This window comes from Mytilus trossulus, chromosome 4 (assembly GCF_036588685.1).
Source record: "Mytilus trossulus isolate FHL-02 chromosome 4, PNRI_Mtr1.1.1.hap1, whole genome shotgun sequence".
Taxonomy (NCBI): domain Eukaryota; kingdom Metazoa; phylum Mollusca; class Bivalvia; order Mytilida; family Mytilidae; genus Mytilus; species Mytilus trossulus.
In genome coordinates, this window is record NC_086376.1 from 2,309,760 (window position 1) to 2,410,902 (window position 101,143).

General features: G+C 31.7%; 1 protein-coding gene across 1 annotated transcript; it reads left to right on the top strand.

Moving 5' to 3' along the window:
- The first annotated feature begins 39,098 nt into the window (after positions 1-39,098).
- LOC134714377 (BDNF/NT-3 growth factors receptor-like) lies at positions 39,099-99,788 on the top strand. Its single transcript, XM_063575619.1, has 13 exons — positions 39,099-39,628; positions 59,178-59,252; positions 62,611-62,682; positions 79,927-79,995; positions 82,790-82,956; positions 84,489-84,767; positions 85,600-85,896; positions 86,573-86,685; positions 89,952-90,222; positions 90,536-90,842; positions 93,668-93,905; positions 94,416-94,574; positions 99,410-99,788. The coding sequence occupies exons 1-13, from the start codon at positions 39,408-39,410 to the stop codon at positions 99,593-99,595; spliced, it is 2,454 nt and encodes an 817-aa protein (XP_063431689.1). The 5' UTR covers positions 39,099-39,407; the 3' UTR covers positions 99,596-99,788.
- Positions 99,789-101,143: the final 1,355 nt, after the last annotated feature.

Consider the following 101,143-nt stretch of genomic DNA (forward strand, 5'->3'; position numbering starts at 1 on the left):
CCACTTCATTTGAGTTATGAGTGAAATTACCTTAACTGAGTCTTTTTTATTGTGTTACAAATCCATCTTGCACTGGTATAAAAGAGGGACCAAAGATACAAAAGGGAAAGTCAAACTCGTAAATCTATAACAAACTGACAAAACCATGGCTAAAAATAAAAAAGACCAACAGAAAAACAATAGTACACATGACACAACATAGAAAACTAAAGAATAAACAACACAAATCCCACCAAAAACTAGGGGTGATCTCAGGTGCTCCGGAAGGGTAAGCAGATCCTGCTCCACATGCGGCACCCGTCGTGTTGCTTATGTGATTACAAATCCGGTAAAAAGTCTAATTCGGTAGGTCAAATTCATGAAAGGGAAGGGGATTGTAGTTACGACGTAAGGAACATATCCGATATCATTTGTGAAACGGTTATTCCATAACGGTCAACCAACTCGTGATGGCGTCAGTAAAATTTACGAAGGAATTATTTCAACTTCACCATTTGGAACTCTTGGTTTAATAGCTTCCTTGTGAGCAGTAACCCTCTATCAAGAAAATCATGATAGTAAATGCAAGCACGGGAATATCGTATCAATTGGGAGATATATACCCCGTATGCAAGTGCTGCTGGAATGTTGCTTAGAAATGGGAAGTTCACAATTGGAAAGCTGAAATCATCTCTTTTGTCGTAAAGTTTTGTCTTCATCCGACCCTCATTGTCAATTTCTAGATGTAAGTCAAGATATGAAGCCGAGATATAAGAGATCTTTCCATGACAAATGTTGCAACATTTTCTAAAGATGAATGATACCAAACGGTTAACTTATATGATGCAAAGCTTAAAATAAATTATATAAAACAAATGGATAATTCCAATGTGTGTCACTTCTAATAAATAAAAACCAAACAAACCCATTCTTAACTCTTACAAAATAATCATTGAATGATTGTTCCCAGTTTGCGATTAAATTTGTACTCAAGATGTGATATCCTAAGATTCAAACAAAGACCTCTGGTTAATTGAAATAACAATTTACGTACATATCAATCTGAAAAAGTTTCATTTATAAAGACAATACATGTAAGTTGATCTTCTGTCAGTTTTTAATACTTCCTTGATTCGTTTTGTTTTGTCTGATGATAAACACCTTCCAAAATGTTATAAATAAGTTTTAAATTTCGTATGGTGTCATTAAATAATTACAAGAATAGAGCATACAAAGGTGTGTTTTAATGTCCATGAAAACGAAAAGTAAAATCACAAAAATACTTAACTCCGAGGAAAATTCAAAACGGTAAATACCTAATCAAAGCGAAGCGTCCACGCTGGATATGTTTTATTCTAATTGCTTCCATATAAGAATAAACAACTATCCTGATGTTCTGTAGAGCTATTATGATTAATTGATATCACAGTCTCTGATTGCATTTATAAAAGATACATTGAAATATCATTGTTTAATCAGTTGAAGGCAATGCCCAATAAAATTGAAGGGTCCTCCTCCTAGTAACATATATATTAATTGCAAAGTTTATTTCCCCTGAATTGGAACAATGACCAATTGATAACGATTGACCTTCAAATGATGTGAAGTCTTTTCCTTGTCAATACCAACATATGCAAAGAATGTGTATGTATTAGTATCAATTGAAAAGTAGTTATCAGTACAGCTATTGGCGCCAAAAAGCATCGCCAAGACGCATTCGAAAATATCTGTTAATACATTGATTCATTGTTGAATATTGCCTATCCATATAATTGTCCTATCAGTAATAAGTGTCCCTACATAGGAAAAAGGAGGCCTTTTGAAGCCAGTTATGTAACATTTCTTAATTTTTACACAATACTTTATCGACTACATTTACAAATAAGACATATGTAAAATGTACCTAACAGTAGTTGTTCGCTTCAAACCTAGCAGACCTCATTTGTACTAGTTCTAATTGATTCATGCTTTCAGTGATATGAGGGTCCCATGTCGCACTTGCATTGTAAAGAGTTTACAGAGAGATAAAGGATGCATTTCTTACTTTCTTACTGAACTATCTTAGGTTATGTCTAAGAAATCCGATTGATTTAGATGCTTTTTAACAGTGACCTTAAATAACTAGTAAATGTTATAGTAATATGTTATTTGTCTTTGTATATTTTAAGCCTTGACTGATTAGTCCATTGGTAATAAACTTGGTGTGGGTCGGTATTTATACATATCGCTATAGTGTAAGTATTGTGTGTACTATTGTCTTTCATTTAGCTTATTTACAATATCTATAGAGTGTCAATATGCCTTTTTAAATTTTTTGTCTTTGTTGAAATTTGTTTTTCAAGTCAATGAATGTGAAAATATCTCAAAAACTTCAAATGTTTTTTTTTTTTTTTATAAAGTAACTAGAATTTTTCACCTGGATTCGTGTTCGATATCTTTTACGTAATAATGCCCCCACAGTGATTCATTGATATTTTAATACCTTAACCACATGTTAAGTAATGTTGAAACACGTAAGGAATTTCTGTGTTTGTGATTCAAAACCTTGTGTAGGTCGAAACAAGTTAATGGAATAAAAAACGTTTACATTAACAGATTGTTTAGTCGAAGTAACATAATCGTTTGAAGTAAATAGGGTCGATATTTGAAAACAAAAATCTTCAACAAAATAGCAAAGAAATAAACAGTCATTACCAATTGAAGCAGAAACATAATCAAGGTATTGATTAATTGATATTTCGGTCACTTTCAGCACCACTGTCTATTTCGTGCCGGTCAATTTTTATAGGAAGATAAGACTGATTGCCCGGAGAGCAAATTTGTCACATACTAACTGAAGCACAATGACAATCCTTGCTAATAACGTTTACAATTAAACGCACACCATGTGTAGAAAACTAATGGTACAGAAGTGTCTATGTAAAATGGTAGAAAAAGCTAATGTCATTCTCAAATCAAAGTATTCAAATACATGGCAGCATATTCATAGAAAAAAACCGCCACATTATTTATGTATGTGCCTGTCCCAAGTCCGGAGCCTATAAATCAGTGGTTGTCGTTTGTTAATGTGTTACCTATTTGTTTTTCGTTCCATTTTTTTTTTATATAAATAAGGATGTCAGTTTTCTCGTTTAAATTGTTTTACATTGTCTTTTCGAGGCTTTTTATAGCTGAATTTGCGGTATGGCTTTGCTCATTGTTGAAGGCCGTACGGTGACCTATAGTTGTTCATGTTTATTTTGGTCTCTTGTGGACAGTTGTCTCATTGGCAATCATACCACATCTTCTTTTTTATATATTGCAAGTCATCTAAATAAGGTTTACATTTGAACAGTTTATGCGTTTAATGCAATTAAAAAGGTTCCAATATTTATAAATTATCACCGGAAATTACCAAACATTTACATCCCTTAATCCGATTGCCTCCAGTGAGTCGATTAGAACATGTTGTCATCGTAGAAAGCACATAAAAGACTTAAACCTATGTCTTACATGCTGTTTCTGAAAACATTAACTCTTATTTCGAGTGCTTAACCTAAATGATAATAACGATTTGGAAACTTTTCATTTTCTACTTCTTACTAATGACATAAAGACACATTAAGTTGTCTTCGGAATGTAATGTTTATGTTGTCAGTAATTGTCTGTAGTCTAACTGCATGTAAATCATTCCGCGTGAGACAGACAATTTAAAGCATTGAAAGAGATATCGTACATGTACATGTATAACAGAAATGCACGTAAAAGGTAATTTACAAAAAACGATCTCCAGTAAAATATCAAAACGGAAAATCTTTAGTTTTTCGAAAAATTTTAAGTTTTGTAAACAGATAATTTATAAAAGTCACAGATAAAGCTATTCTAGTGTATACATTCTGATAAAAGTTGTGACTTTGAATTGTAGGTCGGTCAATTGAAAGTTCGTTCCAACGGAATTTGTAAAGCATATACCAATCCTGTTATTTTTTATCAGTGTTATATCCGTCGCTCTCATTAATGTATGGATTTCTTATTCTATATTTTTTCATTTTTTCTTCGTTTTTTAAATATACTCGGTGTCGATAACATTGGTCAAACCTTTTGAAAATATAAAAAAAACGGTGGGTCAAGGGCTGGCCTATCTGGAAATCGTATTGGATGTGGTGAAATCTAAAACAACAGGTCCGAGTACACAGTTTTTTCGTTGTCCACGAATATAGTCCCTAGTGTGGACAGTGTGTTACTTGTCAATTTTTTGTATACCCCTTCTAAATTTATTTCTTTATGTTTTATGCCTCAAATAGCAAGCAGGGGGATAAAATTACACTGTAACAAAATTTGATTTATGAATTGTAATGTAAAGTAGTGATTTGGTCTCGTTGAAAAAGGTCAAAAATAAGCAATTCGGAAGCTGGCAAAATATTTCAAGACCCCCTTACATAAAATTGTCCATATTTTGAGTTAGAGCTGATGAAGTTTTCTATAATTTTGATATAACACACTGTAAAAATATAATGGAAAAGTGCAGGTGGGATTTTTTTTATTTCATTTATTGTCTAAGAGAAAGGCACAACGAAATAACTGTGTACTCGGACCAACATCAAATGAACCAAAATCCCTTTTACTGGAATAACTAGTTATCAAAGGTACCAGGTTTATGATTTAATGCACCAGACGCGCGTTTCGTCTACATAAGATTAATCAGTGACGCGCAGATCTAAATAGTTATAAAGCCAAACAAGTACAAAGTTGAAATAACATATACCACTGTAATTACATGTATGTCGTTTGCCTTCAGTTGCAATTGGATAAGATTTCTACATTTATATATTTGGTAAGAAAGGAAGATCGATTACGGGGATTTAGTGAGTAATTCGGGTTAAGAGATTCCATATTAAGTCACATTCCAAATCATACTTGATTATGGCCTCGGGTATAGCACAAACATATCATGTATTGTAAATTGAACCTTAACGAATGCAAAACTTGTATACATAAATGTCAAATGTGCCATGTTTGATAGAAAGTAAGTTAATTGTTACTGCTAAGAAAATAATCAGGACTGGTGTCAAATTGCTGATATGGTGAAATAATATTGTCTATATTATATAGATGTTACTAATAGGAGTATTGCTATCCATTACAACACATAAACCGTTTATACAATGAGATCACCGATTTTGTTTTATTGGTAATTGTTAACTATTGACATCATTTTAAAGTATATATGTCGTAAGAACAATGAACAAATCAATAAAATAAAATGCTAACATTACAAGTTTGGAATCATGACATTAATGTATTACAATATAGCGTGTTTAAATAGTAAAAATTCATATATGACCATAACAAAGGTCATGTAAGCAGGAATACTTTCTCAAAATCAAACATGATGAATTTCATTTTTCCAAAAGAACTTCGAATTACCAGACGACATTACAATACAATAACAGTCGTTAGGGAATAGCCTTTTGATTTTGTTGTGATTGAAGAAATTAAAATTGATACTATTAGCTGGTAGAGCATCAATTAAGGATAAAGATAAGCTAAACATATTGATAGTTCATGCAAATCCTTTTCGAGATATTTGAGATTTAATATGGCGTTAAACATTTTAAAAGAATTATACAACATTGCAAAAAGTATTCCAACTTAGGAATGTTTTTAAATCTTACAACTTATTTAGTTCACTTAGAAACAATTGTTTGTCGATGGTATGCTGAATATGGAATACTTACCTGCCATCAACACTACTGCCTCTTTCGATTCAAATTAATGTTATGGGTAGACTTTTTAAACCTTGTTGTCATGGTCTTGTGTCGGATGGTTTAGTTTGTCTTTTAAATAAATTTTAGCTAGAACGATTGCAGCTGTAAGCTGGTGTTACAACAATACTAATCTAATTGCTAATATCAATGAAATTATATACAAATTGGCCGGGAACTTTTAATGAGGTGAAAGTTAAAGATTGTATATGTAAATATTTATCATCAAAGGTACCAGGATTATAAATATTATAAATACAGTGTATTTGCATGTTAAAAGAAAATATGTAATATCATGTATATTTGGTAGTTCGTTCTATATTGTTAGATTGATTAATTTGTTGGTTGTTTTTTTTTTATCTTTTTTCAAAAGATAACTTTATTCTAATCAAATGGTTTTGATAAATACGGCTCGATCAACGGAATTGAATGATGCAGATATGATTCAGATATCAGAGTAAATGGAATACGACGATTGGCTAAATTTGAAATGGTTATCATATAATCATTTTGCCTCGAGAGAGAGAAAAACAATTTACAATAAGTATCCACATAAAGGCAACAGTAGTACACCGCTGTTTCAAAATTCAATACGCCAAAACTGCGCCTCGTCCACACAAGACTCTCCAGTGACACCCAGATATAAAAGGTCGAAAGTGAAAAAAAGTACAAAATTGTACAGCACTAAAGATCAAAAGTTGAAAAAGGTAGTGTCAAATACGGCTATGTTTTTATTCTTTGGATAAGAACATCCTTATTTTTAGATCAATTTATGCTATTGCAAACAGTAAATTTTATCAAATGAGTATAAAATAGTTATCAAAAGTACCAGGATTATAATTTTATACGCCAGACGCGCGTTTCGTCTACATAAAGACTCATCAGTGACGCTCAGATCTAAATAGTTAAAAAGCCGAATAAATACAAAGTTGAAGAGCATTGAGGATCCAAAATTCCAAAAAGTTGTGCAAAATACGGCTAAGGTTATCTACTCCTGGGGTAAGAAAATCCTTAGTTTTTCGAAAAATTCAAAGTTTTGTAAACAGAAAATTTATAAAAAGATATACATAATGAAACTGAAGTATTAACTAATTACAGAAAAAAATTCCGAATACATAATGCAAAGACCAACACAGAAAAATAGACACATCCGACTTAGTCCAGGCCTCAACATCAGTCGCTGATGCAAACAATATATTTTGCGCTGAATGTCGTGTTTTAAACTTATAACAAAGTAAACGTACTGTATATATCAACCTCAGTCGGAATAATAGAAGAATTTGTTGTTGTTTTTTGGCATATTGGCATTTAGGTGAAATAATATCTGAATTTAATTACATGAGACGCTAGTTTCAAATGTCAGAAAAAGATTACTAAACATATACCGATATTTAAGACGGATGATTGTGACGGGGATCATGTAAAACAATCCAATATGCATAATTTTCTTTGTTACATAGTGTGTCAGAGACCTTATACGATACATAAGGCGTCAATTCCATATCAGATGAGAGCGATGATCGAACACAATGTTGAATTTAGTTACCCCATATCTATTGTATTAGTTCTCTAGCACAATATGAAACAAATTTATCTTACCGACTATCTTATGGTATTACGACTAGAAGTCTATCAAAGGCAGCAGGTCTTAGATACCATTAGTATAAAGAATCAACTTTCGTTTGTCTGTTCAAAAACAAATGCTAACAATTGATAGTTGTCTAATTCGCAATCATACCACATCGGTTTTTTTTTAATTACAATCGTTCATCATCAGTGTCCTCGTTTGTTGAAATCTTTGATATTTATCCTCAACACCGTGTTGTTATTTAAAAACGGACGTTACACCACTTCATGTTCTAATCGTGTATTGAAATAAGCCCATCGTTCTAACCCAATAAGAAATATACACGGTCTTACGCGGTAGCATTTAACCGATTATATTCCTCGAAATCTATAGGAGCTAAAACAAACAATATGTGCATTGTAATATTTGGTTTTCTGTTCAGTATAAGATTATCAGCAATTATAAAATAATTATAACACATCAAATTAAGAATTTATCAATGAGAATTTTCAGCTATCACATAACTTTTCGTCCGTTTTCTTGATAATTGAAGGTCAGAATAAGAAATATCAACTATGCCTCTTAACTGAACGTCCAGGCGTTTGCTACAAAGTATGGACATATGAACAAAGGAACAATGATGGTGAGTGGATCACAGTTAGGAGGAAGCATAATGCAGTTGTATATTGCATTTATGTTAAAGTTTCAGTTATTTTTTTCTCCATTTAATTTGTTTGACAACTCGCCCCTTCAAATTTACTGCATTCTGGGTGAATATTTTTACAAAGAGTACACCAAAACGTTCAAATGAATATCCAACTTAAGATTAAATGAACTATACAACTGCATCATTATTCCTCCTTTTTATGATCAGCTTACCATCGTCGTAACGTCTTTTTTAATTCTGGTGTAAAACCAATAAGATAACACATAGTCGTCTACGTTATCAAGGGAAAAGAGGGACGAAAGACACCAAAGGGACAGTCAAACTCGTAAATCTAAAACAAACTGACAACGCCATGGCTAAAAATGAAAAAGACAAACAGAAAAACAATAGTACACATGACACAACATAGAAAACTAAAGAGTAAACAACACGAACCCCACCAAAAACTAGGGGTGATCTCAGGTGCTCCGGAAGGGTAAGCAGATCCTGCTCCACATGCGGCACCCGTCGTGTTGCTTATGTGATTACAAATCCGGTAAATAGTCTAATTCGGTAGGTCAAATTCATGAAAGGGAAGGGGATTGTAGTTACGACGTAAAGAACATATCCGATATCATTTGTGAAACGGTTATTCCATAACGGTCAACCAATAGTCGAATTGTTGTGTAAACCAAATTGAACGTCAAGTGATTTGTAAATAACGAGGAATACGTGGAATCAGCTTCTGTCTTACTAATGTAAATAATTATATTTTCCCTTCTATGGGTTGTCTCGGAATCTTCACCTCTGATTTTACCAGATCAATATATAGTTTGATAAACATCGCCATATTACAAAAAAATATGTAAATGTAGTTGTGCAGCATTGAGAAACTCAACAGATTGAATCACCCAATATAAAAGTTAAGGATAACTTTATTTGAGACTATAACATACCTGCAAGACACATGAGAAGCTACAAAAATGCAAAAAAACAGCAACATTGAAATGAACAAAAACCTTACTTCCATCGATAAATAAGGGCAAAAGTAGTAAACAGCTTTTTCATAGTCATGAATCTATATGATTGAAAACAAATCCGGGTCACAAACCAAACATTATGTAATGTTCAACATCAACTATACAAGGGGAAAACTAATAGAAACACTGAACTGCTACAAAAACAATGACAGCATACAACGAAACGGACTATGTGATAACAGCTAATATATTCATTGCTTGGTTTATGACATTTTTAGAGAAACAAATTGTGGGCTAAACCGGGTTTGATGGCTAGTCAAACCAACCGTTTATATAAATCAATATTAACAATTCCGCTAAAATAACAACATTACCTGACAGGAATTCAATCAAACATTTGCAAGAACACTAAGGACAGCAAAATACATAAATAAATAATATAATAGTACAATAGTACAATTCAACATGTAAACAGAATAAGAAAGAACATCTGAAATTAATTTAAGACAGGACACAAATACAGCACATTATAAATATGAACTGTGCGTCACATAAATATGAATAAAAGGTTTCACAAACACAAAAACAAATGAAAAGAAAGTTATTCAGTATCAAATATTACTCGGAACATGCTTAAAGTACGTAACATGCTGATATGCAATCATTCCATCTGTACTCTGAAATCGGTGACTCGATTAAAAGGTTTATCACACATTCACGTCATTAATAGTGCCCAAATGTGGTATGAGTTTAAATGCGACATATAATGCCTTGAAATAAATTCGTCAAAGAAGGAAACATAAAAAAATAAACCCAAACTATAGGGGTGAATTTGAGTGATCTTCTATTGGCTTCTGAGTTATACAAATGGAGATATTTTTTTTTATTGTGTATGGTTTTTTTAATTATTCATTATACTACATATCTATACATACTATACAATCGTTATACACATCATAATTTCAATGTAATGAAGATATTCCATACAACACTACACACATGCATACTCTCACACATAACATCTTTATCATTAAGATTTTCTTTTTTTTCTTCTAGTCTTAAAATTTAAAAGAAAATTTAATAAAACTATCTAAAAACAACAACAATCAATCGTATTTATATTTCACAAAATTGCTCTCAGTCACAATGGTTATTATAGCATGAAAACAAATATTGAATATATGCAGTTAGTTTTCCAATTCGGTAACATTTCAATTTCATTTTGACATTGCAAGCTGTTTCCTTAAAAACTTGTTAGTTGAAAAATGTCGGAAAGGAAAGTTATTCGAAATCATGGAAATAAATGTTCAAAATTTAAAATTAATCTAATGTAAACATCAATCATTTCATACAAACGAACATTTTTTTTTTTATCAAAATCAAATTTTGCCATCAACAAAAGTTTATCGTTAGTATCAACCGGACGAAATCCATAAGTTCTCAAGTCCATAAAGTCATGTTCTTCATTTTTCTTATATATTTGATAATCAATATCATTTGGATTCACTTGTTCTACTCATTACATCCACGTTAATATTTTATAATGTTCCCGGTTCCTTTCAGTTTCGCGATGAATTTGTCAGAGAACAGTCTACTATTCTTTATCACTGCTTTTGAAATGATATAGTCGATTTCAACTGCAACTATATCATCATTATCACCATCGTCGTTGTCATCATCATCATCGTCGTCTTCATCGTCGTCGTCATCATCATCATCATCATCATCATCATGCAGAATATTTAACATATGCATGATAAGTATTGAAGCGATTATGTTGTTACTAGGAAAATCGTAACTATAATAGATAGAAACCGTAACATTCCAAACACGACGAAAGGGTTGCTTTCAATAGAGGTTTCTCAACATCTTACAAACGAACGAAAATCGCCCTAACTTGACGTAACTTGCCGTAACGAGAAAAAAAGGAGCAGTAATTAATCTTATAATATTGGATTATCGGCTGTGCTAGCTCTTCTTCCCTTTGGAATGTCTTTTATATGTAAAATATGCATGTTTCATTTTTTAAAAAGATTTTGAATAAAATACATATTATATTTATTTGATATTATATAATATATAATATACAATTTACTGTTCAATCAACACAGTTGAAAGTCTTACTGATCTATAAATTTAAGCGAAGAATATATTATATTTAATCAAAGGACAGTAATCGTATAAGAAATGTTAATAAACATGATGACAACATCACTATTTAGTATATGTAAAAAAGGTAAATATAGATATATGGATGGAAAGGGATAGGAATCTTCTTGAATCTTAGCTAGAAGTTGATTAACGATAAAAATTCGTTCGTGGACATGAGGTAAAATAAATCTAGGAGTGAACACCTTTCGATTTTAATTTGAAAAGAAAACATCCCAATAAGTTCCGGAAACCTTCTTTGCCCTAACCACTAAAATCCAAAGGATCTCTTCTTATTGATATATTTGTATAAATTGGTAGACTTAACAAGAAAAATAAAGGAAAATATTGGAATACATATTTAAACTTATATATCGTGGATTTCTATTTTGTTGTTATCATGGCCTTTCTTATCATATGTGTGTATGTTTCCTTTAGAGTATAATTATAAGTACATAATTTTTTTTCTTGTTTATTGTTTCCGTTAAGCTGCTATGGCATACTGTGCATATTTCTTCTGTTTTTCATATTTCTCATTTTTCTTTTTAGTTAGGGATGTAATATATGAAAATATATATTTTGATAACTATGTGACTACCAGTTTTGTTAGGGCTGTAGCACTCATACTTTCAACAAAAACACAAAAAAATATATTTCTAACGATAGATAGAGTGCACCTTTAAATTCTTAAACTGATTCCCAATAAATATTAGAAATAAAAAAGCTATGTTACGACGTATCTATCAAAGATTAACTCCTACACGAAAAAATGACACTTATAGTAACTCATACCAATTTGACCCATACAAGGGACGTGATGATATATGACATATATTAAAGATGTGTTATCTCAATCACTTACCAATCCTTTTAACCAAACGCTAATTTCTCAATGAAATGAATGGAATATTTGCCACTGATTAACGTTAAACTCCAAACAAACAATCAACCAATTCCAAACTAGATGTGTTGATTTTTTTAATCAAGGACATTATAAAAAAAACTGTTCTTTTTGAATAGATAAGGGAGATAAATCGAACGCATATATACGACATGTCAACAAACGGAACTCAACGTAAGAAAACGAAATAGTCAACAACAGAAAATAAATTGGAATACGGATGTTTAATGACAACAATAAAATGAAGGGTTGCAAAAAAAGGATATTAAGGTGGTATGGGTGTCTTTCGCCATCTTGGATTGTAAAAAACAGAGAATCTAGGGTCCATATTTTCTATCAAATTAGCAAAATTTGATGCAAGTATGCAGATTTTTCATGTGTTTTTACATTTAAAAGATCCAATTTATAAGAATATAACTTATAAATATAAATAAATGTACAAGTGTAGATTATTTTTGGTTGTTTTTAAATATTTTGAAATTGTCATTTTAAGGGGAGGTAACTCTAAAATAGTGCATTTTCTGTTGGATTGTTCATGGAATTTTCCTACTTTGTATTTTAGCCGGAAAAAACACACGGTGACCCTATCTTTTCTTTTGATATTATCAAAGCATTGTTTGAAAGCTATATTTTCCTAATTTATTTTACAATTCTATCATTTCGTTTAGTTTCTATTCACAAAATGGTGTTTTTTCCTGTATAATCCATACAAAATGTGTCATTTTGTCACGACCCGTAGCTTGAAAAAATGCACGGTGACCTATCATTTTTATAATATTTTTCAACATGTATCAATAGATACTACATGTTGGCAAAGTATGAACAAATTCTATCATTTTTATTTTAGACTCCCATACCACCTTAAGTTGATTACTGTTGTCTTTTAAACACACTGCAGTATCGGATGACATTTATTCTGGATTTTATTATAACAACATTACTGCTCCATAACGATACGTTCGTAGAGTTTCGTCCGTTCGTAAGATGTTGAGAAACCTCTAATATGCAGATTCAAATATGTGTTCGTGTTGGACATCTGTTAACGATACCCAATTAACTAATTCATGAGTTGCAATAAGTATCGTACCAATTGAAGCGGTTCGTAATGGATACTGATCACCTGTATTTTCTGTTTAATTGAGGTAGCATGCGTAACCATGTGAAAATTTGTGGCACGTCTTCATTATATATGTTTATAATTGTTTGTTTCCACTGTTAGATTCTATTTTAATTGTAATGTTACTTATACAGGTAGCATGTCAGAATGGTTCATTATAGGATTGTCTTGTAGACGATTTATAGGACTTCACCAGGATGCAACAATATAATTATGACAATACGACGGGGTTAAAAGGAAACAAAACACCTTAAAAATTAATGCTGATACATGTCTGCTATATGACAATGTATATTTGCTCTTCACAGACCACTAAATTGCGTTTTAAATGTGTATTTGCAATTGATTTCGCAGTGTTGTTTGTCGATTAAAAAGTTTTAGAAGACATGAAGACTTGCTTATACTAATAGCTGTTTGTTTTTTCTTTAATGCAGACTTGTAGTGTGGTGCACTCATCAAGCTAAAAAGAAGATGCGTTTGGTTCTGAAATGCAACTAATCTATACGAATAAAATATAAATGTGAAATAAAACTCTGTTTTCCCGTCAGCTGTTTAAGATTGTTGTTCCCATTTTATTTAGACTGCAGAAATAATGTATAGATTGTTTTAGACCGCATTTTTAGAGTGTTGGGGTTTGTGGTGTGTTATCTCATACCTGTATACTACTTTTGCAGTTTTACAGCAGGCTACTGTTAGGTTTGACCGATGGACATAACAAATGATTGATATGAACCACAAGTATCAAATTTTGAATCAAAAGATAACAATCACGACAATAAAATAAATTATATATCTGTTAGGGTTTGTAAACAATGGCATGTCACGCGTCCATGGTACAATGTGTAGTCGACGTCGTATCAAATACATTCAACAAGATCTGATGATTGGGTTAGGATTCTGTATGTATGTGGATGTCCCAAGTCAGAAGCCTGTTACTAAGTTTTACTAAGGTTGTTTTTTTTGGTAAACAGTAAAACGAACTTAACTGTATTTTTAAAAACTAAATTCTAATGCCTTTTTGATAATATTATATCGCCATTCAATTTAATTCAACTTTTTATTTGTTATGTCAATGAATTAAATTCAACAAACGGATGATTAAATGAACTCAAAATAGAGCATGTCCAATACACTTTGTATCGAAAAGTAAAAATGAAACTGCTCAAACGACATATGTTCGATTTCGTAAAAATATAGTGATTGGAGAGACATATAAATATTTTTGTGAGATTTGATACAGCATCCTTACATTGGATAGTACTGTACATTAAATGGCATATAAAAAAAATGTAATAAAAACTATTGAAACAGCCTCGACTCATCAGATCAGCACTTAGCACACATACTAAAAACTCACAATAAGAAAGACCGAAAAACACAATATATCAACTTAGCAGTTACTGTTAGCTATATAATAGTCAATCAAAAAAAAAGTTAAAGAAATGTTTGCATTGTGCTCTGATGAGTAAAAGTGGCATTCTTTGTACAATCCCTCAGACGTTCTGTCGTGTAGTAATAGACATATTCGGGTAATTATATTTGAATTCTTTTGCTTTTTTATAAGTTTGAGCGTTCTTGATTAGGGTATGTCTAGAAAAGTGCTAAAACGTACCAAATCAATCATTTTATACCGATTTTAAATACATATTAACTCCAGATGGAATTTTAAATCATTCATGAAAGGAAAATTGTATATATATTGCCTCGTTGGAGTCTTTCCTAAATATATATTATTTTCAGTGTTCAGTAATGAAAGATCGTGAATTAATAGATGCTATATATACCTAAAATATAAAATGTTGATCTTTGGTGCAGCCATCAACTTACTCGATTTTTTAACAGTCACGGAGAGAAAAGTGTTCTCGATCCTGTTACCAAGTTTTTGTATCTTTTAACAAGAACTACAAATATCAGATTCTGTATTTCTCAAGCTTTAATTACACAAATTTAAAGTACATTTAACTAGATGCAACTTTAGACATTTTCGCGCGGTTTTACTTTCACTTGCACGCCACATGGGTTAATATCGCATTAATTTCATCTCTTTTAATTAAGATGCTTATCAAGAATCGCAGAAATAATGTTCGCCTTACATGTAGTTTTTAAATCTGCATAACTTAATTATACTAGATTATGGAGTGTGTGTCCGAGCGAGAACTGCTCTAGTTCATTACTTTAGGAATATTTATCAAAAAGTAGTATTTCAATATTCAGCCCCATTCTACTATTTAGTCAGCCATCAGTCCTACCCTTATATACACTATCTTTTTCGGGTAATTTATACTGATAGCGTATGACATTTTCAGCCGAACAAATTTATCAATTTAACATAACTTAAATTATTGTCTGCTGGTTCATATTCTGGACGCCAATCTTTGCTCCTTTATTATGTAATTCACTAACAAAACAATTATGAAGCTTACAAATGGAAAAATACTAAATACTAAACTTGTTCAAAGGGTATCTACACGTCTCAATCTTCAAAATCGGTTATCTAAAAATACTACCATCGCTAACATTTTTAACAATAAAAATCGTGGTTACCCTTCTATCGATAAGTGTCATGCCAAAACATGACTTACATGTCCCCGTCTTTCCACCAACAATACGGTAAGGTCCACGTTTAATGGTCGCACATTTTCTTTAAATCTTGAAACTGATATAACTTGAAAAACAAACAGTATTATTTATTTACTCACATGAAACAAACCGGGGTGTGGTATTCAGTAAGTAGGAGAAACTGGACGATATTTATCTAAACGCACTCAAGAACATCTGTATCGTTTTAAAAGACCAAATAAATTCAAAAGTATCAGTTACCAACACCTTAAGAAGCACAACCATCCTTTTTTAAATATTCAGCCGTTCAACCTTTAGAAGTAGTAAATAAGCAGCCTGGTGAATCGCATTCAAAGTTTGTACGATCACGGAAAATAATTGAATTAAATTGGATTAAAAAATTACAGACAGTTTACCCTCTAAGTCTAAATGATAATATCATGGGAATTGGTAATATATCTAGAACCAATTCCGTTAACATTTTGGATATAGGTTCTAAAACTTTTCGTAAAAACCGTTCTCACGGTCGTAGAACAAATCGCAATCAAAGAAAATTTCGGGCCAATCATACCAATATTTCGGACCTAATTTCTATTTCAAAAAACAACGGCAGACATTATCTGTTAACAAAACTCTGTTCGTTACCGGTTAATAAGTTAAATAAAATTTTGGAGGATTGCAACACAATTTCATATAGCAGTCCTAAGTATGAAATTGTTCAAATTATTATGGCATATTGTTATTCTAAATTATTTCCCAAAATTGATCGCCCTGAAGATCATAAAAAATATTTTATTAAAATTAAGTATGTCAATAAAGGCTTTGGTTTTGTAAATATTGCCGGTATATTTAACGACCATTCTGTTAAAGAACAAATTCCTGGATATTTTGACAATACTGAACTACCTCTAATTTGTTATATTTACAAGAAATCTACCCGGAAATTTGTGTTTAATTATAGTCAATTGTGTAAAGATGTTAATATCAGTGAAAATACACATACTTCATGTAATTGCAGTAATTCCGAATATATTTATGGACCCATTTCCCATGTTGTAACAGGAGATCTTAACATCGTTCAAGACCGAGAGTTAAAATCATTCCTCAGTAAAGGACCTAAATATCGTCCCCCGTCAATTATTAATTGGAATGAGTGTCGTAATATCATCCACGACTCACTCCATACTTACTGTATGAAATGGATAAAACGGGAAAAAGCTGACAACAAATCTTTGGACTCTTTTTTTGATTCAGTAATGAAGATATACGTATTCAACATTTTAAAGAACATTTTACTATTAACAATAACCACAATAAACTTATTTCTCGTATCAAACATAAACTAAAAGAACTAGCCAAGGAATTTGTTTTTGTCCCGGCCGATAAAGCTGCTAATAATATTATTATTGTTTGACGTAAATTTTACATTGAGGTTCTGAAAAAGGAAATCACCAATTCACCAACATTCCAACTGACTCCATTTTCAGAAAACGAAATCTGTAACAAACATGAACTTTTAGCCACCACTTTACAAGCAGAGCCAAATACAATGAAAGTCCCAACTATGTATTGGCTTCCGAAGCTACACAAAAACCCTTACAAATATAGATTTATTTCGTCTTCAAGCCATTGTTCAACTACTAAATTGTCTATTAGTCTTACCAACACACTTGGTACAATTAAAAACCTTATAATAAATTGTTCAAATAAGGCTTTCGAAAATAGTGGAATAAATTACTTTTGGAGTGTCAAGAACTCGTTGGAAGTACTTGATAAATTGCATGCTTATATTGGTGATTTTGAATCTGTTCAAAGTTTTGATTGTTCTACCCTGTATACCACATTGCCTCACATTCTCATTTAGAAAAAATTCACATACCTCATTAAATGGGCATTCAAAAAGTCAGAATGTGAATATATATGTTCAAAATCTTTTAGGTCATTTTTAAGTAGCAATAAACAAAAAAAACTACGTTAATTGGACATGCTTTGATACTATACATGCCCTTGAATTTTTACTAGATAACATTTTTGTTCGCTTTGGGGATTCCGTATATCGTCAAATTATCGGAATTCCAATGGGGACTAACTGGGCACCACTTATTGCGGACCTCTTTTTTTATTGTTATGAGTTACAATTTATGACAAAAATAAGCAAAGACCCATCAAAACAACATCTGATAAACAAATTTAATAATACTTAGATATTTGGATGATATTTTGGCTCTCAATAATGACGACTTCAGTATGTATATTAATGAAATTTATCCTGCTGAACTTACTTTAAATAAAGCTAATACTAACAATGACCATTGCCCTTTCCTCGATCTTGATATCTATATCACTAACGGAAAGCTGAATACTAAAATTTATTATAAAAGGGATGATTTTTCATTTCCTATCGTTAATTACCCGTTTTTAGATGGTGACGTTCCCTTGTAACCATCTTACGGTGTTTATATATCTCAACTTGGACGATTCGCTCGTGTATGTAACAATGTTTTAGATTTTAACGAGAGAAATTATGTATTACTGAAAAATTATTACACAAGGGTTTTCGATATCACAAACTAGTCAAAACATTTACTAAATTGTATCATCGGTTTAAAGACATCATTCGTAAATATAGCTCAACATGCAGACTTCTTATACGTTCAGGCATTTCACATCCATTTTTTTATGGAAATATTCTTTATAAAGCACAAAGGTGTCAGTTTTCACCTCAGAAACTTACAAAACCTTTGAATAGACTTATAAAGAAGGGATATAATTACGATACTGTTGTCAAGTCATTAAAGATTGCATATTTTATCGTTAATATTGAGTCACTGATAAGGTCTTTGCATCGGAACTAAACACATTTATTCTAAAAACAGTTGTTGGCATGACACGGGTTGTGGTCTTCTCATATATGTTATGATGGTATGATACTAAACCCCTAACGGGAAGGATTTTGCCTGATGTTCATATGATGAAATCATAATCTTTCAGTCAGTTTAATTGAAGTCTGAAGCTGGCATGTCAGTTAACTGCTAGTAGTCTGTTGTTATTTATGTATTATTGTCATTTTGTTTATTTTCTTTGGTTACATCTTCTGACATCAGACTCGGACTTCTCTTGAACTGAATTTTAATGTGCATTTTTGCGCCTGTCCCAAGTCAGGAGCCTCTGGCCTTTGTTAGTCTTGTATTATTTTTATTTTAGTTTCTTGTGTACAATTTGGAAATTAATATGGCGTTCATTATCACTGAACTAGTATATATTTGTTTAGGGGCCAGCTGATGGACGCCTCCGGGGCGGGAATTTCTCGCTACATTGAAGACCTGTTGGTGACCTTCTGTTGTTGTTTTTTTTTATTTGGTCGGGTTGTTGTCTCTTTGACACATTCCTCATTTCCATTCTCAATTTTATAACGAACAGTTTAGTAATTTCACAATCTGACTTGCTTCAAATATTTTTCAATATAGCGCCCGCAATGATATTTATTTCACACATTATTGTTACTAATGTCATAATGTATCTGTAGGTTTGGACTGCAGTTTACGAAACTATCAGCTTGGTATCTTTATTTATTCTTTTTATATGTAAAAAAGTGTTCTAAAGTTATAAAACACATTAACGTATATAGCAGTTCAACTATAAAGTTCAAGTTAATCTTCATTTTGTAATTGATCATCAATGAAAATAATGCGTTTGCTGGTCAAGATGATGCAACAGGTGGTCATTTTTTGGCAAACTTATTGCATGTAGTACTATGGCATGCAATTGCAAATAATGAATAAAGAGAATACAGAATTACTGAAATAAATTAGCAGTACTCGGCTTCACCGTTTTGTCAAACGTTTAGTATGTGGAAACATGAGACCTGGGTTTTATATCTATGATTTAAATGTTTTCTCTGATCGTCGTAAAACTTGACAATTATTGTTTGATATTATCATGTATTGAAATAATTTGAAAAACCATTTGTATAAGGATACGAAATACGTTTCAAATTCAATTTCAACGTGTTATCCACATTTAATTTAAACAAGAAACTGGTTTTGTTTCCAACCGAAACAAAAGCTTCATATTCGAATCACCTTTAAAACTACCTATGTTTAAAATGATATGTTATGTTCATATGTATTTTTGTTTTTCATATAATCACTTCCTTTACAGAATTAATCCAATCTATTTTCTTTAACAAGTAGAAACTTTAAACTGTCTAGATTATTTAATATAGCAGTAACTACATGTATCATATCGGTATTTGTGATGTATGATTATGCGGATATAAGTTAACCTAATAATACACCTTACATATGTAACAATGCATCACTCAAAGAAAACAACTTCTGGTTAACACTCAGTACACTTAAACCATATGTATGAAAGTGCACAAACACTCACAGTGGCAAATACAATCATGAAAAAAGGATAACAACAACAGCAGTTTTCCGGCGTTCAAATATGACAAATCAATTTATAAGACAAATGGACGTAACAAAAACAATGTATGAATCCTCAAATGAGCAAAACCGGTTCTTCGACATGTTAGTGTTACACGAGACCTATATTTCGTGAATTTGTTGATGACAAGCATTTATTTTACGCGAAAAAATGATATACCAATACGTTAACGGGAATTAACCAGTTTTAATCTTCGACTCATTCTGAGAACAACCTATCTTGTACTTTTTTTGATTTTAAGAAAATCAGTCATCACGTTAGTTGTGTTTTTGTCGTTTATTATTTTGAACATGAATTGGCAATAATAACATCCTTTCTTACTTCCTAAATTGATATAAATATATAAATATAATTTCTTTCGTTTGAACGTGGTGAATAAGAGTGAAATTATTTTCTCTTGTTTGTTCATGATGTATGTAGGTGTCGTGCTTATCGCACGGTCATTTTTCCCGCCAAAACGGGGGTTTTGGTCATTCAGCACGACAGCGCCGAACCGTCAACACACATTTATCTAAAGTTTAATTCTTAAGTAAGTTGGTAAATTTTTTGTAATGTCGGACCCTGAAGAGAGGGAAACCCCAGAACAGGAGGTGTCTCTTAGAGACGTTATGAAAGCTGTTAAAACCCAGGGTGATTTTAACGAAAAACTTAGGAAAGACATTTCCGAATTAAGACACGAAGTTCACGGGTCTACCGTTGCAGTTGCTTCTCAGGTTAAAAAGTTAAAAACTGAATCTCAATATATATATGGGGGAAATAAGGTTCAATTTCTACTAAATACTGAATTTTCAGAAGACCTGACACAAGCTATTTGGGCCATTGATAATTCAAAGACCGACTAAGCACGGGAAACTATTACTGAAGTAATTGACAAGATTAAAAGACGAAATAAACTTGTTAAGATTGCCGATAGTAGTGAAGGGGGTTGGGAGACTGTTAGGCAATATGAAAGTAATCCAGTGGCCAGTAACTCCGACGATGAGAGCAAAATTAATAAAACTGAGAGTAGGGCGATACGTAAACGTAATGCAAAAGGAAAAAAAGTCTGCTTTTAAGAAGGCTAATTATTCTTCTCCTAGTACTCCTTCTCAATTTGTTGATACTTTCCAAACAAAAAATCAGCCCATTCGTGAACCCCAGTCATGGTACAATGGTTAAGCCTTGTATCAAAATCAACCCAGCACGAGCGGATATAAACGACAAAATTGACAAGGTGCATGTTATGGTTGTGGATCGTTCCAGCACTGGAGAAGCCAGTGTCCCTTCAATCCCAGACCTATCCACCCAAAATCGAAATAGTACAGACTTTATAAAAGATGAGTATAATTGTAGCATAGATTATTTAATTAAAGATAATACAACTAAAGTATCTTCGATAAGTGACTCGGATAATCTCACTAATGATTACTACGAGTATGAACAGGGACAGGCACATACTATCGTGAAGGACAGGCTTAAAAGTCACTATTCTGTTTGGAAAAATATTGGTTGTTATGATTATATTTTAGATACTATTTTGAATGGTTACAAAATTCCTTTTTACAGTACCTCTCCTTCTATATGCTTAAAAACAATCGATCGGCAATCATCCATAGCGAGTTTGTTACCGAAGCTATACATGATCTTCTTATAAGGGGTTTGATTGAGGAATGTGAATTTCAACCTCGTGTTGTAAATCCTCTTACAGTTTCAGCGTCGGACGGTAGGAAAAAACGCCTTATTTTAGACCTCCGTCATGTTTACAAACATCTTTGGAAATCAAGTGTAAAATTTGAAGATGTTCGCATAGCCATGCAGTTTATCACAAACAATTCTTTTTGTTTCCAGTTTGATATTGTGTCGGCATATCACCATGTTTTTATTTTTATGCCACATACAAAATTTTTAGGGTTTTCCTGGAGGCATGAAAACACCGACAAATGGTATAAGTTTTTGGTTCTCCCGTTTGGACTTTCGTCAGCATGTTATATATTTACTAAGATCACAAGACCACTTATAAAAAAGTGGAGAGGTGAAGGTAAACAAGTTTTAATGTACCTAGATGATGGTTTAGGCACTCATACGGACGAAGCAACTTGCAAAACTATGTCCAATCAAGTGAGACAAGATTTAATTCAGAGTGGATTTGTTCCTAAAAATGAAAAATCTAAATGGTCACCTATGAAACTTTTGGTATTTTTGGGTTATTCAATTGACACAAACCGTGATACTATAACCATTCCGAACGAAAGAGTTCAAAAGGTTTTAAAAACTATTGCTGACGTTGAATATTATGTATCTAAACATGGCAAAGTCCATGCACGATTGGTTGCTTCTTTAGTGGGACAAATAGTGTCCATGTCATACGTCATTGGTAACGTTGCTTATATCATGTCTAAACATTTAAGCATTGATATTTTAAGTATGACTTCGTGGAATAGTTGTATTGTTTTATCAACAAAAAGCTTGATACAAATTAAATTTTGGAGAGAAAATTTAGAACACGTAAATGTTAAAAAGTTTTCTTCAGATGTGTCATGTCAATCTGTAGTTTATAGTTATGCAAGCAATACAGGATATGTTGGCTATGTTGTAGAAACACCTTTTAATATAGCACATGGTATGTGGTCCGAATGTGAGGCTTCAAAGAGTTCTACGTGGAAAGAGCTAAATGCTGTTAGAAATATTCTATTATCTATTATCAATGTATTAAAAGATAAACGAATTAAATGGTTCAGTGATAACCAGAATGTAGTAACTATTGTGGAAAAAGGTAGTATGAAACCTGAGTTACAGGATTTTGCTTTGTGCATTTTTGAGAATTGTTTGATACATAATATATATATATATCGATGTAGTTTGGGTTCCTAGAACCTTGACTGAGAAAGCGGATTTCATCAGTCGTATTATTGATTATGACGATTGGGGTATTGACGAACAGTTATTTATGTATGTAGATTCCCTATGGGGACCTCATGAGATAGACTGGTTTGCAAATGATGACAATCATAAGTTAACGGTATTTTATTCCCGTTATTGGACGGTGAACTCGGTGGGTATCGATGCATTCACTATTAACTGGCAAGGTGCCAATGGTTGGTTTGTACCACCTGTATTTTTAGTGTCTAAAGTAATAAGTTACATGAGGCAATGTTTTGCTCATTGGACACTTGTTTTACCTTTATGGAAGTCGGCAAGCTTTTGGCCGGTGCTATGTCCTGCGGGTGAAGGGTTCATTAAAGAGGTGAAAGGCTATAGATTTACCTACTAACAAGAAATTCTATACTTCTGGTAAAGGGAATAAATCAGTATTTGGAAATATCGATTTACCCTTCAGGGTGTTGGCTTTGAGACTTGATTTTGAACCTTTTTAACAACTAATATAAAAGTTCTTTAGTTGGTGGCGGTAATGTTACAGTAGGCCTGAGGGGCTTTGGTGGTGGTTTAATCTTAAGTGAAATGCGAGACGAGTTATGTGGACATTAGATTGTGAAATTGTTTATATACAAATTGTATGTGCTTTGTACATTATGTTTTAATGTGATTTTTATTTTTACATATGTTTTTGCAGGCTTTCCAAAGTGATCTGTTGGAATTACCTGATACTTTGATTGAGAAAATCCATTTACTTCCTGATCTGTTAACCGAAAGTAAATCTAACAACACCGTTCAAAATTATTATTATGGTTTTTTGAGATGGAAAAAATGGGCTTTATCTAATGGAATATCTAGTGAATTTATTTTACCGGCCAAACCAATACATGTGGCTATATATTTAGCATGTTTAGTGCAACAAAATCGTACGCCCAGTCCTATCAATCACGCGTTTTATAGTATTAGATGGGCACATAAAATTATTAGTGTTATTTCTCCTATAGATTTTGATTTAGTGAAAAATATTCTTGAAGGAGCTAAGATACGTCTATCTGTTCCGATTAAAAAGAAAGAACCGATCACTCCAGATATGCTTTCACAGATGTTCGACAGGTTATATTGTGAAAATAACCTTTACAACCAGCGTACTATTTCTGCTTGTTTGTTATCTTATTCTGGTTTTTTACGTGTTTCTGAATTGCTGAATTTGAAAACCTGTGATATTCAATTTTTTCTAAGTCATATGTCAGTATTCATACAGAAAAGTAAAACGGATATTTACAGAGATGGTGATCGAATAATCATTGCGAGAACCGGGAATAAATTATGTCCTGTGAAGAACTTGGAGAGTTTTTTAGAATGGAGCAATAATCCACTTGATACTGATGTTTTCGTATTTCAGAATTTGACAAAAACCAAGGAAAATTATGTGTTCCGAAAAGAAAACAAACCTCTTTCTTACACAAGAATGCGAGAGCTATTTATAGAAGCATTTTCTCCTATTGTGCCAAATATAAAATCTTTTGGCCTTCACAGTCTAAGGTCTGGTGGATCTTCTGCAGCTTGTAATTTTGGTATTTCTGATAGACTTTTCAAAAGTCATGGACGTTGGAAGTCGGAGATAGCAAAAGACGGTTACGTTAAGGACTCGTTTTCGGAAAGAATGTTAGTTTCACAAAATTTGGGTCTTTAGTATATTTTTTCAAAAATTAAATTATTAGTCCTTTTTTACATATTGTCCCTTTCTTTGGTTCAGCAGCGGCGTTGTCGTGTGGCTTTGCACTTTATTTATGAGTTTATTGTTTTCTTCATACTGTTTAGCAGTATGTCATTTACAATTTCATCAATACGAAGTATTTGTGGCATATGGTATATAAGACCAATACGAAGTATTTGTGGTATATGGTATATGAGACGGCTTTGAGTAGTAATTCTGTTTTTTGAATACAGAATGAAGTTTGTTACAAGAGAATTGAAAAGTCTTTATTCGTTTATATAAACATTTGAAATCACTTCATTTATGTTTGAGAATAGTTCTTAATAAAATACAATGAATTTCTTCACAATCATAAATAAAAGACAGCAGACATAGAAATGATGTCTACTGAAACTGATTTCCAGTAAAGCCTTACCTGGAACTTAAATTTGTACGAAGGAAATTTTAAATAACTTAAGAGTGAAATTTTCCCAGTTTGAAATTCCAGATATTTTGAACAGTAAACTGGAATTTCTCTTTGTCTGTGCGACTTACAAGTAGTTCACTCAACTGTCAATTTAAATACAAGTAGTATCATAACAACAGAGGCGAAAGACATCAAGGGACAGTCAAACTCATAAATCGAAAATAAACTGACAGCGCCAAGGCTAAAAACGAAAAAGACAAACAGACAAAAAATAGTACACAAGACAAAACATAAAAAACTGAAGTCCTAGGTGATCTCAGGTGCTCCGGAAGGGTAAGCAGATCCAGCTCCATCTATGGCTACCGTTGTGTTGCTCATGTTATTTCAAATCCGGTAAATAATATAATTCGGTAGGTAACATTCATTAAAAGGAAAGAGGATTGTAGCAACGACGTATCTGATAACATCTGTGAAACGGTTATTTCACAACGGTCAATCAACTCGTGATGGCGTCTGTAAAATTTACGAAGGGATGATTTCAACTTCATCATTTTGAACACTTGGTTTAATAGATTCCTTGTGAGTATCTACACTCTCTCAAGGATATAACGATAAGAAACACTAGCCCGGGAATATCTTATCAATTGGGAGATATATACTCCGTTAACGTGTTATTTTTTTTCTATCAAATATCTTCCTGGTTTCGTTACAAAAATTGTCACACTGACTATGACTTTCAAAATTTAAAGAAGATGTGATAGTCACAGGTATATCTATAGTCTATAGACTATTTTCAAACAAAAGAACGTCTGTGTATATGCTTTCATCACAAGTTTCCCCATGCACCTACCCTGTTCGGTTGCTGAGGATATACCAGAGGGTTCGTAGTTAAGTATTGTATACAATGAAATATCTCCGAATTAATGTCTGGGATGTCAATAATTCAATATACCAATATTTTTTAAGATTATGATAATATCAAGTATTTTCTAATTTAAAAAAATCATGGTGAGAGCTAGAGTAAGACTTTGCCTTACAAGTATATAAACATGTTCAGAATTCAAAAATTCGTTTTAACATGACTTGGGAGTAAAAAGTAAAATCACAAAATTCTGAACTTAGAAGAAAATCAATTCGGAAAGTCCATAATCACATGGCAAAATCAAATAACAAAACGCATCAAAAACGAATGGAGAAGTACTGTCATATTCCTGACCTGGTACAGGCATTTTCAAATGAAGAAAATTAAAACCTAAATTTGTTTACAATCCCATTTACGTTGCAAATACAATTGTGACGTCGAGCACATGTTCTCAATATTTTATTGGAATTAGAACATGGTTTTGTTTATCAAGTGAAACAAAAGCTTCATATTCAAATTTCCGTGCATTCTTATGTTTTGAAATGGTATGCTAGTTGTATTATTGTGTTTACTTGTATTGCATTATCAAATATCACATAAGCCGATATGTTAGTTAGTATTAAATTAAATAATCTAGTAGACAGTTTAAAGTTACTTAAAAGAAATCCAAACTGGACTAATATTTTGGAAGTGAGTACATGAAAAACAAATCCTGAAAATCAACATTTTGTTTGAATATTCCTTTGATATCATTCTTCTCTCTTGGTATCTGAGATATTCTTTGGTTGAAATCAATTATGCAGTAGATAATAGCTAAAACAATCAAAATATATCTATAGGTCGAAGTAGGGTCTTCATTTTTTGGGACACCTTCCTATGCAAAATTATAAGCTTTAAATCGTCTAGACCTTAGAAAAAAAAATGAATAGTTATATCAGGGACTGTCACAGATCTGGTATTAATATTAAATTCTCAAAAATGATAAACAGTGTTACTGATGATGTTATTAACCAGGAACAAGAACATAAAGATGTACCTTTCACACCAAAACAAAAAAATGACGAGGTACTTGACTTGGAACAGGCACATGGAGTAGAACAGATATTTGAAACTGGGAATACATCAAATTGGTAATAACCCGACCAAAGAGTAGAAACTAGCACAAGGCAATCAAGGGATATTCAACTTTTAAATTTATTGTCAGTAGACCCCTTACAATTCTCCATACTAGTTCAGAGGTTATTGAATAAGTATAAGTACAAGAACGTGCAAACTGAAATGATAACAAAAGACGACCACTGAAAAAATATTATTTAGTATGCAATCCTATAACAATATACTAAGTGATCTGGTCTCGAATACCGTTTAAGTTATTTGAATCAATCTGGATCCGATCTTTCTTAAATCATTTCTCTACAATCTAGTAAGTAATTTATTACTTATTCTATGTCTCATCAAGTCAATACAATTATAAAAGCTTCACCATCAGACAACCAACCAGAATTAGCTTTATAATTTGTTACATAATAATGACATAATTGCGTGTGTATAACATGGAACTAAAAGCTCAGCATCCTGATATTGTTTAATGTGACACAAAAACACAGTGAACTTAATGTTTAGCAATAAATATGTTAAAGGAGCAGTAGAAATTAAAAAAAAGAAGTCAGACAAATGATGACTCTTTGTTTTATAAAAATCGGTTGTTATCTTTTTTTTAGTCTTCTTTAAATTTTATAAAATAATCGGCAATTAAAGTTTGTTTTTTACTGAAACCTTGTTGGAGATTTTATGGCTGTGTCGACTTTAGTGATTGTTAGAGTAAATGGACTTGAAGATTGTCAGAAGATCGATTTGAGGTCATTATAGCCTTTTTTGAGTTAATTGTTAAAACACAAAAACATGACGCTGCACTAAATTCATCGTATTTAGAATTTGTTTATTTCTATACCTTGCAGCAGTTTGTTTGTTGGTATGTGACATTTTTGATCAAGCTAGCCTATTATTATCAGATGTATGATAAACAGTTGTGTCTAATCTGTTTCTTATCTGCTTTATGGAATATTCTTTATTAAAACACAAAGAGTCGTTAGGTCTGTAAATAAACATTGGTATGCTACTGTTGACACTTGTTTGCTAATAAACAACATTGTGGTCTCTTTGACACATTCCTAATTTCAATTCTCAATTTTAACATACAAAGGTAACAGTATAACATTAAAACAGTACTAACACCGAGTACGATCTCACGCACACCGTGGACACGGGACAATAACATGTTTGCATAGATAGATGAAAGCAGAAATCAAAAACAGAGACAGCATGAACTGGCTACACTAATTTTTAAAAAATAAAAAATAAATTGAATAATGTGCTTTATAAGTTTTTCTTGTTTCTCGTTTTTATATATATATATATAATTAGACCGTTGGTTTTCCTGTTTGAATATTTTTTCACTAACAGCGTTTGAAGCCTTTTATGTATTGCCGTTCGGTGTTAGCCAATGATGAGTGTTAGATGCCGTACCTTGACTTTGAATGGTTTACTTAAACGTGATGTATAATTGTCCTATATTGTCACTCATACCAGCACATCTTCTTATATCAATGTATGATATAGTTACTATCATATTACATGTAATATCAGAAATGTACTAAAAAAGTTATATTAATTGTATCTTTCTTAAACAAATGATTTATTAATTTAATCGCGAAAATTGTCTGAGGTGGCAAACATTTCTTTACAGGTACAGTATCTGATAACTAGAAATAACTCCATTCGATTCTCCGAAAAGCATATCGAATTGTATTGTCTTTTAACGCATATTTCTCAATCGCAAAATTAACAGTTTAAATTCCAATGGAATTTCAAGTTACCATTTGAAATGAATGTTTATTTCAATTATCTATTTTGAATGTGAATACAATTGTTTTGCACTCTTATAGAAAGATAGTTCAAGTGCTATATATATCTTAAGATTTACGTAAAGAAATATCTTCTATATGATCATGATACAAGAAAGCATGAAAAAATATGCTGTTCAAAATTTGTTACAAAGGTTTTCGATTCTGATTTAACCAGTTTAATCATATTAGGAAATATCATCAATGAGGATAAACAGTCCGTATGGTCGTATTATTATTTTCCGGTATCAGTTGTGTTTATAGAAAAAGTTTATACTTTAACAATCTGTGTGAATATTTTTTATACAAATATCAGGTACACCATACAACCAATTGAAAATGTACATTGTAGTTGACATGTTACTTATAATATTAGAGATACGGACATGACCACGAAATGTTTATTTTGATCAAAACGGAAAATCAGAACTTACAAGGATCCCATGAATCAAAAAACAGTTATCTTGTCAAGCATTATAAGTGTGTAATTCACCTTAAGAAAAACCGCTTTTCATTTTTTTTTGGGAAATCACTGAAGTATGAAATATAACAGTAAGAAATTAAGTGACATTAAAGTAAGGTGCATTCAGGTCTTCTAACTTCTGAAAATGTACAACTTTTAACAAATTGTTCATGTCAACATGAATTTGCAGCTCTTGGTCTCGTATTCCGATGAGGCACAAATATCAATGTGAACTTTAATTCAATTTTGTGGGTTTCTTTGTTTTCTTGTTTACTTTTTAATTTTTTGAGGTTATATTCTAAAGTTATATTTTTTGTGGCGGATCCAGATCTAGAGGCAAACACGGTAATCACCCCTTTTGGTGGCAAAACATAGTTAAAGTCATGTTTTTCATGCATGATTTATATTTGATTTTGTAGCATAATATCGTCCAAAACAATTAACGTACTTGTTTTCAATTTTCTGGCCCTGACTTCGAGACGTAATCGTGCCAAACATTGTCAAATGTAGACAACTTCTAATCAGTTATACTTCAACTATTAGGATGAAACAACTAGGAAAGGAAGCGCTAACCATTGCCTGGTTTATTAACAAGAACAAGCAGTTATTTTGAAGTTTCAACATTGATTTTGTTTTTTCAAACTAAACCAGGTTTTCCAGCTTTCTGCAACTCTGCTAATTTGTCGGAATTTCAGCGAACTTCATTTTTATTAGTTTATTATAAAAAAATATTTTATCCCACATGTTACCCAGTAGTTTGATCTATTTCGAACATCGGTAAACTGGTGCTGCCTTTAGTATGATTATCCCAAAGCAATGCTAGTAAATTGACATATTTTAGAGCCTGGTATATATTCTTTTAAAACAAAATGTTGTCTCAAACAGCAAACAGGAAAAGTTTTATCAGGTCATCGGATGCCTTATTGGGTTTTATCAGGTCATCGGATGCCTTATTGGGTTTTATCAGGTCATTGGATGCCTTATTGGGTTTTATCAGGTCATCGGATGCCTTATTGGGTTTTATCAGGTCATCGGATGCCTTATTGGGTTGTGATAAGATGTGAAATAACCTCAATGAGATGTTGGCCCAGTAAAGCTAGCAGTTATAGTCACTGAGCCATGGCGTTGTCAGTTTATTGTCGATTTAAGAGTTTGACTGTCTCTGTGGTATCTTTCGTCCCTTTTTTATTGTCGATTTAAGAGTTTGACTGTCTCTGTGGTATCTTTCATCCCTCTTTTACACGTACATTCTGATAACCGAAATCTTAGGAATGATTAAACTGAAAAAGATAAAGTTCAAATTTACACTACTATGTTATGACAGCTATATAAAAATACTAGCTATGCAAAAAAGACAATAAAACAGACTGCACAATACTACATCGTCTTGTGGGTAAACAGTTTCTGTTATATTATCATATAATAAGCTCACATCTAGTAGTTAGTGCAATATGTAATGTAATTATCAGAATTTAAGGACTAGAACATGGCTCGACAAATGTTACAACTCCCGGTCTTGTATTTCTTATCATGATTTCCTTGACAAAAAGTAAAATCACAAAAATACTGAACTCAGAGGAAAATCAATTTGGAAAGTCCATAATCACATGGCAAAATCAAAAAACAAAACGCATCAAAAACGAATGGACAAGAACTGTCATATTCCTGACTTGGTACAGGCATTTTCAAATGTAGAGGTTGCTGCTCACAAGGAAGCTATTAATCCAAGAGTTAAAAGTGGTAAAGTTGAATTCATTCCTTCGTAAATTTTACGGACGTCATCAAAAGTTGGTTGACCGTTACTGAATAATCGTTTTACAGATGAAAACTGGATATGTTCCTTATGTTGTAACTACAAATATCACGGATGTGACCTACCGAATTGGACTATTTACTGGGAATGTAATAACATGAGCAACACGACGGGTGTCACATGTGGAGCAGAATATGCTTACCCTTTGGAAGCACCAGCGGTCACCCTAGTATTTTGCGGAGTTCGTGTTGCTTGGTCTTTAGTTTTCCATGCTGTGACTTGTCTGTCTGTCTTTTATTTCTTAGCCATGGCGTTTTCAGTTTATTATCTATTATCTATTTATTTAAATTCCCTCTGGTATCCTCCGCCCCTCTTTAAAACAATCGTGGTTATCTATGACACAAATATTGTGTAACAGTCAACGAAATGATAGCAGGGTTCAGTACTTACCTATATCAGGGAAACCATTATAGGAAGCACAGTTATAAATATCCCACAAACAGGGATGTAGATCTATTAACCCCATTTGTAGGAGCTGTTAAAACGATATTTAATAGACTCGTGAAGTTTACAATGGAAAAATCTATCTTTTTATTGAAAGTCACATGTTAGTTATCAATCGACCTTATGTTATTCTTCTAGGTGCAATTATACTGTAAGAAAAAAGTATTGTTCTAAGAAATTTCAGTTTTATTCATATTTGTAAAACTAAATGAGGGAAATTTTGATTTTTAAGACAGTATTCACAAATATAACTATATTTTTATAACGCAAAAAACATTAAATATGACAATTTTATTAGTATTAACTTATTTTTTCAAGATAAGTATGGGATTAAACGCCTTTTCAAAGTATTTTATTGGTGCATGATAGTTATCAAAAGTACCAGGATTATAATTTTATACGCCAGACGCGCATTTCGTCTACATAAGACTCATCAGTGACGCTCAGATCAAAATAGTTAAAAAGCCAAAACAAATACAAAGTTGAGGAGCATTGAGGACCCAAAATTCCAAAATGTTGTGCCAAATACGGCTAAGGTAATCTACTCCTGGGGTAAGAAAATCCTTAGTTTTTCGAAAAATTCAAAGTTTTGTAAACAGAAAATTTATAAAAATGACCATATAATTGATATTCATGTCAACACCGAAGTGCTGACTACTGGGTTGGTGATACCCTCGGGGACGAAACGTCCACCAGCAGTGGCATCGACCCAGTGGTGTAAATAGTTATCAAAAGTACCAGGATAAACTCGACCAATTCACTAACAAAAAAGATAAAAGTCTCGAGGACATTCATGATAGTTTGTGAGTGACATGATTCCTATCACACGTAATTTGCATATAAGTGTTATTGAATTGGCCTGGTGCATGAATATATGTATTGGTTTACACAAAAATTTGTAATCCATGAAATTCCATCTGACAAAAATAAAACAAAGCCACAAACAAATGCATGTTTTGAGTGTTTTTTTAATTTAACGATTAACGCGTAGTGAAAATAAATATTTTTAACGTCGAGCAGGATTTTTGTAATTATCGCCACCATCTTGCTAACATTGGTTACAAAAAGTAGTTCGGTGAACGTCGTCTATCGAAAAAAAAAACGTGAACACCAACTACCGGAAGCATTCTCGACCAATTATATTGAAGAATTCCGTAATATGCCATTCATATAAGAATTATGAACCTTTGTTAACATAAATCTGTTGAGAATGAAACTTTTAGTAACCAATAGATTATTTTCCATTACTTTTGTAGCAACATTCAATCGAGCTCAGCCCCTAGATTTGGCCTATATATCTCATGTTACGATATTCCAGTAATCGCGTTTCCTATCTGCATTTCCCAATGATATGTTGCTACCTAACCAAAATGTTCAAAAGTCTTTCAAAATTTTAAGTCATTCGTTAATATGACGGACACCTTTACAGGAAGTAGGTTGGCCGTTATAGAATATCTGTAACTAACATGTTTTAACTGTCATTTTATATAATACAATCCCGTTTTTATTTCGATTGTTACTTCATCTAATGTGAATTCAGACACGTGAGACCCATGTGGTGCAAGCTTTTATATAACATTTGGAGCACCTTTGGTCAATCCCAGTTTTTTGCTGGATTGTTATTGTTTTTTATGTGGTATATTATAGAACTATTCGTCTTAACTTCGAATTTTTGCTCGTCTTCATATCAATTTCTTGTTCGTCCAATACTGAGTTTAATGTCCCTTTGGTATAATCTGCAATTTATATAAATGTTCGGTTTAGAGGAGCAGTCTTGGCTTTGACTATCGGTTCTTAGCTAATATTACAAAATTTCTATGTTACAAGTAGACAGAAAAGTAGTGAAAGATAAGTAATCCTTCGGCAATCGAATATTGTTCTTTGCCTATATTGAAATCGGTCATATCTCATTTTAGAGGCAAGTTAATGCACTTTGTTGAAATGAAACATTAGATATATAATATATGAGTAGCTATCCTGTACCAAGTCAGGAATGTGACAGTTCTTGTCTATTCGTTTTTGATGCGTTTTGTTATTTGATTTTGCTATGTGATTATGGACTTTCCGTATTGATTTTCCTCTGAGTTCAGTATTTTTGTGATTTTACTTTTTTCTCATTGTTTGACATTTGAGAATCTATGGGTGGAAATATGATATTTCCAATTCAAAGCGTACAACGTACATTATATATATATATATGTCAAATTAGGTATTCAATATCATAGGATTTTTAACAATCATTGTGTTAATTCAAATAATACCAAATGAGGACCTGGTGTGATGTTCATTAATCCTAGGGATTGACACCATAGATGTTATGTTTGCAGTTGTATTGTTAATATTTTTGTTATTCTCTTTCAACAGAATCGCCATACAAAAAAGAAGTCAATAATCAAAGGGGTAGATAAGGTTACAAGGAACGCCACTTGTTAATAATAATAAAAACTACCCACACAGTGAACATATAAACTACATCGAATGAACTGCACAAAGTCCAAAAGAGAGAGAAGTGTTATACGACTTCATATAATCAAATTCGGACCAATCTTGACAGGCTTACTCGTCATACTGTCACGAAACTACAAATGAACTTATATGAAGTGGAAGGGTGCCACATGTGGAGCAGGATCTGCTTACCCTTCCGGAGCAACTGAGATCACCCCTAGTTTTTGGTGGGGTTCGTGTTGTTTATTCTTTGGTTTTCTATGTTGTGTCATCATGTGTACTATTAATTGTCTGTTGTCTTTTTCATTTTTAGCCATGGCGTTGTCAGTTTGTTTTAGATTTATGAGTTTGATTGTCCCTTTGGTATCTTTCGTCCCTCTTTTATCATAGATACCAGGCTTAAAATATGATCATGTTAATTTGTTTTGTAAAATAATAATAGTCAACCGGTTTGTGATAGGTTGAGCAGTGCCATGACAACAGAAACACAAAGAAAAATGAACTAGTACACAAAACACTACACAGAGAAAACAAGACTGCTCAACACGTTCCTTGCTGATATTTTAAAACAATCAAATGACTTACTAGGTAATACGCGTTTCTGTAATTAAAAAGCTTCAATCCTTTATGGGTAGATATACATACATAAATATATTACAAAACTTAAAAATCTTTGAATGAGGTTTTTGAGTTTGGTAGAGTGGGGTGTTCATTTTCGCCACATCTTTTCATGTTTTCTACAGTTTATGTTCAGGTCTAAATGTTTTTAAAGTATACTGATATTTCTATATGAAGATAACTTCAAACGCAAAATATTCTTAAGCTTGAAAACGTGTTTGTTTGAATATAATCATCTAAAAAGTTAGATTAAAGGGTGTTTGAAATTTCCTAATTTTTTGTCAATGGGGGACACATATTCGCCGTTTTTACATATCTATTTAAAACCAAAAAAACGCAGCTTTATACAACATTGATCAAATCAATTTCATTATAGATGAATAGCAGACATTTAAAAGGTGTTAAAAGAACTGAAATTTAGGGCATTCAGACAAAGAATTACTAAGAAATACTTCTTTGAATCGTGTATTTTCTGCATGAAATTGGCCGAAATTCGTTGTCCAATTTTCGGTCCTTTTCAGTAGGTGCCACAATTTTGTCTCAGTTTTAAAAAATAATAATATTTGTTATATAATTTCATTTACTGTTATCTGTCTTTCATTTCAGCCATCCCTTGAAGTTTTTACACCTCAAAATCATAAAACGGCGAAATTGTGTCCCTGGCGAATATGGGCACCCCACTCTATATGCCTTTTGTGCTTCTTTGTTAAATATTTGTTTGTTTTTATTGTGATTGAGATGAAAACACAATGTTGACTGTTGTACCCCATTTTTTTAACATTTTTACCTATTATGTTTGTTTGTTTTGTTCACGCATCGTTGTCAATATAATGAAATTTGATGCGACTGTCATACAACTAAGAGGCAAAGCTAGCTATAAAAACATGTTCAATCCACTGTTGTGTACATCAAAAAAATGCCTGTTCCAAGTCAGGATTATCACAGTTGTTATCCATTCGTAAAAGTAGTTAAAAGATGTTGAGATATTTTTTTTTCAAATTTGCGAATTTTTTGGTTTGATTTTGCAAAAATGTACAGCAATTTCTCAAACATGTGTGTCACTTCGCAAGTTTGTGAAGTTTCGCAAAGTCTGCATTATTGCGCAAAATGTTGCGTTGATATGTTTAATACTTTTTATGAGTTCATGTTACCTTTTTATTAGAAAGATGTAAGACGTGGAAAACATGTCCTTAGTTAGTTTAGACACAGACACATCGTTTGGATCAACAAATTCGTGATGTTGTTCATAAAAGTTACGGAGTATGAATTTTAATCTTTCCTCCGCGGATCTGTGTTGGAGTAGTTTTTACGTAAGGATCACACTCCTGTATATGAAGTTCGTAAAGTGTGAACATGCACGAGCACAACGTATCACCTGATATATGTAAACACCAGACGATTGGCGGTGGTGTGTTAATGCTGAGCAATAGAAAATTGATAATTAGAAAGTTAAAATTAAAATTAAAATATCTCCTACAAATTTCTTTGTTTATTTTAGTCAAACATGAAAATGAATGTATCCAATACTTGCATTAAAAAGTCTAATGATCTTTGACCATAACAATAGATAAGAAATGTTTGTGAAAATGTAGCACTATGGACGTCTGTTTTTAATTGAGAACGAATAATCAGAATCGAGAGGGTAATATTAGAAAAGTTATGACCATCAAACTGTGAATTATAGTAAAATGTTATAGATACACTAAATTTATCTATCTTTAGTGATAAATTAAGAGAGAAGATACCATGGGACACTTAAACAACTCAGTCAATCCAAAAGGAGAATTTTATTTCTTAATATCAAAATACAGAAATGACTACCATACCTATAAATGATTATTTGACGTAATAGATGGCACAAAAACATTTCATATGCTGACAATAAAAATATAGTTGAATAATAAATGAAGACCTTGAATAATTGGTTGATGGTTTGTATAAATAGATTATTGTATTTTTTTTCTAAAAAACGATACGTGTTAAAAGTAAACTATCATAAATACCGAACTCCTAGAAAGGTTTTGCTACCCACCAAATCAGGTTCAACCCACCATTTTTTTTTTTATTAAAATGTCCTGTACCAAGTCAGAAAAATTGCCATTGTTATATTATGGTTCGTTTCAGTGTTTGTTACATCTTAATATTGTGTTTCTGTTGTGTCGTAATTATCTCCCCTTATATTTGATGTGTTTCCCTCAGTTTTAGTTTGTAACCCGGGTTTTTCTCAATCGATTTATGAATTTCGAACAGCGGTAGACATGTACTACTGCTGCCTTTGTATATTGCTACACGTTTAAATCGGTTTGGTTTGGATTGACTTTCTTTTCCTTCTTTTTTTTGTGACAGTCAGTTAAAAGTCAAAAGTAATTGTAAAACTTATTTTTTTAAATAGAATGATAATTAATTGTCCTTGAAAATTCATTTCCTTTTATAACGTTAATATGATAACACGAATAGACATAATATTACATTAATTTAACAAAAAGACAACATAAATTTGTATCAGAAATTACTGAGACAATGATTGTAGACACGTATAGAATTCGCCGTTTCGGAATCTAATGCATCCTGGGTAATATTTTCAAAAGCGTACACCAAAGCGTTTTGATTGGTTTTAAACGTTATAAACAATGGAAATTCAACCAATGACGTAACGTTATTTTCACTTTGGGGTACGAACAATGAAATTACCCATGATGCTCTAGATTCTGAAACGGCCAATTGTTTAAAGAGATCACAGGTTTGATTTATGACAGTTGTGTCTTGCTGTAAAGATGATATGTTCTATAAAAACAGTATTGTTCTTAATTATTATACATTATACATTTAATAATATCTAGTGTCTTACACGACAAAAATAGGCATATTGCTTTATTTCATGTTTCCAGATGAATGGGATGATTATTTCAATAAATTAAAAACCAGCATCTTTATATGTACAAGTAATTTTTAAGACAATAGTTATCAAAAGTACCAGGATTATAATTGAGTACGCCAGACACGCGTTTCGTCTACATAAGACTCATCATTGACGCTCATATCAAAATAGTTATAAAGCAAAACAAGTACAAAATTGAATAGCTCTGAGGATCCAAAATTCCAAAAAAGTTGTGCCAAATGCGGCTTAGATAATCAATTCCTGGGACAATAAAATCCTTAGTTTTTCGAAAGATTCCAAATTTTGTATCAGGAAGTTTATAAAAATGACCACAAAACGTACGATTTTATTTAAACCAATATGTCGTAAAATGAAATTGTATATCCTGTATTTAAATGCTTTCAATGACATATAAACCAAAATTGCTGAAATCCCCCCTCCTAAATTATTGAAAACTATCGTGGTGTATATTATACTGTCATTGCATATACACGAATTGCGCCACATATCTTGTAAAATCTCTGCCCCATCCGTAAGGAGCACACGTGGTATAAGTAGGTCTTTCAAAATTAAAATGGTAACAAAGAAGGATTAGAATTATATTGAAACGGAACTAATTCTTCAAGTGCTTAATTTCTTATTTCCCAATTCTATAATAATGACCAGCAATTTGTGGACTAAATTTCGGAATTATGAAAATCTAAAGAAAAAATATATTATATTTACATTTTACTAAAATATCAGATGTTTATTTGTTTGTTTACAGTGTAGGCAATATGCTATTTCGGAATGTGTAAAGTAAGTTATCTTTTGTATCTATTGCGTATTACAGCTTTACACATAATTAAAGTCAACATCAGGAGTGTACATGTTGTAGTGTACAATTTATTAATGATGCAAAAGAAAAGAGGGACGAAAGACACCAAAGGGACAATCAAACTCGTAAATCTAAAACAAATGACTTCATTTTGACGTGTGAAAATGTTAGTCAAATGAAAACAAATAATGTACGGTTGTTCTTACCAATTTTCCAAATTAAATATATTTTAAACGTAAAAAAATCACGAAAGACCAACATCGCTTTTGTTATCTATATATATTTACTTTAAATTTACAAATTCTAAAGGGGGAAAAATTAATATATTATATTCTTATTACTATGAAACAAACATATGGTTTGGTGTGACAGAAAGCAATATTTGTTCTACACAGAGCATATTAAGTATACTAGTATAGATGTGTTTTCAGGGTTTTTTTTCCGTATTCACATATTTTATTTCAAATCATATGTAGGAGTTACAATAACGACTAGCTTTTAAAAGTATGTAGTTAGTATTATATTCTCGAACTATGAAGTATCTGTTAATAAAGCACAAGAAATTCTTTCAATATATCTACAAAATATTTCAACGCTATAGAAAATTAATGTTATTAAAGAACAATAGTAATAGTTTATCAATGAATATATCCTGAAGATATATAAATATTGATTGAAAGTTTCTTTGAACTTTTGGATCTTGGATCAAATAGTCGGGAATACAAACCGCCCGCTGAATTATCGATTTATTTCTAATTGTATCAAAAGCATCATGTTCTGAATGTGTAATGAAATTGTATGAAGGAGCAGTATAACTATAGAAGTGTAAAACTGTTAACCGTTTGGCGTTACATTACTAGTGTGACCCTAGTACCATCTGCGACGACAATTCCAATAGTTTATACTACTGCCAGTGATCATTTCCGATATAACAGATTGCTCTATAGTCATAATATGTCTGAGCTGTTCAAGATTGTTTTACTTACGTTTATTTGACAATCACATGGAAATAAACGGAAATGAAAGAGTTTTTCCAATGTAGATTTAGTTCATTGTTTTTGGATCGCTCAAACGTTTAAAAACTTTCTACTAACGATGTTTAGAACTGAATCGAAATTTTTGTTAAGTTCAGTGATAATATTTTTATTTACGGACAGAGTTTTGTGTGAAAGTTCTACAGTTTGTGGGAAAATCTGCTCCTGCCGACCAATCCGCGAGTCTTTAGGTGATATTATTGTTCAGTGCAGATTACCTAATGTATTACATGATATTCCAGATTTAGGAGATATAAAGAAAATGCTACGAGTTAAAGAATTGTAAGTAACCGTTGTTGTTGTTGTCACATCAGATTTATGTCGCTCATACCTAGTGTTACAAGTGCAAAGAATGATGCATTTTATATTTATTTGTATTACTTGTATTATTTCTAAATTATACTGTTTGTTATTGCAAATATTACGCGAGAGCTTTATTATTGCTTACTTTTTTGTATTACTATGCAAACATGTACTAGTGATAAAAATCCAAAGGCACGTTTCAACGATAACAGAAAAAAGCTCGTAAACGTAGAAAATTCAATATGTTTTTTTTTTTGTGACTTTAAAAAGGAAAAAGGAAATTCTTTATGGAGTGAGTGTGGAGACATATTTTTCCGTTTGTATTCTAAGGTGTCTTCATGAAAACTAAGAGTATCAAAATAAGCTTGTTGGCTGGCCTTTTATGGAATTAATTGCCTAAATAAAAATTTGATATGATTTTTTTTTGTACATATAATAATAATATTACAATGTCCTGTTCATCTGATACAGACGAAAACATGTTTTAAGGTTAGCGCTGAAGATCTAACCCCTAGACCTGTAAAGTTAATCGCTAGAGTTTAGATCTTCAAGTCTAGGTTGCACTGGGGTTTAGCTCTTGGACGATCTACGGGAAATGTTTCTGAAATAACCTATAAATATAAATAACATCTTGTACACTGGAAAACCATCGTTAGTAAACTTTGACTGAGCATATACAAAATACATTTATGCATAGTTACATAACTGTTAAAATTTGAAAATTCTCAGACAAAGATTACTCGAAAAATATTTTACGGAGAAAGTCATCACAGCTTTTTCTCACACTTTTATTCAACAATTTATTATTTTTAAAAGAGTTTATTCATTAATGAATTTGTGTACGACACTTATCATGAATATGCGTCCATTTAAGTTTATGGTTTAAATATTTGAATTTATATAGCTACTAATTATAACTTTGTATTGCTGTTTTAACCGGAAGTGTTTTCATCAACATTCCATTATTCCAATATGATTAAAGTAATTGTTTGTAAATTAGTCTGTTAAGTTTTTCTCATAATTATAAAGACATTCTTTTCTCCGGTTATGATTTATGAATTATTTAAAGTGTTACAGCTTAAAAAAAATAATCAACTGTTATCTGCATTTCGGCAATAATGAAAATGTATCAGTCAAACATTACAATACTCGCCTTGCTATAGCTAGGAAACACTTCAGAATTGAATTATATTTTGTAATTTAAGAAAACGTTTATTTCATTCGTGTAGCAGAAATTAAATAGTGGATTATCTTAAATTTACCCTACTTCGGATGACTTCTGCCCTTGGGTGATTCATTTTACAACAGGTTCTGTGTTTTGTCGTGGCATATTTCATCACCTTGCATGTACTTGATAGCAACATAGATTATATCGAATTAACTGATGCATGTTTATTCTGACATTTTAGATAATTATGGTGCCTTGTTATATAATTATGTGAATTGTTTTTGACACTTTATATCTTGGTGTTGAGTTTGTTCTGTATGGCAATTAAATACTTGCCACTGTATCATGTATGTTAAGAAACCATCAATCAGTCAACTGATGTAGCCGACATAAACTGAAGACAAATTATAAAACAAAGAACTTTCATCTGAAGAATTATCTTATCGTACATCTGGTTCTGTAAACAATTAAAAATTACTATTAACTAGAATAAATGAGGATTTATAGTATTTGCTGGCAAAGAACTACTAAAATCAAGTTTAATTCACGTTTTATGAGTATTTATAATTTTGTACACAATCAGGTGTCATACCACCAATTACTCCCTCAAATTTAGAACGTGAAAATAGGCCTTCTCGGACTAAAAGTATTGCATTTGATGTCATTGTTCACCTAAACTTACCAACAAACTTGCAGAAATGAAACTTTTGTTGAAAGAGAAATATATTAAGACCATTTTGAGCCAAATTTTACCTGTCTAGGAGTTTGCATTTAAAATTGAGAATTAATGCGCCGCTCCATGGCATACTAATTTAAGATTTCCAGAAAACCAGGGGTTATTTTTAATGGTACCTCCTTTCGGGAGCTCCCTTCTTTCTTATATGATTTTGAATGTATATTTAAAATTGACATGCAGTAATTTGACAACTGCACAATTCAGGAAATACCTAGTTTCTATGAAGTTAAACTTAAGGTGAAATATTTAAAAAGCTGTAAAAATTGCTAAATTTGGTTGAACAGATAGGGACTTTTAATTGGTGGTGTGACACCATCATTTGACTCTCCTTACGTGAAAAATCATCTTCATTTAAAAAGGAAAGAAATTACTAAGGGAACAGTAAGAATGAAAAGTAAAGAATTGCATAATATATGTATAAAGCTACATATATGATTACACCGTATTACTGTGGTGATCTTACTAAAAATTCAGAACAAAATGGTATAAAAAGGAGCACCTGAGATCCCAACCAGTTTTTGGTGGGGTTCGTGTTGCTTAGTATTCATTTCAATTTTTTATGTTGTTTCTTTTGTACTATTGTTTGTCTTTTCAGTTTTTAGCCTTTGACTGTCCATCTGCATGGTATCTTTCGCCTCTTTTTCAAAGAAAAGTTTGTGATAATATAAGTTAGATAATCTTCATAAGAACATTTGAATGTTTATTTTTTCCAATGTCTCTGTCAGTTTAATTTAGACTTATAAGTTTAAATATTCTTTAGGTTTTTTTCGTGTCTCTAGTAAAACGTTTTCAAACGTAAAAATTTAAGGTGGTACCTAACACTACAGGGAGATAACTCTGTAAAGTCACCTAAACGTTTTAATTACGTTTTGATGTTAAGGGAATATTAAGCTTCTCAATGATCAAAATTGGTTTTTGTCAAATTGCTATATAACCAGTGTAATTTTTTCTGACAAAACGGTTGGTTCAATTTTTTTAATTTTTTTATATTTTGTGTTAAGTGTATTTTTATTAAGTGTCAAAGTAAATAAATACTTTGACAAAATTTTATGAAAATTAAACGAGCCAAATTAATTTTAGTGAAAATGTTGGGTACCACCCTAAAAGAACAACGCTTTCCAAAAGTGATGATAAGGTTGAAATTCAGTGCACATATAGATTCCACAGAAATACAGAAACAATGATATAATTAAAAGCAATAATAGAAGTAAAGACTTAGTAATGTTTCTTTCAAGTGTTGTCTTAAATTGTCGTCAGATAGACAACACTCGGAAATCCATTAATTTTCTGATATTGTCATTATATGTCTAAAAATGACGTCAAAGATTAGTAATGACCTTATCAGGTAAATTATCTATGATATAATGCTACATATTGATTAATCTTATATATATATAGAACACGTTTTTCCATTTGCCATTCAGTTAAGGTATACAAAAAGACGGAAAAAACCAGCATTTGATTCTATTGAATGGTTTGCGAGGGTGGAGATGGAGGGAGATTTTTTTGGGGACAGGAAAGTTAATGTTTAATTTATTATTGTCAAGAAAAAAAGAGAAATTGGTGAACTCGATTGGACTTGCAACAAATTATATGGCCGGTATCTAATGTTTTGTGAACTTTTAAGAGAGAAGAATTCAGACGTCGGTGTGGTCAGTTGTATTGTCCAATATATTTGTTTCGTTGTTTCCTGATATATTATAAACTTTATAAACTTTGAAGCACACACCCTGATTAGGGATTGTCTTGCTGTTTTGAAGATCAATTGTTGGCCTTGGGCGGGTTTCTGTGTTTTTTATCGAGTTTCTGTCTCTGGACTTATTCCCCGTTTACGTTCTCAGTTTTGTTTTGTATATCATACGTTATTATCTTAATTTGTTTTTATTATATAAAAAAAGAAGATGTGGTATGATTGTCAATGAGACAACTATCCACAAAAGACCAAAATGACACAAACATTAACATAAGGTAGATGATGCTGGTTTTAGCTTTCTTGTAGTTTTTGTTATGTCCTACCATGAATCCGGTTAATGTTTTTGGTCAAAGTGGTTTATAATGAAGTTGAAGTCCAATCAATAAGTACACAAGTTCTCTTTGATATGATCTTTCTAATTTTAATGCCAAATTAGAGTTTTGACCCCAATTAAAAGCACTGCTGAACATAGAAAATAATAGTGGGAGTTGGCATCCGTGTACAATGGAAACAATCTTGTTTAACAAGAAACGATGATTCAAATGAGGAAATAATTGTGTAAAACAAATATATATCATTATGTCAAAGAAGAAATGACAGAATTAATGAAATTTATATGTAAACGAGGCTTTCTAGATGATATTTTGTTCTATCATGTTTCCTGTAAACACTCATAAACATCTTATTATCGAATGTATCAATACTAACTCATAATATAGGATCTATACGCAGTAATTATATTGATAAGATACAAGTACTAGTAACAATAGAAAAAAATGGTTTTACGATAACTTGAAACTTATTTGCTTTCGACAAGTTTTGTAAAATACAATTTTGAGTTTTGTCTTGATTTTTGTTCCGTTCACATTCTTTGTGGTTCATTCTGCTATGTCAGGATTTGATTGAATATTGTAAAGCATTTAGCAATCAAATTGCAAACTTGCGCTACCATATCTTCTGTTTATTCTGAAATTTTTGTAAAAGAGACTGTATGACGAAGGTGGAAAGAGTTATTTAAAAATATGGTAAACTGTAACAGGTCCCTTTTCGCAAATTTCACCAACCGTATCAGACTTATAATTACCGGGTTTGTACAAACATAATCAACACAACATGTTTCCGATATGTGGAGCGGGTGTTTACCCTTCTGCAGTACCTGCAATCATCTCCAGTTTTTGGTAATGTTCGTGTTGCGCAATCTTTAGTTTTCTGTGTTGTTATTTCTCTACTATTGTTTTTCTGTTGGTCTTTTTTTTCATTTTTAGCCATAGCGTTGTCAGCTTTCTTTCGAGTTTGAATGTTCCTCTGGCATAATTCGCCTCTTTTTCACTGACTAATCAAATGAAATCAAAGCCATATTCGTTTGGTTGGTTGTATTTCTGCTGGTTACTAGCTCATAATTTATAAAATATGCATCTTTTAAAAAGATATTTAAATACAAACAACATTCTTAATATAAAAGGAAACAGTATAGTATACCGCTGTTACAATATAGTATACCGCTGTTACAGTATAGTATACCGCTGTTCGAAAGTCATAAATCGATCAGTTTTAAACTTTTCCTTTTTATCTTCCGACCATCAAGTTCATATATTTAACCCCCGAGTACTATCTTCCGACCATCAAGTTCATATATTTAACCCCCGAGTACTATCTTCCGACCATCAAGTTCATATATTTAACCCCCGAGTACTATCTTCCCACCATCAAGTTCAAATATTTAACCCCCGAGTACTATCTCCCGACCATCAAGTTCATATATTTAACCCCCGAGTACTATCTTCCGACCATCAAGTTCATATATTTAACCCCCGAGTACTATCTTCCGACCATCAAGTTCATATATTTAACCCCCGAGTACTATCTTCCCACCATCAAGTTCAAATATTTAACCCCCGAGTACTATCTCCCGACCATCAAGTTCATATATTTAACCCCCGAGTACTATCTTCCGACCATCAAGTTCATATATTTAACCCCCGAGTACTATCTTCCGACCATCAAGTTCATATATTTAACCCCCGAGTACTATCTTCCGACCATCAAGTTCATATATTTAACCCCCGAGTACTATCTTCCGACCATCAAGTTCATATATTTAACCCCCGAGTACTATCTTCCGACCATCAAGTTCATATATTTAACCCCCGAGTACTATCTTCCGACCATCAAGTTCATATATTTAACCCCCGAGTACTATCTTCCGACCATCAAGTTCATATATTTAACCCCCGAGTACTATCTTCCGACCATCAAGTTCATATATTTAACCCCCGAGTACTATCTTCCGACCATCAAGTTCATATATTTAACCCCCGAGTACTATCTTCCCACCATCAAGTTCATATATTTAACCCCCGAGTACTATCTTCCCACCATCAAGTTCATATATTTAACCCCCGAGTACTATCTTCCCACCATCAAGTTCATATATTTAACCCCCGAGTACTATCTTCCCACCATCAAGTTCATATATTTAACCCCCGAGTACTATCTTCCGACCATCAAGTTCATATATTTAACCCCCGAGTACTATCTTCCGACCATCAAGTTCATATATTTAACCCCCGAGTACTATCTTCCGACCATCAAGTTCATATATTTAACCCCCGAGTACTATCTTCCCACCATCAAGTTCATATATTTAACCCCCGAGTACTATCTTCCCACCATCAAGTTCATATATTTAACCCCCGAGTACTATCTTCCGACCATCAAGTTCATATATTTAACCCCCGAGTACTATCTTCCGACCATCAAGTTCATATATTTAACCCCCGAGTACTATCTTCCGACCATCAAGTTCATATATTTAACCCCCGAGTACTATCTTCCGACCATCAAGTTCATATATTTAACCCCCGAGTACTATCTTCCGACCATCAAGTTCATATATTTAACCCCCGAGTACTATCTTCCGACCATCAAGTTCATATATTTAACCCCCGAGTACTATCTTCCGACCATCAAGTTCATATAGTTAACCCCCGAGTACTATCTTCCGACCATCAAGTTCATATAGTTAACCCCCGAGTACTATCTTCCCACCATCAAGTTCATATATTTAACCCCCGAGTACTATCTTCCGACCATCAAGTTCATATATTTAACCCCCGAGTACTATCTTCCCACCATCAAGTTCATATATTTAACCCCCGAGTACTATCTTCCCACCATCAAGTTCATATATTTAACCCTCGAGTACTATCTTCCGACCATCAAGTTCATATATTTAACCCTCGAGTACTATCTTCCGACCATCAAGTTCATATATTTAACCCCCGAGTACTATCTTCCGACCATCAAGTTCACATATTTAACCCCCGAGTACTATCTTCCGACCATCAAGTTCACATATTTAACCCCCGAGTACTATCTTCCGACCATCAAGTTCATATATTAAACCCCCGAGTACTATCTTCCGACCATCAAGTTCATATATTTAACCCCCGAGTACTATCTTCCGACCATCAAGTTCATATATTTAACCCCCGAGTACTATCTTCCGACCATCAAGTTCATATATTTAACCCCCGAGTACTATCTTCCGACCATCAAGTTCATATATTTAACCCCCGAGTACTACCTTCCGACCATCAAGTTCATATATTTAACCCCCGAGTACTATCTTCCGACCATCAAGTTCATATATTTAACCCCCGAGTACTATCTTCCGACCATCAAGTTCATATATTTAACCCCCGAGTACTATCTTCCGACCATCAAGTTCATATATTTAACCCCCGAGTACTATCTTCCGACCATCAAGTTCATATATTTAACCCCCGAGTACTATCTTCCGACCATCAAGTTCATATATTTAACCCCCGAGTACTATCTTCCGTCCATCAAGTTCATATATTTAACCCCCGAGTACTATCTTCCCACCATCAAGTTCATATATTTAACCCCCGAGTACTATAGCGAAATGCGATTTAATAATAACTTTTGCTTTGTTGATAATATAACAATTTTCTAGGAAAATATGTACATTTTGACCTTTTGTTATTATGATAAGGTAACGGCACCCACTCGTAACATTAAAATCTTATTACATTCGATAATCTGACCGATTATTCCTAATCCTTTATTATTCCATTCGCGAACAAGCTTTTTAATACATCTTTGTACTGTATAATATACAGGCATCTCAATGATTTTATAATTGAAATCAGCCCAAGTTTTTTTTTTCTTTTTATACTTTGGGTTGGGGAAGGGGTCAAGGCAATTTTTATTCTATATCATGAAATAATTGTTTCAGAAAGATAGAGGAATAACTAGTTCTAGTGTTTTTCCTTTAAAAATGAAGAGGAACAGGGGAATGGATTGTTTTGGGTCGAGTTGAATCTGTTGTTAAAAAAAAAATCTATCAAAATGGAAATTTAACAATGATATTCGTTTTCGGAGAGTAAACCAAATAGGTACTGTGGATACCGATTTTACGATACAGTTTTGATTCTGTATTTACAAGTTCATGAAAATTTGAATATGGGCTATTTTTTACCTGATTAAATCAAATATGTAATAAAAAATATACAACGTATGCGTAATGAAACCATGTATTTAACTTTAAAAATATACCTTCATATGCTACTTTTTGAGTAAAATGAGGTCGAAATTTGGTATATTTGCTCAAAATTCAAATTTGTGACCGTAATTTCTTTTTCGAAAGAAAGACATAACTTTCTTGTTATAAAAGATAAACACAAATTGTTTTTTGTTAGATAATCGGTAATTTCGGTATTTTATAAGTATTATAAAAAATATGCAATTTTTTATTCAGAAATAACTCATATTTATCAAATATTCATGAATTGAGGAAAAAACGTCATTTTTTACTGCATGTTTATCAAAATTAAAAAAAATTCTCTATTTACAGTTTTATAAAATTTGGGTCACATAATCTCCCTGCAAAATGAAACAAAATGCCGTTTTGAAAAAAAAGGGGGGTCCATGAACTCGTTTTCAAATTAAATCAGTTTGAATGACAAAAATCAGTCGAAAAATGCATCTTTTCCCGATATGTGTCGCGAAAATAACATTTTACGTTAGCAACGTCATTACCTCCACTGTAACTGTATCGTATGCCCTTAACAAAGTATGGTAGACATGGTATATATTTGAAGTATTATATAATATCATAGGGTATCCGTCTTGTATTTAGGTGCTTGCAAAACATGGAGTAAATAAAAATAGTAAACACATTCTGAATGTTGTTCTGGACTAAACGAATTTCGGTTTTTAATCTTATATTAAATTGAAACATCTATTTAGATTTTAACCAAAATTATGCTTATTTTTTGTTGATATACAACTAGGAAATTGGAAGGATATCATGTTTACGAGAAGTGGCAAGGATTAGTAAAAACAACAAACAGGAATTAGTAAAAGGCATTTTAACTTCAGGGTAAACGTTTTAATTGTCATGGCATGATATGTATGTGGAATAATTGTCTTAAAATATTTAAATAACACATATCTGAGAGGGTGATAGAGCAAATTGTTACCATAGGATTGTAGTCGTATTTAATAAAGCGCACACTTGATCAAGCGTCTCCATGAAGGGTAATAGAGTAAATTAACACCCTCGAATTAGCCAATCAAAAACTGGCATTTTGACATGAAGTATAATATTATGGTATTTGATTCTTGAAAAAAATCAAAGATCAGCTATTTTGTAGGTAACCATAATTATTATGGTGCATTTTATTACAAGACTGCTACGATTTACCACAACTTCCTCGTGTTTTAAACAAAATGGCCGTCAAGGTTATCACAACTAGCAATAGCAATGGTTTTTGGAGTCAGTTAAAATTATTTAATTTATGTTTTGTTAAATAATTGTTTACTTTATAAAGAATAAGCTTAAATATTTTATAGATTTCGTAAAAAATATATAATAATAAAAATCCATTTTTTTTGGAAATTAAAAAAAGGATGAATTTATGAAAGAAAAAAAAGAAAACAGCAACATCGCATAAAAGCTCAATTGTTAAACAATATCTATCAATTATTATAAATCAATAATCTTATACCAAGTGGAGATTTGTTTTCTTCCGCTTATGGATTTTGGTTTCCCACTTGACATCTTTTTCGCCTTTTCTTTACAAAATGAATAGGAATTAAGTCCTTTAATAACATTATTCTAACTTGTTTATTTTCAGTAATTATATGATAAGCCAACAATATATATATAATAACAAGGCCACGTAAAAGTACATTAATCAAGAAAGTTTTTCCTACGAGCACATGTACGTGATGATTCGTATACTAGTACATGTATGAGTCTGATACATGTACCCTGAATCTATTTTGAAGATATCAAATACTTTAAGCTCACAAGTTCACAAGTTCACCGGTGTATTGATTATATAATAGTAACGTTTACAATGAACATATAGACAAAGAATGATATTTTTGTATATGCCTGGCTAAATTTTATTTATGTAAAAATAATATTCTAAATTTTAAAAAAATCTTTAAAAATTCATCAGTGTTACACTTTGTAGACGTAACTAATGTATTGAAGGTGGTATTGGAGTCTAAATTAAAAATGATTGAATTTGTTAATATTTGGCTAATGTTGATGTTTGTTAAAAAAAAAAATAATAGGTCACCGCGCATTTTCTCAAGCTACATATTATGACAAAATGACATATTTTGTATGGATTATACAGGAAAAGGCATCATTATGTGATGAAATTAAAAGATACGGTCACCGTACGTTTTTTTAGGCTAATAAAAATAAAAAAATTGCAAAATTCCATGTAGAATCCTTCAGAAAATTTACCATTTCAGAGTTACCTCCCCATAAAATGCCAATTTAAAAACATTAGAAAATTAGCAATAATAATCTTTAATCTTTAATATTTATAAGTTGTAATTTTATAAATCAGTTCTTTTAAATGAAAATTCACATCAGTTATCTGCATTCATGCATCAAATTTTGCTAACTTGATTGAAAAGCTGGACCCTAGATTCTCTGTTTTTTACAATCCAAGATGACGAAAGACACCTAAACCACATTGGTTTAGTTTAACTACACTCGGTCTATATACTGTTATATAGTTGTATATTTTATATAAGTCTATATGCCGAACACACTAAAATGAAATGAAACTCGTCTTCAATGCACTACAACGATTCACTACCCGTAAATTTAGAAACTGGCCAGTCTCCATACTTAATCTCATATTTTTGTAATAACCTTCCGATAAACAGAAGAATTATAATAATCTGCCTCAATACTAAAAAATAAACTTAGCCGAAAAATAATAATTACATTGCTTTTCATTCAACGATCTTTTTCAGGACATTCTAAATGTTATCTATGATTTTTTAAGAGAATTATTTGATTTATATGTCTTACATACTATATATATAATGTGATAATTATTAATATTGCCTCAAAACAGATCTTCAAATTGTTTCAAATTTACATGTGGCATTATTCGGTTTGTCTAGAAGTAAGACGAAAAATTTAATTTAGAATAAGAAGCTGTGATATAATTGTTTATACTCTCTATGCAACGTGTAACTTAACATATCTTAAGGCTCAGCACGATCCTAAATATAGAGTTAGATATATAGGCAAACACTGCAATGGTCAAATCCAATTTCCAGACACGATATAGAAGCATTGAGAACTTGGCAGGATTTAACTAATAAAATAAATGTAATCAACGATTAAAACCAAATAAATACCACAGTTTATATTAACAATAGAGTTCAGTCTTAAATTGTATAATTGAGCTTTAATTTGATGAATTTTGTTTGGAAAATGTGAAAGGCTTACAGACAACAATATAAACTTCCGAGTAAACAAGAGCTTGTTATCTTGTTAATAATAGAAATAAGTTCAGGAAAAGAACAATCCTTTATATATACAAAACAAAATAGCAGGAACGCGTAAAACAATGTTTAGTACTGCTGTATCAAGTAGAGATCTCAGTTGCTAAAAGACAACACTAGTAAAGAACATGAGGATATAAATACCATGCCATTCTTCTTTCACTACTCAACGACAGCATACAATAGCGACAGAAACAGCTCAAGAAAACACGATATGTGCAATGCCAAAAGAACATTTCGTGAATAACTTCAAAATAAAAATAAAAGAAACCGTGTAGTCATTTTCTTATTGTGATAGAGAGATTTGAAAATAAAATGAATCCCAACACATATTATATTAGGACACATTTACGTCTACCAATGTTTACCAAACATTCTTAAATATATAATACAGAATTTGTATCACAGTTTGCATGATAAATATTATCTGTATCTAGGGTGTAAAATATAATATTATAAAAAAGAAATACCGGATCATTTAAAAAATCTGACTTAAGGTGCAGAGAAAATGGTACCTTTAATGTTATTACTACAATTGTGTCGATGTTCTTATGGTGGACTGTTAGTCCCCGAGGATACACCATCCCAGCAGCCAGTACCAATACGGATTTGTGTTATAAAAGATTGCTTTTACCAAATTTTTGAAATTATTTTAAATTAAGAAATGTATCTCCCATATACGAAACTCTGATTTCTTGGCCAACTTTGTATATATACTTTTGTCCTGTTTGGTTTATAGCTCTTTGTCCCTTTAATAAGCTTTGGATTTCCAAATAGCTTGACCTTGAGCGACACTGAAGAGACATTGGTAGTCGAAATTATCATCTCGTGCAGAAAAATTGTTACCGTTTATGTTATTAAGGATACCAAATAAGGAGATCTGGTATGATTGATTTCTTGATTAGCAACATATCTGTTAAATAAACCTTTTGGTGACGCGTTTCTCTGTCAAAAAACAATAGGTATTCCTATGATAACTAAGGGTGCTCCCTTTCTTGTCGGCGTATGGCTTTATTCACGCATTAAGGTGGTACCTAACACTACAGGGAAATAACTCTGTAAAGTAAGCAAAATTGGTGTTTGTCAAAATGCTATATAACCAGTGTAATTTTTCTGACAAAACGGTTAGTTCACTTTTTTTTTATATTTTAATATTTTTGTTCAAGGGTCAAAAAAGATATTTTGACAAAATTTTATAAAAATTAAGCGAGCCAAATTAAATTTAGTGAAAGTGTTGGGTACCACCCTTAAAAGACTGAATTAGAAATTTGTTATTTTAAAATCTAACTACAAATAGAATGCTTTTAAATTTTCAATTGCGGAGTTCTTGATTTTTATAACCAACATTCTTACAATGCTTGTATATGTAGTACATACCTCCCTCTGTAAACGATATGACAAAATATAGTTTTCTTATTGACTTGGCTGTTGAGTTTGCAGCTTACGATGACGATTTTGAATGGTTATTATGTTATCGTGGTTTGGTTGACTGTGAATATGATCAAATCGTCGGTACCATAATCCTGTCATCTGTATTTTAAATCACGAAGTGTTTAGGAGAACTCTGATTTGTACATAATTTTATTTTTTCAATTAGTGTGTGATTTACAAACGAAAAATATAAAAAAAATATATATATATATATTATTTGAACCAGATTCAAAATAATTGATTTTTTTTATAGATGTTCTTCACATTCAAAATCGTGCAAATGTTTCCATCCACGACATTCAATAATGATGTACTGAAAATAATGAATTAAAATTTTAATCAAAGAGCATTTAGTGAGTTCAGATTTTGCTAAACGCTCAATGCATAGAAAATCAATAAAGGAATCCGGCTCAGTTCTACAATTTAACATACTATTAGATCTATTAAAAATATATATATATATAGTAAAACATCTAAACACTAATAGAACCATTCGAACACGAGGCAAAAACCTTAACAGCTAATTTCCTAATGCATGTAAAGCAAACTTTGGTTGGCTTGCTTGCCTTGTTTGTTCAATTGTTTATGCAAGCTTTGAAAATAAGATTGACATCTTTAAACAATATATATAGACATAGTTTAACCTGTTTATATAATATTTGAATTTAATTGGGTGTTATAACCTAATGATTGTACAATATAAAAACAAAGCAAGCAAGCTAACTAAGGTCTTCCTCTACATCCTTTAGGAAATTAGCTGTAATAATATGTGCACTTGAAATTTCAAATCAGTTATATAAATTCTGCTTGTTAGTTCAGGTATATTTTTTTTTGTGGTAAACGAGACAATCTCGGTCACGAAATATCAGTTTTCTAGTGCATTCAACTGCGTTGTTTTATTTATGTATTTGTCCTCAAATATATTAATCTGAATTGCAATATAATAATTGATCAAATTCATAAGAAGTAAACCATTTGATAAATATGTAATTTATATTCTATTCATTTATGAAGACTTGTGAGAGTAAAATGAATAAAAGCCATGGTAGAATGCACAATTATAAATTACAATCAGCTCAAATGGATGAAGTGACAATGTTTTGCACATTAAACGTGTCCTTGATTTCTGAAGCGACTTTCGGCTGACTCAGTATGACTTCAAGACGATATTTTCACATCATTCGTGTTTGAGGGGATTATACCTAGTTATAAGGCAGAAACCATTTGATTTTCGAGGGGGGGGGCTATGGATTTTATTGTAAAAAAAGTTTGTTTCCAGTTTTTGGAGAAAGCTCTTTTAATAAATAGTCTATTACTTCAGTATTTTGAACATTGCATTTCGCAGTATTAAAATGATGCACTTCGCTATAGCAAATTACCATGATAGGTTATCCTTGAAAAGTATGTACTTTTGGTCATTAATCTTTATTAGCTACTAGTATTTAGCCTATTTAATCGAAATTGGTGAACTTTTGAAGATGTTATTACGGGAAGTTATACGCGTGGGCAAAATTAAAAATTAATCTAATAAAAACCTTATAAATATTCAATTTTCTTTAATCCTTTTTATTACTGATGTACTCAAATATACAACCTCTTGATACTTTTCATGCTAATTGTCGATTTTTCATTCTAGATGAATAGCAGTATTAGGTATTAACAAGGTATTATAGCGAAAATCGTGATTATTTCTCCCACTCAGTGTTACACATTTGTATTTATTTTCTTTTAATAGTCTGTTACAGTAAACAAGTCGGGCATTGACCTAACTTGTTATATAAGAGATGTAGAGAAAATATACTAGTGCCAGCAACCCAAAAATCACAATAGAACAACAAAAAAAAATATTTGGATGTCTATTCATAATTAAATTTGCCTTAAATCATGACATGCATAAATTCAACAGACTACCATGTATCTGCCATACATAGATAAACTATTATACTATTACATGGGAGATATGATTTTTTTCTTTTTGCGCCAAAAAAACTCATTTGCACCCCAAAAAAAACTCACTTGTGCCACATTTTATTTGCGCCAATGCTACTTTTGCGCCACCCAATTAAAAAAAAATACGTATCATTTGCGCCAAAAAACATCATCTTAGACTTATTGTGCCAGTTTTAGGATTTTTTTGATTTTTATACATATCAACTAAATAATCAGGGGCGGATTTAGGGGGACAGGGGGGCCGCCGCCCCTCCCTTTTCTGGGAATAGATTGGTTGATGATATAGGGATTCACTGAAGCATGACCGGAGCGGGCCCCCTCTTAGGCAGTCTGTGGGCCCCATTTATGAAAATTTCTGGATCCGCCACTGATTACTCATGCTTAGTACCGCCCGGTAGAGTTCTTTTAAAGTCACCGTCGGCAATACTGAATAAAGTGCGACAGCCACTAGCAATCAAAATAACTTTACACATCAAATAGTGATCTAGAGTTAATATGTTCCCAGTTACCGTACAATCATGGCTCACGGTAATTCGGCCCTTTGGCTAACACATTTAACAGAGAAGCGTTGAGTTAAAACATGGCTATCATATTTAAATATGAATGTAGATATTGCACAGTTACTTTCAGGTCAATATTGAGATATTTAAATGAAAGCTTTTTATGTTAAAAATGTTTTATTCACAATTTTAGGGATCGATTCACCTAACACAATCCCAAATCAAATGAACATTAACGTGTTTATTGCACAATATTTACAGAAAAGCGATTTGTTTTTAAAGGATCCTTCAAACATAATAAGACAGCGCCAATTTTTTTTTTAAATTATCATTTAAAGGTGAAAGGGTCCCCCCAATCATTTTAAACTGCAAATTGGTCAGGAATCAGCCTTCTTATGAAGCTTTTGCAGTTGCCCTAAAAAGCACCATCTGTAAATAGGGCCCATTTTTCTTTTCATTGTTAAGATAACACATTGCAGAAAAAATATATATATTGCCATGTTATGCAATATCAAACGTAAATGATTATTCTTTTAAAGAAAGAAACTTTTGGGTTTGTCGACCGACCTTAATTGTTTTCAAAGTACGGATTATTAGTCACTACGACATGACTCATTATAACTCCATCCCAACAATACAATCATAAAAACTGCACTTGATTCATATAACAATAAGGAGATGTCGTATGAATGCCAATGACACAACAATCACGGCCTTCATCGACGCGCCAAATGGTGTCAATTTAAAGAATGCTTGCCAGTTCAATTGTCTGATAATAAAACATTTTCTTGTGTACATTCAAATGTCGATTTTGTACTTTTGAAATGTTTAAAAACGGCAGTCAGCAAGATTAAAATAAAGTACAAAATCAATTTAGTGCGTTCTAAGGATATTGAACTCACAAAAATAAAAATTGCATCAAGCGGTATGATTTACCAAATTATTATTTTATGCACTGAAAATGTCACTGATTGCTTATGTTTCAAATATAACCAACAACTGAAGTATTGATTAACGACAATTAAATCATTGTTTACAAGAAAATATTGTTTGCTTTGTCAGCATAATGTCATTTGAATTTTGAGAACTATATACAAAGGAAGATTCTTAAAAAAATGTTTCCAGTCAATAAATTGTTAGCCCTTACAGAATTGTGGGCTAGAATTCATTTTTTTATTTAATTTCTCAACTGTGAAATTATTGAACATATGGTTGTACGACAAAGTTTCAAGACTATTGCTTACTAGTATAATTTATACCCAATATTTATATTTGCTAGCTTCCGCCTGGTATATCTATACTGACTTCGAAGACCCAGAACGTTTATAAATAGGAATTATGTGTGTTAAAGACTTATTGTTTTAATAATGCTATAGTTACAAATTGTATATAAAAAAAACTTATTTTCCCCTAATGTGAGCTCGCGAATTAAAATTATCACAGGATTTGTATTCAAATGAGCAACATGACGCAAGCAACATGTGGAGCAGGATCTACTTATCCCATCCGGATCACCTGAGATCACCCCTGGTATTTGTGGAGATTCATGTTGCTCAGTCTTTAGTTTTCTATGTCGTTTTTTTGTAGACTGTAATTTGCACTGTCCGTTCATTTTGTTATCCTGTCTTTGGTAATGTAAAGCATTCAATGGTCATGCCCTGTTTATTAAATTTTAATGGATTTGACAAAGCTTTCGGGTATCACTTTAAATTGAGAATGGAAATAGGTAATGTGTCAAAGAGACAACATCCCGACCATAGAGCAGACAATGTCACAATCGTTTTATGTGGGGCGTAGTCATACAATGTAAATATTAATAGATCATAATAGGTGTATATGTCTGTGTTATGGGAAAATATATAAATAAAAAATGGAGGGTTTAATTCTTATGTCAATTTTTGTTATCCATTTCAGAATTCCGTTAGAAATGCTACTTATTTGATACAAATCACTTCACTGAAGAAATTAATCTTAATTTTTTGACAAATTATTGCGTTTTTGTAGGGAAAATTGGTCATAAAGTAAATATTAAATGTCGATCTACTGGTGATATCGACAATATTATGGTGTTATAATAGGTTTTTATCAACCGGACACTGTGTCTATCTCATTATAAGATGATATATCGATTACTGCTGTGCACTATTTTCTTATAATTATATTACTATTGTAACTGTTTAATATGCCTTCAGACATATTGGCTGTTTGGTGTAATATCAACATTGATCTTGTCAAGAAATTCTTTACTCTTGATCTGTCCTATATAAATGTAAGTCAAAATGAACAGGGATGTTGGGTTAAAACAATTTAATGTTTCCATTGTTTGACACTGTTATACTCACTGGGAACAATTTAATATTTCCATGGTTTGACACTGTTGTTGCCTATTTACGTGTTCTTCCGCCGGTCATACATTTAAGATCTACGGATATCTTTAATTTTCGCAGGCAAATATTTTTAGTTGATTTTAAAACGTCTGGCACAGTGACTGTTTAGATGGGTTTACACTAGTCACTGTTGGTTGGGGCAATCCATAGCTTGCTGTGCGGTGTGAGTCAATGTTCCGTATTGAAGACTAAAATTGCCCTAAAATGGTTTACTCTTACAAATTGGGAATTAGATGGAGGTTGGCACTCTTCTTTTACCACTAAAAGTGTTGTCATTGACCCAAATGATAGCATGGTCTTGCTTATTATTATGTCCATTTTTATTTCTTCGAAAATAAAACGATATATCTAAATCATTTCTATATCCCGCTAATATCAGTCGAAATGAATATAACACAATTCACACCTCAAGTTTATTCCTAAAATATTCCAAGTTACAGTGAAGTGACTGGATCCAAAGTATAAACAGGTGAGATGAGATTGACTACAAAAAAAATGCAATCATCATGAGATTTATACCAATAACAATGTTCAAATCATTCATAAAAATATAAACATACAATTTAGGTGTGAAAATATTGAAAACAGTCATTGTAACATCTAGGATTTACACACGTTATGAATAAAGACAACAGTAGTATACAGATGTTCAGGAAATAGGAAAACAGTTCGTATTTCGAAAATAAACAATTATCAGATTGGCAATATTTGTCATTGTCTCAAGTTCACATTAACGGCTTTGAAATAGTATCATATTATCACAAAATGCATAAAACAAATGTAAAAATCAACAAACTTTATTTGTTAGACTCTGATATTTCTATATTATTCAAAATTAAAGGGCTCAAAATTGTCGTGACCCATTTCTCAATTTTCAGGGAAATATATGAGTAGGGGAAAGGTACCTATGTAAGTTTTAAAAAAAACCAATAAATTTTCAAAACGAACTTTGTTTCAATTCTAAACGGGAAATTGGCCATTACAATTTCCGTGTATCCTTTGAAATGAAGCCCATCTGTATGAATAACTATAACTGAAGGACAATACGCTGTATTTATTATTTATTTATAATATTATCAATGTGTGTGTTGGTTTTTTTTTATCCCACTGTGATTGTTTTCATGATAAAAAAACCCTAGTTATTATGATAGTATTAATCTATTCCATGCAAGTAAAATGCTAAAGACTATTCTTACAAGCGTAAGAATCTTTGGTTAGAAAGATCAAGCATTAGCCATAATTCCAGATTATCAGGTCGTGTTGCGTCAAAATCTTAGATTTGGTTGTGTAATTACGGTCTCCTATCTTACAACATCTTCATCATAGAATATCTTTGTGTAGTGACCTCTGCGTTTCTATGAGTGAAAAAATACAAATTTTAATTTACTTTTGTAATAACGCAGTAAATTCAGCAAGTTCGATTTAAAATATAATTCTTGAAGTAAGATTCATACTATGGGAAAGGTTTCGGGTAAAGCTTATACAAATGTCATAAAATATTATAATCCAATGCAAGTAAAAAATAACGTGTTTCAAGTTCTGTATAATACATTAAAGACCTTGATAACCGTGACAAGTAGTTTATTCTTGACTAGAAAAGCTTCGAGTTCATCAGATAAGTGACATCCTACAGTCGTGCACGTTAAGCTATAGTAAGTTCTTGATGAGACTGGTTCCCTGTATAATTTTATCCAGTTCAATGTTTTAATCGAACAATAAAAGCTTTTAGCTAAAAGTCTGCAAATGAAATCTGTTACAAGGTCGGCATTCTGAGCGGATTTCTTTAATTGTTTTTTCATTTTCTTTTTTCAGATTTATTGAAGATCAGGCTAATTTAACATCGCTGACAAGTCGATCGCTACAACACTACAAACACTTAGAAACATTGTAAGTACTTGACTTGTTGTTCAAACACTTATTCTCACTTTATTACTTACATTCTTTTGTAAATATAACATTATAGGAATAATGAATGAATCTTATCATTCATTTTTTTGAATTCTAAAAATACAAATATAATTGAGTTCGAAAGATATATATGAAAACCATCTTGAGATTTATTCAATGAACCAAGTATATGCTTCTGAAAACAGAAATACATGGCTTTGTACGTTGCTAGGGTAGCTATTTGAGGGCGACTTTCATTTGTGCAAATTATAATTTTGACAGGTACGAATGTAAATCGTTTGGGCGAACAAATGATATTAATACGTCTTGACAAATTAACCTGTAACTTATTTGATTTTTCACCAGTGTATAATCCGAGAAGATTTATTTATTGAAATTAATTATGCCCTTATCTTTTTATTAAACAAACTGGTATATCGGTTCCACGTGTTTACGTTGATCACTTGGTAATGGTGGTGTTAATTAAAAAGAGGGGCGAAAGACATTTGTACCAGAGGAACATTCAAACTCATATTTCCAAAATAAACTGACAAAGCCATGGCTAAAAAAATAAAAAGACAGACAGAAAATAATAGTACAAAAGCACAACATAGAAAACTAAAGACTAAACAACATAAACCTCACAATTAAATGTTATATTTTCTTGATTCATCTCCAGAACATGTCGCAATCTTTGTTTGTTTTAGAGATGATTAACTCGTTTTTGAATGTCGATTTTTTAACCTTGTCCTTTCCTTTCTTTTTTTTACAGTATCCAACATGTATTTCAGTTTCATAGTTGTTTCTGTTATGTTTCAATCAACTTGTTTGCTTATAGACCAATAAATCTGAAATTTTCATTTTTTTCTTTCATACATTTTATTGAACTTTCTTCATGTAAAATATCAAGAGACATTTTTCCCACCACAATGAAACAAACTAACATGTCTTTATTCATTTGATATATACATTGTCTTATGACCGTACTCTGTACTCAATTTCCAGCGTAATGAACTGTCTCTCGTATCAAACTGACAAATGCGATATGACATACAGAAATATGGCCTATCCTGCAATGTGTTATTTCCATAAATTGTTCGTTAGGTCAATGTGGACTTCCAATAGTCACAACGTACTTAATTTACTCCTTCCCAACTAGGACGTCTTGGTTTCTTAAATAAAATATAAAGTAATGACATGTCTGACCTGAAAATATGCCGTTTGCCAATTTTTAATCCATTCTGACATAATATATGTATCATGGGTGTCATTCAGTTTATCGAGAGAAATGATCGTGAAAGAATATCTAACGGCGGTCAAGTATTGAGAGACGATCGTGAATGATTTTAACGGATCGAATAAATTCAAATATATTTTATTGCTAATCAAAGCGCCCACAAGGAGCAGAACAATCAACATTAATTACATACAAATGATTACAAGTGATTCAATATGATTAAGACACAATGTTATAAAAGAAAAATAAACCAAAACAAAAATATTTATCAACACAAATACAAGAATACAACAAGCACAGTGTTTAACAATATAAGGGGGGGGGGGGGGGATGGGGTGTCACTGGGCATTTCTATATCCATATATTATTTAAGGAAACTTTCCTAAATGAGGATAAATTTTGCAATAATTCTCCGAGTTTCTTGAGTATGAAAGTATCTTCAGAGGACATTAGCCAAATAAATTGTGATTTAATATCTAAACCACTAAAATTTTTAAACCGTTGTTTTATTTCATTTAAAAAATTGAAACGAATATTTGAAAGTTTGTGGCACTGAAGAAGAAAATGAATTTCATCCTCAACCTCAGTACCACACAATTTACAGATACGTTCTGACACTGTCAGATTTTTGTACCTTCCGTGAAAGACATTTAATGTACATTCTTGTTCAGGATCTTTGAAAAAATCGCTTAATTTTCAAAACGCAGAACAAATCCGATCAAAAAAATATGTCTGTCAAAATGGTTTAACTTCCTCAACATAACTGTGAAAGAAGATAAAGAAAAAATGAAGTACTTTTTTGAAAAAACATAAAAGGCGAAATGTGTGTCTATGAAATTAATTACAAATAACACGCTTGGTGTACCTATAATGGTCATATTTCAGAATATCTTGATATATTTGAAATATAATCTTTGGTGTATCTGATAGTACAGTAATAAGTGTGAAAGATTGAGCTCTGTGAATCGGTCTAGTGCTGCTGCACTTCAGATAGACCGACACTAGTTAGCCAATAATATGGATATGCAACGTTTAAACAAAAATGTTGTCCATTAAACCAAAATCATAGCAAAAACAGCACATTTCATGTGTAATTTGGGATTGAACGATAACCAACATTTTGTGCAACAGAAAAAGTTCTTTTTAAACAACGCAGATAAGGATTGATTTAACTATATAGTACATACTATAGAATACCAAAGCGCAAAATGTCTTGTTTGCTTTACTTATGATAGTATATTTGTTGAACGTCTATAATATCAAGGGTTTTACTAGAAGTTTCAAATACGCTTAAGAATGTCAATGTTTCATAAAAAAAGGTCAAGGTCAGATGAACCAAACCATACAGATCTCTACAAATATCCCGTACACCTAATAAATGTGTTCCAATCCTTACAGTGCCTTATTATAGAAACTGACAAATGTAAAAGTTATGCTTGCTTGGCCAATAAGTTCGGAACATAAGGTCAAAAGTAAGTGAACCGACAGCCAGACATAGGCATCTTACTATCATTTAATAAATCAAACACAATTGAAGTCATCATAGTCATATAAGAAACATGCAGACAGACATGTACACCATATACGAAACACATTGTCGCTATAGCAAGCAGGTGTTATATTCAAAAGGCCAAACAACATAAAACAAACATTGCCGAATGATGCATGATAATGAGTTCAGTGTTTGTTGAAACCTTGCACAAGTCGAAAATATACACCTTACAATCATAACAACAGACAGTTATCATGAAGCTTAATGAATCCTCGATACGGACTTGACCACTAAAATGAATCTCCATCCATGAAATGAGGCAAATCCTTTTTGACTTGGTACAGGCGCATACAGAATAAATGGATTAGTGCACATACCAGTATCTAATTGTTTTATTTTTTATCTTTAGCCGTAACCCAGAAATTGTATTGGATAATGAATACATAATCTTGGTTGAATTCTTATAATAATGAACTCGAAATTCTAGAAATGAATATTCATACAAAATTTCCCGGTTATTCTTATATTCAACAATTATTACAAATGCAATTGCATAAACAGCAATGATATGTGCAAGTAAGAAAAACAAACATTGAAATATATTGAATTGATGATTACATTATTTGAAGGTCTATAACCAATTCAGGCCTTGAATTTATTGCACCAGATGCCTTGAAGAAAAGCAAAGACCTTCGAATTCTGTGAGTATATTGAGCCTCTTTTTAAAATACCCCCAAACGGGATGAGTTTGTATGATATTAAAGACACACAGTTGTTAAGACAAGTCAAGACAATGTTTGCTTCGCATCACGGTGCGGAGCTATTAGTTTCAGTCGAAATACACGCCATCTTGGATAAATTACTTATCACGTATATATTCTGATTGGTTGCATTATAATGAGGCTGAGATACAGCAACAGCTATTGGCTTAAATGAGAAAAAGAATTACAGACTTTTTTCGTCCAGGATAAGACATCAAATACCGGAAAATTAACTGTGTGTATTTCAGGTCCGATCAACTGTCATTAATTCATGTTCGTTTTATTATGCATACATTTCACAGATAAATTCAAAATTGAAATATCAATTATCAATACGTGTTTAATTGTAGCTTTGATTGTCTGCAATTTGTACGATATGCTTTGCTAAACAATGCCATAGAAATTAATGTTTACAAAAAATGCATTATCTGTATTTTATAACTTCTGGCTATAAAGGAACACCTCCAGAAAGGCACACATCAAGAGTCGTGTCTAAATATATGATTGTTTTAATTTTCAACAAGACATATTTTTTTTAAAGCATCAGTGTATAACACACACTCTTAAAGTACATCCATTTTATAACAATAAATATCTAAAAATAACACATTTCCAATACTAAATAACAACAACATGCACACATATAACCTTAAATAAGGGTAGAGCGAAGCTGCAGTCCATAGCTTTTAAGCAGGCTAAAACCCGTATAATTCTTTAAAACTACTGTTATTTCCATAATATGTTTCCTGTTTTGTTTTTGGTGCTCGACAGAACATAAAATGGTTATTTTGCTAACATGCTATGCACATCCGTAATTTAGATTTAAAACTTAGTTGTAAAAATAACGGATCCACCCTAGCCGTTTGACGTGAACAATAAAATAAGTTGTTCCTAGTCGATTATGATTTTAAAAAATCAGAAGATTAATTTATGTTCTGTTAGTCTTTGAGAAATGAAAAGCTGCGTAGTAAAGTTTGTCAAGGTTATGCATGTATGATTGTTGATAAAATTTAAAAAATAGGGAAGATACAGAGATTATATTTCATTTCACAGTGCTACATTTCTAACTGGATTGATATTTATTGATTGAATGAACGCTAAAAAAAGACACCATAAATACAATGTTCCTATCCTGTATTGTGATTATATGATACTTATATATAAGCGCTTTTATCTTGACACGATTTTGTAACCTATTTTGAATTAATGTGGAAACATATTCTACCTTGAGAATAAGTTCATCAATAACTATCAAATTACGACAAATTACAATAACTTAAGGGAACGAGAAATACCCTAAACACATGTGTGCTTTTATACCAATTATACAAATTAACAGATTGAACATGTCCATTTTACTAACAGTTACGGAAATAAGTTATGGATTAAGAAAGACGAGACGATTTATAGCACTCCTTATTGTGTTGGTCATGAAGACAATTACAGCTATAAACAATAATTCTTGGTAAATAAATGACATATGGCGAGAAGTAATAGAATACATTTCACTTCTAACCTCTTACAACAAACATTTACGTCCTTGATCGGTTGATGGTACAGCTTTATTCTAGAACAGTTAGCTTATAAGGTTCTTTTGTTCCGTAAACTAATGATAAAAATAGACCCCAATAAAATAGCTAACAAAATGAATTACTAATTATCCGAAGGAAACAACACATTGATATTCACAGCCATACCAATCCTATCGTCTTTAGTAGTACTCTCGAAGACGGAACAATCTGAAAACATCAAAATCACGTACGAATGCATTTAAGGTGGTACGGGAGTCTAAAATAAAAATGATAGAATTTGTTCATAATTTGCCAAAACGTAGTATATATTGATATATGTTGAAAAATACAATAAAAATGATAGGTCACCGTGCATTTTCTCAAGCTACAGGACGTGCCAAAATGACACATTTTGTATGGATTAAACAGGGAAAAACACCATTTTGTTATTAGAAACTAAACAAAATGATAGAATTGTTAAACACTTAAGGAAAAGATAGCTTTCAGACAATGCTTTGAGAATTTCAAAAGAAAAGATGGGCTAAAATACAAAATAGGAAAATTTCATGTAGAATCCTTCAGAAAATGTACTGCTGTAGAGTTACGTCCCCTTAAAATGCCAATTTAAAAAAAAATAAAAAATAAAAAAAATTTGCAGAGATATTTAATAATCATAAGTTATATTCTTATAAATTTGTTCTTTTAAATGAAAATTCACATTTAAAATCTTCATTTCTGCAACAAATTTTGCTAACTTGATAGAAAATCTTGACCTTTGGTTCTCTGTTTTTTTACAATCCAAGATGGAGGAAGACACCCATACAACCCAAAACTTTCACTAAAATTAATTTTGCTCGTTTAATTTTCATAAAATTTTGCCAAAGTATAATGATTTACTTTGACCTTTTAACAAAAATATTAAAATACAGTTTTCTTTTAATCAACCGTTGTCAGAAAAAATACACTGGTTTTATAGCAATTTGACAAACACCAATTTTGATCATTTGGAAAGCTTAATATTCCTTTTACAACACAACGTAATTAAAACGTTTAGCTGACTTTGCAGAATTATCTCCCTGTAGTGTTAGGTACCACCTTAAACAAAAACAAAAAAGAAAATGTTTCAATTATTAAAGTAACTTTACAAGGTCAACAACACCAAGCAGATACCACAATCCCATTTATTTATGATTTTCGATTAACTTTGACTTTACTCTTTTTTACTTTCAAATCGGGGAAAACATTTTTGTCTTTTTTGCTTAAAGGTATGGTATTATTTTTTATTTAAATGATGTAAAAATAAAAATATATATTATTTTCTTTTAGCTAAATGTTTCGTGTCTTTTAGATTAATTTTTAATTAATATCGATTCCGGATGATTGAAATAGTGTTGTCACCTAATGAATATGAAATATTATTCCGGGGGGAATGCTTCGTTATTTTCATCTTAAGAAGTTGGCTAACAAGAAGATATCTGCGAAAGGAAATGGTTTTCCGGTCTAAATGGATAATGTTTCCGTATACAATTTGGCGTGGGCGTTTCTGTCTAAAGGGCAGATGTTCTAAACATTTGATGTGAGGAAAAACTTTACATGGTAGATATATATCTGTCTTGAAACTTGACTGGTGATATACGTCAAGAAACAAAAAACCTTTCAATCGTGTAACTGAGATTGTTCCTGTCTAATTAACGGGTTTTTTTTTATATGCATTCGAACTTTGAATATTCTCCAGCTTCATTTAAATTAAAAATGTAGCACTGAGTTGCTGAATATTAACGTGTTGTAATCCCGTCATATTTTCATCTGTCAAGATCAAAATAAAATTATTCAAAGGTGAATTTAGAAGGTCTCAATAATACTTAAGCTCTGATTAACCACAAAATTAAAGCCATTTAGATCTTACTATGACTTAATTCCGTGTAAAATGAAATGTCTTTTATTCTGACAAGACATTGCATGTTAAGTGTAGTGAATTTGACAAGCGTAATAATGAGAAGATATTGTAATAAATATTTGAAATTCAGACATCTTTTAACTAGAGTTCAACGGCTTAGAATAGAAACAACTTTATGTCACCTTCAGTAATAAGCCATACCCATGCCATAACAGGGATTGTTAAATGCCCTGGCATGTTTTAATAACAATAACCTTTTTTCATGTCATCTGTGTTTTTCCAGTTTTTAAAAGTGTTTCTTGTCTTTCTAATAAATATAATTCTATTCATGATTAGCAAAGTGATTCATTATCAAATTTCAAATCTGCAAGTCCTTATCAAGCGGTAAAATCAAAAGCTTAAACACATCAAACGAATGGAAAACTACTGTCATATTCCTGACATGGTACAATGATTTCCTTATGTAGTAAATTGTGGACTAAACCTCGTGTCATAGCTAGCTAAACCTCTCAATTTGATGACAGTCGCATACAATTTAATTAAATGCAAACAATAAGTATCGGCAAGATGGTTGGACCGTAAATGATTTTACATATAGACTACATAGCTTTCTGACAATGTCTCCTCGTAAAATGGTGTATCAAAACATCAGTTCTTAACTCGCATTTCAGCAGGGAAGATAATCGGACAGTGCTTACAGCCTTCTTCTACTCAGTATCTATTCCCATCTTACAGTTATCAAGTTTCAAGCGAAAATTGGTTAATAAAAAGATAAAACATATTGTCAAAATAAATAAGTTTTGTGAATTTTCTATTACCTGTTTTTTTACATAATTCTTATTAAGTATATCAATGTGTCCCGCTTCTAAACGCATTTAAAGTTTCAACATTGCCAAGATAATTGTACAGATTCAATAACATCTGATTCTTCTTTTATATCATCATTCTAAATTATATTGCCATATTCCGGAATGTGTCTTATAAACCGGTAATTGGTATCATTAATTTCCCGTTGATCGGGACTTGCTTATCCGTATCGCTGTTCATAGTATGAAACAAGCAACATCAGACACAAAATATAGGACTAAATCAATTTGATCATAAATCATTGTATTAGAAAAAAAAGTTGGTCTGTGAACCATTTTGAAGCAAAAAACAACACCACTATTCAAATAGGACATTACACTTACTAGTGGGTTAAAGTCAGCATACATAAATATTTAAATGCTATATGCATACAGTAATGATAACTTATTATCCTTAATTCTGTCCAGACTGTTTACTATAACACGTGTGTATTTTAGCATTGCACAGGGTCATGTGTATCTCAGACTTTTGATGACGTCTTTAAGCAAATTTCGTTGAATGTGTACTGATTGATAATTTAGTCTGAGAGAACACGATTCGTATATTAGTTGTAATTGGCTTTGAACTAGCTACAAGTAACTGTTAGAACTCTTATTTCGGTGCTTTGTTAATATTGCAATTCAGTAAATGTTAGTACTCTTTTTTCAGTGCTTCGTTTCTATTGTTTTTCAGTAACTGTGAGAACTGTTATTTCGGTGCTTTGTTTCTGTTGTTTTTCAGTAACTGTGAGAACTGTTATTTCGGTGCTTTGATTTTATTGTTTTTCAGTAACTGTGAAAACTCTTATTTCGGTGCTTTGTTTCTATTGTTTTTCAGTAGCTGTGAGAACTGTTATTTCGGTGCTTTGTTTCTATTGTTTTTCAGTAACTGTGAGAACTGTTATTTCGGTGCTTTTTTTCGATTGTTTTTCAGTAACTGTGAGAACTGTTATTTCGGTGCTTTGTTTCTATTGTTTTTATGCTAGATGTTTAAAGCCTCGTATCGATTTGTTTAGTAAAACCGATTGCTACTGATTGTTACAGAGTGTTCTTATTTTGTGTAGTTACTTTAGCGTCTAAGGTTATGGGAAGGTTTGAGCGCTCACCATTTTCTACATTTGAAAATGCCTGTTCCAAGTCAGGAATATGACAGTTGTTGTCCATTCGTTTGATGTGTTTTGTCATTTGATTTTGCCATGTGATTTTGGACTTTCTGATTGAATTTTTCTCGGAGTTTTTTTGGCGATTTTACTTTTTCTTCACAAACATGGCAAAACCTTCCATATGCTTTATGTGCCTATTCCAAGTTAAAAGCCTGTAGATAAGTGGTTTTTTGTTGGTGTATGTCTGTCATATTTGTTTTTTCGGGTGGTGTTTTGCTATAAATTAGGCACTTAGAATTCTGGTTTGAATTGTTTCATATGATTCATGGCAACGCCTTTCATAGCCGACTATACATTATGGACTTTGCTCATTTTTGAAGGCCAGCGTGTGCCTTTCATTGCTTACAAATGTATATCCATTTAATTTAAACATTGGTGGATCGTTGTCACATACCATTCATACCACATCACTTGATTTTTTATATTTAACTCATTTCATAACTTGTATATTGTAGACACAATTGTCTGTTATTAATTCGCCACATTTACTGAACAGGAAACTGATAAATAATATTCTGTTCGGGAAATTTAAGATCAAAGTACGAGATATTTAACCCAAGGTATTAAGTCAAATACGGAAATAACTATGTTATCAATTGTGTAAAATATCAGTCGCTACAATTTTGTGTCTGAGGGTTTATATTTGTTTATATATAAATCTTCTTCGTCTTTATTCTGTTGATTATTTTACTGATTACATGACTGTTCTGCATATCACTGTTGTCATCCTGTTTTGTCAAAACATTTGTTGCCCCCAGTATGCAATAGATTATTTTGAGAGATGCTTGAAAGATTGGTTTAATGAACCTTTTACGGAGGAAAATAACTGTTTAGTATAATCAATGTTATATATAGGTTTGATGATGTCAAACTAGTTTAACACAATTTCCTCTTACAGTGTTTTAACCTACACAGAAATATAACAGTTTTCTTTTCTAAAAATCTCTGTTATTAATTGTAAGTTATATGCATGTTTACAATCAATTATGTTATAGGAGTTATTGCCCTTGAAAGACGATTTTAATTTTTTTTTTACTTTTGAAGACACTATAATTTACATGAGGAGAAAAATTATGACAAGCACAAATGTGCAAGAAAATAAGATCTTTAATTTAATACACATTGTTGACAGTGTCATCTGAACCCTTACAACCTTTGATAACTATTTACGAGAGAAAAATGCCGTCTGTCTGTTATCTCAGAAACTGAGAACAACAAAAAAAAATCAGTACTAAAGCAAAGTCTTCAAATATGATTCGTAATATATGATGTTGAAGGGTCAATATTATGCACATTGTATGTAGCACTGAGTTGATAATACAATGTATGTCATGTCTTGTATGTTTTAGACATACACACCTGGTATCTTTCGCCCCTGTATTGTATGTTGAAAACTGATATGCAAATATTGGACGTTGTTACACGGTGTTTGATCGTTCTCATGCTGCCATGTCCAAATTGCAAACTGAATTAGCTCAAGAAATTCATAGAAGCGGTAAATTACACATTTATACCTATAGACCAAGATCGGAAAAACCGGGTATTTGATCTACGTGTTTGTACCTCCACCACTAGTAATACTACAATCGCTGGTGCTGATAAAAATACATAAGTCCTATAGATAATTGAGTCCTATACGGTGTAATACAGGCTTCGCCAACGCATAATTTGGTTAAAATAATTTTATGTTAGATATGTTTGACCCAGATATACTTAAAGGTAAAATCACAAAAACAAGCTCACTAGTATAACGGTCGCATCAAATTCCATTATCTTGTCAACAATGAGTGAACAAAACAAAACTCTAAACTTCACGTGTTCTTTGATATCATACATTTTGGGTCATGACTTTGAGGAATTGATACAGAATTTGGATTATCAAAAGTTACTTTTGTCTCTCCTAAAATGTGAATCAGTGTATACAGGTGTCAAGATGGTCATTTTGTCCCTGTATATGTACAGGCAATTGACACAGATGTTCGTAATGTAAGCAATAATACTTTGAAAAAAACTTAGAAAATTTCAAGAAATTAAATGGACGATATTTTGCCATCACCTATGCTCAATGTTATTGACCGACAAAGGAAAACATTTCAGTGGGACATAATTACAAAATCTATTTTGTACATCCCACCACAGGGTATATAAAAAAGAATTCAAATGCCATCAAGTCTTTCCACGTTGATGATTTTTATTTTCATAACGAGCTTTAACATTTACTAATGATTGTCATTTTTAAATTTCAACTACCCGCGAGAAACTGATAACCTTTCAAAAGATAAACTTGTTTACATGCTTGTTTTATGGTATTGTGACACAAACTACATTATTAATTAATTCAAACCTGCATTTTCTATTTGAATAAAATCAGAAATTAATAAATTCTTGGTACCTGTAGATGCTTTTCACTAAGTAAAATAATGGTTTGAACAAATGATAAACTATTAATATGCAAATATAAAACGTTGTTTTGAAAAATAATTTTATCTAACTTGAACCCTGATAAAGTTATTAATACTAGATAATATGTACCCAAATGTTGCAAAACACCTATCCTACCTCCATGACAAATATGTTGTTGTCCCCGCAGATAAAGCCCAAACAACATCGTTTTTTTGTGTAACACTCATTACATTAACTGCTTGATAAACGAATTAGATATTGACAATTCACTTGGAAACTCAACATATACCCTCACGACACTTACCAAAGAGGAAATCCTGGATAATCATAGGTCTGTTCTAATATGTTCCTTTGGAATTTCAACCAAAGATGTAGAACTGGATCTTCCATCACTGTATTGGATACCTAAAATACATAAGTGTGCTCACAAACAACGGTATATTGCTGGGTCTTACAAGTGCTCCACGAAACCTCTTTCTAAAGGTTTATAATGTATATAATCTAAATGATAGGACACATATTTCACTAACGCAAAAAGCATGGTTAAAACATTAAAGAAATTAAATTGTTACATGATAATAGTTCAAAACAGGTACAAGTGTACGTTTTTTTCCTGTATGGATTCAAACTTTAACATTATATAATCCTTTTTGCGACTTTTTTGCACGAAATCTTGCATAATAAAAGAAGCCTATAAATGTAAATGATATGGCTTCCTTGTCTCAAGATTACACAACTTAAATGTCAACTATTTCTTTTGTTTTCTTCTTAATATTTTATTGTTTCCGAGATCATTTATACCATCGTATACGTATCTAAGCACGTATATGTATGAATGTATGTTCTATTACTGAATAAGCAAAGATAACAGCAAAAATACTGAAAATTCATACTACAATGTCGCATTTAAACTATCAAAGAAAGGTTGTATCCACACTCCATTCTCCTCTTCTCGCTTATAATATCAATAAATGCATTTGTTACTTTCACGGACTATTATATCCTACAAGGGCACCCAAGTTCTAATTGATTTTGAAGGGGTTTATGTTGTTCCTTTAATTTTCTGTGTAGTGCATACTCATATAATTTGGGTACTTTGTTATTTTTACGGAATTGTGGTTACTTGGGAAAATGTGACACTGATATTCCATAACAGTCGACTAACTCAGGATGTCATCCGTAAATTTTCTGAAGGGATGATTTTAGCTTTCATCATTTAGTATCCTATGTTCAATATAGATTCCATGTAAGCGGCAACCCTATGTAAAGGAAATCGTTGTATGAAAGTCAAGCCATGGAATATCTGAAATGATGCTTCAAAGTAATAAAAGGTCTTCAATATTCAGATCCTGCAACAGGTGTTTTTATACTAGTAGATGGTACACTGTGGAGCCATTTATTTTCGAGGGTACCAATTTTGGTAGTTAAGGAAAACTCACATGCTCGTGGATATATTATTTCGTGGTTTGCCGAAGTCTGATACAAAGCTATAGAATTCATTTTATTTTTTAAATATTTAATTTCGCTGTTAACCTGTTCCAACAAATCCACGAAAATCAGTAACCAACAAATAACAATGATACCACAGTAAGTTATGATAAGAACTGACAGACCTTTAAATGCGGGAGGTTTTGGTTCATTCAACTGATGTATCTTGTTTGCTTCTCCATAAAATCTTTTAGAATAGTACGCTGGTAAGATATGTTACGATGCAAGGTGTAAATAAATAAAGGCAACAGTAATTAATTTACGACAAAGTTCCTGGACGATTATCTTAACCCACATATACAGAACTGAAAATCAGAAAATTTGGCAACTTTTTCCTTTTCTTGGATACAAGGAATTAAAACTTAATGCAAATATATAAGACCAACATTCAAATAGATTATTGATGAAAATTGACAAACTAATGGTTTATAGACCTTTGGAAAATGTTTTTAAGGTAGCTCGGATTTCTTCCTCCATCTTTGATTTTAAAGACACAAATAACACTTGGTCTAGATCTTTTAGGAAATGTGTCAACTTTGAGAGTAGTATGTAATTCATATGAAAAACTTATGAATGCTAATATAGAAAATAACATGTTTTATCGTATTTACGGCTGTATTTTCTTCTTAAAACATATTTTTGTTTTTTTTATTTTTTTTTGCAAAAAAGGGGAAATAACTCTAATAAAGTAATTTCATAAAAGAAAGTGTTGTAAATTTACCTATTTTAATATGAAGCAAAAAAAAAAAAAGTTTGATGACCCCATTTTTTTTGCATGACAAAAAGTTTTCATTTCGACAATTTATTAAAAAAATTATTTATGAATTTTAGTCAAGACCAATGAAATAGATATAAAAAGAACTTTATGCATTCAAGGTGACAAAACAAGCATACTTTCCCTATTTGGGTATACTATTGCCTCCAAATACTTCCTGTTATATAATTTTAAAACAAACTGATTACATTTATTCAATCAAATGACAAAGATATGTATTCAGAAGTACAAATATTGTGAACATTGGACTCCGAAGAATGTGATGATATAATCCAGACATATATCCTAACATGTGAAAATGTTTTTTATTTTGTAAAATCGTTTCCTGTAGACATCAGCTGTCCTTAATTACCTTATAAGTTTGTGAATATGTATATTTTATATGCAGCCCATGATAATTAGCTCTCCCTTCCAGCTGATTTTGAAATTATCTTTAGTTATTTTATTCATCATAACTGTTGTAAGGAAATACACGAATAGATTTATCATCAATTTAAAGAATAATCTACTATTAAGAGACTCCCACTGTCGGAATAATAATATACCAATATTCAATCAAACTTATTTCAGCTGCCTAAATGGAGTATCAACACTCCGATACTTTAAATAAGGGCCAATAATATTATTATTATATAGCAAAATTTGCCGAAGTAATTCGTCTTTTATGTAAAATAACCAGTGGCGGATCCAGGACGTTTCATAAGGGGGATTGAATGATCTAAAGGGTGGGGGCTCCAGTCATGCGTCAGTGATTCTCTATGTATATAACCAACCACATTTTCCTCACGAAAGGTGGGGACCAGCCCCTTCCACCCTTCCCCCTGGATCGCCATATGTTAAACTCTCGATGAAACACAAAAAAGCACAGTCTGTAAACAGTATCACATTTATATCGCTTCAATCGGTTTCACATAATTATGTGCAGAGATTTTTGTCAACTTGATGCGATTGTCACATGTCATAACTGAATACGTATTGGTTCTCTTACATCGCTTCAGGCTAACTTTTGTTTTATGTATATTAAATGTCCGGAATCGTTAGATACTGTTGTTCGATTTAATTTCTAACTGCCCTCTATACCATTCAATTTCTTGGAATTTGAAAACGTTTTAAGCATCTGCAGACTTGGAATATATTTTGTACAATCTGTCATTACATCATATAACATGCATGCCTTTAAGAAAATCAATATCTTACGTATTTAATGCGGAATATGATTAGTTTCAATCTGGTTAAGATTGGATTTGAACAATTAATTCTTCTGCTTTTCTGCCATTTGAAGCTCTCTCTTTGATTTTTCTATGAATTTCACCTATTTTCGGTTGAATAATTTACCAAATGGGTCTTTAATATAAGGGGACCTTTTTGTTTCCGCAGTTAAGACCTGGTGTTGTTTTTATTCAAGACGATGTATTGTTTCATACTAAACCGTGACTGGATGTTCTATATCACTAGGTCAAAGGTATTGGATAATCTGATTTGGTTCCTTGATCTGATGAACATGTTTGTGGTCGACTAAGATTTCACCAAACGTGTAGGTGTTTATCTAACACGTTGTTAGATTGTTTTAAAATTTCCAGTTAGCCTCTTGATTATTTACTATTGTTACTGTCAATTGTTTAAACACAATCTGGGTTGTGTTTGGTATATTGTGAAAGCTTAGGTATAATTGCTGATGCTAAAACGATTGTCTGCATTTGAAATTGAAAGGCATACTTTTTCGTTTTTTCTGATCAGAAAAAAACTGTTTTTTTACTCAATGACCTCCGAGATCAAGTGCTCTAGTATATGCAGTTTAAGTGAAGAAAAGCTGTGCTTAGGTACTATTTTGATACGAAATTGTAAGCATTTTATTATCATAAGACAAAACTGCTATGGAAGTAAAAAAATGTTGACTTTAACATATAAAGCAATGAATAAGTGTTTAAAAAAACTATGAGAAAAGATGCTACCTCCTATTCTTTAATTTTATACTGTAACTTCACACAGTTTAATATGTCTTAACTTTTGTTGAATATACCTATGATATATCGTCCTGTCTTGTATATTGTTGCTTAGGTAACTTGTACATGTATGTCAGTGAGGATTTCCTTTAATAGAATTATTTATATTCTTATCATTTTCCCTCTGTATTCATTTTGCAACAACGTTTATCATTTGTTAAGTTTGTTTTAAAAATATTGCTGATGTACGAATACTATATTTAATTGATATTATTTACATATTTATCACTGGACACGAAAATTGTCTTGTTAGGACACTTAATCAGTGGTGAGACTTTTTGCATATAAACTAGGGAATTGAAGCTAATTTCCTGTACACCCACTCAGATTAACATTGATTGGGGATTAACTCGGTCGGAATGTGAGACTTAAATCTATATATTGGAAACAACTTTATGTAATTGTACTTTGATCATATTGAGTTTAAAACTAAAATAAATGATAAAAAGAAAGAGAAATAAGAAATCGTAAATGATATCAAGGAAACGAACTAATATTATCCTATAAATCAGAGATTTTAAAGATAAAACGATATATTAAACTATATAATCAGTTTTGTTATTAAGCTTCAATTTTAACAGTTTTATATTCCATCTTTTATATTCTTACAATGCCATGATATAAAAGTAATGAAAAAATTTAACCAGCGCAAGATATTATTTACGTATAATATGGAAACACTAGCTTGTTATAGCAAGAACAAAAATATTGTCTTCGTTGAATCATTCCTCATTGTTTTACTCCTGGGATATTAAGAAATGATACATTGGTTTCCTATTATTTTGAAAAGATTCAAATGTTGCAGCATGACTATGGTTCGTATTTCGGTAGCTTCATTTTCTCTTCAAAGTTGAATTGTTCGGAAGAAGACGGCAGCTTAACAGGATAAAGTATATGTCACAGCAAGCTAAAATACATCAAAAAAGTTAAATATACTATCTTCTCCGATGAATAGATGTATAGAAGTTGTGAATCATGCTTAAACACAGGCAATAAAGGCCATCAACACCAGTGTCTCCTAATATTAAAACATAAACTATAATATTAAGACTACCACTGACGAGGTAACTTAAGATAGGCACATGACTCTCTAGAAGGATATGACTATGCGGGTCAAGGGACATGGCTAAGTGGCAGTGTGAAGCTTCCGCCTCAAGCCTACGTCATAGTAGACAAAGACATAAGATTCAACTACGATCTATAAAAAAAATAAATCGCGGTGAGATCGTGTTTAGTTCGACTTGAATATTCAACATTTAATAGCTTTCATGTTCATACCACGACCTTGCTACGACCTTGCTACGTTAGCATGTTCTAGTTAGATCTTGTCATGCTCCTGTATAGTAAGATATGTCACGATTTATATACCCTGAATATGGTCAAAGTTAGTCGCTGACCTCGAAGTCACGAAGACCTTGGCACGACATTATCCCGATCTCTACGATATTACTACGACTTCCAAAATTGTTTATAATTGCGATAAGTCCAGTAAATAATGACATCATCAAAATCAATTATTGTCAGCAAATCAGATATTTGTTAATAAGAGAGTCATTTTCTAAAAACATTTGACTGATTTAAAATTAAGATTTCTAATACTTTTGTGATTAAATAAGTTCAAACAGCATTCACTCGTGAAACATAATGAAGTAATTTATTCTGTTTGAATATGAGGAAACGCTTGACTGTCCTTGTTTGTGAACAAAAAATAGGCAAGCTGATGAAGCTATTGGTTCAAGCTATTTTTACTGAAGCGGAATATTTGAATCGTTTTGGAGTAAATAGTTTATTTTTTTCTTCGTCAAGTTTATAACCAATTATACGTTTCATAGGCGCTGCCAATGTATTTATTTCCAAAATAGACCATCAGTTGATCTAACCATTATATGACTAATTTCAATATTCTGTAACACTTTGCACTTCATCTACACATAAACGAGCTAATTTCCAACCATCATCATCCGTTATCAACAAACTATTTTTGTCAATTGCATTTTACGTGGTAATTTACTGGTTAAATAAATACTCATAAGCCTGTTATCTTTGATGAGATTTTTCATACCACACTTGTCCTTATTTCTATGCTTCTGGATTATGGAGTTTCCGAATTAATTTTCCTCTAAGTTCAGTATTTTTGTGATTTTACTTTTTTCTAATATCTTCTCATTAGCGGTAAATACATTTCACCGAATACCATGAATATATTTTTGCATTTAATCGTTCCTTTTACATTAATTTTTTCTCGACTAAAATTTAAGCGAAAATAAGAACTATCATAAAAAAACCTCTAGATATATGAATTACCTGAATATGTTTCTGATACAATTGTAGATAGATCTAGGTTCTACTTGATAACTCAATAACTTAGCAGAGTCAGTCTCATTAAGCATATTTTAACCAATGTAAACTGAAAAAAAATAGTCTGAAGATTAGGGTATATTAATGAAAATGATTAAAAGTGAATACATGTTGTATATGGAAATTGTAATTTTCTCTGGTTTATTGTGATTCCATGTTTGTTATAGGACAGTCATTTACCTGATCAACTTAACTAAATATAGCAATGATGGAGTAATTTTTATTAAAATGGGAAACGCCAATAGGTTGGAAAATTGTGCGTAGAACGATTTTTTTCTTTTTTCAAATTTGGTTCCAATCAAATCTAAATTGTGGGATAATATGAATGGACAAAAGAAAATATCTAAAATTCTTCTTATAAATGAAAACAGTTTAAAGACTTAAAACTGGTGAAGTAAATGTTATATACCAAGTTAGGAACATGGCCATTGTTATATTATAGTTCGTTTCTGTGTGTGTTACATTTTAATGTTGAAGTTCTCCTTTTATATTTGATGCGTTTCCCTCAATTTTAGTTTGTAACCTTGGTTTTGTTGTTTTTTTCTCAATCAAATTATGAATTTCGAACAGCGGTATACTGACTTCTTTTGAACTGAATTTTAAATGAGCGTATTGTTTAGCGTTTACTTTTCTACGAGGTAAAGGAAGAGGGTTGAGATCTCATAAACATGTTTAATCCCGCCGCATTTTTGCGACTGTCCCAAGTCAGGAACCTCTGGCCTTTGTTATTCTTGTATAATTTTAATTTTAGTTTCTTGTGTACAATTTGGAAATAAGTATGGCGTTCATTATCACTGAACTAGTACATATAGGAGCCAGCTGAAAAACGCCTCCGGGTGAGGGAATTTTTCGCTACGTTGAAGACCTGTTGGTGACCTTTTGCTGTATTTTTTTTTTTATCTCTTTGACACATTCCCCATTTCCATTCTCAATTCTACTGTTGCCTTTATTTATACAGTGGTATAACAAAATCTTCTAATGAAATTTGAATATAAGGTTGTCAATTGCACAGGTGTTGAAGTATTCTGCACAGCTTGGTTAAATAAGTATGCGCCACATTATTTATGTATGTGCCTGTCCCAAGTCAGGAGCCTGTAAATTCAGTGGTTGTCATTTGTTCATGTGTTACAGATTTGTTTTTCGTTCATTTTTTTACATAAATAAGGCCGTTAGTTTTCTCGTTTGAATTGTTTTATATTGTCTTATATTGTCTTATCGGGGCCTTTTATAGCTGAATATGTGGTATTGGACTTTGCTCATTGTTGAAGGCCGTACGGTGACATATAGTTGTTAATGTTTGTGTCATTTTGGTCTTTTGTGGATATTTGTCTCATTTGCACTAGTTATCGGATACAAAATAAAGAACGTCATCAACACATGTTATAAAATAATTGTGTCAAGTAAGATGTCATTCTCATGTAAATTGTAGGAGATTTCCAATTGACAAATACTGATAAATGTAGCAAAACGTGAAGCCTATTTTTGTAAGGAAACCATTAACAATCAATTTCATCAATAAAGATTAGGATTAATTTCAAATAACATGTATTAACAAATTGTAATTGGCTATTTTCTAATGTGATACAAACAATGCCTTTCCGACCTTAAGTTGCACTTTTGTGTTTTGTTTGTCAAAACATAATATAAAACAATATAATTGTATCTTGCTGTTAATGACATAGGCGAATGGGTTGTGTCATATCGGTGCTATAATGTAATCTTGGATGATTTTCCGTCTGGTTCTGACAACAGTGCAGCATTAATCTATTTGAATTTGTGATTTCCATGAATAGAATAGAATAAAACGTTTTTGTACTGACACCTTTTTTCTTTGGGGTTTAACCCGCCATTTTCTACATTAAAAAAATCCCCGTACCAAGTCAGGAAGTCATCCATTCGTTTGATGTGTTTCAGCTTTTGATTTCGCCATATAATTAGTTTTTTTCTTCGGAGTTCAGTATATTTGTAGATTTTTCTGTTTAAGTCAATTTAACTAATATACTTTTTTAAATTTTTTTTGTAACGTTTTTTTCTGATTTACAACAGTTATTTTTAAATTAAAATGAAATACCCCAGTATAAAACGTAATGAGTGTTTACTGCATTTGAATGATAAACTGTACAAGCGTTGACATTTATTCAAAATTAGTCACAAAAGATTTCAAATTGCCTTTCATAAATCAATATTGATTAATTAAAATCACTTTATTTTACTACTTTTAGATTAAATTCGAATCTTGATTCCAAAACCATCAAGTATTTGACAGATTTCCATGATTTATTTATATAATGAAATGGTTCTTATTCTGAAATTGCGCAATTTCCACAAAGCTTAAAATAACTAGTATCAAGTATGTATAATGTACTCTAACTGAACAATTACAAATGTACTTAGATAACTTAGATACTCGAAAATTGAATGACAAACGTTTAACAGCTTTTCTTGTCATTCGTTTTTGATGTGTTTTGTTATATGATTTTGCCAACTGATAATGGACTTTCCGAATTGATTTTCCTCTAAGTTCAGTATTTTTGTCATTTTACTTTTTTTGATAAAAATGACGATATCAGATTACGATTTGTTTTACTACTAGATGAATTTTGCCTGATATGAAACATAAAATCAAGACAATAGTATTTAAACGTTTACACATTTATTGAACTCCGTTTTCAGAACAAATTTTAAAATATTAGAAGGGTCAGGATTTGTTTCATATGTTACTTTGGGGATTACTCTTTCAGGACACTCCGAAGAAACCAAATACGACTGTTGTCGTGGGAAGTCATTGATGGACTACAGCTTTTGCAATTGTGAGTATAGATGAACACCGTGCATAAATAAAAGCAGAGCATAGTCAAGATTATTAAAAAAAAATCATTACATAACAACGTATTTCCTTGAAATAATCAAGGAGTAAATTAAAGAAGGTTGATGCGTGAACAAATAATCTGCCTTTGCACAAACTGCAAAACTTAAATATTGATTAATACAAACATTAATGGAAGAACATAGAATGAAGTATACCGACTGGAACTGACTGTGACGTATTATTGCTGCTTTACTTCATTTATGTAATGGAATATTGATGTTTAAAAAGAAGAAAAGGACACAAAAACACCTTTGCATAATTTTTAACAATACCTTTAAGTATGCTTGGCAGATATTTTATCCCCGACGGTCAATCTATATTCTGGAACCAGTGTTGTAAGAGTAATCCTAGTTTTTACAAATTTTCTCTGTGTCAAATTTATTTCCTCAAAGGAAAATAAATTTCCATGAGGGAAAGATACTTTTACTCCGAGAAAAGAACTTCAAATAATGCATACAAATATTATCAATTGCCTAAAAATTTCCTTTAAGGGAATCTGAAAAATTAATTTACCCTTAAATTGATCGAAGAACAAAAAACGTGTAGAAATCTGATAAAATTAATTAATTTACAAACATTAGACCGTTGGTTTTCCCGTTTGAATGGTTTTACACTAGTAATTTTGGGGCCCTTTATAGCTTGTTGTTCGGTGTGAGCCAAGGCTCCGTGTTGAAGGCCGTACTTTAACCTATAATGGTTTAATTTTTAAATTGTTATTTGGATGGAGAGTTGTCTCATTGGCACTCACACCACATCTTCCTATATCTAAATATGCAAAACAAAAAACCATTTTTTTTAACATAGCCGAATAGCAAAAAAAGTGGCATGTGCTAATTCACAAAACGACCCCAATAGAATTATATGAAAGCAAATGAAAAAAATACTCGTAGTGTTGCGGTCATCATCATGAATTGTTTGACATCAACTCAACTAAGGACAAGTTTTTTCCACTGTGTTAGATCAGTAGGTGAGTACTATATCTTTATAACATTTTACCGATTAGGTCTTCTTCTCAATTTTGACGTATGACTAAAAATTAAAAATAGTGGCAAAAGAAGCAGAGGGAAATTCAGCAGCCGGGAGATGCTTGAATGGCAGAAAATGCATGCCCCGGTCAGGCTCCTGTTAGACTCATGTGATACTCTCAATTTTTATGCCCCATTTATGGGCATTATGTTTTCTGGTCTATGCATCCGTTTGCTTTCGTTCGTTCGTTCGTCCGTTCGTCCCGCATCAGGTTAAAACAAATTCTATCGATTAATGAGTTTCGAACAGCGGTATACTTCTGTTGCTTTTATTTTTGGTCGAGGTAGTTTTTGATGAAGTTGAAGTCCAATCAAACTTAGTATACATATTCCCTATGATATGATCTTTCTAATTGTAATGTCAAATTAAAGATTTTATCCCATTTTCACGGTCCACTGAAAATTGAAAATGATAGTGCGGATGGGGCATCCGTGTACTTGGGACACTTTCTTGTTATGTCCTTTTTTTTTATTATCTATCTCTAAATTATCGCTTTACATAAGTTGAACATCAGAAATTTAATGTCGCCTTAATGATCTGGAAATGTTGTCGAATATGCCTTTCCTATTAATAGTTTTCTTTTCCTTGATTTAAACAATATGACAAACATATTTGAATGATTGAAAACTCACATTTGTGTAATGTGGATTCTTTTGAAATTACGTTTTACAATTTCAAATAAAAGTGTAACATAAAAACATATGTGGTATAATTTTTATTTGATTGGTCAGTGGATTCTCTGCTGGAATTTTATCCATGTGTTTGTACACTATTCATAAATATCCGTTTTAGTTTGTCTCGGTTTGCTTTTGATATGTGTTGTTTCTGTTTTATCATCTAGCTATATATTAGTACCTTCGGTGTAATAAGTTTGTTATCTACATACGGTTATTTTAATTTCAGTACAAACAGATTTGTATTTATTCATTAAGCTTTTTTAAATTACTCTACTTTGTTTGTAAATTTATTAATAGATTACCGATCTTCAAATACTTTTTATCTTAATGCGTACATTTTTTGACAAAATTGTCATTTTCAATTCTAATCCGTAGTATTTTTCTTTAATTTGTCCCCAAGCACGCAATTAAAAAAACTAATTCTATTCTGTAACTTTCGAAGTGGTAATTAAAAGCGTTTTCTAATTACTTCTTGTGACAACAATGACCATTCTAGAAATAACCACATAATAAATCTTGATTGTCAAAATATGTTCGATTCCCAAGTTGCTACTAGCCTATTTAACGTTTCGAGGGCAGTTTATCTTTTTTTTCAAAATAAAACAGTTATTATAATGTAAAGTATGAGGTTCGTTTTGGATTTCATTAGCACTGAATAAGTACACATTTCTGTTTGGGTTCAGTTGAAGCCCAACTCCGGATTCGATACTCCGGGTGCGATATCTTCTCGCTGTGTTGATGACCCATTGGTGGCCTTTAGCTATTTACTGCCCTTCTGGCCGGGTTGTTGTCTCTTTCTCACACATTCTCCATTCCCATTCTCTATCTTACAACTCTTGAAATGATCATCGAGTACAGGTGATTTTGTATCGTTTATATTGGCACTTCCAAATTGGTCATCAGAAACCAAAAAGCCAATAATTCTGTTCTTGCACGACGCACAGAAAAAAAAGTGTGTGTCATTTCATACTTATTTTATGCGTCGTCAATTTGAAGTTTTTAATTCACGAAGAACCATTTCTCGTTTTGCAGAAGCTTAGAGAAAAACCCTCTGCCTTGCAACTGTTCTAGTCTTTGGATAAAAATTCTACAAAACCACACATCTATCCTAGATAACAGTGGTCATCATCTAAGATGTATAAAAGAAGAAGGGAACAGACAAACATATCAGTTGTCAAAAGTCAAGATACCTCATTGTGGTTTGTATATGTACATAAATACATTAATTTTTGGCCTATTTGTCTGTTAAATGTTCATCAATTTTCAATTGCCTTGAGTGAAATCAACGCAATTATACTTCGTTTTCTGCAGTTCCAGTAGATAAAGATAATTTTATCGAGATTATGCAAAATTCATCATGAAACATATCATTTTCTTTAACCTTCCTAGGCTTCCATTTACCCCGATACAAAAATCAAATTACCTGTGGTTCTTGCGCGATTTGTTTCATAGGAACCGCATATGCAATGTTCACTTTTGGGACGCTTATTATTGCTAGATCTACAAATAGTTCGTGGTTTTACCCTTTAGCTTTATGACCTCTTACATAGACTAGTATCTGTAGTCTGTGTATTATGTATTTTGTATTGTACAATAATAGAAAAACAGTATTTTTTCTTATGGTACCGTATAATGATTCAATTGCTGTCAAGAGCTGTTTTTGTTCACGAAGGCATGTGGGCATCAACCGTAAACGACACGCTCAAACATTGTTGACTGAAATAAAATAATGACAAAAATCTTTTTTTGTGCTGATTAAGTATTGCTAATAATTTTTTTATTTTTTTTTTACAATTTCTCTTTATTCTTGAGTTTATTTTTATTTTTTACATAAAATAAAAAGGGAAAACTATATCATCATTTATGGGCAATCTTTCGTAAAAATAGCCTACAAAAACACATGATGTTTAAAATAAGAAACCAAATACAAATATAAATTGTCATTGAACGATCATTCAGTTCAAATTACGTACAGGAAGACTTTATAATGTTAGAAATAGTTTAACATTAACGAAAACAAACAGATATGCAGCAATGTCTTTGACATTCAGTTCAAATTACGTACAGGAAGACTTTAGAATGTTAGAAAAAGTTTATCATTAACGAAAACAAACAGATATGCAGCAATGTCTTTGAATTTCGAACATAATCAAATATTCGAATTACATCCAAGATTTGATATTTTCTCATTGCCACCAATCAAACTACAATAACTTTTCTCTTTTACATGGTGAGTTTGTTAATAAAAGGGATGAAATCATATTTAATGTCATTTCAATTGATTGAATGGAAAAGCAATGAGATGATTTCATGAGGGCAAACCGGATACATTCCTTAAAAATGGAAATGTGTGTGTACATCCAAAATCATTTCTACACTGTTTTTTTTAAATTCTGTTCTCTTGCTATCATATATAAAATTTAGACAAACAGCAGTTATAAGTTGTTCTTTTTCTTTTCTCATGGCGTTTCAATTGTATTACAAGTTATGATAATTAATCTGCAATGAAAACTAATTTATGAATATCAACGTATGGTTCGTAAAAAGCCTTTTGATACGAACAATATAAGAAGAAATACCGATTTTCCATTCGACGAAGGGTTGATTTTATTAAGAAAATTATATTTTTAAGTTAAAACCAAGTAATAGTGACACATTTTGGAATTTGTTTTATGCATTGTTTAAACATTATATTTCAAGAGATAGAAAAGGGAATATTTCATTATTATAGATTTACCAAGACTAAAAATTACGCCAAGTATTACCACAGTTAATGAAACCGGAAGTACTGTGATTAAATGCTCAGCTAAAAAAGATGTTGAACCAGAACCGGAGGTTACCTGGGAAACGAGCAACCTAAAGTCAAACTTCACCCTGGTTCAAGGAAATGACAAAACAAAGATAGAATTGCACATTCACAATGCTAGTTCTGATGATAATGGATGGCTGAAATGTGTTGCTTGGAGTTTGGCGGGAAAGAAATATGAAACGAGTAGATTCAATGTGTCTTGTAAGTCTTCATCTTTATATCCAATGCACATTTTCAATCCGATTCCAAATTAAAGCAATACTATGCTTCTTTAATTTCAGAAAGCTGATAAAGTACCAATAATTTATTTTATCCATCTATATATGTTTCCTTTTGCTAATAAGAAATCACAAAGTGTTCGATGAACTCGACTTATTTATCCATTTGAAGGGAGAAATATTTTTAATTTCAAAGAGGAAAACATATCGTTTTATAAATCTTGAATAGCTTGTATTTTTAAACAGACACCCTGCAAACTGCGAAACCATAATGCTCAAAGTGTCTGTTCTAATATTGATGATTTCCTCCGTTTGTTAAAAAATGGATCACGTTGTCTACAATAGCATTGATGTAGAACACTGTTACATGTATTGTTTGTTTTTTTCTATGTGGTTTACCAAAAGGGACGTTCCCTTTCTTCAATTTAACAACAATACAATGCAAAAACAAATTTCATTCAATCTTAAATTTTATAGAAGAGCATAGTTTGACACAAGGACTTGTTTTTAGAGCTTATTGTAGGCATAATAAAGAAAAACTCATCATAGATACCAGGACTAAATTTCGTATATACGCCAGACGCGCAAAATAGTCATCAGTGACGCTCGAATCCGAAAAGGTTAACAAAGCCAAATAAAATACAAAGTTGAAGAGCATTGAGATCCAAAATTCCTAAAAGTGTTGCAAAATAAAGCTAACGTAATCTGTGAGGTAAAAAAGCCTTACAAAAATTCAAAATTTTGTAATATTCTGGTTCATATTTTATGTATGATAAACTGTTATTCAGAGTGATCAATATCACGTTATTTTGCAGATGCCCCTAAGATTCTCAGATTATCTCCGCCCGTGAGGAAATTTGATTGGTGCATAGGGTATGAAGTACTCGGCAACCCTTTACCTTATTTAGAATGGTACAGGAACGGTCAAAGATTCAATAACACCAAGTCTGCTTATCATTCATCGTCATCAGACGGAATTGATAACAAAACCGGATGTTTGACTTTTGAAATGACAAATGGCCTCCATAATGGATTGTATAAACTTGTAGCAACTAATAGTTATGGGAGTGCTAGTAAAACAGTGGAAGCTGATTTTATCAAATCTAGTTCTGGTGAGAAATAGTTATCCATTTGTTTGATAAAACTTGAGGATTTTAAAACGGGAAATATTTAGTACAATGTTTTGAATTGAAGGAGCTGTTTTGGTTGTTTTTTTTCAACGTTTTCAAATGAATTTAGTTGTCCTTGATACGCATTTCAACCTCTTATAATAGTCAATATGCATTATATTATCAAATAAAAATCTCGTACAATACATGAATATTCAGTTATATCTTTCTTTGCAACAATAACAATAAAGGACATCTTGCAAGCTTTTAAATCGTTTCATGATATATCGTTTCATTTTAGTTCTCTCTATTTTTCTATCATGTCTTGAAAACAATTTAAGTAATCTTCAATAATTATTTTACTTTCCGCTTATAATTTGGAATTCTTTGTTTACCGCTCTAGTTGAATATATAAGCTAATAAACTTATCATAGATACCAGGATTACGTTTAGAGTATATGCAAGACGCGCGTTTCGTCTACATCAGACTCATCAGTGACGCTCAAATCGAAAAAGAAAAAACGGCCAAATAAAGAACGAAGTTGAAGAGCATTGAGGATCAAAGTTCCTAAAAGTTTTGCCAAATAGCTAATTTATCTATAATCTTGTCATTTATATAATTACAGATACGAAATTTTAAGAATTTTAATGTAACTAATCTTTATCCTTAATTCATAAGGCGATAGACCACCAGATACCAGACCTCTTGATCAACCAAACCAATTGAATACGGGAAGTCATGCCAGCGCAGAAAACTCCACTGCAAAAGAGAAAACTTCTGATAACATGGTGGTAGGTCTTTTTTAATTGATAAAACTGAATTTAACTACAACAAAGTAAGTCCACTTAACCATGGGATCTTGGTAAATTAGTATTTCACTGTCATAAGTAACACAATTTTAATCGGATTGGTCATTTTGATATATATAAACACCTCTTAATAGACTGAACAATAAATCATAATGACTGTTTCAGTCTTTTGCTAATTTTTCAGGTTTATTAACTGTGGAAGAGATTCCGCTTGCAGTCAACTAAGATTTCTTCAATCTATGTTAAACATGTTCATGAGCTGCTACTTGTTCACATTTACATCCTACTGAATTGTCTGAAATATAACATTAATTTACTGTATTGACTGTAAGCAAACTGATTGATCATTATCGAATGTATCGCTGTTGAAACCAGTTACTGAATGGTTTAATGTTCAAATGACTGTTTCGGACTTAAATGCATGTACTAGTGTGTATACATGTTTAGTATTCATATTGTTAATGACAAATGAAAAAGTAATTAGTAACTGATTCTACAGACAACATCTGTTTTTCAGAAAAGTCCCATATACCACCGAATACCTTATCTTCACCGAAATTGTAATAAGAGCGATATATAACCAGGTCGGCAAGCGTGTTTAACTAAACACATTTATAAATAACGTTAAATCATAATAATGTTGTTGTTTATTCTGGAGTTTTTAACATCCTGTTTTTTTTTTTTTGGGAAGGGGGGGTAAATGTACTGTATGTTATAACGAAATGTTTGTAATGAGTTTGTGTGTTTGTTTCTTGATTCTGAGGGAGTAAAGTTAATTTCTCTCTAAAACACAATTCATGTTTTATGGTGCATTGGTTTTATTTAAATTTTGTTTACAGTAAAATGTAATGTGTCGTTTACTGTTTTATATTTCTCTTTTTCCTATCTAAGAGGGTTTTTCTTTTATTAAGATGTGTTGTTGTTTTTATACTGATTTCAGTTTTGTTCCTTTTTGTTTATTGTTTTGAATTCTCTTTCTAAGCTTATTTTAAAGAATTTGCTGATTAGCTCTTATGTTTGAAACTCATACTGTTAGGTCGTTTTCTACTAACATTTGTTTAAAAAGTGTTGTAAGATGAAACTTTTTATTTCAATCATATTCTGTTTGTATTCCGTAATAAAAACTAGATTTTTCAGGATATTCGATAGTACATAATTATGTTTGTGATAAGAAAAGGTGTAACAAAGGGACAATACCAGGAAACACTACTGGACACGCTACGTATGAAAAAAGTTATTTCGTTCAATCTGATGATCAAAGAGGCAACAAAAACAGGTGTTACATTCACAATACAAATAAATAAAGGCAAAAGCAGTAAACCGCTCTTTAAAAATCATAAATCGATTGAGTGAAAACAAATCCAGGTTACAAACTAAAACTCAGTGAAATACATCAACTTTAAGAAGAAAACAACAGAACAACAGAAACACTGTAGTGCAACAGAAACAAACGCCAATAAACATTTTAGATAAAGCGATGTGGTATGATTGTTATTGAAACTTCTTTCCATCAGAGATCAAGTGACAAGGATGAAGACATCTATGGGTCTTCATCATAATCTCAATCTATTATTAATTACAAAAATAAACAATGTGTTATAAACGAAAGACAAATTGTGTGTATCGTAATTAAATTAAATGTACTGGCCCTATTAACAACATCAACGTTATCATTCAGATGTGATAATACATCAGTACTAAAGTAGCTAAAACTAAAGTATGAGTATAAACAGAACATTTGCAGTTACTCTAAACATTTTGGAACGGTCATTTGTTGTAACGATATGCATGCCTTGATATTTTACCATTTTCACATACATTGCTGAATTGAAATCAAAATCCAAAGACATTTGAAAACTAAGCACGTTAAAAGAGGTCAAATAAGGAAAGTTAATTAAAGGGAACGAACATTGTTACTTTTGTTTGGGTACATGCAGCAGTGAAGACTTCACTTTGGTCAAATGTCATTGTGTTTTATGAAAAATAAAGATTATCATTGACTATAAAACTTAATTGACTAAGACTAAAAGGTTAACACTATTTCATCATGATTGTCATGTGTTAAAGGATGCAATGAACGACATTGGCTTCTGAAGCATGTTTATCTTATAATGATTTACATCACGTTTTACAATTAAAGTATTCAGACAAAGCTTTTCCAGCATTTCCGTGTATTGCATTTTGACGATCAAATGATTACCTTGTCTCATTACAGGAAAGTATATATCCTTTTGTTGGAATTAAATAAGATTTAAAGGTGTTTTTGATTAGATAATCAATATAATTTCGCAATCTAAAAGAAAAATGTAATTATTCTAGCGTTTTTTGTTTGGACAGATTTTGAAAAATTTAAGTGACATTTCAATACATTTTTTATGCTATTTTTTTTATATGTGTGGCGTTTCAAAACTGTTTTAATTGTATAGCCCATTGTGCAATCTATAATTCATCATATAACACTGTACGGATCATTTGCATATCTCATATATTCTATTTCCATAAAAAGATATGGTTCGAATAGTTAAATCACGATATCAGTTTGAAATTTTAATAAAGTTTACATTTGCATGCATGTATGACACGTTAGGCCGTAAAATGTGTGCTGAAATAGATTTAATTACTTGATGTAGAATAAATTTACCCTTGAAATCATCAATAATATTATCCTAAACAGTCAGCCAAAGAATTGTAGATTTATATATCTCTGAAACCTGCAACAATTGAAGGTTTTCTACGGATTTTCTGATTTGTTTTGTGATGCAATTCTCTTTGAATTATCATACACAATTTATTCAAGTGAATTAATCGATTAGAATGTAAATAATGTTACGATTATTGCTAACAATTTGTTTTTAATGTGAACTAGATTTTTTATGTCTTTATCGTGACAACATCAGTTCTGCAGTTAAATACCAAATTAAGTTTTCGAACCTGTTTTGTTCATTATGCATTTGTGTTTTGGTAACTTTTTTAACTACTGTTTGAATTACAAAAGTGGTTATATCCTAAATTAGAGGTTTGTGAACAACGGTTTATACTTTTAAGCGTTTGTTGTCAGGAATATTTGAATGGCATTTGTCTTGTATCGATTTACAGATTTTCATTTAGCTGTTTACGGCTGTCAATTTCATGTTGTTTCCAAATTAGTTTAATATATTTCACGACAAAAACAAGTCATCAATTGTCTGAGGAGTGTGATCTAAATTACATTAACTGTGGTAAAATGTATTTCTTGTTACATTTTACAGATTTATATTGCTACCGGAAGTGCTTTGTTTGTTGTGATTCTGGCAATGACGTTTGTTGTTTTTATGGTACGTCGATACAGACATAAAAATAACAGACCACAAAATGTAACTCCTTTTACATCGACATCCTCACACCGCCCATTACTAAGTCCCACATCTAGACCTGACGAGAAGAATGGACCCATGAACCGAGAATTGATGCCCTTAAAACGAGTACAGATTGCAGAAAATCCACAATATCATAAGCCATGTCGACCGAAATGTAACTCATGTAAGTAAGGCACTCATCTTTTACTGGAATTTTCAATTTCATTTGTATTTTTTTATTAGAGATAATAATATTAAGAAATACGACTTCCTATAAATTGAAAGACAACGAGTTTTAGAAATAGTAGAAAATAACCTCATCATAGATACCAGGACTTTTGCGCGTTTCGTCTACAAAAGCCCCCTCAGTGAGGCTCGAATCTAAAAAAGTTAAACAGGCCAAATAAAGTTCAAGAGCATTGAAAAATTGAAAAATATATTTGATTAATATTAAAATTAATACTTTAATATTTTTTCAATGTATTATACTTTTGCAGCAATCATCCATATAAAAGTATCGGATATCACCTTTTTACGAGAACTTGGTGAGGGTGCGTTTGGTAGAGTTTTTCTTGGTTCCTGCAATAATATGCCATGTGATACAGAAGTAACTATGGTGGCTATTAAAACATTAAAAGACGTTCATGCAGAGAATGCTAAAAGTAATTTTGATCGGGAAGCAGAACTTCTCACAAATCTCCAACATGAAAACATAGTAACATTTTATGGTATATGTGTGGAAGGAGAAACATATATGATGATATTTGAATATATGGAAAATGGTGATCTGAACAACTATCTGAGGTAAAATAATAAAGAAAAACATCATTTTTTTTATTGAATGAATATTGAGTGTACGGCTGCATGCTGTTAATTAAAAAAATATTGCGATATTTTAAACAATGTAAATAATGCTACTGGGTGAGTATCGCAATGATAAAGAAATCGTACTCTAATAACTGCAATATAGATTTTGCAGATATTTTCTAAATCGCAGTTTTTATCCTCGTAGCTTTGTCCATTCTAGAAAAATGCGCTATGCTATGCTAAAAATGAATGTGCTTAACAGAATACCTGGCAAGGTATTGTAGCGCGCAAGGGGTTTTGATGATAGAGGGTATCAATGACCACCAAAATCTCCAAACACTATTAGACCATGAAACTATTCCAGAACTGACCAAAAGCACCACTGACCAATTAATTGATGAACACCGAAAAATAATATAATCTAGGTCTGCTGTCTATATAAGTCTATGTTAATAGAAATGGATACGTTTCAAGTTTCAATACTTTATTTCAACATTTTGCTAAGGCAGAATGTTCATTCAAAAATTCAATATATTACTCAATTTGACAAACATTAAAATGCAGATTGACTGTACCAGAGCTATTTCATGAGCTATCTTAAATAAAATATTTAGTTTTTCTCCAGATGCACAGATACTGAGATCACAATACATATATATACATGTAAATATATAAGGTACTGTTTGCTAAGGTGTTTGGTCACCAAAAGGGGTAATTTTTAATAACATTCATACTGGAGACATTACCAGTAACGTATATTTGAAGTCTTTACAAATAATGAAAGTCCAAAATAGAGGACAAGGGTACTAGAAACTTACTAATAATGGGTCACAAAATAACCTATAAGCAAACTGTACAGGTTATTATAACTATACTTATAATAATAAAGGTGTATCTGAGTATTTCCCTAAGTGTTTAGAATCTAAACACATACGATGTAATGTTTAACCAGTTTACACTGTCAATCTTCTATGTATAGAAAACTTAAATAAATAATAATCTTTCTGACTCTGAATCTTTATTTATTTGTTCTAAAGTTTAAATTTTACAGGACTCTGTTAAACAACTTTTCTAAAAGTTTTTATTACTTTTCTAAATAATTGTTCCTTGCCGTGAACGTGAATTTAAACATTTTTATAATTTCCAAATAGAATATCTAAATTTAGTAAAGCATTGTTATTAATGCACTTTTCATTTAAAAGTTCCAAAAAGGAATAAAATAACGTTTCCTATAAGAGATAAACGTTAACGTTAAATATTTTCTATATAAAATAACTGGTCTTACTTTTCTTTGGAATAAATTTGACAGAGTCCTTCCTTATGCCAAAATGGGAAAAGTGACGTAGAAGTAGCGTTTTCGGGCCCTTTTTATACTACCCGCGCCGCACATTTCACCCCTTTTAGGTCAACTGTGCATTTGCAGATCGATAACCAATCAAATCATCTGCACAAGTACACCGTTGACCTTACGAGAGTTCAAATGTGCGCTAGTGTGCTACAGTGCTACTGACACAGCAGAATCGAACATTTGATTATTAAAACATATTTTAAAATAAGTTTCACATATATATTCTTGTATGTACATAAAAATGGTATATTGTACAAAGTTATTTTAATAAAAGAATAAAAATAAAGAATTTTAGTTTTCCCAGCCAATCGAATCGCAGACCGTACTTGTTAACAATGGCGGATTGCGAGGATGGCAGAAGTTGCAGTGACACGATGTTTGACAGATTAAGCCGTAATTTACAACTTCTCACTGATCTTATATGAATTCTGAAAGTCAATTCGACTTCAGTAAAATACTTGTGTAAGTAATTTCAGCTGACATGGCCCAATTATTACTAAAAGTCCGTGTGAATGAACGTCTTCTGCAACTTTTACAACGAGGGAAAATCTCAAAATATATAGACGGCCTGAAAAACATATTTCGGGTAAAACTACATCAATATTCTAAAAGCATACCCTGACTACTATAGTTATACACAGTTATTATACCCAGAAAGTCTTAGAAGCAATATGTGAGAGCCCCAAGCTATAAATAGAAATTGTTGAACATGTTCAAAACATAAACAAAAAAAATGTCAACAATGAAACTTCAGAAACATTACAGAATCTCATATGTAAACAATTATAAGATATTTATAAAGCCAATTTTGTTTTGGCCAGCTGTCTAGACCACAGTATATAACTCTTGTCATAAAACAGCATTACACCTACAAATAAAATACTCTTTGTTGTTTACAAAAACAAAAGAGGGGAGGGGTGTTCTTACCAAAAATAAAGAGGGTGGGGGTACCTTGCTACAGTATATTGCTACACAGCATCTCCTATTAACTAAATGAAAGCAGCGATTGTCTCTGCGATCTAAAAAAACAAAACAAAAAAGAGCATACATTCTTACATTTTTTAGTATTCGTGATTTTATTTATACATATCTTTATTTGAAATCTCGAAAAGTTGTAGTGTGAGAGAATATCAGAATCCGTTTAATATGGAAATAATCACCATTGTTTATACCAATACGTCTTTAAGTCTTCCGTTAGTTCCCCAGTTACTGAGAGCATTTCTTTTAAGAATATAGTTTATACTTTTGAATAAGAAAAGTGACTTGTATTAGAAGTTACTACAGCTCATTTGATTTTTGTTTAATTCCTATATAATTATCTTTATCCTCTCAATAAATGTATTTTTCATAAACTGTTTACCAATCATCATCATGTTGTATTGTGAACAGCCTTATGTGATTGAACTTTTCTCCTCTCGTATTGTTTGCGCTTAATGTTTCCCTAGTTTATTACGCCTAAAGATTTATTTTTTAGGACGCATGGACCTGATGCAAAGTATCTGAGTAAAAACAGTTGTAATGTGGATACATTATCAGTGATTCAACTTTATCATATAGCCAATCAAATTTCCATTGGAATGGTGTATTTAGCTTCACAACATTTTGTGCATAGAGACTTGGCTACTAGAAATTGTTTGGTTGGAAATAATTTGATTGTAAAAATAGGTGACTTTGGAATGTCACGAGATATATATAGTACAGATTATTACCGGGTAAATATAAGATCCTTTCTATTAGATTCATTTGGTGTACCAGTAAGATTGCATAACACAGACTTTCCGTTTTGAATTTTCCTCGGAGTTCAGTATTGTTTTTTTATTTTACTTTTTTATCTTTCAAGTAATAGTTCCTTTTGAGTAGATTTTCAATTACAATTGTATATTTTTCTGATATTGGAGACTTCAAACGTTCAATCAATGTTAGAGTTAGATAAACACATTCTTTATCTTTAATAACGTATTGAAGGCTGAGAATATAGGTATAGGTCGCCATTATTGTAGTGAAGGTATCAGTACACATTTAACGGATTATAGAGGTTTCCAAATATAATAATGCTCAGTCGCGTAATTGAAAATATTTCGACATCTCTGTTTTGTTAGATATGTGAAGTTTAGAAATGGATTAACATGATTTAAAAAGTCTAGCATCAGTTTATCTAATCTGCGTTTATATCACGTTCATAAGTACCATGTTGTATATTCTATATACTGTAAACTTTTTAGGTTGGTGGTTCAACTATGTTGCCTGTAAGGTGGATGCCACCCGAGTCATTACTGTATAGAACATTTACAGTCGAATCAGATGTTTGGAGTTTTGGTGTTGTATTGTGGGAAATATTTACATATGGACGCCAACCATGGTTTGAACTTTCCAATCATGAGGTTTGTTACATTGTTATAACTGAATAACATGGATTTCAATTGTGAAAGAAATATGAACAATTATTATTACTTTATGTTTTAAGTAAGTCGTGAAATTAACATTCGTTGAGATGTTGTCAGTTCTTTCGAAAAAAGAAAGCACTTTCAGACGACGAACAGGATGTGCTAATTTCAACTGAAGATTTAAACATTCTTAAACAAAAATGACCTTTCAAAATAATGTATTAGTCAACAGGCGTGAAAGCGCTATTTTATTCAAGTGCATATTTGTACTTTTTTCAAGTTTATCCTTTTTTTTTCATCATTTAAACGATTAAGATATTTACAGTATGACAGAGTTCTCACCATATTACAAAACAAATTTCATAACCAGTTCCTTCGTCAGTTGTGTTTGATATGCATTAGCCGTATGGCGAAGAGGGCATTATGTGTCAACCTTGTTCGTCGCTAAGTCCAATCGTTCTTTTGCACGTACGTCTGACAATTAAATTCCGTTCTTGAATTTCAGTTTGCATAACCAAAATTGTTATAAAACCTATACACATAATTATTACCATTAACACAACTCAAATTGTAATCTAGGTCAAATTGAGAATGAAAATGGGGAATGAGTCAAAGAGACAACAACCCAACCATAGAACAGACAACAGCAGAAGGTTGCCAACAGGTGTAATTTTACAGTTCTCAAGTTATTTCCCTTTATTTCTTCAAAAAGTGACTCGGACACTTGATGAGCACTAGCTATAAAACCAGGTTTGATCCACAATATTCGACATAGGGAAATGCCTGAACTTAGTCAGGAATAGTAAAGTTGGTTTTCATTCGTTCGATTGGAATTGGTGTTTTGATTTTGACATTTTGTAATGGACCTTCCGTTTTAATAGTTATCAAAAGTACCAGGATTATATTTTAACGCCAGACGCACGTTTCGTCTACATAAGACTCGTCAGTGACGCTCAGATCAAAATATTTATAAAGACAAGCAAGTACAAAGTTAAATAGCATTGAGGACCCGGAATGCAAAATTGTTGTGCCAAATACGCTAGTACTCTATTCCTGGGATAAGAAAATCCTTAGTTTTTCAAAAAATTCAATGTTTTGTAACAGGAAATTTGCCTAGAGCTCTGTATGTTGTAAGTCTATATTTTAATACCTAATGCTAAACCTTATTTTTTCTAATTTTTTTTGTCGTTGGATTATCTCTTTAGTATCAATATTCTGATCAAGGGCTACAAAAACGATAAAACAAATAACAAAATGATTGCTTATTTGATTTGCAAACTGCTATAAATAATGTAATATATATGCGTATCGTTTTCTGCGTTGACATGATTTCTTTGAATTTCTTTCTTAGCTCTAATCTTTTTGAACATTTAATGAAACACAATATGTAATCTACATTAAAACAAATGCTGTAACTTGAAAAAGAACGAAAAATAAATATATAAAAATCCGAAACGCTTCTGACAAAAGAAGGGAAAGAACAAAAGCACATTAATTTTAATCACTGAATCCTCAAGTCTATTGGTGAATTACTATTGTGTAATAAGTTTTCACACATGTCAATTCCTTACATTGATTTTCGTTCTAATTTTCATACGAAATAAGACCTTATAGCAACCGGTATTCTGAAAGTACAATGGAACTTTAAATAAATATCCCTTCGGAAGGATACAGTATCATAAAGCATTCCTCAAGGATATAGCTAATATCTCTATCAAGCTTTATAAGTGTTAAACCTCTTTAACAAATGGTATTCAACAAACACGTTAAGGTATTTGTGTCATTCGTTAATCATGAAAAATTAAATGTTAAATAAATTAACACTAGTTGTGTGCGTAAAATTATTTTTAATTGACATCTTCTTGTACTAATTTGTCATCCGTGTGGGATTTCTTAAAGAAATAATTATTATGATTCGTATCTTTGACGGGCAACATGCAATGCTATTACATTTACCATACAATGTACTCAGTTTACACTTAAGTGCATTTAAACTATATAGAGTTTTGAATGTCAGCTAACGATTTCTTTAATGTATCAATTTGTTTGACATTTTATTTCAACAAAAGCAGAAATATTGAAGATATTTTGTAAGATCATATTTTATGAGCAGTCATGTAGTAATTTTCAGCAGTACATTCTTGAAGCTACATTTATTCGTCTATTGTGAAGATGTGCACTTAACAAGTTATGCTTTCACTCTTTTAACCTAAATAAGTATAACATGAGAGTATTCATTATTAGGGCCCGCCTTTAGGCGGGTCGCCCTATTGTGATCAGTAAGTCCGTTCGTCCGTCTGTCCGTCTGTCCGTCCGTAACACTTTCGTGTCCACTCCATATCTAGAGAACCATTATGATTTCATACTTTATACTTTACATGAATATTAACCACCACCAGAGGGTGTGTCATGATGTATGTACAACTTCCTAGGTCAAAGGTCAAGGTCAAAAACTTAGGTTTCAGTTGACAACCCAGTGTCCTTTGGTGAAGATAGTGTCCGATCCATATCTAGATCACCATTATGATTTCAAAGTTTATACTTGACATCCATTTTAACAACCACCAGAGGGCGTGTCATGATGTATGTACAACTTCCTAGGTCAAAGGTCAAGGTCAAAAACTTTGGTTTCAATTGACAACCCCGTGTCCTGTGGTGAAGATCGTGTCTGCTCCATATCTAGATAACCGCTATGATTTCAAAGTTTATACTTGACATCCATTTTAACCACCACCAGAGGGCGTGTCATGATGTATGTACAACTTCCTAGGTCAAAGGTCAACGTCAAAAAAACTTTGGTTTCAGTTGACAACCCTGTGTCCTGTGGTGAGGATTATGTCCGCTCTATATCTTGAGAACCGTTATGATTTCAAATATTATACTTGACATCCATTTTAACCAACACCAGAGGGTGTGTCATGATGTATATACCACTTCTTATGTCAAAGGTCTGTCTGTCTGTTGGTCTGTCCATCGCTAACAAATTTGATCCACACTATATTTTGAGAGGACAGCTGTTATTATTTCATACTTTATACCTGACAAACATTTTCAACTTAACATATATATTAACCAACACCAGAGAATATGTCATAATGTATGCATCCTAGGTCTAAGGTCAGTCTGTCGGTCTGTCCATCCGTTTGTTGTTCTTAACAAATTGTGTCTGCTCTACCTCTCGAGAACCGTTAATATTTCATACTTTATACTTGGTGGGTCATAATATATTGAAGGCATAATTCTAAAAATATGTGACAAATATCAATTGGGCAGCACCTTTAAACATATTGTTCAAACATCAATCCATATATCCAGAAGTCACCTTAGAGTAGTCAACAATGAGTTCACATCATGCAGTCATATCACTATTATACTGTGAAAGTAAGATGAGAATATTTATCAGTTTTAACTTAAAATCTTAGATTAAAATCACACATGAGACTATGTAATAACTTCAAATAATGCTTCATATCAGATTATCCATACAACTTATTTACCTCACGTTATTGACAGCGGGGCCCACAGAGATGGCTCCCATCTCAATGATATCTAGTTATTCGTGGTATACCAATTTTCTAGTATTTCGTTGATATCAATAGATCAACCACGTAATTAAATGTTCAACGAATGACAAATGTTCCAAAGACTTGTATAAAGACTTCGGCAATAGCACGAAATTAAATGTCCACGAATTTGCAAGTTTTCCTTTATCCACGAACATTGATGCCCACGAAAATAAATGAATCCACAGTATAGAAGTTCAATATTATCCCGTTTACCTATTTTTAAATATTTCATCAAAATGTTTCCAACAATTCCTTTGGAATCAGGTATAGCCTCAACTTTCTGTCAAACTATTTTCATTTTATATAGTTATGAGAATGGAAATGGCGAACATTACTTCCAAAAACAGCGCAAACGTCAAGATGGAATAAGGAGTGCAGAGTCGAGACACCTTTTAAACATTGTTTTTACCATACTCTGTAAAATGTCTGAAATCTGGCAATCGGGGTTTCTATCAAATTTTACAGTCAATTGCTTTGGTCGTGCCGAGATGAAATTTCAGGTTCAACCCCTTTTTAATATAATACCATTCTTAACTGTTTGTCAGTTATTTTTCTAATGAATCTTGATTGTCGAGTAGTGTAAGTAGTAATCACTAGCCTGTCAACACTGATGTTTTGAGTTGTTTAATCTAGCTCGTGACAAACGCGTTCGACTCCTTCTTATGAACTATTATTGCTTGTTTTCCTATTTAGAGCTGACGATTCCTCAACAAATAGAATTGACCTCCTTGAAATAGCCAATGATTCCTCCACAAATAGAAATTGACCTCCTTGAAATAGCCAATAGACCTGAAAGTGGCGTTAAAACATCAATGATCCAACAGTTAAATTTTCTAATTACATTGTGTTTGTACGAAGAAGGTATTATGAATAGATGTTGACCCATATCATTATTTTAGGTCAAATGTGATACATTTATCTGCGAGCATGGGTCCAGATTCATAAGTGATCTTAAAGCAAACAAAACGTCTTTTTTTTTTAAATCAATTATTATCAAGCAAAGATTTGTCTAAACGAACTTGTCGTGTTCCGTTTGAAATCATATTTATTAAACACATTGGTATAAAATTTAGGTTTAGGTATATCATCCATAATACAATATTTAAATAAAACAAAGTGATTCAAAGTCAAAAATTAAAAGTGTAAATTAAATAGGACTGACTTTCTTTTTTAAGATGATATGCATTCAAATAGGTCTGTAACAGTATGAGGACTGTTTTAGATGATTGAATTTATTATAACAGGTATTGTCATGTTTCTTTACAGGTTATTCATTATATAACAAATGGAAACTTGTTAGACTGTCCAAATACATGTCCAGAGGGTGTGTATAAAATCATGTTAGGTTGCTGGCGACAACAACCTCATAAACGTTTTAGTATGAAGGAGGTCCATAAAATGATTGAAGAACTGTGCCTGTGTCAACCAACATACCTTGATCTGATTGGATGAAGTTGTGAATAATTAATTGCTCAAAATGACTTGTTGTTATCAACAAAATTTGTTTACTTGATGGGTCGTGATGATTGGTGCTATAGAATTTAATACAGCTGAATTATTTAATTGAGTATCTCGTGAATGAAAAGGAAGTTTGTTTTCTTGATGGGTCGTGATGATTGGTGCTATAGAATTTAATACAGCTGAATTATTTTACTGAGTATCTCGTGAATGAAAAAGAAGTTTGTTTTCTTGATGGGTCGTGATGATTGGTGCTATAGAATTTAATACAGCTGAATTATTTGATTGAGTATCTCGTGAATGAAAAAGAAGTTTGTTTTCTTGTTGAAGTTTGAATTCTTAATAAGCCATTGTTAATAACGACAAAAACTAGCCAACATGTGTTTTCAGTCAGCCTGATGTTACCATAACCATCATTTGATTGGCTAGCGCGCACTTCAAATTGTTTTCTATCAATTTGTAAGCAACAACTTTAATATTTAAATTTACCGTTTACTTGCAAAACAGTAAATGTTAACTGCATTGTGCTTTATATACCTTCTAGAATAAATGATGTTAATGTAAATGTACACACATAATTTAGTATGTTTTATGGTTAGTAGTCTTCTACTGAAATTTATGAGTATCATGAATATATTAATAGTCATTCCAACAAATGTAAAATGTACTCATATAAGATATTTTCGGGTATTCATATTTTTTTCATGTTTGACCTGTTTTATTGTTTAATGGAAAATCCCCTTTTTAGAATCAAATATTTCTGAATAATAATTGTATAATAAAGAACGAGAAATTATATTAAAATACAAAGTTAGTATTAGGAAAGAAGTTATAAAATAGCAAAGGAAGATAATGTTATAACCAAATAAGATTTTATTTATATATTTTGGTTAATTTAGAAATACTCGATGGTTTTGATTCTACAAAGGTTGATTCTGTATAGAATATCAGTATTCAGGGATATTTTTTGTCATGATAAATGACAGCTGTATCCAGCTTGTTGTTTAATACGGGTCGTTGTCATTTTCATCATTATATATGTAATCTATAATTATTTTCAGGAATCAAATGAATTTATTCTTCTATGGTTACATTTTTATCATTGTAATAATCAAAACTGTTTTGTATATATAGGAAATATAGTTTTTGAAGTTATTATAAAAAAAAAGTAAAATCACAAAAATACTGAACTCAGAGGAAAATCAATTTGGAAAGTCCATAATCACATGGCAAAATCAAAAAACAAAACGCATCAAAAACGAATGGTCAAGAACTGTCATATTCCTGACTTGGTACAGGCATTTTCAAATGTAGAAAATGGTGGATTAAACCTGGTTCTTTAGCGCTAACCCTCTAACTTTAATAACAGTCTCATCAAATTCCGTTACATTTACATGATGCGTTAAATAAACAGTCACAATCAATAAATTCAAAATAAAACATTGTTCAAATCGGTATTTTATGGTATATATCAACTACTAGATAGTTATATGTTATTACTAGTCGTCGACGGTAGCGTTACCAAAACTTTCTGCTCTCCAT

Bases quoted from the DNA above. Each gene is read 5' to 3' on its own strand.
- LOC134714377 (XM_063575619.1), top strand. From the start codon at position 39,408: ATGTTTAGAACTGAATCGAAATTTTTGTTAAGTTCAGTGATAATATTT. The intron at 79,996-82,789 runs GTGAGTATAGAT...CTCGTTTTGCAG, and splicing joins GGACTACAGCTTTTGCAATT to AAGCTTAGAGAAAAACCCTC. The intron at 90,843-93,667 runs GTAAAATAATAA...TTTATTTTTTAG, and splicing joins GATCTGAACAACTATCTGAG to GACGCATGGACCTGATGCAA.